Source organism: Lingula anatina, chromosome 3 (assembly GCF_051362555.1).
Source record: "Lingula anatina isolate TDL-2025a chromosome 3, LinAna3.0, whole genome shotgun sequence".
Classification (NCBI taxonomy): domain Eukaryota; kingdom Metazoa; phylum Brachiopoda; class Lingulata; order Lingulida; family Lingulidae; genus Lingula; species Lingula anatina.
Genome location: NC_141769.1, coordinates 8,750,472 through 8,872,896, shown reverse-complemented (window position 1 = coordinate 8,872,896; position 122,425 = coordinate 8,750,472). Strand labels below are relative to the sequence as shown.

At 36.2% G+C, this 122,425-nt stretch overlaps 10 protein-coding genes and 2 long non-coding RNA genes across 18 annotated transcripts; 7 read left to right on the top strand and 5 right to left on the bottom strand.

The window, feature by feature from the left end:
• The first annotated feature begins 10,022 nt into the window (after nt 1-10,022).
• On the top strand, nt 10,023-21,170 carry LOC106155735 (uncharacterized). The gene is made up of 7 exons (XM_087007477.1): nt 10,023-10,389; nt 10,707-10,811; nt 11,131-11,204; nt 11,704-11,793; nt 17,319-17,441; nt 18,418-18,543; nt 20,031-21,170. Exons 1-7 carry the CDS (start codon nt 10,295-10,297, stop codon nt 20,294-20,296), a joined length of 879 nt encoding a protein of 292 aa, XP_086863603.1. The 5' UTR covers nt 10,023-10,294; the 3' UTR covers nt 20,297-21,170.
• A 4,121-nt stretch (nt 21,171-25,291) lies between these two features.
• On the bottom strand, nt 25,292-53,984 carry LOC106155736 (uncharacterized). 6 transcript variants are annotated; one of them, XM_013530707.2, is made up of 11 exons: nt 53,856-53,984; nt 47,796-47,929; nt 46,944-47,098; nt 46,559-46,642; nt 34,394-35,376; nt 33,903-34,006; nt 32,977-33,168; nt 32,330-32,390; nt 31,737-32,023; nt 31,295-31,405; nt 25,292-30,802 (listed from the first exon to the last, which is right to left on the bottom strand). In XM_013530707.2, the coding sequence occupies exons 5-11, from the start codon at nt 34,773-34,775 to the stop codon at nt 27,554-27,556; spliced, it is 4,386 nt and encodes a 1,461-aa protein (XP_013386161.2). In that variant the 5' UTR covers nt 34,776-35,376; nt 46,559-46,642; nt 46,944-47,098; nt 47,796-47,929; nt 53,856-53,984; the 3' UTR covers nt 25,292-27,553. The 6 variants fall into 6 exon arrangements, with proteins under 6 accessions (XP_013386161.2, XP_086863883.1, XP_013386160.2 ...); XM_087007757.1 differs by lacking the exon at nt 46,559-46,642 and adding an exon at nt 52,379-52,471 and having other exon boundaries at nt 53,856-53,936; XM_013530706.2 differs by lacking the exon at nt 46,559-46,642.
• A 152-nt stretch (nt 53,985-54,136) lies between these two features.
• Nucleotides 54,137-60,923, top strand: LOC106155733 (lipoyl synthase, mitochondrial). Its single transcript, XM_013530704.3, has 11 exons — nt 54,137-54,268; nt 55,216-55,376; nt 55,688-55,781; nt 56,488-56,568; nt 57,366-57,522; nt 57,864-57,921; nt 58,222-58,350; nt 58,591-58,736; nt 59,255-59,325; nt 59,784-59,895; nt 60,376-60,923. The coding sequence occupies exons 1-11, from the start codon at nt 54,203-54,205 to the stop codon at nt 60,435-60,437; spliced, it is 1,137 nt and encodes a 378-aa protein (XP_013386158.2). The 5' UTR covers nt 54,137-54,202; the 3' UTR covers nt 60,438-60,923.
• Nucleotides 56,763-58,325, bottom strand: LOC147762871 (uncharacterized). The gene is made up of 2 exons (XR_015333345.1): nt 58,200-58,325; nt 56,763-57,557 (listed from the first exon to the last, which is right to left on the bottom strand). It is a non-coding gene; the product is annotated as an uncharacterized LOC147762871 (long non-coding RNA).
• Nucleotides 60,596-65,972, bottom strand: LOC106155738 (uncharacterized). Its single transcript, XM_013530712.3, has 4 exons — nt 65,456-65,972; nt 64,116-64,210; nt 63,558-63,792; nt 60,596-63,137 (listed from the first exon to the last, which is right to left on the bottom strand). Exons 1-4 carry the CDS (start codon nt 65,609-65,611, stop codon nt 62,559-62,561), a joined length of 1,065 nt encoding a protein of 354 aa, XP_013386166.2. The 5' UTR covers nt 65,612-65,972; the 3' UTR covers nt 60,596-62,558.
• Nucleotides 65,973-72,815: 6,843 nt separating this feature from the next.
• On the bottom strand, nt 72,816-76,800 carry LOC106177622 (nucleoside diphosphate kinase B-like). The gene is made up of 4 exons (XM_013560462.3): nt 76,587-76,800; nt 75,748-75,849; nt 74,360-74,472; nt 72,816-73,407 (listed from the first exon to the last, which is right to left on the bottom strand). The coding sequence occupies exons 1-4, from the start codon at nt 76,761-76,763 to the stop codon at nt 73,290-73,292; spliced, it is 510 nt and encodes a 169-aa protein (XP_013415916.2). The 5' UTR covers nt 76,764-76,800; the 3' UTR covers nt 72,816-73,289.
• A 7,572-nt stretch (nt 76,801-84,372) lies between these two features.
• On the top strand, nt 84,373-85,615 carry LOC106177567 (adrenocorticotropic hormone receptor). The gene has a single exon (XM_087008497.1). The coding sequence runs from the start codon at nt 84,373-84,375 to the stop codon at nt 85,525-85,527; it is 1,155 nt and encodes a 384-aa protein (XP_086864623.1). The 3' UTR covers nt 85,528-85,615.
• Nucleotides 85,616-88,606: 2,991 nt separating this feature from the next.
• Nucleotides 88,607-92,907, top strand: LOC106177613 (uncharacterized). The gene is made up of 4 exons (XM_013560452.2): nt 88,607-88,785; nt 90,788-91,053; nt 91,448-91,618; nt 92,049-92,907. Exons 1-4 carry the CDS (start codon nt 88,743-88,745, stop codon nt 92,388-92,390), a joined length of 822 nt encoding a protein of 273 aa, XP_013415906.2. The 5' UTR covers nt 88,607-88,742; the 3' UTR covers nt 92,391-92,907.
• Nucleotides 92,908-95,590: 2,683 nt separating this feature from the next.
• On the bottom strand, nt 95,591-98,808 carry LOC106177645 (uncharacterized). The gene is made up of 4 exons (XM_013560484.2): nt 98,412-98,808; nt 97,665-97,930; nt 97,217-97,381; nt 95,591-97,004 (listed from the first exon to the last, which is right to left on the bottom strand). Exons 1-4 carry the CDS (start codon nt 98,422-98,424, stop codon nt 96,639-96,641), a joined length of 810 nt encoding a protein of 269 aa, XP_013415938.2. The 5' UTR covers nt 98,425-98,808; the 3' UTR covers nt 95,591-96,638.
• Nucleotides 98,809-103,697: 4,889 nt separating this feature from the next.
• Nucleotides 103,698-111,899, top strand: LOC106177633 (transforming growth factor-beta-induced protein ig-h3). The gene is made up of 14 exons (XM_013560473.2): nt 103,698-104,112; nt 104,622-104,836; nt 105,059-105,248; nt 105,588-105,800; nt 106,178-106,462; nt 106,885-107,102; nt 107,274-107,463; nt 107,895-108,110; nt 108,410-108,556; nt 108,874-108,999; nt 109,393-109,601; nt 110,036-110,225; nt 110,691-110,903; nt 111,210-111,899. The coding sequence occupies exons 1-14, from the start codon at nt 103,881-103,883 to the stop codon at nt 111,374-111,376; spliced, it is 2,811 nt and encodes a 936-aa protein (XP_013415927.2). The 5' UTR covers nt 103,698-103,880; the 3' UTR covers nt 111,377-111,899.
• Nucleotides 111,900-113,588: 1,689 nt separating this feature from the next.
• LOC147762869 (uncharacterized) lies at nt 113,589-122,127 on the top strand. Of its 2 annotated transcripts, XR_015333506.1 has the most exons (5): nt 113,589-113,677; nt 113,916-114,133; nt 120,869-121,070; nt 121,232-121,337; nt 121,539-122,127. It is a non-coding gene; the product is annotated as an uncharacterized LOC147762869 (long non-coding RNA). The 2 variants fall into 2 exon arrangements; XR_015333505.1 differs by lacking the exon at nt 113,589-113,677 and having other exon boundaries at nt 113,727-114,133.
• Nucleotides 115,397-120,706, top strand: LOC147762870 (uncharacterized). Its single transcript, XM_087007604.1, has 2 exons — nt 115,397-115,415; nt 117,684-120,706. The coding sequence occupies exons 1-2, from the start codon at nt 115,397-115,399 to the stop codon at nt 120,698-120,700; spliced, it is 3,036 nt and encodes a 1,011-aa protein (XP_086863730.1). The 3' UTR covers nt 120,701-120,706.
• Nucleotides 122,128-122,425: the final 298 nt, after the last annotated feature.

Here is a 122,425-nt window from a genome sequence, read left to right as displayed (position 1 = left end):
CTCAAAACAAAGACATAGTAAAAAAAAAAAAGGGAATCTATCTCGGAACGCTCCATGTCGGCTTCTCAACCAAGGTCTCGTGTACATCATCTTCTTCAACGTCCAATGATAATCCGATGTTCGGGGAAAGGCGTTGTGCGGGATGAAATTCATTTTTTACGGTTCAAGGGCTATCGATTGTAATTTCGGACATTTGTATGTGCATCCAAACTGGCCCTCTTCATGACAAGGCAGAAAGTTTGCATTTGATTTGGTACATTCCTAAGAAGCTGCCGCGGTTCCGTGGTAACTTCGCTGACTAGGACGCAGCTATTACGGCACCTTCACGGGTTCGAATTCTACAACGTCCAGCACAACTCTTTGTTGCTGGTAATCATTTCTAAAAATTTTCTTTGGTTACTTTAAGAGGAAACTCGTATCCACGGAGGGTGGGCGGGTCACCCACGGCGCAATCGGTAGCGTGCAAGGCTGTTAAAAAAATACAAACCAATCATCCACCATGGTAACGAGTCACGAGTAGTCACGAGTTCGAATCCCGGATGAGGCATGTCACCTTCCCCTCGGATACGAGCTGGTCACGTGATCGGGAAGGCGCGAATACGAATGCAGGCACTCGTCGGTCCCGGCAAATTACCTTTTGCATAAAAATCCGGCATAGTTTCGCATAAGTGATCGATTTGGCAACAACTTTTGCTGGTCGTTATCATAATGTCTGCCTCGTCTATAACACTTCCTTACTCTTCATTTAAAGGTTCTTAAAATGATGCTTAGGCGGGGGATGGTCATTGATCTCTATCCTTTACCAGCTACGCAAAAGATCAAACTTGAATTGAGTCAGTATAGTTAACCCGCCATGGTGCCATGCACGTCGTACTGCCCTTTCATCTCAGAGTGCTGCATTCTCGGTGGGATTATCAGCAAAATAATTTATTTCTTTTATTTAATTTTTTTTTTCAAAAATCACGTCACCGCTATTGCTTTACCCAATGTTACATTTTGTTGTGGTTTTAAATGTCATCCCCTCCTCTAGGGCCTTGCTTCTCAAGACTGTTCATATTGTCTTACAGTACCAGGGGCAACTCCACAATGGCCATTAGGAATGGCAAAGACTACTCAAATCCAAAACTGCCAAACTGTGAACCGCTTTAGCTCTCGTCGTGCTCGATAACTTCACAGGTGAAGTCAGACGTAATCTCACTGTAAACCAAAATGAAAATAAAACCATCAAAAATCATCTGGCTAGTTACGTTCCGAGCAGTCTTATCAATCAAAGCGACCAAACTTGATATTGTTTCGGTAGCTTTCCCGCTTTGGCACCACGTCATACCGCCTGTAAACCGCGTTCAGCAGAAAAAGAAAGTATCCTCTCGGCGGAATTGTCGCCAAATATGTTGTCTTTGTCAAAATTCACATGGTTGCAATTGCTTGAAAGAAAACGCACCAGCTTTAATACATTTGAACGTTTTTTTAATGATTCCCTCTTTTCAGGGGCTTGCTAAAACTAAAATCGCCCCCTGTGCTTTTTAACGTCATAGGTGATACCAAACTAAATCTCAGCTCAAAACAAAGACATAGTAAAAAAAAAAGGGAATCTATCTCGGAACGCTCCATGTCGGCTTCTCAACCAAGGTCTCGTGTACATCATCTTCTTCAACGTCCAATGATAATCCGATGTTCGGGGAAAGGCGTTGTGCGGGATGAAATTCATTTTTTACGGTTCAGGGGCTATCGATTGTAATTTCGGACATTTGCATGTGCATCCCAACTGGCCCTCTTCATGACAAGGCAGAAAGTTTGCATTTGATTTGGTACATTCCTAAGAAGCTGCCGCGGTTCCGTGGTAACTTCGCTGACTGGGACGCAGCTATTACGGCACTTTCACGGGTTCGAATTCTTCAACGTCCAGCACAACTTTTTGTTCCTGGAAATCATTTCTAAAAATTTTCTTTGGTTACTTTAAGAGGAAACTCGTATCCAGGGAGGGTGGGCGGGTCACCCACGGCGCAATCGGTAGCGTGCAAGGCTGTTAAAAAAATACAAACCAATCATCCACCATGGTAACGAGTCACGAGTAGTCACGAGTTCGAATCCCGGATGAGGCATGTCACCTTCCCCTCGGATACGAGCTGGTCACGTGATCGGGAAGGCGCGAATACGAATGCAGGCACTCGTCGGTCCCGGCAAATTACCTTTTGCATAAAAATCCGGCATAGTTTCGCATAAGTGATCGATTTGGCAACAACTTTTGCTGGTCGTTATCATAATGTCTGCCTCGTCTATAACACTTCCTTACTCTTCATTTAAAGGTTCTTAAAATGATGCTTAGGCGGGGGATGGTCATTGATCTCTATCCTTTACCAGCTACGCAAAAGATCAAACTTGAATTGAGTCAGTATAGTTAACCCGCCATGGTGCCATGCACGTCGTACTGCCCTTTCATCTCAGAGTGCTGCATTCTCGGTGGGATTATCAGCAAAATAATTTATTTCATTTATTTAATTTTTTTTTCAAAAATCACGTCACCGCTATTGCTTTACCCAATGTTACATTTTGTTGTGGTTTTAAATGACATCCCCTCCTCTAGGGCCTTGCTTCTCAAGACTGTTCATATTGTCTTACAGTACCAGGGGCAACTCCACAATGGCCATTAGGAATGGCAAAGACTACTCAAATCCAAAACTGCCAAACTGTGAACCGCTTTAGCTCTCGTCGTGCTCGATAACTTCACAGGTGAAGTCAGACGTAATCTCACTGTAAACCAAAATGAAAATAAAACCATCAAAAATCATCTGGCTAGTTACGTTCCGAGCAGTCTTATCAATCAAAGCGACCAAACTTGATATTGTTTCGGTAGCTTTCCCGCTTTGGCACCACGTCATACCGCCTGTAAACCGCGTTCAGCAGAAAAAGAAAGTATCCTCTCGGCGGAATTGTCGCCAAATATGTTGTCTTTGTCAAAATTCACATGGTTGCAATTGCTTGAAAGAAAACGCACCAGCTTTGATACATTTGAACGTTTTTTTAATGATTCCCTCTTTTCAGGGGCTTGCTAAAACTAAAATCGCCCCCTGTGCTTTTTAACGTCATAGGTGATACCAAACTAAATCTCAGCTCAAAACAAAGACATAGTAAAAAAAAAAGGGAATCTATCTCGGAACGCTCCATGTCGGCTTCTCAACCAAGGTCTCGTGTACATCATCTTCTTCAACGTCCAATGATAATCCGATGTTCGGGGAAAGGTGTTGTGCGGGATGAAATTCATTTTTTACGGTTCAGGGGCTATCGATTGTATTTTCGGACATTTACATGTGCATCCAAACTGGCCCTCTTTATGACAAGGCAGAAAGTTTGTATTTGATCTAGAGCTTTCTAGCAAAGCTGCCGGGGTTCCGTGATAACTTCGCTGCCTGGGACGCAGCTGGAGACACCTTCGCGGCCTTGCATTGTAGAACGTTCAGCACGATTTTTTGTTGCTGGAAATCATTTCTAAAAGTTTTCTTTGGTTACTATAAGAGGAAACAAAGTCATAGCAAAAAAGGAGCATTTTTTCCATTTCTGTTATGTGAGAAAGTAAATCAAATTTCTTCACGTTTACACTATATTTTGAAAAAGTCGCCAATATCAAATGCCACGGAGAAGTTGTTTTGAAAATTTCTTTGGATTCACACCTCTTGAAATGTTAATGATTTTTTCAGTGAGGGAAAATAAGTTTCTACCTTTAGTCATTTTCTATTCGTGTACTTTTGGTCGGTAGAACCTTCATGTCACTATCAATTACATGTTCACTGTAGTTAGAAGTTTTATCTTTTTAACAAAATAGCTAATAAAGCTCTGTTGAGAAACGTATTTAAGTGTGCATCCAATGCTTCGGAGGCCATTTTGAGCATATTTTTTAAAGAAAACATAACTTTTACGCAAAGCTGCAGCACTTGAGACGTCACACAGCACGAGTCATGACGTCACGACTGCAGTCCTTCCACATACCTACCTTGGCATTGATGCCCGTTGACCAGTGTGTATCCACTTCTACAACTACAGTAATACGAGCCATGAGTATTGTGGCATGTTTGGTCACATCCGCCATTGTTACTGTTACATTCGTTGTTGTCTGCAAGGATAAACATGCAGCGTCTTAAGACTTCCATTTACCGATGATATCCTATTATGATTTGAATTTTCAAACACATCCTGTATTTCGATAGTTGTCTTTTGACGTAAGCAAAAATACATGAATCACTTTTCGGTGCCTTATTTTTCAGGTATTCACAATAAAGTGTGAATGAATGATATATGAAAATATAAAAATATGATTAAATTATATTCGCATTAACTGAGAAATGTACATGTTTTGTGTAAGTGATGTTATTACAACAATTATTGACGATTGTAGTATCACCAATGCCTTAAACACTCAAGGCCTACGCAAAAATTCTTCTTGGATTATGACTAAAAATTCTACCTTGGCCAAAAATTCACAAAATCTGACATAGGATTTATCAAATATAAATGTAGTATAAAGGTACTAAATATGGCAAAACTCTGTATGGCTACAATGACATACATGTATATTCATTTTCACACTTGAATGCTTATACATTCTGTTGTTTATCACTTCTAATGAATTTTTACCATCATAAATGTAAATATCTTCGTTAGATGAAAAAATTGTGATATATTAATAATAATAAAAGTTTGACCGTACATCTCGATGAAAACTGGTGAAATCTTCTATAATGCTGTGTACTTACCATCGCAGTTTGGCGAAACGTATCCAGTGACGCATGAACAATAATTTGGTTGTATACACGTCCCTCCATTAGGACAACTGGAGCAAATAGCTAAAATAAGGAAAATACGTGTCAAATATTTATATTCCACATTTAAATGTAATTTCTAGCTGTCTTTCTATCTTTTTCTCTTTACACACACTTCGTACATTCTTCCCATGCCAGACTCACGTGAGTAACAATTAAGTCCAGTCCACCCCGGGGCGCATCTGAGACAGGAGTGGTAGCAAACGTGTGATATATGTCTGGAAATAACAATACCAAGGTTTTAAAAGTGAAGAAGCAATATTTTAGTTCTTTGTCAATAATAGCATCTGGAAATTACTGGAATGGACAATCAGACGTTTGCAGAATGCACGAAAATGCATAAGCAGCCAATTTTTGGAGAGATCAAGTAATATTACGTATGGCTCATTGGAAGATTTCACCGCAAAATAATGTTTAGTTCTCGTTGTCCTCTATATAGTTTGGAATGCGATGTTGCTACAGGAGTGCGGTGAAGGCGAATATGTTAAATGGTCCCTAGTTTATGTCAAGGCACACACTGAGCTATTGGCATTAAAGCTGCAGTTCAGCAAAGGGTTCACAGTGTGCGTCCAGAATTAACAATAAAAAAGAGATTAAAGCTCACTACATTAGAAACAGAACCACTCATTTTTCTTAGAGTGATATGAAGTATTTTTTCTTTTCTGGGCAATTTCAAAGTGCTTTTTCGATCCGTAACTATTTGTATAGCTTTGTCAGATAGGTGTTTTTTTTTTTAAATTCTCTTACCTATATGCTGCACATCTGCTCCAACCAAAAAACCCACAACCTATAGTGTAATGCTGTTGGCTATAACAGGTCTGTGAACACTGATAGGACTCTGTCAAACCGGAGCTTAAATGAACATAAATACACGTGACCAAAACACTATTCAATATTTGTCTGCTACCGGTAAAAACTTCAAACGGTTTACTAACACATCTTTAGGAGTATAAGATCATATCTATGTCAACGGTTTACTAACACATCTCTAGGAGTATAAGATCATATCTATGTCAACGGTTTACTAACACATCTCTAGGAGTGTAAGATCATATCTATGTCAACGGTTTACTAACACATCTCTAGGAGTATAAGATCATATCTATGTCAACGGTTTACTAACACATCTTTAGGAGTATAAGATCATATCTATGTCAACGGTTTACTAACACATCTCTAGGAGTGTAAGATCATATCTATGTCAACGGTTTACTAACACATCTCTAGGAGTATAAGATCATATCTATGTCAACGGTTTACTAACACATCTTTAGGAGTACAAGATTATATCTTATTATAGCATATGTCGATTCAAGGACCAATTTTTTTTTTATTGTATATTACACTGAGTTAAAAAATACAATTTATCCCGTTTAATACTGTTCTATAATATTAAATGTAAAAAGCAATAAAGTAACACTATCTAACACTCACCTTATATCTGTGAGAGCATATAAAAGCAAAATTACTTGTAGTCCATATTTCTTGAGCATTCTCAAGTTCTTTTGACTACACGTTTCACCTTAAATACAAATAAGAAATGTCAGCCCAAATGCCAATGTGAGATCCTGTTCTCCTAACTGACGAGTAAACTAAAAAATTGTCAGCATAACCCAAACAGTTATAAATTAATCAACGCCGTTAGCTATATCGATTACAACTAGGGTTTCCGCTCACAGACAAACCTCGCCGGTAACAGCCATTGTCAAAAAGTTTGTTTAAAAAGTGAACTTACCTGGTACTTGTATATCCTGTGCTCTGTTTGTTTCCAGCTGTCGTTGAATTTGACGTAAATCTTGCTGCAACACGACAATCCAGAAAAATGTGTTTGGATTGGCATTGATGGGCCATTTGCTTTTGAGATTCATTGTAATGAGCGAAACGAGATAAAACCAATTCTTGTGCGCCCTGCATTCATCAAAGCCTTGCATATATGCCAGTGTTTAATCGTATAGTGCGATTTGGCATGGTCTTGTTTTGTTCCGAGCCTTCATGTTAATCCTGCGAAATGTATTGACTGAATTACCACATACTAGAAAGCTGATCTTATTAGGGTTGACCATGAAAAGTTTTTCGAGTTTTAAAGTTCTAAAATATATTTTAATGTTATGAATGTATTCAGCAGTCTTAATTTCTGTCATGAGGGGAGATTGTAATGTAATTGTAAGGGGTCCTATAGGTAATAAAATCTTTTGTTTTTGATTACTTTTTTGACAGGATATAAGAATACTTGGGGTGTGGCCAGCTCATTCCAGTGTCTTTTTGTAATTATTTTTTGTTAGAATTTGACGTGTAACTTACTTTTCATATGTGGTATACAAGTATTTCCTAAATTTTAGTTACAAATACATCAATACCATCAGTACCATGGTACCATACCATAGTACCAGTACCATCAGTATTATCAGTAAAATCAATCTACAACTGGTTAAACTGGCAAAGAAATGTGTGCCTTATCGTTTGCACCATTGGTGGACTTTATATCACGTTTAAATCTGTTGTTTAACACATCACTATACATTTATTTTGACATGTTTATTACTAATGTCCAGCATCCCGCCATATTTCGAGGGTATGGTTTCATTTTTAGATTTTTGTTCTCCAGTGCAATTGTTACTTTCTGTTGCATGTCATTTCAAACCACAATTGATTTATCCTACTTTTGCTAACATGGATATGTAACGGTGGGAGGAAACATCCTGCGCATTCCCATTTAACAGTTTGTTTAGACTTGTACTTGATATCAAATGATCAATCATGAGAAGATTTTTTGTCTTCATCCCAGACCTCAACCCAGGCCAGCACACGTGCACACCATTGAAAAACGAAAGAGACGAATCAACGGTTACGGCATCAGTTCAAACCAAGCACACGTCTGCTCGGATTGTGTCACCGCGTTTATACGAGAATCCTGCTGTCCTTTCATGTGGATGCTCCACGAGGACAGTCCAAGGGATACCACTGTGAACGAAATACTCCTCTTTCTGATGGCAATGAATTAAAAAACGGGAATTTTTTTTTTTTTTTTTTTTTTTTTTTTTTAATTCACGAAGGGTCATGATTATACCATAGCATACATGTACATGTATACGTGTATTACACAAACGGTTGCACAGACATCTTCTATTAGATGACGAAAAGGCACCACCTTACATTTAATAGACACTGGCAAAGTAAAATACAATAATCCCTCTAGTGAAGAAAACTTCTAGTATTAATTCGTAGTTTTTTATTATATTGTTACTCTTATCGGATAAAGAGGCGATCAAAAGCACGATACATTTTGACTTTAACGCACAGCTTGAGAATAGTTATTATGAACTTGTGTAATCACGAAGAGCAAAGTTAGTATCCATATTTTATGCAAATATTATAGTTCCAAATTATAGTGTTTCTACAAGACATGAAATAGTAACCTTTATATGAGTAACAATGCATGTTTTAGTTATAATTGTGCTAGTTGTGACACTCACATTCTTCACAACTGTAGGCGTAAAGATCCGTTTCACACGCTTTCACATGGCTGTTGAATAAATAGAGTAATGTATTACTTCCAATGCAGCCAATAAAGCAATTTTAATGAGTGGGTTCGAGATGGCATATATATATATATATATATATATATATATATATATATATATATATATATATATATATATATATCCCTCCCCAGTAAATATGTAATTTGTTCAGTGTCCGTGCACTGCTGTTATGAATCAGCTAATATTAATTGCCAAACGAACTGCGCCAATGCTGTGTGTTACATGTGCAGTACTTCACCAGCTAATACAAATAAAAATGTATTACTAATAAACTAACTGGACCTTTTTTAAATTTATGTACCTTGTAAACCAAAATCAGGCTTAACGCCCTTATATATAATCAATTTCTATAATATAATGTTATAATATAATGTTTGTGGACACTTTTCGTCTCCAGGTATGATCATTTTTGTGATAAGTCATATAAGAAGTTTGGGGTGAAAATGGATTTCCAGATGTTTTCTCATACTTGGGTTCGTATCAGAATTTTTATACGTCAACTTTAAAATGGACATTTGTAAGCAAGACCGCTTTACATCAGTTAAACAGATGTTATCAAAAATCTATGACACAGGATCGTTAATATTTTTGTCGATTTTTAGTTATTTTATTTGCTGCGGTGTAGGCGTAATCCCCCTAACCGATAATAACAAACAAATAGGATCATACGCTTCGGGGTACTTCAATGGATAAGAATGACACCTGAAAACAATTTCAGCCCTACCTGTTACCGATGATTTGATCAGCATAGTCAATTTTTCTATGCCAGAAATAAGTAACCTAATAGCATCGCCTAAAGAGAAAGGTAATATTTTGTGTAGCAAACTACCCTATATTTCGGGCCTATATAACCTTAGAGCGCCTTCGTCTTGTCCATGAAGAAGAAAATAAAAATCCTAAGCCTCTGAGTATAATAAATGCGACAATAACCGTTACCTGTAAAATTTTATTTCAAATTCATTTCTAAAATGTTCGTAATTACAGCACGCCAGGCGCAATCTGAAAGATGATATTACACGTTGAATAGGATAATCACTCTAACGATAAACAAATACTTCACAGTCAATAATGTTGCCTTACCTTGCAGGTCCAGGGGTTGCACTGTATGTGAGCGAAATTGATATTTACTCCGGTGTCCAAAGCGCTCTTTTTACAACTGCTAATATTGCCGTTGTTAGTGCTGCAATTGCCGATGCTAACACTGCAATGACTGCTGCTACTGGTGGCACTGCTGTTGTTGTACTGAACACGTGTAATTGTTCTCTTTCGCGAAACGTAGATGTCGGTAACAGTGATACGACTTTTATATCTTAACAGAATTTTTTCATTATTAACAGTCGATTAATTTGGTTTTAAGTGTTACTATTGTAAATGATAACATATTAACTAATGACTTTACACATTTTGAGTGCTTTGTCCTGCACCCTCCCCATCCGCCCCCCATCCCTCAAAAAAAAATTAATAAAATTATGAGACATTCTGGTGGCCAAATTATCATTTGGAGACAAGGGGTACGGAGGATGTATAAATGTGCCCCAACCCTTCCAGTCCACCAGTCAACGCACTAACTCATTGTCAAGACTTCAGGTTGCACAACTCCAGAACCCCCCCCCCCCCCCCCCCCACCCACCCACCGCCCCATCCTTATCAAAGGGCAAGGTGTACACTTCAGGAAAACACGGGTGATTTTATCGATGGGTGTCCTCTCAGCGAGTACAGCATAGTATAGACTAGCCTTCATCAGGTGTCAAAAGGGGTGGTGACAGAGAGGTTATCTGAGCCCTGATCAATACACGTCACTTGAGACTTCACAGACCCAACGGGATAAAAGTCCAATCGCAGTCAATCAGCGGGGGCTTGCTGCAGTGAGGCTAGTGCGGTGAACAGTGATCCGGTGAACAGTGTTTCGTAATTTTGGTCAGACGCAAAGCAGAGCTCATGATTTCAAAAGAGAAAATGGTCGCAGTCGTTAACATGATTAAGCGATATTGTCATGTCGTCTTTTTTATTATGGCCCTTTTTACAGATACAAGGTGAGTGCAAAGCGTTTTACGGAGAAAACAATTAACAAATGTTTTTTTTTTTAATTTACTATTCTCCTTTAACTCCTCACGAATGCTTATAAAAAGTCGATTTTCGATGTATTTGTTTTTAATTAAATATTTAGCTGTTTCCTTTAAAATTGAGCTGTACATCGGCAAAGGTAGATCAAGATTTTATATGCACGGTAAACGAAAAAATATTTTTTTCAAAATGTGTAGTCTTGCTGCCACATTTTAAGTCTCAATTTCAAGCTGTAGTACCACTTCTTATGTTGTAAAAAATTCGGGATAATGTCTGGATCTTTCAGCTTTGGTTTGACAGAGTCCTATCAGTGTTCACAGACCTGTTATAGCCAACAGCGCTACACTGAAGCATGTGGATTCCTTAATATGGCCAGATGTACAAGATATAGGTAAAGTACAATTTCACAAAATTATAAGCCACTTGACTAATATGTTGTATATGGAGGGGGGTTCTCATTTTTAAACGAAGGACGCTAATTACCAATGATTATAAGAATTTTCAGGCGTAAAATGTGCGCCTAAAATATTTTGTTTTAATTTTTATCTGAATATTTGTATAAAGGTGGAAACGCCAACAACCTGTGAATTTATCACTGTCAATAAAGCTGTTTTCTTATCACAAACAATGTACCTATAAGCCTAATGGGTACTGCCATGTTTGGCTATTATAAACTTCTTATAAAAAATATCACTCCATGTTATCTCCAGGCAAGTTTCTCAAGCTTGCTATCACAGCTGCTACAGGTGCGTAACGGGATGGACTGGAAGCGGCTGTAATACGCGTAAGTCTGGAATGACGTGTTAAATTGATGAGTAAAAAAAAAACAAACTGGAATTGATTAGAATTTATTTCCAAGTTTGCAAGAAATGTGTGGAACCAACCGCGAAAGGTGAGGCTGGCATGTCAGAGTGTATGGAATGACTGTAAATGACTGTACACACACTGAACAATAGAAGTGTCACCCCTAATGAACCAGTACTTTGGGGGAGATACATGACTTGGGAATGAGATGCTCCTGGTATCATTTTATTAACATCAAATTCCACAAAACAGCGGTTTTATACTCATTAGTCACATTATAAGTAGACCAGGCTTTATAACTTTGATTACTCTGATTCAGGGGGTGACACTTCTATTGTCCAGTGTGTGCATGTATGTGAGATGTGGGGACAGAGACAAATTGTTGGAGCACAATGTTGATGAAGATTAAGAAAGGGAGGTGGCCTTGAACACTATTGCAGTTAAACACAATTCAATTTTGTTTGTTTGTTTTTTTTTAGCTATTTGCTCCAGTTGTCCTAACGGCGGGACTTGTACACAACCAGACTATTGTTCGTGCCCCTCTGGATACGCGTCACCTAACTGCGCTGGTGAGTTACAGAACGAGAAAGCATGAAACAGATTTTTCCATGCTTATGGTTGGATGGTTGCTTTTATATATATATATATATATATATATATATATATATAGAGAGAGAGAGAGAGAGAGAGAGAGAGAGAGAGAGAGAAAAGTAAATTGAATTTATTAACTACATTTAACTTCTTCCAGACGTTAACGAATGTAACAGTAACAATGGCGGTTGTGACCAAACATGCCACAATACTCATGGTTCGTACTACTGCAGCTGTAGCAGTGGATACACACTGGTCAACGGGCATCAGTGCCAATGTATGGTGAAATGCGAAGTGTCATTATTTCAGTAACAAAAGAGCTCGGTCAATTGAGAACATTTTCGTGTAAAAAGAACTTATGATTCCATATGATTTTTGACCTCGCTTTTGGTAGCAAGAGATATTTGGTTAGATTTTATAAATTTTATAGTTTAACATTTCCTCATGACATTTGTAGTAGTGAAAATTAATATGCCTCTCTTTTGAAAGGTAATGTGCCGACGTTTAGTTTACCGTCAGAGTTATGTCAGCTTTTTTGTAAAAAAAAAAAAAAAAAAGACAAAATGAAAGGTGCCTGTTTGTCCTACTATTGACTACAATTCACATTAAATTGTTATAGGCATGGGGGATTCTGCAGAGAAAAAAATTACTGTTGCACTGCGTAAATGGAAAATGACTATTCCTATAGTAATAAACACCATAACTCATTTAAGTCACAAAAGTATAAGACATCACTAAAATTAGGGAAACGTTTCGAAATCAGATACATCGTTTGTCGTTCCACTGGTTTTGCTTATATACACGTATATGTAGCTTAATGCACCAAAATGCACACTCTAAATCTCGAGCCTCATATTTAAACTTTTGTGATGGTTGAATTAAAAGAATCAAGTGTCCTGTGAGCAAGATACAAACCACATCGGAAAAAGGTGTTATTTTCTTTGGTCCCTTACGCAATCCTAGTCGTCCTTAGGCATATGTCTATCCACCACTAAAATTGAGAATATCACTGTCTGAAGAGACAGTTCACCTGTACCTGTAACTGTAGGGATTTAGACATGTATCGGGTTTATTTATTTATTTAGTTTATTTAATTGTGTATAAATGCTTCGCATATTTGAGCTTTCAGAATACCGTACATGCGATTTATATATAGTCTTTTTAAAAGTAATTACCTTATTCTCATAGGTAATTTTTTTTAATCGACCCTCAGAGACAGGACCTGTTGGAAACATTTTTTTCATTTGATATTAAGAGTCTAAGACATCTTTAACACAGAGTACTATATAAGGAACTACCATTGGCATATTGGATCTAAAAGTACCTTAATTTTCACTTTGTGTGGCATTTTTGGCTTATTGTCTATTTATTTTCCGTTGAATTGTTTTCTGACGGTACCATTTTTAAAACTCCACATTGGGTCATTGTTATTCAAGATATCGATTTCATTTTTCTATTTGCGACTCTGAGTATTATCTTTTCAAGCAGACAAGTATGATGTTTTCTCGGAAGCAGAAGCACCCGTATCTGAGGTCAATGAATGCTTTTGTGTTGAAAATAACACATAACGCCGATACGCACTCGTAACTAAATCAAACAGTATTCATGTAACTCCTTTCCGACAGATACCTTTTTTTACGGGTAATTGTTAAGATATTACCAAAATTCACTGCACATCCGCGTTGTTGCTTGAACTGCTTAAGGCTGGCAGTTAAATTGATATTTTCCGTGGTCAAAAACATTTGCGTAATTGTAGTAACTAGACAAAAAATTGCGGCTAATGTAGCAGTAAGTGCATTTTATAAAAAGTGAACAAATGCCGTGGTCTAACAGGTCAGGAAAGTATCACATTCATGGTTTGATATTTAAAAACCTGTCCAGCTGATTAAAAAACTCTGCAAATTAAAGTGTTTATTTATTTATTTATTTATTTATTTATTTATTGGTAATATATTATGCAAGTATTAGATTTTGTGGACTATAACTGGATTCCAGAAGACAAAATTTTTGATGATTTTCTATCAACAGTACTAGTTCGTGTTAAGTCACTCTCATAACGGAGATGAAGGCTTGTGAGTTTTGTTCATAACGGTGAAACTTGGAATTTAGAATTCGAAAACGGTTTTATACAGGTTTATTGGAATTTTTTCTAAACGGTTTTGGATATGATATAGCTTGGCTGGCAATGAAGGGGCAAATATAAGGATTTCCAGAAAAAAATGTTATATAAAGCCTAAACGCTCATTGTATGCCCTTGTGGTTGAAAAGACACCTTTTTTCGCAGTCAGTAACAAAACGACCCAGTTCATTTGATGACAATATCAGAACCTTAACTGGTGGGCAGTACCTTTGTCAAAGTTGAATCTGTACATATATGTATGATTATAAAGTTTACGTTGAGGTTTCAACATGAAGGAGCAACACATAGTGACATATATTTGACAAAACTATTTCACATGCCATAAGCGTTTTCAAAGAAATAACAATTGTGCTTCAAGCAATTGGCCGTTCAAAAAACTCGCTTCTCATTGATTTCCCGTAAAGGCGTCATATGACAGAACTAATACACGAACTAAAATTAATATTGTAAAGTGTCACAGAGGTTTTATCCTATTTAATCTAGAAAGTTTGACGTATACATAATTCAAATGTGGAGGGCCTCATTGTTTCTTAACTAATCAATTTACGTCTGGACATCCTTAATCAACAGTTTAACGAGGAGACATCCAATATCTCCATCAGACTGGGGCTTGGTTACGACAGCGTGAACTCCAGCGTTCGGTGAGAGGTCTTCCAATCAATAATTCCCAGAAATGCAGCTTTCTTCTTTTTGTATAGCCACCAATGCAATGTGTTTTCTTTCGTCGTTTTGAAATATTGAACTACAGTTGCCATAGTGTACGTCTATCAGAGAGTGCATGTCCCTTTCAATTATCATGTTGATATCGCAATTTGACAACCCTTCAAAACGAAAGGTTCTGGTATAAGTCTGGTATGAATTGTCGTTGACCTTCACGGATTTAAAGCCCTCCCCAAAACATTTGCTATTGTGAAAAACGACGATAATAGGACTGGATGGTTGGCAATCCATTTTCCCTTGACTACCCAAAGATTACACGGTTATTTTCTTTTCAACGACCCTCTCAGGTGTTAAACATTAGCACATCATATTTCAAGCTCTCTCTTTTCTGCTTTATTGTTCTCTTCGCAATATAGTGTTACACAGTCCTGACGTACAGTGTTTCTCCCTATGATGTAGCAATTTTTATATTTAATGTCCTCTATTGTCAACATATTTGTCGATCCATTACTTCAGGCATCGTACGTGTTACAGAAAAACAGCGTGATTTACTGTAAAATTGCCTCTCAGAAAATGTCTTGGACATCAGTACCAAATAATCTTGGCACGCTGCACCTTGCTCTCTTCTGCAGGATTGGCATAAGTACGACCCCAAAATACAAGTAATTATGTTCCAATCACATTGTGAAAAGGCCCTCTGAATAAAAAAAATTGATAGCTATGTGGATGATGCTACCTAATTAAATGTTAAATTAATTTTTAAAAAACTGTTATTACGTGTATAATTATCCTAGTGTTATGTCACAAATCAATGTATAGGTGTCATATGAGTAGCTGAAACAATAAGCCATTAAAATATGGTATTATCTTCTTTATTATAAAAAGTAATGGTTGTTTTGTAAGTCAACACTCTGGTTGGCCAGATTGAAGAGTAGGTATATAATGATGGTGCTGGCTTACTTAACAATTAGGAAATAACGGACGGCAATATGGCATTGCGAATAGTAATACAAGCCCGGTGATAATGATATCTGAGTTGCTGCCAATTAATCGGTGATTTGGATTTAACAATAGCATTTTATGGACGGAAGTATCTGTTTATTGATCCAGGTACAGATGTCTGGACAAGTAAGAAGTGATTGATATTGCTGGTCGTTCACGGACAGCAAAATAATCTGTATATTGAACTATGTGGAATGTTGGAAAATGCGACATGTTTTCTCTTCAATTCTATCAATTGCGGTATTTTTTTTGTTCGACTTCGAAATGTTTTCTCTATCAACTTAAAGCAAAAAATTAATTTTTAACGTGAAATTATCACTGTCTTTTCAAGTGAAACAAAATGCAGCTGACCGTTTTATGTGTAGACGCAACTGTCACCTAGTAAATTGTTGACACTACAAATAGTATTGACTGGAAAGTTATGTTTGTTAATTAACTGTTTAACACGTGCAAAATCATGCTTTAGCATGCTTTAGGCGAACTTGGCAAATCAAAGAAGCTACATGTATATCGTTTCCGCGTCATACGGTGCCTTAAAAGGGACCTAAAAATTATTTGATATAGGTTTATTGCCTATAAATTAATGGAAGAATACAATTCACATTCAGTGGTTGTATTGGTCTGCTTCTAATACCACCATTTCATCCATATATTACAGGCTGCTGAAGGTTTATTTATCGTGATAAACGCAATCATATTTGCGTTTCGCACTCTTACATCTAGTGCAGCTGACCTACTAGTAGTGTATGGGACCATTCCCACAGATATTTGGATCGATCTATCTCCCTGGGGAGTCTCACTAAATTGCGATTTACTCAACCGGCTTAAATGTCTGTCACGCCTAGTAAAGCTGTAATTATTGGGTAATTATCTTTACACCCTAGCTGATTCAGTAGGCGTGACAGACATTTAAGCCGGCAAGTTAATAGCAATTTTGCGAGACTCCCCAGGGAGTTAGACAGACCCAGATCTAGGCATGGGAACGGTTTCTTCTCACCGTTCGTAGTAACATTGCACACAGGTCAATATAGGTCATTTTATTGTCCGTGCACGTCCGGAAATGTCAATGACTTCTTACTTGTTCGGCCACCCATACTACCACCTATTATATGCTTTTGTTCGATGTACGTCACCGATAATTAGCCGTATCTCAGGTATCAATATTACTAGACTTGTCTAAGTAAACTAATACTTCGGACAGCAACATTATTACATACCTCGGCTCTTCTCCGGTCAACCAGTGTGTTTACAAATCAATAACAGTCATTGTATATAATGTCGATCGAAATGAATATTCTTTCGCCTACATATGAGACGGACGTGCATTAAATTGTGATATTATATTCGAACAATTATAGATTGTTTTAATTTCTGTTAAATCATCCGCAGTTCCTCATAATTCTTTTCATAAATATGTAATGTTATGAAGGGTTTTATTTTTTCCGTTGTATAATAATTGTTTTATGTCACGTAATGTTACAAGGATAAAAGAACATATCAAAGGGCATGACGTCCCCCACCCCCATTTTTATTTATTTTTTTTTTTTTTTCGAAGTCGGGCGTGTTTTTCTCACTACTCCCTTTTGTTTAGTGCACGCACAAATGTCGTTGTGTTCGATCAAGGTGTTTGAAAGATCTGTTCTATTGGGGATCATTTAATCTGAACTTATTTATGAGCTAAGATTATTTTTTCTGTTGAAGATATTGACGAGTGCAGCACATCGAATGGCGGTTGTGAATATCTTTGTCAAAACACCAATGGCGGGTACACTTGCAGCTGCCAAACAGGATACGAAGTCAGTGGAGACGGACATACCTGTATAGGTAAATAAACAATATTCAATTCAAATGCCGTGTTTGGAACGACCTTTACTTAAACCCAAAGCCCAAATGATGTCATCTGACAGTTGTTTCATTTTGGACCCAGGAATGATGTTAATCATGACGCAATCTAGTCACTCGGTGGCTTCATTTGGACTATTTCCGGTTTGTGTTATTCTGGTTCGATCCGAACGCGGGCTAAGAACTCCCGTGTACCGGAAAAATGTTGTGTAATAACAGTGTGATAGACTTATCATGTCTGGATGTGATGGAGACAGTTTTTTATACGTTTGACTTTGGTCTCTTGTTAATGAAACATTAAATTATGTAATTACTGTTTTACAAGTGCATTCGATAAAATCTTGCTTTATGATGATGTGACAACTTTTGTCGTCCTTCAAAGTCAATTTTATAACTTTAATACTAAATGGTTGTTTAGATAGTTGCATATCTGCATGTGTTTAGTAAGCTTCCATAAATGTTGTAAAAAAGCAAATCCTTTTATTAAGAGAAAAAACACTTGGTTGTTCCACCTTGGATTTATGTAAATACACCTTAAATGTAGCTCCCGTGCTTATGCGTTGAAAGGATAGAAGATTTCTTTCGCATTGATTCTCATATTTGTTTATCGTTTTCTGTCCAGCAGCCTGGTCATTATTTTTTAAACTAAAGTTCAGTGTCTTTTTGTTATCCATATAATAACGAGCAGTTGCCTCAAACCCAATCTCTCTCTCTCTCTCTCTCTCTCTGACACACACACACACACACGCGCGCGCGTACACACTGACTGGAAAAGGTTAAATAATGGTTTTGTATCTATGATAAAATATAAAGTCGTTACTGTTTTTGTAGGGCGTTTGCCATTTTCATGTAACATTTTGTATCCTTGAAGTAAACTCGTTGTTTTGCAAAAATTATTTCTTTTTTATAATAATAATTTCCGATTGGCTAATTATGTTTTGTAATTTATTCTTTGTAGATACTGATGAATGCAATGTAAACAACGGTGGCTGTGAACAAACCTGCGTGAATGTGATAGCATCTTATCACTGCACATGCACGACAAAGGGATACAAACTTGCAGAAAATATGCATGACTGCATAGGTTAGTGGCAATTTATGGAGTCATTATTCAAATCAAATCAGAAAGTAACTATGTCTGTAATTCTTTGAGTCCATCACCCAGAAACATATTCCGGGTACGAGAAAGTTTTCAATATCCGAAACTTTGAAGACGTCATCGTCTTAATGTTTACCAAGATTCCTGATAAAGGTAATTTTGCCGGTGACATCAATATCGACACGTTAGTTTTGGTGTCACAATTGTGTGTTTTTTATGGTGGTTTTATTCAATTTGATACTTCTTTTACATTATTGAAAGGCTACTCTCAGTCCAGTTCATAATGGCTGATTGATTTTATTTTGTATATATCACAATCACTGGCATCCAGTTGGTGATCAATCATGTATAAAATACGCAGCCAGTTCAATACATTTAATTGTCATCTTTCACAGTCTGTCACTGTCAAAGTTAAACTTTTTAATAAGTACAGTTACCGAAAAACACCAGAATTTTTTAAGGGGGTCCGGTTTTTAGGAATTGACAGGCCTCAGATTGCGAGGACGACCATCATCCCTTGGCGTCATGTTCGGGGTACGCTAGAGAGCCCCGAAACATTTTGTGTTTTAGAGGGCAAATGGCGCCATTTAGAACAATGATTCAGCTAGATATTTTTGATGCGATTTTTTATAAAAAATTGAAGGGGGGGGTCTGGACCCCCCTGACCCCCCTAAATCCGCCACTGGGTTTAGATACTTAACTGGCAACTATGCACAGTGAGCTGTACTTAATTGCACGGCAAGTAAATTATTCTTAATTCCATCACTAAAAATGGTATATCCTCCGCACACTGGTAAGGATATCTCTCGGATCTCTTAACGGATAAAAGTCTTAAAGTGCTTCCTGTGACAAGAGTGTTTATGAGTAGGAATTGTTTGTGTATGTACACATCCCAAAAAGGTTACAGAGGTTCGATAGCTGTTCAATGGAGGAAGTTCCGTAGTTCTCAGATAGTTCTGTTGGAGATCGATATTGCATTTTTAACCAGCTGTTATCTCATTAGCTCGAATAAGCAAATCCATCTTGATTTATTTTTAATGTGACAACATAATTTCATTGCATGACAATGTTTGTTTCCGCAATATCTAAGCGGATAAGAAAAGAAAACATTAAGTATCGAACACCCTTAATTGTGTCATTTGTAAAGAAATTCTTTAAGAGACGGAGAAAGGAGGGTGTGACATACGTACGATCGACAAATTGAAGTGACCCATATGAAAATGGAAAAAAGGCAGTTTGTACTTCAACATAACTCGCACGAAAAACATATGTGATTAATTTAGTATCCTTCCGATAGTTCACAAAGACGGTCATTCTGTTATTTACTTACTTTTTTTTATCTATTCATTTATTTTTAGAAGGGTATGGAATTCTACCGAAGTACATGTAGATTGGGCCTTGTTAATAAAAGCAATGCATGAAGTGTATGACAGTATGCATGAACATATGACCGCCTTATCACTCCTTTCCAGACACCAACCCAATCCAGAAAACGTACTTCTTACTGGGAAAAAACAAACGACTCAGCGGCTACAGCATTGCTTCAATGCAAATACGAAGTCGCTTGGAGTGTGCCACCTCGTGTTTACGGGAATCCCGCTGTCGGTCCTTCAACGTGGAAATCCCACAAGGACAGTCAAGTGAGTCAAGTGGATACCGTTGTGAACTGAATACCTATCTGCCTGCGGTCAATGAATTAGACAGCCAGAACTCTCATGAAATATACGTGGTGCCGTGATTATATGTGGAAATTTGCATTGTTGTGCACAATCGGATCGAACGGAGGTCAGGATGTTTAAATGGAAACACGTTCGTAAGTTTTCATGTAAATATCCCTATATATCTTCCCGATCAATTGTGCAGTAGGCCTTCATGAAAACACTTTTCACTTGGTGGACTCAAAATATCTCTTTTCTTTCTATTTATTTATTTATTTATTTAACTTTCTAGAGACCCCCACCCCAAATGAGGCTACATGGAGACAAAGAGATTTGGGCGAAATTGTGTGCACCCCTCGCATCCGCCCCTTTTTATCCAATTGTTGACATTTCAAACTTTGTGATATAATTTATTTCTGTGCAAGTCATGTAATCATTTTTGGTTAACTAAAAAATTAAAATTACACTACAGTTGCGGGAATTTGGAATGTATGGACCTAAAGCAATAGAAACGCGACAAAAATGTGACATTCGACAACCGCGTTATTCTTCTCTAAGACAAAGATCATTGTTCAATTCTACAAGCATGTGTTATGTGCTTTTTTGTAAAGATCGTTGACTAAAATAATAACTGCTTAGAACATTCTTTTCCGACAAATGAGAAAGATGACGATTATTCTCTGCAAGCTGTTTTAGTTTATCGTGCCAACAGTGTGTGCCATTCGTCTCTCGCCTTCATGTAATACAATTGCTTGAATATTATTTTATTTTTAATAGAAATATTTTGCACATTTTGTCTGGTGAATGATAATAGCACATGTTTTTTCTAATAATAAAAAGATCATTATTATCATTATTCTTTGTGCAGTCTGTTTTGCATTAAGTTTTAAGTAAACAAGGCAGCAAAGCTGTCAAATGTATAGACAAAAAAAGAAAATAAAAATGCAAAAAATGTGTCATTTTGTCAATTTTGATGCAATAATAAATAATGCTTATAATAGCACAGTCAATCAACACTGAATTTTAATCGTGCACAACAGGTGAAATGGTCAATAACAGGAGCAGATCCAGAGATATTTTTTGACAGTATTCCAAATTATCTTTGTTGATCCATCCTCCATTTTTGATGGTCTTCCAACAGAAAAAATAGATACCCGTCAATGTAAACTTTAAAATCTGACCATCATCTGGAAGACCCAGAAGACGGTCTCAATCCGCCCCTGCAATAAGATTACAGTTTCAGGACCATGAGAGTTTAAATTCACAAAATGAAAATCCCAATATTTGAAAAAATGATGACAGCGCATAAAATAATATTACATAATGTTTAAAGACATAAAAACCAATGCAACTGCTGTGGAAATACAGAAAATGTGAAGAGCTTCAAGTGGATGGGAGTAAAAAATGCCAGTGTTTGGAAAAAAATTAAAAAGGAAACACAACAAAAATATTCCAATAAAGCTGCTATTCAAACTTTTAATCTTGCTGTATTAACATGATATGAATAACCCCCGTGTGTTCGAGGATAATAGGCACTGTTTTTCATCTATAGCATTAATATTGGCGTGACGCAATTTTTTTCTTTTGTAAACTTATTCGCAATATTAAACAACATTTACCTGCATAATCATTACCGATTCCTAATTATGTGGCACAGTTAAGAGAGCTTAACCTATGGGACTTTGCTGGGAAATTTCAACGTGTGTTTTATGTAATCTCATTTAATGGCCACTTGAAAATTAATTAGGCAAGTGACTTAATAGCTCTGAAATTAGATAGTGATTACCCAAGGGACAATTACATACCGTACTGACCACCATCCATATACAGTAGCCCCATATAGCACTCTATAGAGCTACATTGATTCCAAAATAGAAAACAATCACACCGATTTCCCAACACAAGCTGCACAGTCCTATGAAACTTTCAATAAGTTTGAGTATCATAAGTAACATGGTTTTCCCTTAATGCTCATCCTGGCAGTGATGTCCAAAATAGGGGTTTCTTCAACTTTTATGCAATATGACCATCAATTTTTAATAATAATGTAAAAGTATCATGGATCTTAAGAAAATGTGACTAGCAAAGGTCTTCAAGCCAATGGAAGTTCAGACTAAGTCACACCTTGAAAATGTCGATATGTGAAAATTTTAATTCTAACAAAAAAACTATATAATTTCTAGGAAAGTTAACCGATAAAACAGGTTTTCCAACTGAAGCTATATTTTAGTCCTATGCTACATTTCTGTAAGTTTGAGAAGAGTAAGTGACTTGGTTTTCCTTCAATGGCCAATGTGGAGGCAGTGCCTTAAATAGGGTTGTCTTCAATTTTGATGCAATATTACATAATGCTCAACAGCATAATGACCACCAACTTTTAATAATAAAATAAAAGTATCATGGATATTCAGAAAATGTGACATGGAAAGGTCTTCAAGGCCATGGAAGTTCAGAGTCACAACTTCAAAATGCCAAAATGTAAACAAGTGAAAACTGTACTGAAATGATTTTCTTTCCACTTTCAACATTTTTTTTTTTTTTTTGCATAAAACAAAATAATCAATTTACTGTCATTTTTAAAAATGATCAACTAAGAAATAAAAATTGTTGACATAGGAAAAATATCAATAGAACAATTTAAAAAGTCCAATTTGCTCCATTCTGAGATACTGATGATTGAATCTGACAAACTGTAAAGATATGAGTTTATTTCCATTTTTGACACTTTATTACACAATACACAATAACAGGCTTACCATCATTTTTATATAATCAACTAACAATACTGTTCAGATGCAGAAAATGTCAAAAGAACACCTTTGCATATCTAATAAGTTCACAGATGAGTTTATTAACATGCCTAAGAATAAAATCTGAGGAAAAAATATTTATATACAAAAAAAGGCATAACTTCACCAAAAGTGAACCGATCAAGCTTATTCTTTAACTTAATCTGTATTTCAATATGACTGATCAACCATGTGAATTTCAAGACAATTGGCCAATTGATTTTCCTTGAAATGTGTTATTGGTATTGCATATACGCTCAAAAAAGTGAAAAAACAGCATAACTTCCATAAAAATGGTCTGCTCACGCTGATTTTCAAACTTGACCTGCGTATTATGAATATTCATCAGTTTTGTAAGTTTTAAGGGATCTTGGATATTAACGAAAAAGTCCAAAACTAATGCAGCTAATGAAATTTCCTATTAACTTAAAGAAAAGGTCTAGCAAGCCAAACAATTTTTCAAAGTTTGTAGTCACAGTGTAACACGAGTGACGTAATATCAGCGTTTTGAGGCTAAAATTGTCTTTTTTTTAATCAAGAATTTCTCTTAAACAAAAAGCCCTATTAATACGATTGAAATAGCTATCTAAAGGTTAGCACAAACTCCATTAAACTCTGTCAGGATTTTCTCTTTTTATTTTTACTTTTGATTTTATTTTGATAAAACGTGAATTTTACGAAATATTTATGGACCTTCCAATTTCAGTATTAATAACTTCAAAAATAAAAGGTCAATCCAAAAACCAAGACTCAGACGACTAGATATTATACTGAAACAGAGACACATCAAATTTCATGTCAATCTGACAGTTACAGAATGAGATATGGGGATTGAAGTTTAGACTATGTTATCAATCTTCAAAGCTGAGAAATCGCTCCTAAACCATTTTGCTCAGGTAATTGGGCTATTTAAGCAAAATAATTGCACCTCCACCTTACCTGTTATCATCTTGTTGATCGGGAAGGTCTATGCACAATTACGTGTTAAAATTGGGTTGTTTGTTTCTATCTAGATGCCAGAAAATCTTACTTTTGTACGCAAACTTATTCGTACCACGAAAGTCGCTCTTCCCTGGGAAATGATTGACAGCTGAGTAGGTCTACCTACTCTCGTTTCACTGACGTAATTAATCATAATTGTGCCTGACGCAGTTGGAGTCTGTGCACTGTCTAGGAAGTGTCTAAGGAAGCGATTACAAACAAAAAGAGGATTACATGGTGTGCCAGCAGAGGACAATGCCACCCGTCGTGCGTGGACGCCGCTCTACACACCAAGACGCGAAAACTGAGAAAGTAAAGCAAGATTTACTCCGAGAAATGGCCGAATGTGGGTTCGTATATGCCATGATGCCACAGAGTGCCAAGACCGTAATATGCGAATTTGAAAATGTTTTGGGTGGCAATATTACTTTAAAACTTGCTTGCTATTACAATCTTTATTGTGCATAAAATGATTGCCTAACGATTTTTTTCTGACAACCCCAGACGTTGTACGAATACTCAGCAGTTCAAGTGTGATCTCGAGTCTTTACCGCGGGGTTTCTCCATCCACCAGAAGCACTCTCTTTCAAAATTCTCTTGCTTTCCTCGCTCATCCGTTTTCTCACGACTTTCTTTCTTCCCATGACTGTGTATATAAATGTGTTCTGCTTAGCTGACGTAAGACTTATGAGCTGCCAGGGCACGCGTAACAGCTTAAGAAGTTAGACAACCATTCTTGCCCCGCCCCCCATAGTAACGGTGCTTGACAACGGAGGCGGAGCCTAAAGCCTGCCACCCGTACCAGTCAGGACAGGTAGAAAAACTCGTCCAAATGTATATTTTTAGTCCGTGTTTCACAAATATAACTTAATTGAGTATTAGATACAAAATTGATTATTTCTAACGTATAAAAAACTAAAAATCGAGTTTTAGACGTATTTTTAATATCCTAGACCCCTTAAGCCAAAAGGTAAAACGGTTTTTCACTTATCGTGTTAGCAGTGTTGCATAAATGCTGAAAAAAGTGAAAAAAAATAGCATTACTTCCATAAAAATGGCCTGATCACACTGATTTTTGATCTTGACCTGCGTATTATGAATACTCATCAGTTCTGTAAGTTTCATGCCAAAAGGTAAAATGACTTTTCACTTCTCATGTTATCAGTGAAAGTGCACAGCGACGATGACAACGACGGCAACAACAGATGCTGGTGACAGCCATATGTACAGACACATCGGTGTCTGTACATAAAAATAATAAAGCAATATCACTGTCTTAAATGAACTCTTTAATGACATCAAAGCTCAGAGGTGCAATCAGTTTATTTGTGCAAATGCTCAGCTGTTATATATCTACAAACTCACATACTACACACTTGGCCTTAATGTTATGCCAATTATGAAATACAAAATAAACTGAAAGAATGGCCTATCAGTCAAAAAACCATGTAAGTGGAACCTGCAGTTTACATCTGATTGCACTTATCATAAATGCTATTAGAAAATACATTTTAAATAATAATCAAAATTGATATATATAGAAGTTCCTTGTCTTCATAATAGATACTTCAGTTTAAAAGCATGCAACCCCACTTCTGATAATAAAAAAAAAACAATGAAGCATACATTTCAAAAATCATATTCTAAACCGAATAATACCACAATCCTACAAAGTTTTCCAATTTGAATTAACTTTGGTCAGTCTTAAATTTCAATATGCCCTTTTAAAAGCCAATGTATTGGCCAATAATTCAGTAGGGTTTATCCCATAAGCACATATGGTAGAATGCTCTCCACACACTAACATTCCAACATATCATATCAATAGAGCTTTGTTTGAAGAACAGCTACAGTATAGCCATTAAGGATCACTTTGTCTATAAGTCATATATAAATCCAAAACAATTAAACTAAAAAAAAGTTAACAACTGTCTTTCTGCTTTAAAACTGCTCTTTAAAACACATAGCATCACATTTCATGTGACACAAATTAGTAAATTTATTTCTAAATACCTTTGGAAAAATTAGCAGTGAGATTCAATGGAATTGAGATTCTGAGATTCTATATAATAATATTAATACTAGATCTATCCATCATATTATACATGTCTATGAAAGATGGACTTCATAAACAGCATGGGCTACCCATGAAGTTCATTGGGTACATATTGCACAGTGACATAAACTAACACTATCACAAATACTTCTTTAAATTGTTCAATTTCTTATTTCCTACAAGAAACTCACAATTCACAGCTTTAGACAGAGTTTCAAATCTTTTCATAGCTGACAACAGGACTTTGTTCTGCTTCAGCTGATAAAATAAAATAATGTTAAATAAAAATAATGCAGATGGAATAAGAGAAGAATACTGGTCATCATCTGGAATGCACCATATCTGTAATAAAATATTGAGTGTGTGTAAGTAATATCTTGAGGAGCAAACCTCTGCTGCCTCCAATCTCTATTTTAGCTTTGTCCACATATAAGACATAAGACATTACACTTTTGAATGCTCAGCCCTTGCACCATTAATGTACATAAAGTGAAAGTTTTAATAAAAATAAAAAGATTGCACTGATTGTGTTATGGCTAACAAGTTACTTGGTAACTGGGAAGGGACTTCATGCTTTTGTGCCCTCATCACTTATGCTATAGTAATTATACCTTAAATTTGATAGCTGCTGCTTAAAAATGCTAATGATAGAACTATTGCACTGTATGCTGCTATTTTAAATAATTTTAAAAATTATTTGTACTAAATAACTTAAAATAACTTTGTGGCCTGTATTCCTAATATTTGCACAAAAATCCCCCAAAAATATAAATGACTATATAGACAAGACATTTAACTCAGCGTGTGCATCTGATTAAAAAGCAACTTAAGAGTGGACATAGTTGACTAGACAATCATTATACATTTTGCTTTAAAATCTTGGGGGTGTCAATTTTAATAGGATACAATATGCAAGTCAAGTGCTGACATCTGGTGCTCAGATGTAAAACTAATAGTGCTGTTGAAATGGGCTACCTAAGGCATTCTATACCTAGAGTTTAAAGTAACACTTGACACACATGAAAAGGAGAGATAAAAATAAATGAATTCAATAAGCACAGCAAAGCTTAATATCATAATTGCCAAATCCAATAGCACACTTAGCTACAAATCACAAGTTTGATACTGCACCCACTGTGCAGTATGATAACACAGTGCTGAACTATGACCTAGAAAATATCCAAGTAAAAAGTCACTGGATAGTTTTACAGTCCTGTTCTAACTTTACTTAAACTGAAATGCCTTTGAGGTTTATATGTCAAAATGTGTGACTTAGCATGCTGAAAACAGCAAGTGTGTTGGGCTTAATGTTTATAATGCTAATGTATACTCTTTAGTTTAAAAACAATAATTCTCAAAAGTTTCAACAAATAAAAATTAAATTAACTGTCAGTAGTAGTTTCTTTGCTGTATGTGTAACATTTGCTCAATTATTGTGTTCAAAGTTGTGTGACACATATTTGAGGTGACAATACTTCTACACTTTGTTAATTACGGGCGTCGTCATTTTCTCATAAAGTCCACACCTGTACTTTCTCTGCAATAACACACCAGTTTGCATGGTCATAATAGGAGCTTATGATATGAAGACTATCTACATGTTCTTCTATCAGTTCAATGAGCTCCCTCTCTCTGAATACATGATAATACCTCTGGTACGTAGGCTCAGCCTTGGCGCCCTCTACACTACTGTTAGTGCTACTGCTTGCCCCAACGGAATCTGTCGATCCTGCGGCTTGCTGGCGTGTCTGATGAAAACTACGCCTGCGCAATGCAATTCTATTTAAAGCCGAGGTCCTTCCAGAACTGCTGCTACTGTTACTGCTGCTGGTGATGCTGCCATTGCTGCTGCTGACACTGCTACGGTTACTGCTACTGCTACTACTATCACTGCTACTCCCAGCGAGATTTCGTTGTTTATCAAACACAACACGTTTGAGGAGTTCAGTTGTTGGGTTATGTACATTGTGACTTTGAGTAGGTTCGTCTGTTGGCAGGTCTTCAAAGACATCATCACTTGTGGAATATTGCAGAACTAGAGGGCTCTTGAGTGTTGGAGAATCAACTTTTGTATCCTGGTGGAGATTCTGAGATTCATCTGAAGGTTTTGATTCTGATGTTGATTGCACAAGCCCGACTGACACAGTTGGCACCTCTTGTGATTTGGTATTATCACTCTGCACCGTTTCATGCTTATTCATACTTTCCTTCTGTACATCTGACTGTCCTTTTTGTATACAAGGTGTACTTGTTTTCTGATAACTTGTATTAGATGCATCAGATTCTGTAGTTGAATGTTCCTGTTGGTTGGTTGTACTGGTGTCCTCACCTGCACCAGTTTTTACTGCTTTTGCGTGCTCTTCTGCAACAACTGCACATTCTCTATATTCAGCTTCAGGCGCTGCTCCATCTTTCACTTTGAGATCATTTGTTTTATCATCATCATATTGCACATTTGAAGAAGTTTCATCACATATTTCATGGGAGCTTTTCAAAGTTTTCTCAGTAGTGCTCTCCCCAGGCTGAGCTGGCTCCGAAACAACAGTGAATGCTCTGGGCAAACTGGATACTGAGTCACTCTCTTGAATAGCACTCTGAAAGTCTGGTTCTGTAACAGGCTTCGTATCAACAGAAGAGGAGTATTGAATACCTTCACCTATGACTTTCACCGTGTCTGTGTCTTGAGTCTGTACACTTGCCTCTAATTTTTCTTCCTCTTCAGCATTCTCTCTTTCAAGCTCTGTAATGCTGGACTGCAACTCTAAGAAGGAACTAAACATGTCTTTATAGTCGGCACTGTGAGCCCTTGATCGAGGGAGTGATCCATCCTCGTCTGGTGTCACAGTGCTCGAAGTGTGGGTCATAGTCCTGCTTGAGCTGCCATTAGAGTCATCTGAATCCTGGGATGTCCCACTTCCACCATTACGCGATAAGCAATCCAGGCGATCAACTGTAGATTTGCAAATAACAGTCTGAGTTGAGCTAGGCTCAGAGTCTAAGTCCGAGTCTTGAGAATATGATGAGTGAGACCCATTAGAGCCATTGCTGCTGCTATTATTACGATCAGAGAGAGTAATACTAGGGGCTTTCCCTGACCTGGTTGGGTCAACACTGAGATCTTTTTCTGAAACCGAGTCTGTGATTGTGACATCGCTTTCCTGTGACACACCCATGAACAGTGGACTGCTCCCTGATGCGTCACTGGGTTTAGACAGTGTTAGCAAAGGGAGGCCACTTGAATTTGGTGGAAGTTGCCAAAATAAATTCTCCCCTTTCTTTTGAGATGCATCAAAGAGTCTGGACTCTGAAAACACTTCGTCAAGGGCACTGGCACTCTCTTCCTCCTTTGTTGATGACGATGGAGGAGGCTGACCTGTAAAACGCCACTGCAAATCTTTCCACTGCTGCATCTTTTCATAGCTATCCATATCTTTTTGTAAACTCACCACAAAACCACTGACATTAAGCTCAATTTCAAAATCGTCTTTCTCACTGAAATCATCTGAAGAGTCTGAGTTTATCCTATTGCCTCTGCTGCGTCCAGCTCCAGGTTTGTTCCACAGTGTTTCTGCATAATACTTGTAAGTCTCCATAAAAGCTGACTCTTCTTCACTGCTGTCCTTGCGAGCAATTTCAGGAGTAGTAACCGTAAGACTAGCATTCTGCTGCTGAGCTGTGGGATCCAGCCCCGTTTTCTCCAACGAGCTAGTGGAATCTTCAGTGTTGGGAGATCCAACTGATGGACGGTCTAAGGACAGTGCTGAGTCATGGGATGACGTACTTGCTTCTGAGTTTTCTTCTTCCATCATCCGAGCCTCCTTTGTCATATGTTTCCCTGTTGCACCAGGCCCCAAGTTGTTGCTGTTTTTAGCCATGTTTTGTTCATAGCCAGTGTCTAGTGAGTAAGCCTTCTGAGGAGCTTGTCTTGTACTACTTAAAGGGAACTCTCTAACACAGAAGGCTGGAATGTCTTCCTCAGGCAGTGACACTGAATGCTCTAAAATAGGCCTGTTCCAGTCTTTCATAATTCTCCTCAGCAATTCACTGTATTTTGCATCTCTGTGATGTTCTTTACCGTCTCTTATTTTCTCTGCAGCGATAGGCAAACTAGTAGTGCTCCCAAGTACATCTCTAGTGCTACCAGATATTGTCGGTGTACTGCCTTGTATTCCAGAACTATTGCCTGAATCTATTGAGCGCAAAGTAGCAGTAGTCATATCTTTACTCATGCAACTCTGGATACCAGAGTCAACGGACTGAGAGAGCAGACTGATTGTCTCCTTGTTATCAGCATTTATCACATCTATTTCGGCTTTATCAACAGGTGGCACCACATGTAGTTCCTCTTCGCTGACATTCTCAGGTTGGTACCAGAAACTGAACCAAGAAGAGGAGGTGGGTGCCGGCTTCATACGGTGCCCCATCAGTGTCTCCTCATCCACGGACTGAGATCTAAAATTGAGAATGCTTTTCAGTTTTGTCTTTATGAGATCAGAGAAGCGTATCTTACACTGCTGGTCCTCGGGAGAGGAGGCCGTTTCACTGTCAGTGCTCCCATAGTCTTTAAGTAACAGCGTATGAGCAAGTTTGGGGTGCCGTTTCTTCTTTCTCTGAGGAGACGAGGTCCTCGATGATTGTTTGCTTGTTTCTGCTGGTGCTATTGCGCCATAGTTGATTTGGCGTTTGATACTCTCCAGCATGCTGTCCAGTGGATTGGTGAAGCTGGTTTCATCTTCCTGGTCAGCAGTGAATGCTTTGGCCTGAAAATGAATAGTGACTCTCATGAGAAATACTAAGTACAAATGCTAGCAAATGCTCCTGTTTATGTGTAGGAATATCTGTTCTGCCGTTAATTTTAAACATCATTAAAAACAGAGCACTCTATCACATTTTTTTCTTACTGTTCATTTAAATACTAGTATGCACTGCATAATCCATCAGCAAGAAAGGCCCAAAGATTGTATCAAAGTTCATTTTATATCACCTGCATGTTTGAAATACTAACATAGCATTTTCATAAACTAAACTGAACCAGGGAATATAATCTATTAAATTTCTGCTAGCGCAAAAAAAGTTAAACAACAGTTAACTTTGGTAATCATCTGTCTGAAAACAGTAAAAGATTGCACATTTCCTGATTAGTCTGATAAGAATTATATATGACATTTTGCAAAAATTAACTGATACCCAAGATTAAACTCAATATCTATTGCCCTCCCCCCCCCCCCCCCTTGTCCTCTCCCAACCCTAACCTGGAACTGTTTCCGTGGATGCACTCTGTCCTTTTTCCATGCATGCTTGAGACAGTTAAAACTAGGCTCTTCCTCTCCTTCAAAACTACTGCTGTCTTGGTATTTTAACACCTGGGAAAGATGGAACAAAATATAAGTTTTTTCTTTGTATAACTTTGTCACAAAATGTCCAGTTCTGAGAAGACATAAGACTGTCAAAATTAATATCAGCTATTAAAACTGCTGCCAACTGTCTTTGATTCATCAAATTTAATTAAACAAATTTAGAATAAACACATTTTTCGCTTGGATGGGACTGACTATACTGGTAAAATGATATTTTGTGCATTACTTGTTTTATTCATCAGTAAGAAGTATGTAATCTTTTCAACTTTCCTTCACTATAACATATGAGAGTGTGAGAGAGAGAGAGAGAGCAAAACAATACAACACAATATCACACCTGAATTCTGGTGACCTCGCCATTATCTTGCATAGATGCATGCTCTGGCGTGCTGTCGCTCAGGGAACCGCGCTTCTTCTTACACCACTCCTGGATCTGGCGACAGCTACTGCGGAGCATATTGTCATGTTGTGAACTGCTGCTACCATTGGTATCATTATCGTTGTCAACAATGTCAGACTCCGAGGTGATTGTCATAGCAACAGGGTCACCTTGAGTCTCATCTTCACTGATTGAGCTGGAGCTTGGGAGATCATTTTCTATGGAGGAGTTTTTCTTCTTTTTCTCTGGAAAATGATTATTTAATATTGTAGGTGAAACTATCAACAATTGCTTTAATAATCATTTACCATTGGTTTAATGCAACGAAGCAATTTACAAGGATAAACTTTCAACTTTCACATTACAGGATTAATTAACAACTTTATTCTATAGATATTATATAACATGTAAATTTTACACAACTACAAAAAAGTTATAACTGATTATGACCCAAGAGTATTATTTATGTGAAGGAGAACTGTTTCTTGCCCATTTTTTCAGCATAAACTTTGTGAACAGGTGAGTTACCTCCTGAGAACATGCACTTTTACCTTTTTTATGTTTATATTTAGGATGCAGGTGCCATGGAACCAGGACATCCTGGGACTCAAACTGAAATCAAAGAAATTTTAATGTATAATTTTCAGCACCTTACTTACGTAACAGATTGCAGTACATTTCATTTGATCGGATGTTATTCATTCATTTTAGTTCATGCAAAATACAACAATTTTTAGTTATGGGGTATAGCAGGCAAAAAAATTTTTGCACATAACTCTACATAACTGAACCATTTTGGGTTAATATGAACAACAACAACGAACAATAACAACAACAGTTTCTGGCACTGAAATCAATGCAATGTGTTAGGTGTGCTAGTCAGTTACCAAGCATTTCTAACTGTGACAGATGTGATTACTTGATTGTGATATTGAAATTCTTCTGTCATATTAGTTCCTGACTTGGATGCAGTGTTTCCATGTGTGCATATGCAATCATTCTGATAAATCTTTGGTCTTTTGCTATTTTATTATAATTATAAATTTGCATAAAAATCTAATAAAATGTAATGTAAAATTTTTAAAAACCTCTACCAAAGAGGTTAGTTTTCACCTCTGTCTGTTTTTCCTTTCTAGTTGAAATTTAAGAATAAATTATTTCAAAAATAATAATACTTATTATTAAAGAGTGCAAATACCTTTCTCTTAGTTTGCTCCATAGCCCACACATAGATCATAACTTTTCCTCCAATTTGGCAGATCCGGGCCAATTCGCGTATGGCCTGAATACGACGCTCAATAGTAGAAAAATGGTGAATCACAGCAATAGAAATAACAGCATCAAACACATTGTCTCTGTAGGGCAGGAGAAGGCTGTCAGAAACCATGGTCTAGAAAAGGAAATCATAATATTTAATAATAATGTTCCATGAAATACCTTTATATAAATATGAATAAAACTTTAGGTATATACTTCAACTGAAGGAATGCAACAGGTCATCTTGTTGAACAGCATACCTAGCCTAGGATTTTAAAAAAAAATCAAAGTAATTATGATTGTTTTGAATTTAACATTTCTATCGTGTAGATTCAATTTATCACATTAATTGAAAAATGCTGAAAAAAAAACAGTGTAACCAAGCTTGTAAAAATTGTCTGCTATTGAGAACAAGGCCACCAGTGTTTAAACTCTGTGCAACAATCAATAATGTTCTTTAAGGACTTCACGCTGCTGGTTTTTATATTCTATAAGAGAAATATCATAGTTAACATGGCCACATGAATTAAAATGTGCTTTTTAGATCATTAAGATTAGGCCTACTACTTTTAACAGTTCAGGTCCACATTTATCATTCTAAAGCCCTTAAAGTCTACCTTAGACTAAAATTGGGACTGGTTTGTTTTACTACCAGACTCAGTTATACTAGATTTAATGTATAATATATGATCAAGAAATAAGACATGTCTCCATTTACAAACAACTTCTCATTAAAGGATTCTTCAGCTTAATTTCCTGTTTTCATACACAAGTATTAGAACTTTGTAATGGCACATTAAACGCAAGTACAATGATGGCTTTGTGTAAAAATTATCCTTATAACATTTAAAAATTTAAACATCATACCTGATGTCCATGTTCAGCTGCTATCTCTACCAGACGAGCACATCTATCAGTGCCCAGTTTATATACACTGGAGTTAATACCTAGGTACTTGCCATTACCACAACCTGCAATATACACAATATGTGATACATAATACATGTAATATATCATATTATACAATACACATAATATATTTTATACTATATTCATATATCTATTAGTGAGCAAGTTTTACATACTGGAGTTGATATCAAACTAACTGCAATATGCACACATTCTAAAAGATTTAACTAATCTGAATTATTCAACACACTCATTATATGTTACAGCATATATATTATAATATTTCAAATACTTTACATACACAGTATATAATAATCTAAAGCTAAACCATATGTTGTTCAGACTTCTATGATTTCATTATATAACCACCATTTTTTTTTTGCAATTAACCTCTAAAACAACCACTGAGTAGCATTATTCTAAACACTGATAAATGAAAAATTATATACCTATATCAGCCACCAGTGCTCCTGGCTCCAGGTCCTCAATAAACTGCTTCACTTTTGGCCATGCCTTGTACCGAGCATCACTGAAGTGCGGGGCAATCTTCTCATACACATCATGGACGTACTCCTTCTCCAGAGCCTCTGACTTGGCAGCACGGTCGACTGCTCTGTCTACTGGGTGCTTTTCAACAGGATGGTCATCTCCTTGTTCTTCTTTTTCTTCCTTGACCACTTCATTGTCCACTGTGTTGTCCACTTTGACACCACCAGCATCTGTCTTGTCCTCCTCTTCCCTGTCCAGTACAGTGTTATTCAATGTATTATCAAAATCACTGTTTGTATGGCTTGGCAGGGCTTTTCCTTCTGTTATTTCCTGCTCCTCCATAATAGCTACTGAAAGTCACTAGAGTCCATATTTCTTTAGATATTGATCCCAATGCCTTTATGCTGCTTTCAAGATGACAGAGTTTTTAAATGGTATCACAGACAGTGACACTATTTACACTGACTGAAGCTGGACATAGATAAGTGACCATATAGACAGGTTTTCTACTACGTCTCTCTCACCTGGACATAGGTAACTGAACATAACATATGTCCAACAGGGGTCTCTACTTCACAATTACGACAGGGTCCCCCCAAGACTCCAAAGAGACAACTATTCAACAGTCTTATATACATCAATTCAGGATTCTCCACAATGAGTGCTTATGGTCAGGCTGTTGTCCAGTCCCAATCAATGACCAATACTGGCCATTTTTAAGTAGATCTTCCGTTTGAGAATTTAGTCCCAACACTGATTTCATTTTCTCACAGCAGGCTGGTAACTGAGGATCCAGTGAAGCCGTCTCACTTCTAGCAGTGAGCAGATGACACGTAAAATCCTTTGGCTTCCATATTTGTTTTAGTGGTCATTATCACGATCTGTTTGGTACCTGATGTCGACATGGCTTCTGACTTCCTCCTGCAGACTGTAACAAATATACCTAAAAATCATAAAAATCTGTCAATAATAAATAAATCTGCTTCATATGGTAAAATGAAAGACATTATTACAGTAAGAGAGAACTAAACAAATTAAAAACTGCCACAAATATTCTAAGCTCACTTCAGCAGAATATCATATCATACAGCGAAATGCTAAAGAAATCAGATACAGATATTTTACCGTTTTCCATCACAATTATCACTGATGGAGTTTAAAATTTTTAGCCTGGCTGAAATCATCCAGCTATTTGCCTAAAAGAATGCCTAATATCCTGTAGTGGGCCCAGCCACTAAATACCATCATCCCTCCCACTCAGATCATGGAGAAGAGAAACAGGAATCAATCCCTGCCATACGATCTCTACTGCAGAGACATGGCCATTAACACAACATACAATAGGTGTAATTGAGTTAAGCAGACAATTCACCCACCCACTACTGTCTAAATATACAGAAATATATCACGACTACTTGGGTGTATAGGTACTTTCAAGCAGGCAACATCTCCTCGTGTTTCAGTTTGCTGGCGTATATGAATGACACACATGCAGACGCACGCAACTTACTCAGGCTGACACAATGTATTGATATGAGATATACCATGATGGTGGTAGTTCAGGATAAAAAGAGATGGTTGGGAGTTTTGCAGTAAGATTATTAGTCTCGTTCACTGGTGGATCCAGAGGTGGAGGAGGAGGGAGGGGGGGGGGACATCCGATTAACCCCTCTCTCCCCCTTAACTAAAAATAACAAATTATTTGACAGAAAATTAATTTTCCATATCCGTGCCACACTTATCAAAGTAGAATTGCCCTCATCTACTGTTTTATCTGCAAGGCAAAAAATAAATTATCCTTGAGACCCCCCCCCCCACCCCTCCCTTAAATCCTATCCTGTATCTGCCTGTGATATTAAATCTAACCATCTTGAAATAATGTATCAGTCAACTTAAAAAACAAAAGAAAAGCATCACATCCTTTCTGTCTGGCCATTATCAATTTCTTTTACCAAAAAAGTTCAATCTATTATTATTATTCTCTACTGCCTACTATCCAGGGAAATTTTGTGATTGAAAACCTCCTTGTAAATGTTCTTTGAACACTTGTGAAACACTATCTGAGTAATTCCAACAATTACTGGTGCCAATTATGTTCTTATCATCTGTCAACTTTTTTCTTTAGTAAAACTAATTTGGTGATAAGAACAGAAAAGGTTTTTGAATGACTCAACCATTACCCCTCCCACTATGGCATTCATTTTACATAAAATCCATCATCATTTCTATTTTTTCTTTTTCCAAAAAATAATCTCTAAGAGGAGCAGTATGCCAATCCTCATACATACTTTAGATATTTCTTTGGGGAGATTATCATATCCATAAAGTTTTATCTCTCAAGTATGGATATAACTGACAAGCAGTCTTTATCCCATTATTTTTTCCTCTACAAAACTTAATATGGTTAGGTCTGTATGGATAGGCCTCTAAAGAAGACTATGATTCATATATCTATATTCATATCAGCTTTCATAGTTACCTTGATATTACTTTAATTTCTTATTCACATAGCAAAACCACTGTGCAGATACAGGAAACTAGTATTTCAAGTCTTTCTAGAATCAAGCATGCAGGAAAGGCAACGACATAAAACCCACTGTGTCTCTTGAGGCCTCATGTGGGAAGACAGACTCATTCACTGAGGTTATATAAGTGTAAAAAATGCCAACTTCATGAAGCACAGACAATTGCAGCAGACAAATCCCTCATGTTAGCTACCTACATCAATGGGACTGCAATAAAGTATGTCTTTTAATGTTATCGACATTCTGGCTCCCTTTTATTCAGTGCAATTATTTGTGCTGTGACTAAAGCTCAACAGCCAGAGCTAAATTTGTATATGCCTTGAAAGTGTCAGTGAAGCTATAACTAAATTAAATGAAGAGCGAGAGAGAGAGAGAGAGAGATCACGAGAGAGAGAGAGAGAGAGAGAGAGAGAGAGAGAGAGAGAAAGAGAGAGAGAGGGGGATTGGGGGAGAGGTGAAGAAAAGGGTGAAGGGAAGAGAAATAGAGAGAAAGTAACATGCATAAAACTCAGCCACCTCTACTAATCAATAAACAACAAAATCTTAGGGATTTCAAACATATTCTCTGGTGTTGAGCCACCTGGGTCTGTTAGTCTATCTGGTCCACATGTTGTGTGATAGCATCCAAAATAGTGCCTATCAATATCCTACAGCATGTCTTGACCATTGAACCATTCTTTACAATACACGGATGACGAGAATCTAATTATTACCACAGAGAAAATCAATTAGAACAACAGCTATTGGGCAAACACATTGTCCCTTATGAATGGGCTGCTGACGTCACATAACACAAGTAAATCACTCATACACATTCCTGTGCATGTCTAAGATGTATACAGTGATAGAGCCCTTTTTTTTCTAAATGTTTTTTTTTTTTTTTAGAAAAAAAATTCAATCTGAGTTTGTTCACCTTATTATTTCTTATTATGTACCCAGGTCTTTGTGTGCACATGACGATGCATACTTGCTGATATATCTTATACTAGTAACAATATGAAATTTATAAGCATGAAATTCTGACCATGAAGAATTTTTGTTTCTACCTTTTTTTCTAATATCAAAAACAATTGTTCTGATACAAAAATTTAATTTACCTGCCATAAGCTCACTATTATGCCGAAACATAACTCACAAGAGAAAACCCAAGGAGAACCATGGACCACAAAATGACTAAAACTGAAAATCAGCTTTTAGCTGACTAAAAGTTTTAAGAATCCAAAAAGGCTACTTTTCTATCTTTTAAAATATTTAAAAAGCTCATAGAGCAAACTGTGATTACCTTCACGTTGACTTTCGCTTGGTGATATATTAAAATGTCATTTAGTCAACTAAGTTTACTTTGGCTAATCATCCATAACAACAATATAAACATTATAATAGCAAATTCAAATTAATGCTTTTGACTATCTGAATTTGGCAGTCTGAAGACTGAGCATTTTTAAAATAAGTCTCTAGTTTATCCAACATGGCATGTTTTAGGCTTCATTCCTTTGGAACATAATCTTAATCTGAACAATCAAAAGAAAAAGGGGGAAGAAAATCAGATAGCAAATAATAAAAAAATGGTTGTAAAAAATACTTGTTAATTTTTTAAGGTACAGGGGGCCATGTTCATGTATTCAAGAAATCACCTTCAACTCCAATAATCATGCACATTTCCAATCAAGTTTTGAATTTATGAAAGAAACTAATCGTTGACCTCAAATGAATGCTATTGATCTCACACGTTTTCATTTAGGTCTGCATAAAAAAGTCTACCATTTGACATGAACTGCAATAATGCTGTGCTAAATATATAGTCAAGCTTATTGAGTTTAACACATAAAAAACAGGAAGCTTAGTTCAGTGGTTAGATTATTGAACCGCTGTAAAAGTGAGGTACTAAAAATAAAGCATTTGATACTGAAGCATAAATAAGAAACTGGTCTGAGGCCAGTGCATAACAAGCAATGTAAATCTTACACAATTGTTGTACATGTCACATGTTACCTTATACAATTGTTGTATATTATGTCGCATGCTATCTGATACAATTGTTGTGCACATCACATGTTATGTACTAATGTTATTGTTGCTTATAACAAACATTAATGACTTGAAAATTTTGTCACTTAAAAATTTATTAATATTTTAAAATGCATCAATCCGACATGACACTATTAGGTGACAAACTTTTCAAAATTATCAAGAAGCCCATATTTAAAGTGAAAAAAAATCATGTAGGCAGAGAAACGTCTTCCACAAAATTTTCTTCAAGTTTTTACCATATGTAGTATTAACCAAGAAAACAACATTACATTATCAGGAAAGCCATTATAAAAGAGATACCAACAAATGCCTCAACAGGTGGTTCGTATAACACATAACACCATCATGACTGAAATGATATGGCAACACCAAATCAAACTAAAATGATTTCTTTTACACCATCCTTTAACACACCTATTCAAGGTTTGTGTTTACTCACAATTACATCATACACTTCAGAGACATAAACCATGACGGTCTTTTATAAAACAAAATCGTAACAAACTACAACTCATAACCACATTCTTTCCTCTCGTGGAGCAGCACTAACACACTAACACTTATCCATGCACAAAATGGATTCTTATGTCAAAGCCTCTTAGAAATTGAATACATGTTTCTAAGAGAAGACTGCTGTTTCTCACTCCTGCAGTAACAATATCAATAGTTGGGACATCAGCCAGGAATAATCAATAGAAAGGCATGCCTGGCCCAGTCATATCGATGGTACCCTGTGGATCAGACTGCAGCTGCTGATTCACTGGTAAATATTACCAGTCCTCAATTATTAGCCTGTGAACCAAATTCATGGCACATAAAGTGTCAAACTAATAATTCATTAAATGTCAAATGACAGATGGTGGCTCGCTGATTTGTCAAATGAAGTGTCAAAGGGCAGCAGTAACTCTGGTCTTTGTGACACAAAAACGGTATCACATTGATATCACTTTAAAGGCATCACATTAATTTTAATGGTACCTCTAGTATCACATTTATTTTAAAGGTATCCCTAGTATCAAATTAATGGTACCTCTATTGTCACAATTTTAATGGTACTCCTAGTATCAATTAATGGTACCTCTCTTGTCACATTTTTTAATGGTACCTCTAGTATCACATTAAGGCTACCTGTGGTATCTTATCTCTTTTATTTTAATGGTGGCCCTAGTATAACATTAATGGTACCACTAGTGTTACATTTATTTTAAATAATAAGTTAAACATAATATTAGTGTCACTTTAATTTAATGGTAACTCTAGTATCACATGAATGGTACCTTTAGTTTCAAATTTAATGTTACCCCAAATAACACATTATTGATGCCTTAATTATCAAAAGAATGTAAGGGACTCATCTTTGTGTTAAATCAAGTGTCAAACGATAGGAGTTTTTATTTCCGATGTCACATAATTGGTATCACAATACTGCATTATTGATATCATTACATTGTCAGCATGTGTTACGTAACTGGCTGTGATTGATTTTCTGCTAAAACAGAGTACAGAAAATACCTCAATATAAATCCAGAGGAATATAGTAAGACATGACATGGGTGTCAACTGCACTGAACTATTTTGTCAGATTCTGAATGATAAACTTCATGTATAATGCACATGAGAGAGAGAGAGAGAGAGAGAGAGAGAATGTGAGAAAAAGAGAGATGTCTCCACCCTTTTCCCTATCATACATTCATTCCATAAAATAGTATGGTGTTCAGCAAAGCTTGCCTATGATTGTCTCAGAATATGAGCTGCAATGTTAGCATGTGCCCAACAACATCACTCTGGTAGCACCCAACAGTACCAATGACAACAAGTGTGCTGAGAAGATACTCCCATACATGATATACAGGGTACAGGACTGTTCAATAACGAAAGACATTAATTCAGGTATATACACATGAGAACCCCTAAGCTTTCCCCCAGATGTTTCATTTTCTAAGTGAAATCAAATTGATGAACTGTGTCCAAAAATACCCATTAACTAGCCTAGCAGTCCTTTAGGGCAAATCAAGATTGTCCACTCTACAAGTAAAAAACAACTAATGACCAGCCCCAAAATATGAATAAGCAAAATGGTGTAGTAACACTGGGTCAGTCTAAGTCTCTCAAGCTTTCTTGAATAAAATCTAATTGATAAATGATGTTCTTGAATAGCCTTCTGCATGCAATATTAATCCCAATTCCAGGACACATCACAATCTATCCCTTTGGTTGCTGGGCCATTTGTAGTGGTTTATAGTGCTCTTCAAGTGATTGAACAATAGATGGATTGGCTTTCTGTATGAATGAATGAATTGGCCAATAAATTATAGTCTACACTTAAAGTACAACTTGGAACCATGCCAACATTCTCTTACAGTTGAAGTTTTCAGTACTGAAGTGTCCAGTACAAATTATACTCTTTAAATGTTAGTACAGTATCAATTAGATAAAAGCTTTTTAACCCCAAAAAGCTGTAGAACACAGGAAGAAATTTGTTTGAAAGACACAATGCTTATGGACCTAAATACAAAAGCACAGACAATCTGTGCTGTTATAAGAACCTGTATCTGTTTGAAAGACAAAATGCTCATGGACGTAAATATAAAAGAAGCACTAACAATTCTTTCTGTTATACAAGAGGCACTTTCACATACTGTTCAAAGGACTCTACCAATATAGAGAGCAGAAACTTAAATGTGTGCTCCACTCAATAAAGTATTCTACTCCTCAATGTAAAAAAAAAAACAAGAAAAGGAGACAATAAAACACCCCACTTTTCAACCTAATGTATCAAGACTCCATTTTTCCAAAGACCCCCTAAAGAAAGTGAAAAAATAAAAGATTTGGTAAACAAATCAAAATTTTCAAACTAACAGAATGTACTTTAAAAACCGCGGTGACACCTTATCATTAACACTGGCTTGAACCAGTTAAAACAGCATGAAACTCTTTCTAGCCTGATGATGTCTTAGAGGAGTCAGCAATGTATACAACAGAGGCCTTTAACTAAGAATGCTCACAGTTCCGTGACCAAGTCTATAAACTAGAAGGTAAATTTGCCAATAAAGATATTGATAAATGAATTCAAAAATGGAAAAACAGGACTTGCAATTTAGCAAAAAAATTCTGACTGCATGATACCATGAAAAGTTCAAGTATCGATGTTTTCATACATCTGAATGCAGTTGAGGGCAATAGCATCCCTTTTCCTGGCCAAGCTAAACTAGATGTTCATTGGAGACCTTCATACCATATCAATACAAATCCTAGTGATACAATCCTGTCTTATGGCCGCTGCGAAATACTTAAGGGCCAAGTTGGACTGAATCCAAAGTATACAGCATATACATATTCCATGGTACTGGGGTTTGCTTCTGGGTTTTGTCAGATGGATGGGATGGCGATAACCACATTCTGTATGTGTTTCTGGCCCCTATTGAGATACTGTTAGGCCATCAGGCTACATATTTGTATGAGATGAACTGGGCCATACATTATACATGCACCACTTGCGTGGGTAGATACTGGTGTGTCTCAGATGCAAGATCAATCAAATTTGTGGCAAAATGAAAACCTGCTTCTCAGAGGATTGATCTTTTTCCTTTTCTTTTAAATTACATAATGTTGCACGTATTAAGGCCAATGCCAGAATCGATAGCTGTCCATATCTGAGTCAGAGACATTTTGCTTACAGTATGGCTTACAGTATGGCTACATAAAAGAGAAAATTCAGTTAATTGCCACATGCTGGCAGTTAGTATGCAACTTGAAATGTCTTACCAGAGTTTACAGAGAAGTCCAAGTCAAAAGAAACCCAGACCTAGAACTGGCTTTAGATTGTCTTTAGTACAAAAAAGCCATAACAAAAATCAAGTCTGTTTTGCAGATAATGGTGACATTAATGACGACTATGCCAATAGACTGTCACAACACTTTCTTTTCTTTTTAACATATCTAATCACTATGATCATTATGGTCAAAATATGCACAGGTCTAACAGAAACATGGGTTTGTCAACAAGCTTAATATCTGGACCTAGCTAATACAGGTCTCATAAACCATAATTGGTGTTTGTGTCTTTGAGCCACCCAAGAATTGCCTTCATTACTGCATTTCCCCTAAAAATCTCATACTGTGTAAAATAAGGAAATAAGATAAGTTCATTGAACACTAAATATATATATTTTTTACTACAGTTTCTCTTTTTCAGTAAAAAAAGTCCCTCTTGGAAATACTGCTGGCTTTCTGGTCCCAAGTTGGTTATAATGAAGATTGTCCCCTACAGAAAATAAACTGTGCAAAAGATTAGGACAGACAAAGTTTGGTTCATTCTGATGGAATAAAAAAGGCAAAAAAATTAAAAATATGATTATGAATCTACAAAAATTCTTCAAGTTGATGGATTATTAACCCTTGTCCATATTCAAGCATTCCTCTGCAGTTGGTTTGTTATGCTGGTCTTAAATAATCCATTTTCCTCTTATACACCTACACACATTACTACTTACCACAATTTCATATATAAGCATGTGTTTACAGACACACAGACAGTGTCAGGAAAATGAACAGGATGCAACAAAGACAGATTTAAAAAATTAAAGGCATAAAGACAGTGAAACAGACAGTTTGATTGCAATGCACAGACGTAAGGAGACTTGGAGACACATGCGATGTATGCCAGAATACCTCAAGCATCTTCAGCAGGTATTCAAGGCATATATTGCATTAATGTATTATCTGACATACATTATGAGAAAAAGTGCTTTCATTTCACTGAAAAACACCCCTAAAACCAATTAAAGCACATATCGCCAAGGTGACACTACATCTCTAGGAATGTATTAAGACAGATGGAGGGATGCATCAACAAACAAACAGAGGGACAGACAGAGAGGCAAGCTGAACTGAAAATAAAACCTTTTTACTTGAGGTCATATACACTCTTTCACCTTCATTAAAACAAAATCAACAAACCTAAACTGTCTTGAAAACCTGCCATTCAATCCTCTTCTTAACATCTCAACTTCTGTCATCACAATCTGTTAACCTATAGTGTGACTGGTGCTTGATGTTTCTTTAATACCGCTGACCTTTTCTTTGAAGCACAATCGCTGTCTGTAATTTATTGATTAATTTCCTTTCCAGAGCATTGCTTAATCTGAAGGTAATATTACCAGGCTGAAGATATGACCACAACATACAGAGAGCAACAGCAACTCATCATAGGTGCTATATCATGTAGAGTAATATGTGTGTGTGTGTGTGGGAGAAAAAGGGATTGAGATGTGAGAGAAGGTTTGTCAACTATCATTAGAACCAGGCAGGTGACATTTCCTGCTCAGATGCTCAGAAAGCAATGCCATAGCAGATCTTATAACAGGTGCTATAAAGATTTTATGTGGACAAAAGCAATGAAGATTTTCCTCTGCTTTCACAAGGTATAATATTCCCCACCTCATGGTACTGCTGCTTTACTATTAAGCATAACCAGTACATCACAGATCAGGTCGTATATATGGAAAACTCAGTCATATACAGCTGATCTGATAGCTGTTTTTCTGGGTAATTTGACAAAGTGTTGTATTCTCAACCAAAAATACTGTTTAAATCTTTGGTTTAAATCTTTTTGTCTACTTTAAAAAACATAGCCAAAATTAATACAAAATATAGGCATTCATCTCACTGTCACATCTGCTATATAATATAATAAAACTGTATCAGATCACTTAGAAGTATTACTGACTACATCAAGTGTATAAACATCACAAGAAAATCATCATACAAAAACCATTTTAATTCATAGAAGCATACTAGTAGGTGATTACTAGACAAAAAAAAATTGAGAAACCTTTCTAGCTTTCTAATAAAATGTCAACTGTAAGACCATAGCACAATATCTCGCTGTTACCTATGCAAACAGGTGTCACATTATATCAGAAATACAAGTTCTGTCACACTACCATTAAAGTCTCTTGGGAATTGTATGGAATAAAAGTACCTGCAGAATATTGTATTCGCAGCAAGCCAACTAATGGCAGCTATCTCATGTTAGGTGTAGCAGATAATTGAATTACTGTGCACTTAAGCAAGCTTGCTATCACTCTCTCAGTCTACATAATTGTGCTAGTAACAGTTCAGTTAGGAGCAGTCAGTTCATTCACAGTTCAACAATTATTCTGTTATGATAAAAAAATGACATGTATTATGATGACAATGCTGTGGACCAATATATACCTACCTGCTCCCACATTTAAACAATCTGTGTTTACGCCCGTGACAGTGCAGTCAAAATCTGTGCAGTAAGCTCACTGAAAGACTAGAGCCATCTGATTTTTTATTCTGTCGAGATGAGGTAGAATGAATGAAAATTTTCATGGAGTTCATGGTTAATAGAATATTACTTAATATTAATTAATTTTAATGGAAAAAAGAATGAAGTATCCTAGTCTGTGATGTGTGCTCTAAGGGTAGTAGCTGGAATATATTATAACTGCTACAGTGGTAAAAGCAGAGCATTTATACCACTAAGCCCATTCAACATCAAATTGCCTGGCTTGCCTCTTAAGATATGTTCATCAATATATGTTAAGGCTAATAAAAGGGAGAGACAAACAAGAAGACAAGAAGACTATATCATATTGATGCCATGAAGACTACAACCTAGCAATGGCTTATTAAACAGGGTTGCACAACATGATTAATATTATCTTAAAAGATTCAGAACTCCAGCACTCCAAATAAACTATACAGCAGGCATGAATAACTTGAGTCTTTTAGTTACAAGCTGATGAGTGGATGTGCAGTTTAAATTACCTGTTGGTTTGCAAAAAAAAATTCTAAATTTAAATGACAGTTGTTTTATCTGATTTGTAAAAATTCTGAATTTTGCCTTAATGCTGAATTATCATCTATGTTTTTGTTAAGGTTTTGCCATGTTTGTCCACAGTGAGGAAAAGTTGACTGCATTACTGCCAGCATGAAGTAAGTCCTGGTGCTAGGACATGAAATTCAACCAACTGATGGTAAGTACATGCCAGATTCAGGTGTTGTGTGGTATATCTGACAAGCAGAATGTTTTAAACAATGTATCTTCAAAGGAGCTTACAGGGTTTCCTCATAAATTTCAAGCACTTTTTGATGAATTATCATTCTCAATCACTAAATAAAAAGGACAAAGCAATTTTTTTAGGTATTAGTAACTGGGAAATATTAATCATCAATTTTGTCCATACCTGATGAGTAAGTGTCATAATCTAATCCAATCCAAACCACTCTTGGGAAAACTTGGAGACAAAAAAACTGTACCAATGTTTTCAGACCACTATATATACTGTATTATACACTACATGTAGCACAGTAGTACAACTGCCATATAATACTAAGTATGAATATCAATTATTCCACATAATGTGATTTATAATTAATCACAGTCAGCTGTGAAATCTCTCTATCCTTAACGAAAACTCAGTTACATGCCACATAACAGTGTTAGTTTCACACAAGAAGTGAGTGGATTCTTACATTTGAGGTGACAAACAGTGTTATTTTATCTGGGTTGTATTAATGCAGCAAGTACATATATACCTTCTCAGGCTTTCAGGATAATGGAAAATACAGCCAGCTGAACATCTAATAGCCTCCTTAGGTCATAGTTGGAATGAGAGGTTACTATAGGCAGAAAAAGAGACAGTGACTGCATTGCTGGATGTTTGTCGCATCATATTTCTTTCAGATTTACCTCAAGCTTTTCTCCTTGTCACATTAAACACTTATTCATCACATCATTTTATGTAAGATACAGTACCCATGCACATTGCTACCTTTCGAGATCTGACTTATCTAAATGTGGTTCTTCTCTTGGCAACTTTAATTTATCTCACCTTTAATATGTCACCAACTTAATGACTTTCATTAGTTTTTAAGATGTGATTTTGCCAAATGCATTTCTATTTATCAGCTGCACACTCACCTTGCGAAGGTTGGGCATAGGCTCGGCATGTAAAACCATCAGTGCTCCAGACTCTATTGGTTCACATTGAATGACAAGGACTTTCTAATTTGAAACTCATGACGCACGCATTATTGACCCGGCAAAACCAATCAATAAATTCCTCCTGTCGGCTTCTAAGGAGAAGGAGAAAATCGCATTGAGAAAAATCCATGGTTAAGAATAACATAATCAATTCTGGGTGCCCCTTACAATGGATATCAAAACTGATAAAAAAATCATAATCTTCATACAGACTGTTTATCTATTTCTTAGTGATACATACAAGTAGGTTGAAGAAAATAGAAATTGAAATAAAACAGCATGATGCTAAAATGCTTATTACTTAATACCAAATTATGGTTGCAAGTGAAAACAAAATCTATACAAAAAATTTAAAACTTACATCAGATCTGCATCTTACTTCTTTGTTAATTTAGTTCAAATAATCCAAGTGTGAAATCCCTATTTTAATTGTACACTTTGTCTTGAAGAATCAATTCCAGAACAAAACATGGCCTATTGCATGCTTAATTTTTTATCTTTACTCAGGGCAGAGATGACCATTTTTTTCATCCACTTATTATCAAGTTACAGTATTTCCAGTAGAATATGAGAAAAAATATGAACAGTAAAAGAAAAATAACAAAATATAAAAAAAAACATATAAACTTAAAGTGAATTCCACATCTGGCTCCATCCAGCATGTAGTACCACAATAAGACAAAAAATATATCAAAGCTAACTTAACATCAAAGAGTATTTCTGTATATAGATTTTTTTGTTCTATTTAGGTGATGCAAATCCCAAAGTCTGTTGGTCCCATGTTTATACCTGAACAGGTAAGTAATATTATTCTGTAGCTACTTCTGTTTGGCAACTTCTCTCATGCCATTTTCAAACACGTCCATCTACATGCAGCTGCAGTGTGAGAAGCCATAGACTCAAGAGGGCAATGGGGAAGTCTTCTGAAAAAAAAACAACATAACACATCTTAAGAAAAAGCTTCAGTACTAGTAACTTGGTTTTAAGATGATATTAACAGTATGTTTAATTTCAGTAAATATAGATAATGGTTATAAATGAAGCTGACTTCTTGATTGTTCTAACCTAGGACCCATGAAACGTGCATGCTGGGTTCTAGAGCTACTCACTCTCTAACACAATACAGCTACTGCATTCTGTTCAGAGAAGTGGGAGCACCGCTGTGCTGAGGACTTCCTATAGCTCTAGATCTGACACGGTGACCTGTCAACACTCCTGATTTTGGGACACATCTCCCCGTCTCCCAATTCAGATTAATAATCTCCCCATCTATCAGACTTCCCTCTCTTTCACTTTCAAATTGTTAGAAGGTGTGGTGGCTTCGTTCACAAAAATGTGCCATCATGTAATTGCTTTCTTATAATTAGTTTCATTGATGGAGGTTAGTGATTGCAGTAAACAACAAGAAGAAAATGCAAAAGACAAAACCACATTGGGTCTATGTGTGATTAATATCCTAAACACTATGTATGATAATGTTGTCATAGGACGAAGCTTGTTCCCAAATACCGATCATTTAAACCATAAGAATTGTTTGTAATAATTGCTTTTACAAGTATACTTCCTCAGTTAATGTTGAAATCAGCACCACCTTATTCAGCTGAGAAAGTGGACCTTCTTCCAATCCAATCCATAAAACTTTTTTATTTTTTTTATTTATTTATTATTATTATTTTGTTTTATTCATTTATTTATTATTATTATTATTATTATTATTATTATTATATATATATATATATATATATATATATATATATATATATATATATATATATATATATATATATATATATATATATATATATATATATATTTTTTTTTTTTTTTTTTGTCTTTTGCCAAGTTTTGGTAGCTGCATGAACATCAATAGATTCCCAATGCACTGTGGGTTCTTAACTCTTAATGCTTTATACAGCAGGGAGCCCCCGATTTCTAAAACGTTGAATGGTAAAATATAGTGTATTTGCAAGTTTCAAAGAAGAGTTTTAAGTGCAGCTTGAGCACTAGGCCTATAGTTGGTTTTTATAAGAATGGCTAGTTTGTAAGGTGTAGGTAGTATCATCGCTTGTGGAGAAAAGGGTTACATTACAAAAAATGCAGCTCTGGAAAATCAACAGGCAAAGCATCAAGGCTATGAAAAGAACTCAAATTATAATTGGTTACTAAAAGAGCATAAAGTGCCAACAGAATTTACGTGGATTCAAAGTTTGCTTTTTTTGATCTACACAATGTGTATGGGAAGAATTTTCATGTCAGTACAATTGTCAACTTGCACAAAATATTGCACTCCTATTATACCTTTTTGTTTACTCACTAGGGCCTATTTCTACAACCACCTATGTATAGTGCTAAGGAATGAGATTCCATGCTAATTGGCTACCTGTCCCCATAGTGAATGGATTAAAAAAGAGTTGCTCAGATTTGCTCAGATTACGGTTCAAAGGACAGAACAATGATTTTTTTTAAATTCAAGAAAAAATGAATATTTATGAAGTGAAACAACTGAGACTTTACAAAGAAGTAATTCAACAAGTTGAATAAGTTTAATCTTATCAGTAACTTGACATGCCATAATCACATAGTATTTTAGTCGATGACTTTAAACGGTCTTATTTGATTTCTTTTTTCACAAAGAACAATAATTGCACCAGCTTCACATGTAGACTGAGATCATTAATCTTTCGACTTCTACTGCAAAATACTTATTTTGATGAATGCAGAAATAATCAATTGACCTAAATATTACTAGAAATAGTCACTCTGTCTTTTTTTTTAACTTAAAAGTTTAACAAAATACAGAATATCATTTTACACATTAGTCCATTAAAATGAAAACTTACTAGATAGCATGAGCACAGCTTTATTTGAAATAAATCAGTTGGAATTTCATATTATTAAAATGTTGAATGCAATATCAATCTTTTACTATTACTGTTATGACTTTAATAATATCTGGCAAAAAATTAGTTAAATAAGGACATTATTCAATGTAAATATAACAGTACCAGTTTAAATATATAATAAAAGTTAACTGTAGAATCAAAATGTAATATTCTATTCATCAGTTTGGTTAATCCAGTCGAAGATGGCGTATCCCAAATGCTTGAGATGGTTCAATTTAGTGTGTGTGTGTGTGTGTGTGTGCGTGCGTGCATGCGTGCGTGCGTGCGTGCGTGTGTGTGTGTGTTCAAGTAAACCATTTCATATATTTGAAATACTGACATTTGATCCTTTTTTCATTAATATGCATTAGTTTCATACAAAAATATGTCTGACTTTGATTAAAAATGTGCTCAAAGGCCATGTGCTTTTCACATCACTTGTAGTGTGCATAAATAAAATCAATCTTTCTCTTATTAAAGAGTTAGATTCATTTGCCAATTCTTGCACATGCAGAAAAAGCAAGATGTGCTGCAGCAGCTCCCACAGATGTTTAAGTCGTGGACTGAAAATGAGATTGCAATTATTGATTTTATGCCCCTTGCTATACATACTAGGCAATCCAACCTTGGATTAATTTGTGGGAATACTGGCAGAGATAGGGATGCTTAAAGGCAGTCTATGTATATGATAGACACTTACAGAGACAAACAAGATTAACTTTACCGGAAATTTCAGCGACTTACACATCAAGGTATACAGTTAAGAAAATTATGCATATCATTCCTTTTTATGTAGATGTTGTTGTTTACGGGGCATTATTTGGTTGGCCATAGGGATGATATTTCAAAAATACTCCACAATGATTATGTTACTTTGTTCATGTTTGGCCCAATTCAGTCATTACTAGCCCAAATAAACCATGATTTGTGCATGTCATTTAAAAGAAACAAAAAAGAAAATTAAGTATGTCAAGAAATTAATTCTCATCAAAGACACATTTCAATGCACCAGCAAGAAATTACAGCTAAATCAGTCCCAGTCCAGGTACATGGGTAGCAATATCCTTCCAATTTGAGCAACTGAATTGAAATTTTTTTCATTTTTATCAACAGAAGTGACACCAGTCTATATCCATTATAAACTTAAAAATTAGAAACTAAGTGTTTAACTCAAAGATGAGGTCATGGATCATAAATCTGAAAACAGATTTGCATTAGGATTAACTAAGCTAGTGATTAAGGAAATATACTGTTGAAACTTCCAGGAAAATTCAATTTTCACTTTACATTTATATAAAGGTCTGGCACTAATTTAGTGCCTTTACATTAAACCATCACAAATCAGGAGAGTTAATGTTTTATATAAACGTAATGTAAGCAAAGGTCTATATGGTTAATAATTATGGCACATGGTACAATATGTTAAGGTTTTAACTTGTATTGCAGAATTGAGAGTGAGTCAAAAGTAAAACGTTAATTTGTAGATTTCAGCAAGACTGGCAATAATGCAGGATAATGCAGTCTTAATCTCAATAAAGACGGCACTGCCAAATAAATTCAGTTCCCCTTTATGGTCCCCACAGGTAAATAATGCACAGGTAACACATAAACTTGGTAGTGTTTACTGAATAATTCAGCATTCAGTGTACATGTATGTTGATATGAAAACAGATCTTTAATGTCACTGTGCCAATATTGATTGCCTTCCTTAGTTAACAACATCTGTGTCAGACAACCAGATGCACTTGTTATATTATAATTGTGCTCCATGCCACTGCTTTACATGACATGAGCAATAGAAAGAAAAACAGCTTTAATTCATATGTAGTCACAATATGTAGTTCACGGCTGCATTTCAAGGTACAAGTTACAAAAATCTTGACGTAGTAAAGTAGACACTTCAAAGAGAATTGCCAGAGAAAGCTCAAAGATTTGTCTCTTACTAGTTGCATAACATTAAGCAAAATTTTGCAGGTTAAGTGACCATAGTCAGACTAGTGACTGCAGTATGACAGTTACTGAAACCGACCGAATTTATCCATGGACCTATTTTGCAAGTTGTTGTATCTCAAGTTCTGTTGATTTACAGTCTTTTGTATATCAGCAAGGATTCAAACGTTGCGCATCAGTCTTGTACTGTTTATTAAGATATCATTCCCTGCACATTACTCCCAAAAAGATAACCCCACCTCTTCCTGCTTCTTGTACACTTTCTGATCTCTTATAGCACCGCACAGTGTTGACAACCTAGTTTTAGGCCATCTTGGACAATAAATAAGTACTGCAACTGAATGTCTGAAGATATCTTGTAAGCCTTACTTACCCTTTACATTTTGCACCAACTCACTGCAATGCCTCCTCATGATGTTATATAATACTAGAAAAGCCATGTGAGGCCCACAAGGAATGTTGTCTTAAATAGCAAAACTTAACAACAACAAAAAAAAAATATTCCGAAATAAATTCCGTCAGTTTTATTCATAATCATACTTGCTTTTCTGCCATCTTTTCTGAGCCCCTCTCCTTGAAATCCTACAAAATCCCACTTGATTTTGCACTAATTGATGGCCTTCTTTACCAATTCTAAAGAGTTCATTAGTAATGCTTTGTTATGTTATGAATCAGAAATGGTGAAAATGAAAATTAAGTTGTTCTGAAGGTTTGGAGGACCTGCACTACAAGAAATATGCAAGTGACTGGTCCTCCCAATTCTGTGCTGGCTCAACCAAAGTATTTTATTTTAGTAAATTCATGTTAACAGGTAATTATCATTATAATGCACCTTATTTTCATTTACACCTTTCAGTAAAGAGGACATACAATATGAAAAACTTTGCAGGTCCTCTGGTATTTCAAGTGGTCATGACATGATGAACAGGCAGTTTTCCCATGTCTGTATGAAGCTCAAAGGAAATCTACCCGTCAACCTACCTCTTAAGTCACCGCTGTGACATTCAATAAAGGTCAAAATGCACCATGCAAAAATTCATCCATGACTCCTGGTGAGAACTTACCCTCTACCTTTTCTATTTGCTTTTTCACCAGATATTCACAGTATATATCTCTGGCTAATTCTAAATACTTTTTTTATACCAGCAAGAAATTATGTATGGAATTGTCATCACTATGTTGGTAAAATATGGAGTGGAGAGAACTAAATGTTTTAGTCCTACCCACTCAATAACAGATCAAGGGGGGGGGGGATTAGAGAAAGAGAGAGGGGGGGGGGAGCACAGAAGATGTGAACCTCCCTTGACTTCTAAAGCACCCCCTTCACATTCCCAGAAAAAAGTATCACGAATAATGCTGGACAAAACCACAAAATTTTTCATCCCGGCATCTTACATATTTATAAGTAAACATGCCCTACTTCATATTTTCTCATTTGAAAACTAAAACATGTATATATGTGTGTATGATATGTTTTTCATAACCTAGCTCCTGGATTCATCAGTGCCACCTCAAACTTTACGGTTTAGAATGTGAATATGTATTTGATTCTCGATTTTGGACTTTTTAAAAAATTATGCAATCATTTTACTATATGCATTTCAATTATCTAAATTTATTGGCACTTTTGCCTCCGCCCCCCGCCCCCAATTTACAACTGTTTCAAATTCTTTTTACAACTGTGCGGCGACTTACTAATAAATTAATTTGGCAATTCAATTTACCAATTTAACGACCATCGAAGGAAAACTGAAAATATGGCTATTTCAGTATAACAACATTTTATAGGTCATGTTTCTGAAAACACAGGCCATGACTTGGGAATACAGTAGAGTCAGTCTACTGTCTTCCTTAGTGACAACGACATTTCGTAATTATGCGACCTTTGACGTTACTTAAAATTTTTACTAGATAAACAAGGAACATTTTTTCTATCTACATGTTGCATTTGAAATGTCAAAATCCATATTCAGAAAAAGGTACACATAACCAAAATTTAAGTGTATAATTAATATACCTTAAAACGGTGAAGACACTGCAAACAACTTCGCCGTAAACTTCACGGCAAAATCAGCCGGTCGATCGTCTTCACCGGAAATGACCGAACAACTACGCAAAATAGTTTACTGTCGACTACACAAAATAGAACGCACTTAACAAAATATCTTTTAACAAACTACACAACGGAAACATTGGATGCATTTTTAAAGTTAGGTTCATTTTAAACTATAAATTAATGATGGCACATGTTAGAATTCAATTCCGTTTGGCCATTTTATCAAAGACAAATTTAGAAATAGTTCGGAGCAAGAATATCTTGAAAATGAGGTCAAACTAAATAGGTTAAACTCAGGTCAAGGTGAAATGGCGAGTGTCACAAAAATTGTCAGCTGCTTTGCTAAGTCTCGTATTCAAAAATCGTATCCTACGGTAAGTTTTTCGTCAACTCTATATTTTTATAGCGCACATTCAGCCTGAAGTGAGAATGTATTGAAATTAAAATGTCAACGAGAAATGACGTAATGGTTAGTGCATTCCTGTGAAACTTCTGTTACTCAACCGCAGTCAACCAAAGCGTGTTCATTACTGTACATATAGTGTCTTGCAGTACAACTACATGTACTAGGCATCCGCCTGTAGTACATAGTTTGCTGTTTATATATGTTGTACTTTAAGTCTCAAATAATTGTACCTTCAGTTTAAAGGTTGGGTCAATAAACATTCATAATATTTACTCATACTGTCATACACTCGCTAAGGTTTCACACATTTTCTCAATTATTTGTACAATGTACCAGTGCAGTAGTCTCTAATTATTTAAAACATAGATAACTGCGTAAAAAGGCTGAGTAAGATGTTATGGTTTTTAGCTTTCACATTTAAAGATAAACGGACACTTGTGTTTTATGTGCACTGTTTTTCATTGTTTCCATTTTTTAAGACGTCTTTCTCAAAAATGAATCGAAGGTTGCCCAACTTAATTTTAACCTCTTAATATTGTCACATAAGAATTCTAGGAACTGAACATAGACACAGAGTTTAAAATTTGGTACTGGGATGGTCTGAAGCATAGTTACATGCATGTGAAATTGGCAAAGTGAAGAAAATTTGGTCAGCAAATGCCGGCATTATGAGAAAATATAATTTGACACAATGTTTTGTCTTAAGCCCAATCATACAGCAGTGCCAGTAATCTTTACATCCTAAAATATTAGTCTTAATTAAACAAAACTTGGGGGGTCATCTTTAACAAATATAGATACAGATTTGGAATGGAATGTTGAAAAATCCCTTTGCTTGGTATCAGGCATTCCACAAAGAAAACAAACAAGTACAAAAAAGTGACTGATTAATTAGCTGTTGTTTTCATGTTTTAGGCTTGTATGGTATGCCAATGTAAGACATATTCAAATCTTACAAAGCACCAGAAGGAGAGAATAGCCAGTGGACCAGGGTTGGAAGACTTCATACAGGAAAATACACCAGAGACAGAATCTTGGTCATATCCTTTAAAATTACAAGGGAAAAGAAAAGAAAGGTTTGGTGAATTATCTAAATATTAGTAATTGTTCATCAACTGTGTGTTTTTATGAGGTATTTGTCGTTGGAGAAACATGAACAAAAAAAAATGTTTGAACCAAAAGATTCACAGACTGTTCAAAAGTTTAGAGGCAAATAATATGCACATGACCTTGACCAATGGTTATCTCTTTATGTACATTTCCTCTTTCACTGTCTTTAGTTTATTAAATGTTTCTTTGTGTTTACACTGTTTGTTTGATGTAAATTATTTGTAGTCAATATAACTTTTCTATTTGTTCTACTAATATTTGTTTCTCAAATAAACAGATTGCGTCTGCCACCATGGTTGAGAACTGACATTCCAATTGGACAGAACTACACCAAGCTCAGAAAGGACCTCAGAGATCTTAAACTCCACACTGTAAGTTTGCAAACAGCTGATGAAATGGTTTGACTGATAGTGTAAAAAAAATTACAGGGTACTTGATGTATCTAAGTTATGTCATTGCTGGTATGAAAGAGAAAAAACAACACCCAGTATTGCTTGATGCTGTTTCCTTTATTATGTTATGTTGCATGTTTGGAATGTTTTAAATGCCACAGAAAGAGGTCTTTTGTTACATACAAATGTATATCAAGCCAAATGTAAGTTTTAAATTGGATAATAATAATAAGAAGAAATTAATATCTCTTGATACAATTATTTATTTGTTTATTAAAGGGATAATAACTCTTTGTTTCGGCCAAATAATGAATTTTCCTGGAGTAAATAGCAATTTTCCCATACTTACCAATGGTTAATGAATCCATTTTTACATTCAAAGTTAGTCCCTGTTTTTTTTCTAAAAAGTTTGGTTTTTTGGTAAAATCTCTTAAGAGATTTTAACAGAGTATAGCCATCAATGGAGGACACGTGGTCTAAAGACAAGCTCAGATATCAGAAAAAATAGCTATAACTGCCGTTTTTGTGGTAAAACAGAATATATTATATTTCTGTGAGTTATTCACAATGTTTTTATTGTGAAATACAGGTTTCATACGAAGAGTTATTACCCCTTTAATTTATTAAGTTAGTTAGTTAGACCTGAGAACCTTGATATTCTACATTTCAACTATTCTGTTTTCAGGTGTGTGAAGAAGCCAGATGTCCTAATATAGGAGAATGTTGGGGAGGAGGAGAACACAGCACAGCAACAGCTACCATTATGGTAAACCTTCACATGACCTTTATTTTATCTCATGAATAGGAATTTTTGTACACAATTTAAATGAATGCCACTTGTGAATAATATTAATTATATTATTAAGGTATGAATTGTAGAATAAAAGGAGGGTTGTTGAAACAAAAGAGCAGGAATTCATATTAAATTGAAAATACATTTCTGTAGATGTAGCAGTCACTTATTTTATTTATTGATGACACACTTAAATATGTTTTTCTTAAAAAATAAGACAACATATGGGAGATTCAGATAGTAGTCCTTCTTATTACAGAGCTGGAAGTAGGTGGAAGTCAATGAAAAATATAAATGTAGTTCTGCTTTTCTTAAGAAAAGTGCTTGATTGTACTATATGCCAATGTTCTTTGTCTGTTGGGGGAAGCGTAGTGATACTCGTGAAAAAATATTGCAACATGAACTTCAGTGCGAGATGCCCAAGCAATAGCGCTAGTTTCCCCAAAAAATTATAACTGAAAGTTGGAATTAATTCAGGAATAGAAACTTCAGGAACAGTGGTCTATTTCAGTTGAGGATGAATTTGTAGTAGTATACTGACATTAAGTATAAACTTTGGTCCAGAGCATTATGGCCATGTCTCTTTATAAAGCAGGTGCAGTATTCACATTCATGTGGGCCACATGATAGATCCTGGGTAAAACCACACAAACAATTTTGATCTTTTAGTGAAGAGCTGAGTTCAATCTTGAGCTCTTCTATGAAATAGGCCCCTGTGAATAAAATACAATATATGCAACATATAATACAATATATACAACATATTTCAGGTTCTTGGAGACACATGTACCAGAGGCTGTATGTTTTGTTCAGTGAAGACCTCCCGTGCCCCGCCCCCGCCAGACCCCCAGGAGCCAGTGAATACTGCCAAAGCCATCACAGAGTGGGGGCTGGACTATGTGGTGCTGACTTCTGTGGACAGGGATGGTAAGACACACCCATGCTGAGGCCTGCTGGCTTCTCTGAAAACCATGAGTTCTTGAGTTAAACTTAGATTAATGAGATTATGCATACAAAAATATGAAAGAAGTAGTTTCCGTAAACATGCTACTAGCGCATGTAATGCATCTACTTTTGAAATTGTCATATTTGTGTGATGTGAAAACGAAATTGATTATCTGGCATCTGCATCTGTCTAGACTGCTAGATATTAAACAATTTTTTATGCATTGCCATTTCATGAAATACATATAATTTTTTTTTATTACTGATTAAGTCCATGTATTCTGATGCGTGTTAAGGTATTGAATTTATTTTTCATTCATAAGATCTGTCAGATGGTGGATCTAGTCATTTTGCTCAGACTGTCATAGAGATCAAAAAAAGGTAAGACTGAAAGTGTTTGTGTGGTCATGTGCTAAAGCAGTTCTAAAAGCTTGACTTCAAGATGAATGATTTTATGTAAGGTATCTCCGTAGCAAAATCACAGAAAGCAGAGAAAATGCTACCTTCAGCACGTACATGGCATGTCATCTAGAGAAATATTCTTACCCTTTTTATGCCAGTGAGTGATATTGGCACTTCTTACACTATTTTAATCAAAGAGAATCTTGTGATACATGTATCATTAAGTAAAAGAATAAAGAAAGAAACTAATATCTTACTTTGGTTTTAATTTTTCTGCAGCAACCCTTCTATGATGGTGGAATGTTTGACCCCAGACTTCCGCGGGGACCTGAGGGCAGTAGAAACAGTGGTAGACTCGGGATTAGACGTCTACGCACACAATGTAGAGACCGTCAGGGATCTTCAGTGGTAAGGAAGTAAACAGTCAATTTAAATAAGGAATCTGTTTAATCGTTTTTAATTGAATGATTTTTAATTAAATGCCCAAATCAAGGCTTGGTTGAAATCTTCAATAATAATAAAAAAAAAAAAAACGGGCATGTTGGGAAATTTGAAAGTGACGAAGCTGGTGTGCATTGGATCTGAAACTGTGATTGATGTACTGAACATGTACCAGTATGTGTGAGTATGTTTGTTTTGCCTTCCCAGGTGTGTCAGAGATCCAAGAGCCAACTATGAGCAGTCTTTGCAGGTGCTGTCCCATGCCAAAAAATATAACCCATCCCTGATTACCAAGACCTCCATAATGCTGGGACTGGGGGAGACTGATGACCAGGTCATGGAGACACTTGAAGGTAAATTAAGTCTGAAGTTTTGGTTCTAAGGTTAGACTTATAAAGTTGAGTAGCCTTCTATACTTTTTCAGAAACATGGCAATCCAAGATTTATATTTCAATTCTGATGGCGTCCCAGACCCATGGCTGATAAAGTGTTCTGTCCCACAATGAATGTTCAGAGATTTTTTTCTTTCTTTATTGCTTTAAGTGTATAGGTGTCATGATTAGGGTTCTTGTGATATCTCAGGTTAGATTAAGATGTAAATGTCTCACACTGTGTTTTTGTTTTTAAGGTTAATTTTAAGGCTAATAAAATGAGACCAGTGGCAATGTAGATTTTTAGTTGAATTTTACCTAATAGACATAGATAGCCGTACTGAGCCTCTTGAATTCCCAATTAGAGAATCTTTGGTTTTAGTTTTGTAAAAGTAGTATATCTTAAAAAAATTATTATAGAGAGAGGTAAAAAATGCTTTTAATGTCCAGCACAACACGACCTGTCAGTTATTTTATCTAATGATGTATTCAACTTGCAGATCTGAGGCAGATAGATGTCGACTGTGTGACACTGGGGCAGTATATGCAGCCAACTAAGAGGCATTTAAAAGTATGTGTTTAGTTTTTTTTTTTCAATGATTTTTAAGTCATAACTTTCATACCATACAATACTGCATTGTAGATAACTTGTAGCAACCAAATTAATGACATTTCTAGTTGAGGTTATTATGTTTTGTTGTGGCAATTTTTTCAGGATGCTACAATCTAGGCAGCTTAGTACATGTAAATTATAGAGTAACATGCCTATAGCCAGCAATTTCTAAGGGGGTGGCTTTTTTTCTGAAAAAAAAAGTCTTTGGCCATATTAGAATAGAACTTAGATTAAATTTTGATGGATAGCAGACCTTTTCTCAGACAGATTTTTTCCCTGCCTAAGGTCCTAAATGACCTCACTTCTTTTCATTCTTTCATTTTACCTTTTTAAGAATTATTGTACTGTAGATGGCATTGATCCAGGCAGTGGATTTGACTTTCAGAAAAAAAAATCATGTTCACTTTTAATTTCAGGTGAAGGAATATGTAACACCAGAGAAGTTTGCTCACTGGGAAGAGGTGGGCAATAAGCTGGGGTTCCTGTATACCGCCAGTGGTCCTCTGGTCAGGTCGTCATATAAAGCAGGTGGGTGAAAATTTAAGGAGTAAAGGCTGGATGTGTGAGGCCTGGTTTTTTTAGGTGTGTTCAGGACAGGGCAGGTTTAAACTAGAAATTGCCTAACTGGCATTACTAAAGTAGTGGACATAGAGACCAAAATTGTTAATAAAAATCTTATGATATATAATATGTATATATACTGTATGTATTGAGCAGTTGATAATTGTTCATTTTGTTGAATCATTGCGAAATGCATATTTAATATGTGTTATGTGAACAATTTAAAATGATAAGGAGAAGATTTTTTCAAGGAAGTCAGTCTGGTAAGTGGGTATAAAATGACACAAGTGGTATGTGGGGGGGGGGGGGGGGCACTTTTAAAATGTTCATACTTAATGGCAATGCCTGGATAATGTTAGAAAAATAATTGCATACTTCAATTGAAATAATAATAATACCTTCACTTTATTAATCAATATTTATTTATTATTATAATTATTATTTTAGGGGAATTTTTCATACAGAACATTTTACAGAAGAGGAAAGAACAGGCAAGGAAGGACCCTTGACTGGATATTTATTTACAGATGATGTTTGATGATAGAGAGGACTTTTGGTTTGAGTACTTGTCTTTTGTAGACAAATATAAATATCAAATATTGCAAACAGGAATACTAATTTTTAAAAACAGCCCTTAATCCCTTTAAAAGCACAACAACACATCAAGTGTGAATTAAAAACCTCTTTACCGTTATTCAAAATATCAAATGTTAATACAATGAGCAATTCTACAAACAGACAGCTTTTTTAAGTAGCAATTTAAGCACTTGCATCAAAAACCTTATGTATCTCCACTGCTCCACCTCCACTTGTTTTTTTCTTCTCACATTAGTTGTCTGGACAACATGTTATTTTAAATAGTTTATTTGAAATAAATATATGTTATTAAGATTATCAAACTTGTGTTTCACTTTTGATATGAGCAAAGCAATTTTCTGTGAAAAATATTAAACATTTAACAAGGACTTAAAATGATGACAAATTCCAGTGAAACATAATAAAAAATGAACAATTCTCTACAGTCATTTTTGTTCTTCCTCAAGACTCTAATTCCACTTGATCGAAATTAAGACGAAAAGGCTACAGTGAATCCATCACAAATCATGGCTTATAAATCAAGTTTCAACTTGAACTTATTGTATACAGAGGGCTCATTCCTATTGAAACTATCACTCTAAGACTGGGTTCCCATGCTTTGATCGATCCATCTGGATCGATCTAACTCCCTGGGGAGTCTCACTAAATTGCTGCCTACCGAATCAGCTAGGGGGAAAGAGTAATTACCCCCTAACAGCTTTGCCAGGCATGACAGACATTTAAGCAAGTTTACATCAATTTAGTGAGACTCCCCAGGGAGATAGATCGATCTAAATATCTGTGGAAATGGTCCCTATGTAGATCCATCCAACTGCGGGACTCCCTGAATGCAACCAGATAAACAGATTTACATGCTGCCTTATGGTATATAGTAGAATACAGAAAAGCTGTTGATTATGCAAAAATGTTGGAAACGAGAGGTTAAAATTTGTTAAACTGATTGCATTCAGCGAGAGTCCCTGTGGAGTTGAATCAATTTACATTGACCAATAGTTTCAATGGAAATGAGCCCTAAGTATTTTTATCATATACTCATGGAGTATTTTCATTATATACATGTCAAATAAATAAACGTATTACGTGTCAAACAAAAACGTGTCAAATAAAATCCTACCAGTGTGTTGTCAGTGTATGATGATACAAAATATGGAAAGTGTAATACAAAATGGGTATCAAGCTTGTTCAAAGGTGAGATGGAATGAAAATGAGTATAATAAGAAGAGCATTACAACCAGGCCCATAGGCAAGAGTGTTCAAAAGAACCGCCCTTTTTGCCAGAAAAGGTCCACTCTGAATCAAATTTTATTCTGGTTCTATTCAATTTCTCTAGTGTGGTTAAGGACCCCCCCCCCCCCCCCCCCCCCTTTTAAAATCCCTGGCTACAGGCCTGATTATGTACATTTTCTTTAAAGAAAATATTTGCATGTGTCTGTCAATATCCATTAGAGATTATGTAGAAAAAAATTGCAGTATAAAGTTTGATATTTAAATTAATATACTTCTTTTACCCTATATTAACAGCACGGCTATATACATGCAACTACAACATAGATCTAATATCTATTTATATTACAAGAAAATAAAGATTTTGAAGTGCTGTGTGCTTGGTTTACTCTTAAATCTGCTAAGTTAGGTCGACTATGTTCACTGTAAATGGTCTTTTGCATTGCATCTACTGAGCACCACAAGGTTTTTGCTCTGTACTGTGAAACCCTAGTACAGTGGCAACAAGAAAAACCCATTTCTTTTTTTTCTTTCTTTTTGAAAAGTATATGTACTTACAAATCAATTTTTTTTAGAAAATGCCATTGAAGCTACTTTACAAAGCACAAATGGCTGCTTCTAGTACAAAAGGAATTCATTCAGTATACCAACATAAAAAAGATATGTGATATCTTCAACTCTTACCATTGCTTATTAAGTCAAGCATTGACAGTTCAGTGTTTGACGGGGTTGAATTTCTGTGTCCCGCCGATGTGATCAATGAACAGAGGCCAGCCATCCGTCCACCCTCGGACACACGTATAACTATACTACACATCTGCAGGAGGCGGCAGAAGTGTCTGGGCCAATTGCTTTGGGCGGCAATAGCGCTGCTGGCAGACGTAGCCTGTTACTAAGGCGGCGGTGAATGGGACCACCACGTTCAAGGCGAGGAATACTGCATTGGCAACACCCAAGGATGTATCGAAGGCAATTGTTGATCCTGCCACATGTAACTGAATGAAAAACATCAGCAGGTTCAGAAAAACACTGTTATAGAACATCACAGCCAGTACGTGTCGATCCTGCAATGCCTTGTCAATCTGAGAAGTTTCTTTGCTGTCCTTTGTCACATTTTCATCGAATGTGAAAAAAGGATAAAACGCCAATGGGTTGGAACCGACTACCACGAACACAGTGCCGATCACAAGTAGGGGCTGAATCCTCTCGTTTTCTGCCACGTCGAACGCATTGAGGAGGAGACAGAACAGCTCGCCCAATACCATTTCCGAGCACAGGACTGTGACGACGAAGTGTGGCAGAAACGGCCTCTGTTTGATTCTTGAAACGACGTGGATGACCAGTGGAATGAAGAGGAATACGGCTCCGTAGATGTACTTCTCTTCTTTCTGGAAAGGTAAAATGATAAATGAATTAAGATATAAACGACTAAAAACGGTCACTTTAATATTTATTTTCAGTGTTATTTTGAGTATCATATTGAGTCTTGTTGATACTTTAGCCGTGCAGTTTTGCAGTCTCTTTTGCCGCCTGCTCGTTTCCTACAGCAGTTTTTTTTTCTTCTAGAAAATGACACTCATTTTCACAGTTAGTTGAGAGCTAGTAATGTATGCAATGTGCTCTTACGTGAATTAGAATCAGAATAAGAATACCAACGATTTTTGAACTGTCAGTGTCAAAACTGCCATTTTTATATAAGATTTCAATGCTGTCCGGCTATATATACCCAGCCGTAGGCTATAGGACATCCATATCTACCAATATCAAAGCTAAACTGTTACCACATCTTAGCAGACCAGACCACTTACCAAGAATGCTACTGCAAGGGCGTGGTCTGTCATTTGACGGACAGGTTGAATTTTTTCCAGAAGCCAAGCGTGCGTAAACTCTGTCTTCTTTAAACAATTTGCAAATGTCTCAGTTTCGTTGCCCAAATTCTGAACACAAGAGGAGAGCGATAGATCTCCTCGTAGTGTAAAAAACAACATGCCCAGTGTGAGGGCGGCGAAGCTCCATACGGGATCCATTAAAGCGCAGAAAACTCTGAAAAAAAATTATGCAATAAAGAAAAAGAGGGGAAACGTCGAAATCGACAAAATACATATCATCAAGTGAATGTCCTCCGCGAAATTAAGAGTTTGTTTATTATTGTTATTATTAAAATTATTATTATTATCATTTTTATTCAACGGACCCCACACACAAACACAGCATGCACACACACTGATGCATTTATGGAAGCATTGCCTATTATCTGAAAACAATCCCTTTTACGTTGTGAGATTGCGCGTAAAACAATGACAAAATCGTCCACATGTACAATGACCATACTATTAAGAGAATCTTATATGTACGCTATCTCTTACCTGAGTCTTCCGGGGATGGCAATGCCTTTTAGCCACAGTAAAATAACAAGACACACCGCCAGGGTTGTCTGGCCAATGATGAAACTATCATAAACCTACACGAAAAGGGAACATATGTAATTCTGCAGATGTTTGCATAAAAAAATCAAGCATCTCACATGCGAGAAAGATATCATAATCTAGGTTTTTATGCTTACGACCCACTGACACCGCGACCCATCTGATCTCTCACCTTACATGTTTACACAGTATACTCCCCGATAAGATTAACTTAAGCATGCTTATTGGACTTTTACCTGAAACCGAAAGTAAAGCTGGCCCTGCAAATGGGAATGCTGTTGCTCACATTTCTTTCATGGATCGAAATTTATGTTTGTAGTTTTGCTGTACAACAATGTTTATCTTTCATGCACGTTTGATTTGTTGCCAGACGACGTGAAGCAAAAGTGAATAAAATTACGGTCACATACGGGAATATAAATTACGTTTTGAATGCCATTTTATTTTGGTACTCCCCTCAAATCGCAAGCCACGATTAAGGGGATCTAAACTTATGAAAAACAATGAGCCAAGCATAATTGATTTAACGAATCGTGAGGTTTTTTATCGATCATCCCTACCCAACAGATATTCTATTGACTGATTATTTTCCTGGACCTGTTTGATATTGATCAAATGTATAATCAGCTGAGCGTTTCTCCTTAAATAGATGTCTCTTATTCTTCACAGACTACCATACCCCGGTAGGTTTAACCTCCTAGATTCAATCTGGACTTTTTAAGCCATTTTCTCTACCCAAAATTCATTGCGCTTCTGTCTGCAGTGAATGCTGGGTAGACAAATTGTTTTTTTTTAACCTGGCAAGTCTTTAAGGTTAATTTAAAATTTCATCAACACTAGAGTGAGGTTGAGAAAATTACATTTAAATCCATATCAATTTGCAAACTTACTTAATTTATCTTAACTGCCTTATAGGAAACCATATGACAACAAAGAGCTAGCATGTTATATAATAGTTTCTGAGCATCTAAAAGTGCGCATTTCGTGGCCATCAATGTTACACACATATATGCGGAAGTGATACTGCCCCGGAATGAAGCTATATCGACAGCCGTGATAATAAGAATACACTAACAACGCCATTTTTGATTTCCTAATTCTTTATACATTGTTTTTTTATAATTCAATTCAATAATTCATAATTTGTTTGATCAACGGCAATAGAGAAAGCGACTTTGCGTGTTAACGAGCAGGTAAACATATGACAAAAGAGACAGCTTGCAAGAAAAGGGAGAGCACATGAAATCGTACTGGAAGCAAATTAACCATGACAAACTCACAAGTCGCCCTTGCTCGGGTATCATGTTGAAAACCCCGATCCCCATTGCCAATTGCACCAGCAACACCGGTATTACGTGCTCCAGGACGCCAACCCAATCAGTGCGCCCCGTCAGTTTCTCTTTCACTGGATGTACCAGGGAATGCACTTTCTCCATTTTTTCCCGTGTCCTCTTGGCTGTATGACTGTATTCTTGTCAGGTCTCCCAGCCTCGTTTGTGATACAAAGTAGGGTCGGTTTTCCTGGGAATGCACAAAGCAGTGACAAATGTATGCACACCGACTGTTGATCTGCCTTACTTCAATGCCACTAGGTTATCAAGTCCAAGTTCAAGTTTGCTTCTAGATCGTGGGTGCTAACTGACTTGCGTGGAGGTAAATAATGCTTAGTTTGTGGTTGGCTTGCTGCTTTTATATGCAGCAGTGAGATGCTCTCACAATGATCTCAATCCACTGCTGAAAGCTAATCATGAAACTGGGAAATTCTGCTGGCAAAGAGTCTGATGATGATCAGTTTTCCATTCATAATCTTGGCCCAGGGCCAATCGGTTCATACCTGTATCTGGAAAACCCACCGTAGATGGAGCACCTTAATAGTTATTGGCATTTTCACAATTTACGTGTTCATTCATTTTAGAACGAGGTCGCTTCTGATTTTCTGGAAAACGCTTATATACATGTATATATTCGCTGACATGTTTCGCCATGGGCTTTTTGTTTAATGTCTTCCTTTTGCAATTTTTTGTGTTCCCATTTATATCTGCGACTTTAGCAACACGATGGCACTGAGTGTTGACACGGCGTCTCAAAACAAAGGCGTCCTGAGAAAAAGTTCGTGACAATAATGTGTAGACCCAATCAACGTGCAAAATTAAAAGGCTTATATAATCTGAAAGAAAAAAAGCGGCAGACAATAAATTTGATAATGTCAAAAGGCTTGAGTATCCTTTTTCACGAGACAAAAATAAACAACGCTTTCAGAGGGGATTTCCCGTCTTTATTTATGGAACAATTTAACAATAAACGGTATATGATAACACCTGCACAAAGAGCGTGTTTCGTTTCGCAGATCTCTGCGTTTGTTGATTGCCTAAAGGCGACCCACTTTTCATGGTTTTGTTGCCTTTTTATAACTGCCCAGACAACGCGGGGATTTTATTGCATCGTCCTTTTCTGCAAGAACAAAGAGAGTATACAAAGGAAAACACGAGTTAAAGTTGTTGCTTACGAATATAGTATTTTGTGGTTTTTTCTTCGACAGAAAGTTTTGCATGACTAATACGTTATTTTGATGTACAAACATTTCCCAAGTTTCAGATTCATATGTCGAAGATCTTCCTTTTTTTTTTTTTTTTTTTTTTTTTTTGAGTCACAATTATTTACAAAATGTCATCAATCTGTCGAGCTCCAAAATATATTAAGGTCTCCAGTTGCTAAATTGCTTATGCATTAAAATGCCAGAATCTGAACTGAACAAAGTTCCTTCTTCCAAATTTAAATCGTTTTTAGATGTTCGTTTCTATGAAGAAATCGGTCTATGGAAAATGTGCATAATATTTTTAATCGACCTGTCAAGCGCTACACTGTGGTGGGGTGATTTCAGAAACTGGTTTAATGCATAGCACACTGCAAGGAGAAGGGTCAGACTTTGCCATCAAAATTATAGAACGTCTCTTTCTGGGGTTTAAAATGACTTAAAAGGCATTTTCCAGGCATTTGCAGTAATTTTTCTGCGCATTTTGATCACTTTAGGGTAAAATATATCACTGGTGTTTAGCACGCTCTTCTGCAATACGAATTACAACATTACTTAAAACTAGACTCAATATGGATATTGAGTCCTAGCTTTAAAAATCAGAGGTAACTGCAGGTTTGGCAATGGTTTTCTTTCTCGAGCACAACAATTAGAACAAAGCTGTCAAATGTACAGACAAAAAGCAAAAAAAAAAGAAAAATAATAATGCACAAAATAAGCTACTGTCAATTCTGCAGCAAATATACATTATGCTTAACTGCAAAGTCAACATCAAATTTTAATTAAGCACATCTGGTAATTTAGCGATGTAAGTAAAATGTGTAACAAGCATAAGGCTTCAGGCCCATGAGAATTCAAGTTCACACTTTGAAAATGCCAGAATGAGAAAATTTCACAAAAAAATGCATAAATGCAACAGAGGTGGTTTTCTAATTTGAGCTGTATGTCAATCCTTAAAACATTCTTGTAAGTTGATAAAATAATAAGTAACACAGCTTTCCTTTTTATAAAGTTTGTGGTGGCGGTGCACACAGTAGGTTTTTTTTTTTTTTTTTTTTTTTTTTGTCAGTTTTGATGGGATATTACACAATGATTAACGGCATAATTACCTCCATCTTTTAATTATTTTTATTATTATAAATAAAATGACATTTAGACAATTTGATTACCATTCGGCTTCGTGGGAGTTCTAAGTGTCATATTGAAAATACCAATATGTGAAAAATAAAAATTTCACAAAAATGTTTGATTCCAGAAAAAGATTGCTTTTCCAAATCAGTCTGCATTTTAATCCTATGTTACTTTTTTTGTAAGTTTGAGAATCATAAGTAACAAGATTTTCCCTTAATGGTCATCATGACGGCAGTTTCCAAAATAGGGTTCTCTTCAATTTTGATGCCATAAAGGTATCATAATATACTGGTAATGTTAAACAGCATAATGACCATCAATTTTTAACAAAAGAATATAAGTATCATGGATATTCATAAAATGTGACTAGCAAAGGTCTTCAAACCCATGGAGGTTCAAAGTCACACCTTGAAAATGCCAAAATGTAACCTAGAGATAACTGTACTGAAGTGAGTTTATTTTCATTTTCAACACTTTATTTACATAAAACAAAATAATTAATTTACCGTCACTTTTATATGATCAACTAAGAAAATTGTTGAGAAGGGGAAAATATCAATAGAACAATTTTAAATGTCCAATTTGCTCTATTCTGACATTCTGAACATAGTGAATGATTGATTCTGACAAACTGCAATGATATGAGTTTATTTCCGTTTTTGACACTTTATTACACAATACACGATAACATGTTTACCATTATTTTTATATATGCAACTAACAATAATGTTAAGATGCAGAAAATGTTAAAAGAACACTTTTACGTATCTAATCAGTTCAATAATGAGACTGTTAACATGCCTAAGAATTGAATCTGAGAAAAACCACTTGCATACAAAACGTCATAACTTCAAAACTGCGTTTCAAATACCTCTCACGACTGCCTGAGTAAAAGGAGAAAAAACTACCTTTTTTTTTTGTTGTTGTTATGAAACTGCAGGGGGAGATATTGCTATCAATAATTTTCCAATATCATGGGTTCTTCTGCATCATCTCCCTTTTTCTGCAATAACAAAAGAGAGTGCATAAAGAACCAGACTAGTCATTCTTGTTGCTTACGAATATATTGTGTTGTTTTTTGCTTGACAGAAAAAGTTTTGTATGACGAATAAGTTCTTAAAATACACGAAAATTTCCATTCATGTCATAAAGTGGATAAATTCAATATTTCATCACAGTATCACATCGAACGCTTTGACATTCAGTCACAATTATTTACATGATGTTATGTCACCAGACGGCAAAGCTCAGAAATATTTTATCATCTCCAGTTTCAAAATCAATTAAAAATTTTAATTTATTATATTTTATTATAAAAATATCAGAATATTTCAAAGGATCTGAACAACGATCCTTATTCCACATCATTGCTACTTTGATATAGTATTATGCAGAATCGGTCCAGTTAGAAATATGGATAGGAGAGATCTTCCCGTCAACTTGTACTTGTGGCAGCAGGTGTGGACAGAGACTGGTTTGCTTGTAAAGCACATAGCATATAAAAACATGTTATGTGATAGATGACCAATACAGGACTCAAATGAGCTATATTGAATACAATAAAACCATCGTTTTTATATATTCAACTAACAATAATGTTAAGATGCAGAAAATGTTAAAAGAACACTTTCACATATCTAATTAGTTCAATAATGAGACTGTTAACATGCCTAAGAATTGAATCTGAGGAAAAACCACTTGCATACAAAGAGTCATAACTTCAAAACTGCACCGATCAAGCTTATTTTCGAACTTGATCTGTGTATCACACCTAATGAGTCAGTCCTACAAGTTTTAAAGCAAAACATGACACGGTTTTCATGTTATCTGTATAATGGTGGATAAAATATGCCGAAAAAAAAGCTGAAAAAGTCCGATCAAGCTGATTTTCGAACTTTACGAAAAATTGATCCCTTCTGTGAGTTCCAAGACATAAGCCCAATCGGTTTTCCTTGAAATGTGTTATCAATGTTGCATATATGCTGAAAAAAAGCGAAAAAACAGCATAATTTTTAAAAATTATTGCCCGATCATGCTGATTTTCGGACTCGACCTGTATTTTCTGAATATTTATCAGTTCCGTTAGTTGAAGACAAAAAGTAAAACGGCTTTCCACTAATCGTGTTATCACTGAAAGTGAACGGCAACGACAGACGCAGGTGACGGCTACATGTACAGACACGTCTATGTCTGTACATAAAAATGATCTGCATATAACACTCTAAAATATTGTCGATGTTAATTGTTACGATATTAAACCCCTTTAGCTTAATGTTTGATTTTCAATTGTTTATTTGCCCCCTTTGCATTCCATGCATATGGACCTTGTCCAGTCTGGAAATGTCCCAAAGGCGGATCCAGGGGGCACAGTGGACACGTGTTCCTCACTTTGATTCTTAGGTAACCCCTCCCCTCATCCCCCGCCACGCACACAAACACGCACACACAGAGAGAGAGAGAGAGAGAGAGAGAGAGAGAGAGAGAGAGAGGAGAAGAGAGGGGGAGCATAAAGCATAAATTTTGTAAAAAGTTTGTCCTCGTATACAGTTTTATTGATTACCGAGAGAAGCGATGCAGAATTATTTTATTCTTTTCCTCATCTCTAGGGAAAATCGTAGATCTGACAATTAATCGGGAATGACCACACCTCCAGCCAGTCCGGTGTAAACTAGTTTTCACTGTTGGCCAGGTGCAACAGGAATGGAAGTCCGCTAGGAACCTTAGTTCGCTTCCCATTATTTCATACAGGTGACATTCGTCCCATGTGGGCCCTTCTAACCCTAATACTCCGACTAACCCTAACCTGTACACTAATCATACGGGAGCCCAGACTTACACCCCAAGAGGTTCCATTCCTGTTACACGAAAACCGGAGTTGTAGGGCAGAGGAATATTGAGAAAACGAAAAGGTGTGTTATGACTCGAGCAACATTCCACCTGGTTTACGTTGTTGTTGCTTTTAGATAAAGCGTTAAAGGTTCAGGGTGGATTTTCCTGTGTATTTATGGAACAATATGTTGCTCTGAACGGCATATCATATCACACGAGAACAATGCACAAATACCTCTCACGGCTGCGTGAGTTAAAGGAGAAAAACGATCTTTTTGTTGTTGTTATGAAACTGTAGGGGATATTTTGCTATCATAAATTTTCCAATATCATGGGTTCGTCTGCATCATCTCCCTTTTTCTGCAATAACAAAAGAGAGTGCATAAAGGACCAGACAAGTTAATTTTGTTGCTTACGAATATATTGTGTTGTTTTTTGCTTTGACAGAAAAAGTTTTGTATGACGAATAATTCTTAAAATACACAAAAAATTACATTCATGTCATAAATTGGCAATATTCAGTATTGTATCAAAGTACCACATCGAACGCTTTCACATTCAGTCACAATTATTTACATGATGTCATGTCACCATCTAGCCAAACTCAAAAACATTTTATAATCTCCAGTTCCAAAATCAATTAAAATTTTGATTTTATTATACTTAATTATAAAAATATCAGAATATTTCAAAGGATCTGAACAACGATCCTTATTTCACATCATTGCTACTTTGATATAGTATTATGCAGAATCGGTCCAGTTAGAAATATGGAGAGGCAGTTCTGTGATAGATTACCAATACAGGACTCAAATGTGCCATATTGAAGACAAATAATAAATTTCCAGAACCGAGATCACGGACGGGGTGCGATATGGTAATGAATTTCTGTTGCGACCACAATAGTGAGAAAATCATCTGCACAACACTTATGGAAGCGATGCTATGCAATCCAGAAAAATAGGCGGAGCTGGCACTGCTTGAGGAGAAAGCATTAAACAACGCTAGAAAATCTGTGTCAACAATTCGCATCTTACATATTGCATTTATACGCCTTTAATCGGATAAATACATAACTACAATACGTGCATCATATTTTCACCATCTTCAATCATTTACAGTTATTGATGATCTCAATATCAATCTTTATTTTCCGACCTTTATTTGAAATAACCTTATGAATAGTTAACGCATGAGTCACATATAGGTTTGCAGCGCAGTGAGGGCATCTCATCAGGTTCGCGTGTTGGTATCGTGTATGATTCAATGACTATTGTTATATTTATATATCACAATTTTTTTTTTTTACTGTTTAAGGGATTTTTACTTGTCACTCTTGTTTACTTTCCAATAAAATTTCCTGATAAAAATAACTGGATTCCGTCACCAGGAAGATATGGAGACTAATAATACTCGACTTTGATAGCTTTCGGTATTTTTCCATTCACAACAATAACAATTTTAATTTAAAAATATAAACAAACAAATGAATAAAACGTTTTCTCGATCAACGCCCCATTTATGTTTTTGTTTACTTTTACTGGTCAATATGAGCGTTATTAATTTATTTTTCTACCTATCCTCTTCTTAGACTATCAAAGCAAGTTTAAGTTATGAAAAACACCGATCAAAACACTTACAGTTAATGACCAATTCATTCCCAATGGAATACAAGTTGGTCATTACTAAAAGTTCTACATTTTGAACCAAAAAATGTTGCCAATGGTCTGAAATGAAACCTATTATAAGTTATTTTCAAGGTAGACTTGGCTACCGAGTTGGTTGTCACACTTGTCCAGTCTAGAATTGTCCTCGGCCCAATGGCGAATCTGGGGAAACGGGTGCGAGCCTCCCACCGCCCCCCACCCTTTTTCTCAATATGTGTGGTAAATCCGGACCGTTTTCTATAGTATTTAGTAAAATTGGCCTAATCTTTCGTCTCATATTTGAACTCTTCTTCCCCCACCCCCAGAAAAATCCTGGACCCGGCATGACAGGAATGGAATTCGGGGTCCCACACGATTTGTAAAGGTTAAGTTTAGGTCCTGGTAGTACTGGGTTAGTTGACTACAACTTACCACTCCTGTCACGCTGGCAGTACTCGAAATAAACCACAACTTGTGTGGACCAGTAACAACATCTATGCATTCTCAGATGTGATTATTCTATTTTATTCACGTTCCAGCTGACATTGAAAAGTGAACCAGTGATTTTGGACCATTAGTGATTATCTTGTGTTCCTTTTTAACAAGGGTTTAAAATGCGTTTATATTTACAGAAGGGCGAATGACTAGCATTCAATTCGATGCATCCCGTATATTTGTGTATATTGAAACGCAGTATTATAACCCTGTTGTCAAAAGATGAAAAATGAAAAAGTTTGAGATTTTTATGACACCACATCGAAAATATAAATAGACAATGGCGTTTTATGCCTTCAAAAGTTAAGAAAAGATGGCCGACACATGATAATGACACACGTGCACTGCACAGTCCATCACCCACCGCCATCAATTCATCATTTCCAGTCTATTTGCACTTGTTTAAGTCTTGTGGCCCAGAGCGTTCCTTTTCCACCAAACATCCTGACACTGGAGAGATAGGCTAAAGTCTGGTCGAGTTCACTCTTGTATCCAGTCCTTGATACAGGGGTCCCAGGCGATTATCTCTTCCGGCTTGAACCAAAGATTGATCTCGCGGTTAGCGCTCTCAACAGAGTCACTGCCGTGGCAGATGTTTCTGAAACACCAGGAAAATCGAATACTTGAAATACTTTTTTTTAAAAATTGAAAAAGGAAACAATTAAGAAAGGTCTAAATTCACACTGGCAGTTAAATGAAATGAGACTGAAGCTACTAACTGTTACCCCTGAGGTTAGTTCACATGCACAATCCGACTGAAATTGATAAAAATCAAACTTTTACATGTTAAACTCAAACCACTAAAAATGTACTGCAAGAATTCCTCAAACTTTTGCAACCATTTTTATGTGGCTTCTTTCTCTTTGGATTTTAATCATTCATCAAAATTACATATTTGATGGCTTTCTGAAGATAGGGACACATTTAAGTAAGGTGATAGATAAAATACTTTTTTATTACTATGATTAATTCACTCTTTCATCTTAAAATAATGTCTGAATTATAACTTTCTAAGACCAGTAAAAGAACAAAAATATAATCTAATATATCAAGTAGATGCCAAATACTCATCACTTTATTACTCAAATTATCACAAATCTCAAAGAAGTATGGAAGACAGATACATCTATGGCATTAGTTTAAATATGAATATTGCCTAAATCAAAACTTCACATATCATAAAATTTTCTTGTTAGGAAATCAACTGCATGCAGTTTTTAATTATTTTCCTGACATTTCCCTTTTTAGAATTTAAAAATTCTGGGATCACAGTTTTGAGCCATTTCTTGTTTTAAATATCCTTGTTAAACAGCTACTGCAGGCCATAAGACATAAATGATCATGGTTTGGTATTAACATCATGGTCTGGTATAGACAATCCCATTAAGTCTGACCAAACAAAATTACTGATTTTCCCCAGATTTGAGGAGCTTTTTACAGATTTCATTTCCCTGACTTTTCACAGACGGGAAAAGAGAAAGTAAATATCCCAAGTGTCCTCCAAATTTAAGGCAATCTGGGAACCCTGTATAAATATATATTTTCCATACCTTCCCACTTCAATGCAGAAATCTCCTCTGATGGTCCCTGGTGCCGATGCTAAGGGGTTGGTCTCACCTAGCATCTTACGCCCAGTCTTAACCGCATCCTTGCCTTCCCACACCTGAAATAAATAGACAAGGCAGTCCACATCACATCAACTAATACTGTGCACAGTCAAAACTGACAGTTAAATCCAATGACAACATCACAATAAAAGGCCACATATCACACTTTGGCAAGACTACAATTACATGGTCTGCTAAGAAAGTGCATATGTAGTTTAACTGTCCCAGCTTCATGAATGGGAATGAACCTTAAAACCAGAAGAGTGTTGAGTAGGTAAGTGATTGCCGCATCCGTCTCCTGTAAGCATAGTACATTTAAATTAATGTGAACAAAGTAACTACATTTTTTTTCTTTCTTTGGCACAAATGTGACCATACAATATAGCCACGGTGCTGAGCTATCCTCCTATTTAATTGTGCAGCAAGTGGACCTTCCGGTGCTCACTGAAACCAGGACAGTCAGTAGGTCAACACTTGGGCCATGTTTTATGAACTCATTTGGGACCAAGAAAGGCAGCATGATTAGGAAGTTTCTCCATGCCTATGCCATTTTGGATGTATTTCTAGTCTATATGTAACAAAAATTGTCAAACTTCCAGTTTGGGAGTTCACCCCACTTGTGCACTGGTTACTGGTGTATGTGGACAGCAGATGTGGTGCCTGTACCAGGTATGTACCACCACAGCTGTAGACAGTAGCACATGGGGAGGTCAGGCAATAGGGCAGGATGTCTGGCATAGGATACAATTATGAGTAATCAAGGAGCCAAATATAGTCACTGCCACTTCATGTGAAGTCTAGCCTAGTACAGTCTTGACAAAAGAACAGATGGGCTCCAGTTCAAAGGTGGTCAGGCATGAGCCCAAGTTTTAAAGTTATAAAAAAAAACTTTTAGTGTGCTATCAAACTCTTCATCAGCTTGAGTCAAGGGTCTACTTCTGATTCCATCCGCATTGAATTAAAAATATCAGAATTGCATGATTTTGAAGAATTAGTTCCACGCCCTATTGCTTACATGATTATCTGGTTTATACTGTCAAAGATAACTATTTTCTTTGCAGTCATTCTTTGGCATGGCACAAATATTATTAGCACTGATGGCATGTTCAGCAACAGGTGTTCTAATGGTAAAATCATGTAAAATTATTTATCTGATTTCAATTATCAATCTTCCACAGGGAAGATAACCGTAAGAAATGGAAGAAAAATATTCTCCTTTGGCATCACAGGGTTGCAATAAACTTTCAGAAGATTTACTATATTAAACCAACTTTTTAAAGTATATTTTTGTTTTTATTACCTAATTAATTATAGAAGAATTCTTTACTCACCATAGCGACCACTGGCCCGGAATTCATGTAAGCAACCAAGTCCTTGAAGAACCCCTTTGAGCTAAGATCTTTGTAATGTTCCTCAAGATGAGGCTTGGAGGCCTAAAATGATTGTGAAAACATAGCATGCAGTACCTTGTATAACAATCCATCATGCCATAGGAGAGTTACATTGTAGGCTGTTAACTAAAAAAAATGTAACAAAGATCTCCTGTGACCTTGGAGGTAAAAATGTTAAGCCAAGACTTACAAAAATATTTTCCTTATAATGAGTATCATAATCTATGATAAACTGAAAATCTTCAATTTTGCAATTAATACTGATCTCCCACTTTTTCCACATCTACGACTTGGTACAACAGATTTGGTTCCAGCTACCTTTCAGAAAAGATTTAACACAAGTTGAAGGAGTCGGATGACCTTGAAAGGTACACAGGACAAACGCAAAGCTTTTTGCAAATTTATATATTTTCTCTCATATTGAATATATGCTAAAAGCACAATAAGATATGGTAGGCCCAAAAGACCTAATTTACTAATCGTTTTGTTGATTAGCATCTCACCTAACGCACTGTGACGAAGTTCAGGACACGTGTTGAGCGTGTCTTGTCGTCTGAAAAATTATAGCTTATCTACAAAACTGCTTAGAGGTATACACCAGCCACCAATTATTAATGAAATATATAGACAAGCAAAAAGAGAAATTATACCGTCGACACGCAAGTGCCTTTATTTCGACTCATGACATAAAGACTAAAACCAAATTGACCTTGAGAAAGTGCTTCGGCCGGCAACCGGTCGATAGCAACTCGCTTCCTCACTGGGCTGACAATACGTACGTGCATCATTTTCATGGCCCTTAGCGTGTAACCTCTCTGCTCGAACCTTTTGACGATTTCCCCGACCAGCCCACGCTGGACGCCGTCTGGCTTAACCATGATAAAACTACGTTCGGGTGTCTTTCCAGCCATGGCTTTGTACAATGCAGATAGTAAAGTAAGCAAGGTCGCGAACATGTGGGACCAAATATGGCGAGAGACAGGTCTCTGTAGATTAATAGATATTTACAATTCTGTTATACTATTACAATAAGTATGTCGCATATATCGCATTTACGCAGTAATTGCATTTATAAAAAAAATTAAAATAATATTTGTACAAAAGTAATTTATAATTTGTTCCTAAAGAACTTAAATTGATTTATACTCATCTTATATTAGTCTATAAAGACTTGTTTTTAATGGCTTCAAAGTCTCGCGAGATCAACATAGGGTCGATCAATGATTCAATCTGTTGCACTGGCCGCCTTCAACTCGTTGTAAAGTCCTTAAATATACATACATTAAACCTTACAATTTATGTGGGGAATTTCACAGAAAAAAACACTACTGTTAATCTAACTTAGATATCGTTTTATATTTCATTTTCGTATTCATTTTCATATTTATTTATTTATTTATTACCAGCTATGGGCGAGACGCTCATCATTAGTTCTGTGGTCTTATTTCAGTTATTTAAGTGTAGATGTGGGATGCAATAATAAATACAGCTGTGCTTCCATGAATTAATTTTAGTCATATTTGCACTCACATATAAATATAAAGTCTAACGTCACTGTAGGCCTATTATAAACGTAAGATTTTGCTCCGAGACAGGTAGCTACCTGTCAGCGTAGTTAATTAGCCAGATCTGACTGAATCTGGTTGGACCTGTGGATAACATGCATGCAGCAAATTGAATCAAGATTGCTGAATTAGATCCCATTCCCATACCTAGATCGATCTAACAGGATCGACCCATCTCCGAGGGCCGGGTTTCTCGCTAAATTGCTTTTAGCTTCAGCGGCTTACATGTCTGTCACGCCTACTGAATCTACTGAACGATAGTGAATTACCCCCTTGCAGCTTCAGCAGATGTGCCAGCACCAGAGCCGCTTAAGCGCGATGATGAACTGATCAAGGGGCAAGGGGACACACCTTACCCCACACCATGCATGAAGTCACTCGCTACCCCCTTCTCCCTAAACACAGGGTCCGCTAGTAGTCTGTTACAAAATTATTGTTTCCTTTCATTTTGAAATCTATTTAGATATCAGAGGGTATGGACATAAAAATGGAAAAAAAATGGCACCCACTCCCTTAGAGATATCCTAAGCCCGCCGCTGACTAAGACTATAGCCTATATGTTGCTATCAAATGATTTGGAATTAATAGCCGTGTCCATGCAAATAGCACGTGCTGTGCATGACAGAGACAACTGAAAATTAATTCGAACTGTCTCTGCGCTCACGTAGCTAATCATAAAAAAACACTCATTAGTGTAAACATATTAACTAAGGGTAGACCTAAATTCGCAATTTGCCCAGCGAGATAATACGAACGTATTGACTTTTTCGAAATGAAATAACCGTCAATGATATAATATGGAATTTAATAAGATGATGAAAGGCGAAATGATTGGAAAACAAATGATGTTGTTCTGCCACCACGACTACCCTCAGCTGGTCGTAAATTCTCTTGATCTTTGAGAAGATGAAAGGTGCGCAACGAGCGTTCGACCTTCATAGAGTAAAATGCAATTTGCCTAGATATTCAACATTTTCTCTTAAGCACCAAGGTAAATCATATCCATATTTTTCTTCAAATAATGTTAAAGATATAAGAAATTTGGGTAGGTTTCTGATACAAGCCTGTCATAGACGCCGAGCACTATTCTACTGGTACGGCGTTTGTCTTTGATAAAACTATTCTTACACAATTCTTATCGTGTCAGTCCTCCAAAAGTTTGTACATGTTCTTGCAAAATTAATGCCAAGCTGACACGATTATAAATCAAATCATATTGCATTAAAAAAAGCTTACAGAATTACCATTTTGAGTGTTAAGTTTCTAAATTTCGAGTCTCTAGTATAATGAAAATAGTCTGGCGAATTTCACTCGTGGAAGCAAAAACGAAGAAACTAAAATTCGAAAAGGGGTATATTATTCTGCACGTCTCGGCAAGTCCACCCAAGTTACTGATTTCCTCCTCTCTGAGGCTTGTCTATACCAAACTATTTCAGCAAAGGTTAAAACACTTTCAATAATGCAGTTATAAAAATTAGATAAAATCAATTGGTTTCCTGTGAGTTTTCTTCAAAAGTAAGTCCGTTGTTCTCGCTTTCTTCACCTGTTTGTGCGTATGGGTATGCCAATCCAAACAGTGTAAAATCACCCACTTGTTTAACTACAGTGTTATCAATGTAAACAGCTTTTTATCTGTCTTTTTTTCTAAAATCAACTACCATTTCATTCGTTTTCCCAACAATCCTCAACGGTTAAGGACAGTGTATACCTCGTTGCTTTGATAAATTGATGAAATTTCCAGGAAATTAATTTCTTGCTATATGAGACGCTAACGCGCATCATATTCCTAAGCAGAGTCCTAAATAAGACATACTATGTCAAGTACATTAAGTACTGGTTCAGATTTCTGTGTATAAACAGCGACAGGCTGCCCAAATTTTGCTATATTTTTTTAGTTGGAAGGGAGTGGGAGAAATACATGGGCGAGTGACATAAAGCATCTTTTATATTCATATGGATTTGGAGTAGTATGGGAAAACCAAGGCTGTGGAACTTTCATAGAACTGTTTACAGAGCGATTAACGGACATAAGCAAGCATAACTGGTGTTCGTCAATACGCGAATCAGACAAGCTAAGGACTTACAGCTCTTTTGAATTAGATTTAGTACTTGAGAAATATTTATATTGTTTTTTTTTTTTTTTTTTTTTTTTTTGTGTCCATAGCAAGACACAGAAAGAGGAGCATATGTTAATGTCGTGTTGTTTTTATGAAGAACTGAGGTGACGCTATATTTCCCCGAGATTTGTACAATGTCACTGACTGCTCTGTCATCACATAATGTTGATTTATAAAAAGACTGGCGACCTACTTATATCACGCTAACAAGTTAAGAGAGGGATTTTTACATGGGAGAATTTATTGAAGTCTGTATTATAATGTTGCTGCCGTGCGAGCCAGCTCATTATTACTAATATTATTGTAATATATGCACTTATGCCCTTTAGTATTGATAAGGTATAACTGACTTTACAGGCTCCAACCAGTTGTCCATCGTGCACTTTCAGTTGATTTCACCTGTCCAGTAGTTATAGTGATGGTAATCGTCGCGTGACGGATTAGATTTAACATTGGTCAGTCACCAGTACAGACTCATATAAAGTCCCCAAAAGACAGTTATGTTGTTCTTGAGAGTCCGCCTTGATGCCAGTCATTATGATAGTATTTACAACGAGAGTGACCTGATGCGAAACACTTACACCTACTTCTTCTTTTTGATAAATATAGGAATTCGATTTCGTTTTTTATGCTTCAAATTTTGATACGGGCTATATGGGAAACAGGTAAGGATAGTCTTTCTTTAACTATTGTTGTTTTCGTTAACCGACTCGTACATGTTGTTTATTTACGTCTTAACCGCTGATCCAAATATTGTTTTTCTAACCACCACACTCGTGTTTCATTACTTTTGTGTCTCCTGTCGCTGCAAAATCATGAAAACTGTTCGACTAAATCAAGAAGCTACTAGAGATTTACTAATCTTTATGAAATCAAATGTTTTTTCACCCAACAAATAAGCGCCGTCCAGAAGTCTGTGCAAGGTGTAAACTGTCGTGAGAAACGGTTTAGGGGCGACCGTACATGCACTACAAGACGTTTTTACATTTCCGTATTCAATATGAGCCTGTCAGTTGTAAATCTAGACTGTTGGAGGAGATTTTTGCATCTTGGTGTTTTACACTAATTTACGATCTACTTCAACTCAGGTTGAACTTGGACATAATCACGTAATTTTGTCCATGGGCTGAACAGGGACTTTGGTTTGAAAGGTTGAATAATTCAACGACAGAAAACCTTTCGTAAATGTTGATAAAATCTGTTAATGATGGATGACTGAAATTCTCCGTGGACCACTCACGCTGTAATTCTAGTAAGGCAGAACGTGATTGAATGAAGTATTTTTAGTTATTAAGGGTCTGGTCAATTCGCGAAAATAATTTAAAAAGTTAAGATTTTTTCTTTTTTATTCAATTTCAATTTCTGATTTTTCCTGACCAGTCTCATAAGAGCCTGCAATCTGTAGATTTCACTTTCTCAATTATTGATTTAAAAGTCCGACACACTTTGTCCTCCGGTTGGTAACCGAATCGTAACGATTCTTTAATTTGATTAGTACGACCATTCAGAAGCTGAGGAGTGCAGGCACTCATAGGACGTTAACTTTGGTATTAGATATCTGCACGGCGGAGTTTAGGTTCGTGATAATGATGTAATCGCTGATAATAATGATGTCATCGATTCGGAGTAGATGGTCCACATTTACACAGTACGTTATTCCGAGCACCAAGTGCACCCAGAGAGCTTCATCTCATCTAGTGTTTGGTCTCACCGATGAATATTTTATACTGCTCTAGAATTCGAAAGGGCCCCTGGATATAAATGACTTAATTCCCAGAATGCAGACAGCTCAAGGAATGAAGGACTGACTGATACTTCATAGGAGGCCTTGTGATCACTGTGTTTTTTATAACCTTTGGTTATAACCTTTGGTTCAAAACGTCTTTGATCATAACGTAAGGAGAAAATACGTAGTAGTCTCGTTAACGCATCGACTGCAAGCTCAAGAGGGCAGGAGTACCCGAAAGACAAAAACGGTGAGGAATTGTGCTTAGCTTGGGTGAATTCGAATGAAATTTTTGATTGTCTGATAACAAGATATTGTATTTATGAAGCACACGTTGAGTCGCAAATGTCTCTCTTTCCTCGTTAAGTAGTTATAAAAATCAACTGGAAAATTGAAATACTCAATGCATATCAGCACAACTAGTCCAAGGATAATGATCTCGACAAAGAGGAAGAAATGGTTAATCGCTTTTATCAAAATATTTTTCACGCGTTTTATTAAATGTACTTCTAAAATTAAATGAACGGATTCTGTTCATACATTTTGTATTGCACAATACAGATTTAATATTGACAAAAAGCAGCGTTGCTGTTTTTGAGCATCTATTGCAGAAATAATGGCGCCGTAAAAAACGGTACGCATGCACCTATGTTATATAAACTGTTCCAAATGAATGAATGTTATAAGTATTCAGTAGAATAAGAATGAGAAATATGATGTTGACACCGCAGTGTCGGTAATAGTTCCTAAATATAAGTCCCAGTATCAGAGTTATACATATTCCTCATAAACTGTTACACTTTTACAATAAAATAAGAGACGAAAGGGGTACATATTAGATAATTATTTCGAATTCTACATTTTATTTTCAAAATCTTACATGTACGCCTATGATGTAACTTTTTAGGGTCTATCTTAATTAAAACATACTAATTACTGCTCCAAATCCGCACGTAGCAATAAAAATAGTTCATATTTGCAGCTGTATGTCATCAATCGTCGGAGAGCAATCTTGATTAAAATGTAAGATATTTGCGCCGTTGGATGAAAGTTAGAGTCAGTTTAGTGCAGCGGCGTTCATGCGTAGTAATTCTATCAGACTTATTTTGTTAACTTAATCAATAAAGATTCCCCCCAGGAAATTAGCAGCTAACTTTCACGAATAGGTCAATCATTTACATTTCGGTGTTGCCATTATACAGTATACAACGTAGATGCAATTAGTTATCTGTGAGATTCAAAAGCAGATTATTCTGTGTTAAGGTTCACTCAACCCGTGATTTAGACCGCTTCTGGTCTCCATTACGATCGAGTTCACTACATTCATGATTAAATTGGTCCTGCATGTATACTCTTCTAGGACTGGGTGTCCATTTGCCATAATTTCAACTGAATTTTCGAAACTGTTTTTTGCCCAGATTCGCAAAAGTTATAATTTTGATCGATTCTGGGATGTTCTAGGGTTCGCCGTGGTCATGATTGAGATGATTTAGACCAGTTCTGGGGAGAGCGGAGCACATTAATGCTAATTAAGATTGGTTAAGGGGGTTATGATAGCAGGTCCACAGTGACACGATCATAAATTGTTCCAAAGAGTTTTAATCAACTTCAGGAAATAAGGAAGTGAATTACAAGAATGGCCTCTCGGTCAATTATTGTCATAGTACAATATAAGCCTAATTCAATTATCCACGTTGATATCTATCTGTAGGGTTCTGAGCAGGGTTCACATTCCCCTTAATTTAGAACTAGGCTGATTATCAGGTAAGTCGCATAAAGACGGCATTTGTATGATACAATACCGTAGCCATGGGGGGTTCGGGGGGTTCGAAAGAACCGCCCCTTTTGTCAGGAAAAGGTCCATTTTGGGTAAAATTTTATCTAGGTACACATAGGTTTCATTGTTAAAGGTCCACTTTTTCAGAAAAAGAACCCCCCGTTTGAATTTGCTGGCTACAGGCCTGTTGTCTTATATGCACTGGAAACCTTCAGCAGGGCGCTCCCCGCACGCCAATATTGCGCCTTTACCATGTGGTCGTATAAACTACTCATAACCTCTTAACTCTGACGAACGTGAACGAAGCATAATAATTGTATGTCGATGTCAATGCCAGTGATGAGACGGCCGTTCCGCTAATGCACCGAAGGTTAATTGAAATAAATTCGTTAAATTGCCATTCTCTTAAAGGTGTCTGCTGCAACTTTTACATATGCTCAATATGTGGAAGAGATGCACATGCTAACATATGCTAACATTACTATCCCAAACGAGACGCACATGGTGACGTATACTAGTATGTAAATTCCTTGGATATAATTATCATCTCCTTCGACAGCATCGATTTCATTACAAAAGATAATTTGCTTCAGACAAAAGATTTGGAGTTAATTGATTTTGACATTTTTTGTCTGAAATTATTACTAATGGATGCAACTTGATTTCTTTTGTTCAGAACAACAGGAATAAGACTTACCTGTACACGTGCTTTGTGAATCGCAGGATACACATCAGATATACTGGTATGTTACTCATGGTCACCGTCAACTCTTTCATGTTCGCAGTAAGTAAAGTGGTATACACGTAGGTACAGTATGTACTATTTTGGTCCTTAAAGCAATGCAACAAATATGTCAGATAGTGGTACATGCCTGCAAGGTGATAAAACCGTTCCAACATTGGCTCATGTCCGAGTCTGAAGACTTGAAAGCATAGCAAATTGAAATTCAGTTTCGCAGGCGCTCAGGGTTGTTGTTTTCATTAAACTGTTGCCATATTTGCGTAATCATCATCACTGAAATATTTAGTAAAACTGGCTGCTCTTTCATAGAATTTTTGTTGGAATCAATCTCGATATTTTCTCTCTGGATACAATGTAGCTTGAATATATATATATATTTCAAAGGCATTTAGAACTATTTTATGTATTGAAACTAATATATTATTATTTGTATAAATTTCACCCGAAATACATAAAGCCCCCAAAATATTACAAAAAATGGAAGATGTTTACATTGAAAAATTGCGGTCTGTAGTTTAATATATATATCACTCCTTTCCCACACTGAAAGCATTTGAGAAATTGTTTTTCTTTTCAATTTTAGGTGCTAATGAGCATATAAGGCACGGAATATAGGCAACATACGCACCAGTATCTAAATGATCCTGTCTTTGTCTCAAGCCAAAATCTGTTGCGCAGCTACGAACAGTATGATGTGCGAACTCAATGGTACTCACGTTTCCCATTCGATGGAGTCACCCGCCATTTGTGGCAACGTGGACGTTCGTGAGCTCATCAACATAGATAATGTGATCTTCCAAAGTCACTTGAGAGTAATGTTTCCTATAGAACTTACCATGGCAATTATCGGCTTCATAGAAAATGTCATCTCCCTGGCTGCTCTCCTTTGTATTCAACGCCCATGGAAACCATTTCATTATATTCTTATTAACATAGCATTGGCCGATTTGATATACATGGGGTTAACTATAGCTAATTGTGTACTCATAGTGCGCATGCAGGTGTATGAAAAACCCATCAAACAAATAGGAAACTTCGACTGCAGTGATGACATACTAGAAGATATGTGTCGCCACTTTACATTGGTACCGTTGTACTGCACCACGGGGGCGGTGATAAGCCTGTACCTGGCTGTCACACAGCCACTGAAGTACAGGTCCCTGCTGACCAAACATCGCATCACCATAGTGATGTCTCTGTGTTACGCTGCGACTATTGGGGTTTATATCAGCCTGCACGCGCGGTACACGCAGTTCAAGGTTTACTGGTACATACACGACTGCTGGACTTACCTGTACGATCACTACCTTCAGGCTTCCAGTCTGTACCTCGGTGTGTCGTGCTTGGTTTTGTTCGCGGCAAACATCTTACTATGGTGCCTTATAGTTAGAAAAGCTCGCTCCCCTGAGGCGACACACTCATCTGGAAGAATACAGACAGGTAACGGCCAAAGGAAAAAGAAATTATTTGCAACTGTTTCCGTGCTACTTGCCACAAATGTGATTTTCTGGACGCCCGCGGTGTGCACTTTCTTTTTCATATATTACATGGCTTTGGAAAGGAACGACCCAGTGAGCGTGGACATCGTCATAGCGCAGTCCGTGACCAGTTTCGTTTCCGAATGTAACAGCCTAGTGAATCCGATAATCTACGGAATCCGGTTACCGGATGTGCGGCTTGGGTATCGCAGACTTGCTCTGAAACTTTTGGGCGATGAGCAAGCCCTGAAGAGACTCGATGAGGTGTCCCACGTTACTAATCGGGGCTTACCTCTGAATAACTTACAGACATAAAAATGGCTGCAATGGATTACTGGCTATGAAAATTTGCTTCTACAAGAACCTAAATTCATATAATAATCAAATATGAGACTTACTCTTGAGATCAATAGCCCTTTTGTCGATCACAAACGAAGTAATAACTTTTCACTCACGTGAGAAGTTTGACGTGCCATCATCCATCTTCATCAGTCTCGGAGTGACACAGTACTCCACGCCCCCTGCCCCACCCACCCCCTTAGTGCCGCGGCTGTAGTGCTAAGAAGTCATCGTACAGGCGTGGGAGAGAGTACAGTGTATCTACCTTCGTCTCACTAATATTTTTAAAGATCTAAGACTTGCTCTCTAGAAGGGTCGGTGTGGCGTTACCTTACTGGAGTCACGTTCAAGTTTCCTGCACACTCTGTCACTTGATTATCACATGCCTAAAAAAACTAGTTTATTACAACATGATACCGGTACCGCCAGAGGGGGTAGATTAGCCTGATGGTTGTACATGTCCGCCTACTTTCCGAATCAGTATTCTACGGGTGCCTTACTTTTTTTTATTGCTGTCCCCACTTTTTCAGATGTCATTGCAATTTTGAAACCACAATGAATAATTTGTTTATTCATTTTGATAATTTCATGCAGCTATATCTGGATGTCTTCTGCTCACTATTTGAACTTCTGAATGTGATACACAGTGATGGATTAAATATCCTCTGAGCCAACTAAATGCAGTCAAAATTGAACTAATGACAACCTACGTGTACAATGAGGCTTAAGCCAAGGATTTGCACTAAAGGAGAAATTATAACAGTTCTATTTTGTTCTTGGACATTATAACGTTATTTTGTCCATGTTTTCTTAAATGGTTATTTTGTAAGAAACTGAAGCCAAAAAGTTTCGTCTTGTCGTAGTAAAAGTAAGCACCCTCTCCCAATCACTTATTTTAATGAAACATTTTTATTTCATTATTTTATTTCATTATTTATTTATTAATTAATTTTTATTTATTTTATTATTTAATTTTTATTTAATTTTTATTTTATTTATTAATTTTTTTTTTAATTAATTGCCCTCATTTCACTGTCACTTATAATGTGGAATTAAGAAGCTTTATTACTTCTAGTGTGGCCGGTGTGTATATTTTTGAAAGGAAAGGAAAGAAAACTAGAGGCAGGCTGGTGATTACAGTATTCATTATTAAATAGCTAAATAAAATGTTTTTATAAAGATATGTGTATTTTGCAACACTAATAACACCAGTAAGTAAATAAAGAGAAATTACAAAGACGTAGAATTTGGATAAGTGAAGTAAAAAGTATAAGAATAGCACACATTGAACTTTTGAGAAATAAGTCGGTGCACGTAACAGTGTACAAAAGTGCGTGTAGATAAGGCCTTGACGGTAAACACCCCACAATGAAAACAAAATAATTTTATTAAACACACAAGGCAGATACTAATGATAATTGTGAGTTAGGGAGCGAGGTTTATTTTTTGGGTGTGACGTCGACTTTTAGGTTTTTCAGCCTCAGAGAGGGTTGAATGTTTTCAATTTCGACAAGGATGTTGTCCAGAAAAGAAGGTTATCGAAAAAAATGTGTTCCTGACAAATAAAATATCAGTCATAACGTGATTGGTGTAACCTGACCGCGCGTGGTGGGATGGTAGCTTTGAATACACCCGTCTCTTAAATAATCACTCATATGTTTATTATGGCGATGTTTTGGTTTGCTCTCTTTTGTCAGTGAAATTGCCCGTGTCAACGACAAATCCTCTTTCATAGCTGTTACGTTTTCCCTGGCTTGTCCAGAATGCCAAAAGGGAAGGCAACCAATTTATTTATTTATTTATTTATTTATTTAAAATTATTATTTAATTTTCGGTCAAATGTCGGTGTCCGACTGGTCAGCTTTGATTTAGTAAACTAAAAGAAGCCGTACAATTGGTCTAATTCACCACGGAATTTGTACCCGGAATTTGAAGTAGGGTATGGAACATCCTGGATATTAATGATCTAATAAATCATTTTCCTGACATACCTGTATGTCGTTTTTGGAGTACGTGTCACTGTTTCCTCGTAAATTTATCGTTGAGGAGCATTGCTTTTAAAATTACTTCCTGAATATCAAACAACATTTTAGATAGAGCAAGTGATTCATTGCGGGGTCGCCAATGCAAACTACTGATACAGCAAGGGAAAAATTTGATAGAAAACGACATTTTTCTTCAGGAGGTCTGAGCGCCTGGAGAGTGAGAATACTCAACGCAGATTCACGCACTGTTTTCCAAGACCATAGGGGGCACTTTGTTCTTCTTAGATTCCAAATTGTTAATTTTATCAAATACAAAAAAATTCTCCGAGACCTGAAATTATTTACACCAGAAGTCGATTTTTAGTGGAGGGCGTACAAATGTACACATGGCATATTGTGGCAATAAAATACAAATGATCATGATTAATTATATTTTCTATAACGCAGTGAGTGTGATTTCTCCCTCTCGCAGAAATAAGACAATGCTGACCTGAGCTCATTCATTTTAGGGAAGGAAGTGAGTTTCAGTTTTTCACATTTTCTGAAAACGGCTGGAAGAGTGAATTCATCCTTCTGCAAACATCTGTAAACATTTGCCAATGTATATTAAAATACACGATTGAGGATATTTAGAAACTATTTTACTAAAGAGGGTGGAGGTAGAGAGAAGTTGGCTTTTTTTTTCAAAAATGGCTCATGGTCTCGTTGGGATGCCATTGTGCAAATAAATTAGGCACCCTGTCATCGCTCACCACACCGAGACCCACCAGTTGTTAAAGGGGAACAAAAAATGGTGGAGTTAGGACGGCGGTCATATCCACAACTCTGTTTCCATTACCTAGTTGCATGTACCACAATAATTTTTTTTAAATCCCACATCCGCCTGCGCCCAAATTGCCTAAGCGGTTTATTACTGTCCACAATTGCATAAATTTTAAAATGTATTTTAATACAAAAATATTAAAATACTTATACAAGAAACAAGATACAAGGGACTTCTTTCCGTATGAATTTATGTTTACTTTCATGACATATTGATAAATTGGATTATTAATGAGGGTACTGTCGACGGAATTTCCCGAATTTACAAAAAGTGACACACACCAAACAGGACAAGGGAAGGGTATAAAAGAGACTTACTTACAAGACCACTGAATATTCAGTGAACAATAACCTTAAAGCTGTCCGCATCAAAGGAGAGAAAACATGAAGATGAAAGGATCGTTATTCAATATTTTCCACTTAAAAGGTATTTATTTATTTATTTATTTATTTATTTATTTATTTATTTATTTATTTCATCTATCCATTTGTTTGGTTGTAGGAGCTACTGACACTGGCCTTAGCAAAGGAGTAAGGTTATTATTACAAAATCTGGATTTCTGGAAAAAGGACCGATATTACCTTGGCTGATTGTCACATTTAATAATCCTTAAAGGATTGTTAAGAAATTTTTTAAAATTAAAGACATGATCAAAATATGAATTCAACTGTGCACCTAAGATATTAGAACACCTGCACCGGTCAAGTGAAGACACATTTTATTCCTTCATCAGCGTCCTATGATTTGTGCTCTGTCGAACGTGTGCTTTACATGTGCGCGATTGAAAACGTACCATAGTCATATCGTTATGGCTAAATGTCATGCAAAGCTACTGATCTCTCCTAAAAGATAAAAGCCCTCAAATGAAAATACCTGACTATTCGACCCTCCACTTTGAAATGCCAGGAAGACTACATGTATGAACTAAGCTGATCAAGTAGAATTGGTACCAACATCAAATCCGAGTAAAGGGACGGTCGAGCAAAGATTTGCGAGAAGGAGTGCATTGTTTTTGTTTTTTTTTCTTCAATAAAATAACAATTTGTGCGAAAATCCCGTTTGTGATAATTTCAAGTTTTAGGCATTTTTTCTCCTACGGTCGGTGTACGTGTCAACATTGGCCACTCAAACCTTGAAACGTGATCATAGTGACACTGCCCTAAACACTCCCAAATTTTTTATTACCTTTAAGGCCGTTAACCTCTTTCGGGGCTGTGGGGTGTTATTCTTCAACTTCAAACGTGTGGCAAACGTCCAAATTAATGAGTGTTTAGTGTAAACCGTATTGACCCAAGACGGTTTCGTTTGTCAAATCCCATCCATAAATAGTTGACTACACCTTTGTCACTGATGGATCTAGAGTATTGTTAAGACCGGCACAATGAAGTTAAATGAATAGTTTTAAAAAACCGAAGAAGAGGGGAATTTTACTACAATATATAAAGCAGAGAGTTGGAACATTCTCTTGCTTTTTTTTTTCGCACGTTTTATGTTTTTTCGAGAAAGCCACCCTCCGAGTTCGTACATTGTGTAGCTTTGCGCCCCCTCCACCCCCCCCCCCCACCACCCCCAATGAATCCAAAGTTGCTGATCAACCCACCTTGAGTTATAACAATGATCAGTATTGCGACATATCCGCCTTCTTTCAGCGACAGTTATACATGCCAGTAAAACGAAGACTTTAGGCAGTCAAGTGCAAAAGGCAAACACGCTTACAAAATACAAGCACTGACATTAACACAAGCTTCAAATGAACGCCTGATGTTGTTCTAAGGCAAGATCACCTTATACATTGGCCCTCAGTTTTTCTTGAAGCACATGCGTAATATCTGTTTTTTACTAGTCAAGTGTCATAGCATTTTTTCAACAACAGCTGAAACATGTTGACCCGATTTCCAAACTGTACTCTCAAAATGTCAAGGTCAAGTGAAATATAGTAAAATAAAAGGCTTGACACTGAATAACCATTTGACATACAGGAAAAAAAGATATTATTAAAAGAATAGAATACTGAAAGAGAAAGAACCTACTACAGGCCCCTACGTATTTCTGGATGACTTACTTTTCAACATGGTCGCCATATTTGTTTTGTAACAAAATCCTACGGTCTCATAAGTGTCTTAAAACAGTGTCCTAAACTTCAGGTCCGATGATTTAAACAGCATGTGAAAATAACATTCAGTTTTAATAAACCTTAAGTTTTTACTCAAAAAGTTCAAAACAGGTTTATTCGTTAACAAATGAGAAGTTTGCCTCTAGAAAATATATACAGACAACAAAATATGAAACCCCATCCAATTTAACTTAGTTTTGTTTACTTTTGATGGGATTCGATTCAGTTCCGCACACTGTATTTTATGTTTTACTTAAATTCGGTACATATGAACTCCACATTTCATTACTTCGTTGTATCACATTTTGATTTTAGACATTATTTTCGCCCTGACCGCCTCGACCCTGCACTTACTTCTCCTCAGTAGCCAGGTGTCACCCTTGTCGACCGGCCCGGAACCGTGCCCTCAAGACAAGCTGGTCCCAAATCTGTGGTGGTACCGTCCTTGCCACGGCTCACGGCCAGCTTATCTATATCCATGTGTACCAAAGGAATACATGGATTTGAATACTGTCAGGTGGCTGCTCTCCGAGCACCTGGTTCTCCTGAGAGAGGAAATTGCCGCACTACAGGATGCCATGGTACGTTTGTATGAATACCCGGTATATAAATTCTTAAAATGCACATGCTTTCTAACATGTTTCCATTGTCAGTGTGATATCGCCAACAGCAAGGTCTCAGAGAACAAAGAGCTCTTTATTTATTTATTTATTTTTTTATTTTACTCATCAAATATGTAAATGCGTGAGTTATAATGTTCGTTTCTGTCCGGTGAAGATTTCAATGTTAAGTTCGAGAATCTTGCGTTCGTTTTCATATCCATTGTAGTTATTTAGAAATCGGGTCTCAGGTTTTCATACACACAGCATAAATAAATTCATGTTTTATTTGGCTTGAACAAGGGAATAATTTATAGATGAAAACTTAATACAAAATGTAGGTAATAAAATCAAAAGTTTTTCCTATTTACTCAAGAAAAGAGAGCGGTTTCAAGGCTATGGCAATGAATTACACCGAATCGTGGAGTCAAGCCACCATGTCCCCGAAAATTTAAGACAATGCGATGACCTGTCTGCCTCACAAACTTCAAGAAGTCTCCGGAGAAGACCCGAGACTGACATTGAGGAGTATGATGAACATACAGAGGTAAGAGAGGCATTTCAACATGAAGTCCTATGAAATAACAAAACTAAAATCTATACATGTATTTCATACAGCAATCACTTTCACCTTCTCAACCTATGATATGTGACAGAAAAAGAAAAGAAATTAGGAAAAAACATCCACATTGGAGTTACTTAGCTTACTGTTTTATATGCATCTGAAATTTATTGAACCCATAAATGGCCCGATAAATATCATGTTCTAATTTCAAGTCTAAATCTAAAATCTTAATACATATCGCGAACAACCAAATCCGACTTTTTCAGAAACTACCTTTTCACACACACAAACACACGCACACACGCACACACACACACATTAGTGCATTGTTTTGTAAAGAATTTAGAAGTTTATTTCATTCGAAAAAAATTATTAATAAAAGGGTCTGTAAACAACTTTTTAATTATTTCAGCTTACCGATCTTCGCAAGACCTATGATTGTCTCGTGAGGTTTTCCGTTTACGTACACAACTTCAAGAGACCTGTGACAAGGCCACAAATGCGTTACATATCAACTAAAGTGAAGGCAGTCAAAAAACGTCTCCACCGCATTCTGTGCTACATGGCGGAAGTTGTATTCGAAAGCGTGCCATCGGGGAATTTCCATTGGATACTTCTGACATACCCGCCAGGAGAGGTCAAAAGGTCAACATTCGCTCATTTCCCACGTGGCGAGCCGACAATGGTCAGATACTATAGAGAATGGAACGTGGTGCGTTTGCTGGGCGTCTATGTAGGCGGTTTGATTTCATAAAGGTCGGGTTCAGTTTTACGATTATAATATTTCAGAGTTTGAAATATTCAAATATTTATCTTAACCCTCTCCTAACATTATAACTCATATGTTCCCATCCATATTCGGTGTTACTATTCTTCCTTTTACCCGTTTCCATTCTTTTCATATGACATCAATTTGTTATTCTACATGTTGTTTATATGAGTTTTTTTTCTTAATTTTGCATATTTTAATTTACCATGTGTTTTTTTTTCTTACTTTACACTTTTTGCTTTCTTCTTATTGATCTGTTATTTTATTCAGTGTTTGGTGCTGTTTTACAGATGATAATGTCCATTTTTACATGTACGTTTTTACAACGTTGGCGCTATTCGTCGATGATGCTCATAGGAATTGATATTATTATCTTAATATCTCAGTCGTCCAATTTATACATATGTTATGTTAATTACTTTTACTTCAACTTATATACAGTTTACATTTATTTTGTATGTATTTTTACTTACATACATTTATTCGAAAATAAAATTAAAGGAACTAATGATTGGAATGTCTTTTCGTTTGCAAACCCCTGTGACTCAAAATGCTTGGTGTCTAATTTAGTGAGTAGAGGCAACAGTACTAATAATATGTGGAGCTCATAGCCACAACAGGATGGGTATATTGTTCTCGACCCTACAAAAGAGACGATAATTTTGAATGCTCACACATTTATGTGTTGAAAATATAAATATTGGTTTGATGCGCTTGACCATTTAGCTGTGGCAATAGAAAAGACAATTATTTTCGTAGTCCCATTGTGCCGCCTCTGCCCATCCGTCTCATTGTGGAAATCAGATAAAAAATCCCGGGGTTTTCCCAATTCACTGACGCAGTGGCGGATTTAGGGGGTGCCAGGGGTCTTGATCCCCCCTTCGATTTCTGAAAAAAAACACCAATGTTCCCCTCTTGAAAGTGCAATTTCGACTAGCTAAATCATAGTTCTATACAGTACTGTCCCAAATGAAACACCCTCTAAAGCACCCTCTAAAACACCAAAGTTTTTTTGAGCCCCAAACCCTACGTCAAGAGGGGGGGGAGGGTCGGCTTCGCATCCACGCCCCCCCCCCCCCCCCCCCCCTTCAAATAATCCTGGATCCGCCCCTGCTGGCTTACTCCAAGCAGAGAGAAAGAGAGAGAGAGATCAGGTGGTTTAGAAAAAAGAAATATAGCAAGGGGCCTAGAAACAAAGAGAGAAGGGGGAGGGAGGAGACTGGAGACTTGACCAATAGAATGGTTTCCCTGAATAAACCGTAAAATAGAATCTCTGTGTTACTTTTACCACAAACCTCTCTTTTGTACAGAAACAGTTGAAAGAGAACAAACATCCGTGTTGAGGAATGTCTTTCAGGGTCGCGTGTCATTTATTGTGGTATTCAATGGTGTTTTGAAAATGTAATATGCTACGTGTGCATAAACATGAGTCTCCCCCATCTCAAAGGGTGTATCAAAATACATGTATGTGGTCTTCAAGTTTCTTCTTTTTCTATTATGATGAGCCGTACATTGTACTTATATCCCAAAGTTTTGGAAATTGGTTTTTAACGTACTGTCATTTATACCCGTGTGTGCATTCGGCATTAATTTCAAAATATAAAATACTGAATTGTCCGATGCCGCTAGACGACAATTTTAAAAGCAAACAGTGTGGTAAACAAGTATGGATACACAGGGTAAAAGGGTTTGACTGTTCAACTGGTAGGAAAAGTTACTTAAGATATAAAAATATCAATTTTTAATGTTAAAAATCCACCCATCTAGATTCATTCGATATCTTAAAATCAAATTTCAATTATAATACTTGAGTTATAGCCTACATTTCATTATTTAAGCAAAAATAGCCAAACAAAAAACCTGTCGGTACCCTTTCATATTTTTCACAATATTTATTATTTTTATCAGCATGTTACATTAATCTTCTCTTGACAACAAATGTAATCTTTTACTTCAAACAGTTCTAAAGATGCTTTCATAATGAACCATTTTTCCTAAATGTCTTTATAACAGTTGAATAACAGAATGGAAAAAACGTAAAATGAAGAAAAATAATTCGTTTCTAGCGAGAGTCAACGTGTTTTTAGACATCTACCTATGAGGCAGGAGATCTAGGCCCTTTTAAAGGATAATATCAGAGAGTGTTGACTACACACCCTACAAGCAAGTCAGTTAGCCCCGGAAGTTACTTTTTGTACCTCCTTTCCACAAGAGATAAGAAAAGATCTATTTCATCATACGAAGTGCTGTTTATACATTGGGCGGTAACTGACCAATACAACTTGACCTTGTCATTTATGATTGGGGAAAATTTTCAGACACTATGGTGTTGTATACTCAAAAATCACAAAGGGTTGTTACTCGGCAATTGCTCTGAAATGGAGGATAAAATTACCTATGGAATGTGAAATGCATTTCTGTAGAGTGACTTAAGGAAACAATATCGTAAATTTGACAATAAATTGGGATTTGGGTATTGAAATTTCAAGTAGGCGGATAAATGTGTTTTGGCATAACGGAAGTATCGTATTTCTTCTTACCTTAACTAATCTACTTGAATGTTTCAAGTATCATTATCGATTTATGTTACCACTATGTCCAGATCATTGTTTTATGCATATTGGGGGAAAATGTAAATTAACGGGGTTTTAACAAGTGCAAGAGACGGACGGTTTAAAATGGAAATTCTTTTGGGCATACAATACGATGGTGGAGGGTAGAGTCGCGGCACTCCCTGGGGAAAATTAATATAAGTAAATAGAATGTGTGCATGATCTGGAAAGAACAAGCATGCATGGTGTGTAAGGCATGGAGCACGAGGAAAGTCAGACACAGATTTATTTCATTCATAATGGTAGAAGTGGGAGTGGGCGGATACACTGGATTATGTTTGTGCAATGAGGATACCTTGATCAATGAACGATAGTTCCATAGGGGATTAACCTGTCATTTCAAAAATTACATATCCTGCTGTGTAAGCACTGTCCTATGCGTCAGCTTACGGTGCAGGTCAGTTTTATATATCAAGTTTACAGTTAGTAAATTTAATATGCTCAGCTGGACACCATCTAGTGCATTTGACCTAGTGTGTCCAGATAGAGCCATAGCCATATTTGAAAGCTTTTCATGTTATTTTACAGTTGCAGTTGCCTTTAACAGAAAAGAAGACCCTTGACACCAGAAAATATTTTTAAAGATTGAAGGGAGAGATTTTTCCCCCAACAAATTTATTTTTTTCGAAACATAAACATGTACCAATATACAACATCATTGACAACAGTGTGCAGTTTTTAATAAAAAAAATATTTGTCATTGTAATGTATACTTAGATTAACAAAGATAAAATACGTTTAAAATGTTTCTGCAATTTTGAATGTATTTGTAATACATCTCTTTTGAAAATATATCTCTCAACAATGTCGTTAATAACTTTGAAACTACACTGAACTGAAACCAGTGATTTAAATAAAAAATTCAATTAGAAATCTTGCGGCCCAGAGTCATACAACACTAATTCGCCTTTGAAGATGCTTATACTTTTTACTTTGAAATCGTATCTTTTTTTCTTTTTTTTTTATATCAAAAACTTTTTTGTTGGACATCGGTTAATATTTGACTTGATATGTGTGAATTTTTTAGTTCTGTATTTCACAGACTTTTACCCACAGGAAAATTATAAAAGAAAAAGTACATTAAAACAATACGTAAGGTTAATACCCGCTTTTAAATGATTGCAACAAAATGACAATAATCTCACAATGATAAAAAACAGAAATAATACAAATAAAAAATAATAGAAATAAAATTAATACTGAAAAAGTATTCAGTAGGTCTGCAACCTACTTCCATGACACAAGTCTCGCAAACACAACAATGGATAAATATCTTGATATTCAAGTACACAGTTGACTAGAGTATTGTGAAACAAAATTTGTTAAAAATTTGTCTAGAATTTCATCACCAGAACAGGGTCTAATGTTTCATCACCAACCATTTACAATAAAAAGAGACCCGGAAGAGCCACGGGAAAATCCTCTTTCTTTTTTCGTTGCCCCTCCCCCTCTCCCTTTTTCCTCACTTAACTGCAGATCCTCCACAGCACAAGAGTTTAGTGACTTAATTACCATAACACCAATTTGACTAAAAAATTGATGTCGCCTTGTAGAAGCATGACATTAATTAGGATCCGCCTCAGTCCCCACCTTAAAGTGCTCTAAATTTGTTGTTTGAAACCTAAACACCCCCCTTACTTAGCCCCAACATGTACTTTTCAAGCAAACTTATCACTTTCCATTCCATCAGATATCTCTCTGTCTTTCCTTCAGGTATTGAAATATCTGCCTGTCCTTTGAAATCACCCCGGGGGAAAGTGAGCAGTTCCCAGCGAAGCTGTCTCTCGGCACTGGTACCATAGATGAACTCTTTTAGACTGCACAGGATCTCGAGTGTTTGTTTCAAAATGTGCTTGGATGTCACCGATTTCTCTTTCAATTTTTCGCTGAGGGGCATTAATGGATCTGCTGAAAACGTCTTATCCATGTGATGGACGTGAATGGCATAACTGCTGAGGCAATCGTACGCTTCGCTCAACAAGGGAAGCTTGAAATGAAAAAAAAAATATATATATATATATATATATTGATATAGAAACAGAATTCTGTTCATTCGTGCATCAGATGGATTTTGCATCTGCTAAGGCGATATGAGAAACATAAGAACACGACACGTTCCAGCCAGAAATGTTCTAAGCAACGTGTGCACGTGGTAAGTAAAAAAATTCCATCAAACAGATATTTTATATAAAATCCTACCTGATATGTTTTGTATGCATCGAGGCTGGTCTCTCCCCACTTTTGGAGACTCGTATACACGTCCATTGCGGCTAGGTGGTTACACTTCATAAGACTTTCGGGAACAGCATTTTGAGCAAAATAGCTGATTGTTTCGTTCGAATACCAAGAGAAATGCTCGGATTTCTGAATAGTGAAACAAAATGCATTATGTTTACAAAATGTTGAAGAGTCTCAGATTTCGACAGTATTTGAATTATAGAGTAGTATATAATGAATGCTTCAAAATTTGTAAGTGTTTGATCTTTTTCCTTTACTATTTAGTTTATCATTGTATAACTTTGAATTATCAGTACTTGACTATTTAACTAAAATCAATATTTCAGCCTACAAATGTAAAAAAAAACAGTTCGCTGTAAAATATCAATAGTCCAATCAGTTAAGAAACAAAACAGCAAAACCAACTTACAATCATTTTCTGCAGTTCAAGAGCGTGTGCCCGCGTCTGCTTGGAATGTTCGATTACTTCATCTCGAAGAAGGTGCAACTCTCGGTGGACCTTCGGAAGTTCCGGGCCTCCGGCTACAGGCGCTGTTCCGTGGCAGGGCCAGTACCACCAAAGGGACTTGTCTGGCTCGTGAGCACGTCGCCGACGCAGGGACCTCGCGTCAACGGAGTTACTATCGCCAAGTATGAGGACAGCAACAATGAGGATGTTAAATCGGAGGAGTACACCTATTACAGTAATAGACGTGAATTAACACGGGGCGATATTAATCTGTGTCACCGGATATTTCTATGAAAACTGTCGAATGAATTATTTAAAAGGCAGAAATACAGACATCAGAACACGCCACGAATTTTTGTTGACTTATATTCAGAATTAATCTTAATCTTAACTACGAGAGTGTATGCTACGAAGATATGATCGCAAAAAAAAAAAAAAAAAAAAAAATGAAAACATGACGATTGCATGTTACTAAAGATGTCCATTTTCTTTTGAGGAATTATCTATACCAAATGTGGAACGTTTTTACTTTCAAAATAGCGAAAGCTAATATTTAGAATCACATTTGGATATTAAACATGCTGAGAGTGTTTTAATGCACTAATGCACTATTAGAACACCTCACAACAGACATCTGTCACGAATGACAAAAAAAGAAAAAATATGAATAGATGAGATAAAATAGCTTTTAAAATTTTGTATACTTACCAGAAAGTTCCATCGGCAGAAATATCGCTTCTTTAGGATTTAAAACAGATTCTTCAGGCACTTTGTCGATTTTAATTTTTAATAACTAGCTCTTCGAACTTTGCGTCAGTGTTTTCTGCGTCCAAAACTATATTCAGCTTCACTCTAGCTGGTCAAAAAGATATTCCTCCAATGGTTGATAAGAGAAAAAAGTTAAGCCTGGTTTAAACTTGTCGTTGATTTTCAGTCATGTGGATGGACAAATGAACAGCAATATTTATATGTTGTCTGGATGCAAATGTGAGTATATAATTTATTTATAGCTCACCATCGAATTTGGTGCATCAGGAAGGAATTAAGCAATACTTCACATGCATACGTCTGTGTACATAAATACGGTAAGGTGAGAGGTCATATTTTTTTTCTACATTTATTTAGTTTTCAATTTGTTCCGGCAATCTTGTCGTCCGGTCACGGTTGGCGACGATTTTAGCGATTCACGTGTCTAGCAAGTAGGAAATCCTAACCTGCGGGGAACTCAGAAAAGCAGAGGCATGAATGAACATGAAAGAAGAACATTCCACTTTCAAGGAAGAAAAATGCTAGGTGCTAGAGCGCGTGACAGGAACCATAAGCAATTGTTAAAAAAAAGAACAGTCTGAACGCAGTTTTTTTTACGTGCTCTGCACTCCTTCACTGCCCATAAATGGTTGTTTTATTCTTCCATGAAGAACCAGAGACTGCCGAGTAAACTTTCCAAAACATTTCATCAGGATCGCGATCAATAAAGGCGGATATCCCGGCGGGCGCGGTCGCTTCCCCTCTATCCCTTAAACCGTGTAATTGCCCCTCTCCCTCCCTCCCTCCCTCCTTCCCTCCCTCTCTCAACAGTAAGCATTAGCATTCACACGTGCACGTGGTCGTGTCTGAGTGGGCGCTTGGGTGGATGCAAAATGCGTATTTGAAGAAGCGTGCCGTAAAATGAATCGGAATGGGACAAATTGGCACAAAAGACAGTCGAAATAAACGTTTAAATTTTGAATAAATGATTCATTCGCTTTCACGTGAGGTTCACGATAATATTCATATGACGCAAATTTCAACCTGGTATAACGTGCATGTTTCTTTTGTACACATAAGGATGTGGTGTTTTGAGAAAAGATGCATATAAAAAACGTCCACAGATGTCTGTTTGTAGCTGCCAGCATAAATTGCAGGTTTGATATTCATGAATTTCCGTTCAAAAATTAATTGTTCTCGTTATTTTTCGCTTAGAGTACTGAAATAGAAGTCATTGTGAAATAAAGGAATTAAGTCATTGTTTGGGGGGGGGGGGGGGGGGGGGGCAGTAAGTCCTTCCTTCTGTCTTCCGGCTCATTTTATTATAATGTATTAATATGTAATTAAAATACGCAAAAAAAATTTCACTTTGAAAATATAATTATAGAATAGCCGATTTGATGTTAAATGGGAATTTGTGTATTTATATTAGAGAAATATGGATAACTACTCTTAACTTTTTAGACCCAGACCTTTATTTCTACTGAAGACCCAATAGAAAAACTGTAATTTAATGGATTTATTTTACTCATTGGCAATATAGGCCTGCAGGGACGACGCGTCTTCTCTCCATCTTTCAATCCATTGCGGGATTAAGTGGTCTTGCTTTCACCGAGGATCATCTATTCGCAATTACACCTGTAAAAGTACAATTAATAAAAGTTCATAAAAGTGGATTACTGATCATTTAAACATATGAATTTTTTTTTTTTTTTTTTTTTTTTTTTTTTTTTTGTAAAATATTTTCAATCCCTATACGTACAGTATTGCACATGTATACTAAGAATCCGACGTAGTCTTCGTTTCGGTAATGCCATTTTAAGTTCAGCTTGACACAGTTCTGGCAATTATTCATTTCCATCATGTTGTCCTAAAGAATTGATACATTTTTATTTGTTTACCTTCTGAATAAAATCTCTCTCTCTCTCTCTCTCTCTCTCTCTCTCTCTCTCTCTCTCTTTTACGGATGTTGTCAACTTTTAGGGTCACAAGCCAGACTTTTGCGGTTGTCTAAGTCCGCCTTCTCTGATAAAAAAAGAGCTATTAAAAAACCTATCCTTTAAGGGTTTCAGTGGTAACAATAATCATTTTTTCTGTAAGGTCTTTAAGGACACATCATATTATAAACAGCAGCCAGAAACTCATGTTTTCCTTTACTCCCTTAAAGATGAGATAACGTTACTTAAACTATAAAAAACAAGCAAACACTGCAGTCAGACTATTAATATCTTCTAAATAGCTTACCCATAAAAACTCTCTTAAAGATGACGATATACTTGTATTGTCATTAAATCTGACTCAACCAAAGTTGGAGATAACATCAAAGATAATCACCAGATGCGTGGTGGCAGGCTTCCACTTTTTACGGTAGTTTTAAACATTTTTTAAATTTTGCACCTATGAAAATGCTAGACTGTATTTCGACAAGCTACTTGGGGTGTTCGACAAAATGGAAATTCAACCTGGTGTATAACATGCGTCTTTAAGAAATCGTTTGTGAAGAATGTATTCGACATAAATCAAGTTTCTTTTTAAAAAAATTGGTTATCTTTAATATTCATGTATCATGCAAAAATTCGTGGATTCTTAGATATCTTATTAAATATCTTAATATTCTCGTGGTAGGCCTACTTAATTTTGCAAAATGCATAAAAAAAGCACAAACAAGTTCAAAATCCAAGATTTTCTCTTTTGCAAAAAAAAAAAAAAAAAAAAAAAAAAGATCAATGGACATAGACTCTTTGTTAAATGATTGTAGGATATTGGATTTCACTTTCAATTTCAAAAAACAACATTTGGATACCTAAATATAAATTACACAACTAGAAAATAACATGAATCTCAATATTTGACTAACTAGATTGCTTCTTAGAATGCAACACGGACTTCCAATAAATGACTATAACATGATTGAAAATCGCATCATTTTGGCAGACGTCATAACATCTTTTCTGCAAACACGAATTCCCATGCCTCATTAATTTCAAACTATAGAAATGGGAAATCATCTGAGGGACGGCATTCAAGATCATAATAATAATAATAATAATAATGACTAAATAAATAAATAAATAAATAAATAAATAAATAAATAAAAAGACAATGGTGCCCCTGAAGCAAATACCAAGCCCACTCCCTTTTCCTCTCTTCCTATGACAACTTTCACTTAGAAGAATGTAGCATGGGGTTCTATCCGTGTATGGGAAAATATAATATCGCAAGTACAGAGAACCAGTGTTCTGAAAAATTAACGGGTGTGCCGCTTCTGATGACAACAAAGACATCAGGTGAGCGGTGCATTCCAAACATACTTCACAACCTAATAGCAAAGTTCCTTAAAACTTTGAGAAATGTCCACGGAAGTTAAACTGTAATAATTTTCAAAGAGAAGCATTTGAAGTTATGTAGACGAATTCAGGCCATCACTATCCCGGTATTAATGGGGCTTAAACTAGTGCAGGTGAACTATGGATCTGACAAAGGAATCCATTTAGGTATCGAAATATTGCTGGGGTTATTCAGCTAGTTTTTGATGTGTATTCAAGTCTGCATATTAGGCCTATCTATTCAGGTAGAAACACATGCAACAGTAGCCTATGTCATTTAAATATAAAGCTCCACGTTCGTGTCAGTAAAAATTATATCATAAAATTGCTAATTCATGGCCGTTACTTATGGTCAAACACTCCTACTACATGTAGTTAACATTATTACAGTATGTCTTTGATATAAAAAAATAAATGACATGATTGTTGGATATGTCCTGTCTCATAATATTACGTAAAAGTGTAGTTATATTACAGGATATTGTACAGATCCCCCAAAAGAAGATGTCAGTTGTTATTTTGATCATAACGATATTTATTAAGCAGAAAAAAAATTGTCCAAAGGAGTCCATTTGAATAAATTAAATATGTATGCGATAAAGAAAGTTGTTGAGCTATTTAAGCAAAGAAATCTCTCCGTTATTAGGGGCACTTGCCGAAGAAGTTGGCGAGGCATCCCTTATATTTTCTCTGCACTTAACTGCGATTTTGTGCTGTCCATTTTTCAAAATTTGAGTGCATTTATAAAAATGAGACTCGCACAGGATTTAGGATTTTTACAGAACATGTTTGTGTTATTATCCTTCTCACTTCCGTCTCTTTTACCTGGTAAAATGACAAAAGCAACTATGGAATCAGGGTTCAAGATTAACAACAGACTGAAATGTGACACGTGGAGTAACACAGAAGCACAAATACGTTTCTATAAGCGTGGAATACATAAACAGCGATCTGCCGAGCACATGTCCCAAGGGCGATATACCAGTACTGTTACTACTGATACTTCCCCCTCCCCTGACTTCAATCGGCAATCGTACAATAACCTGTTTAAACCAATATCGATTTTGAGCCTGAACGATTTTTTTCACTTCCTGGTCGTTCAAGCCTTGCTTTGCCTAAACTGACAAATCCCTCCTTTTGTCTCCCTCCCCCCTCCTAACCACTTGTTATTGTTTCACGTAGTTTTATCATACTAAATGTATGCTCTTTACAATCTTGGATTATCCCAATACGTTATCAATCATTTATCTCGGATGTCCTTGCTCATCTCGAGTGAACTGAGGTAACTGTATCATGGCTTTGATAACTGATACTAGGGTATCTCTTAACAACGTGCAGTGAGCTTGATAAACCACACCACAACCCCCTCCTTACATAAGTCGTGCACTTTCACGTGACTATACTATTGTTAAATCTAGGATCCAAAATAATTATTTTGGATCCTAGGTTAAATGGAACGTTTTTTTTCTATAGAGATGTTCATGAATATTTACAACTGCAAATACTTCCTCCGAGTGATGTTTTCTTAATGAAATGAAAAGGGTTGAGTGGGTGGGGAAAAGAGGGGTGCCTTTGATTAAAGCAACGATGCACACCTTTAAAGAAATTTTCCTTTCTTTTTTTTTAAGCTTTCACCTCATTGTTTTTTTTTCTTTGTTCCACGATATTCATTTTATTCTTTTTTTCTCTTCTCAAATGTTTAGCGCGTCACACACAGTTGTCCTTTTAACCCAAACGCCAAACAATCAAACAAAGCCAGGCAACGGGTACTTAGCCTACAATCTTCTATAGATTTCATATTGATTTTACCTCTGTGCATTATCAAAACTTACGAAACAATCACCAGACACTTATTTGAGCAATGATGGGGCGTATTTGTGATTTTAAAGGGGGTGGGGTGATGTTGCATAAACGAACAGGAGGGGCAGGTGCTGACACGTGCATGTAAAGTGCAAGAGTGCTCTCACGTGTTCATATTTCATATAAAGCAGCTCCACGGGTCTGCTCACATTGCCATAGTTGTCGTACAGGTAACACACATAGGACCTGTTGAGACGTGTCGGGTTACAGGTGCAACCCCAAACGATATATTCTCGTTCACATAATGCAGTTTGTCGCAGTGGTGTTGCTGAGTTTCTGGGCCTGCTGTAGCCACGGTGCCGAGCTGCACAGGCTGCACTGGTCAGAGAACGTCCAGACAAAACTTGACCCCCTGACTTTGAAGCAGCATGCTCCTCCGTCGGGCAACATTGTCCAGTTGGCCGAAAAACTGGGGGCCAAGACACTGGTCAAGCTTGTCAAGGATGCAGGACTTCAAGGTGCACTGTCAGGCAAAGGTAAGGCGACATGGCCGAAACAGGCCGACATGCTTTTGCAGAGGTAGGGCTTGATCTTTAATGAATAGAATTGGGGAGAGCATCTCAGTTGTTTCCTCTGTCTACAGCCAGAATACTCCATTTTGATCCAACAATTGTATTGTAGGGGTTACAGAGCAGGAATGCATTCAGTCATTGTTTATTGTTAGAACATAACATTAGCCGTAATGTCTTTCATGTTTCATATCTATGACAATAGATAAATAGTGTCAACAAAAGCTTGCATAAGCAACATTGTGTTAGGTGCGACTGCTCTGCTGTGACAAACTCCGATTAAGCTAAAAAAAGGAACACTACTCAATCATATCAAGAAAATGAGATAATCATTAAACACAAAAAAAAAAAAAAAAACAATTAAAAACATCAATACAAGCCACATTCAGCTTACAAAACATATTCATATCAACTATCTTTTCTCCGATTCTAATTTCTGTGAAATAAAATGAATTTCAAAATTTGATAATTTCTAGGCCCTTTCACCGTGTTTGGGCCGACTGACAAGGCGTTTAAGGCTCTACCAAAGGCAGTGTTAGATCTGCTGATGGCGAACAAAACGGCGCTGCAGGAAGTCCTGAAATATCACGTTATACTTGGGGACATTTTTTCCAGTCAGCTGAAGAACAACCTGATTGCCAGTTCACTGCAAGGTGCCCCGATCAGGGTGAACATTTACAAAGACGGAAAAGTGCGTGATTTTGTTACTTATTCAGAGATGTTCAGAATTTTGGCTATTAGATTGCAATTTTTAAGTGCTACATTGCAGGCAAAGTTTTTCGTGACACAAAGTTAAAAACCTATATCTTGCACCAACACAAGCATGTGTTAAGAGTTAAAATCTTATTTCTTTATTTACCAACAGTCAGTGTAAATTGTACACTTCCATATTTTCTGTCTGTGTATTAATCAGGTGATCACTGCCTCAGGGTGCGAGGTCATCTTGCCTGACCAGAACGCCACCAACGGGGTTATTCATGTGGTGGACAAGGTCCTGTTCCCAGTCCCAGTGGGTACAATAGTTGGTACGGCAGTGGCGAACCACGACTTCAGGACGCTCGTTTTGGCCGTAACTAAGGCTAGCTTGACCGGTGCATTATCAGGTGAGAGAGAAGTACCTCGGCTAACCGCCGTGCTTTCGTTTTTCTGTTTTCGTATCGAATTTGTCGTGACGTTCTTAAAGTCGTCTCCCATTTATTTTAATAATTTAACATTGGTGTATTTTATTAAGACTTCAGAATAAACTGGAAGGGAGATCCTAATTAAAACTTTTCTTTTGTGAAGATTGGGAATTTCTTTGAAAACGGAAGATAATTATTAGCCGAAACATAGTGCCTTCAGATACATAATTTAACAAAAATTGTTCTAATTTTCCAAAAAAAAAAAAAAAAAAAAAAAAAAAAAATTCATCCAGAAAGATAATTTGTTCCATATCTTTACAGCTAAAGGACCCTTCACCGTATTCGCCCCTACAAACGAAGCATTCAGTAAGTTACCTCCTGGAGCATTTGACCGACTTCTCCACAACGTCACCGAGCTGACTCAGGTCCTCCTATACCACGTTGTCAACGGGTCATTCTACAGTGCAGGCCTGTCCAACGGAGATGTCAAGACGTTGAATGGAAAATCTGTCACTATCAAGCTTAACCACGACGGTGAGAGTTTGGAAACTTATCCGCGTGTTGTTGATCCAAAACATATTCACTACATTAGTCGTAAAAATATATTGAATTTTCCATCACGCCCGTTTTGGATGTAATTATGTGAATTATTCAATTTTAAAACCGAAATTGTGCATTGTCACTACAACCTCTTAAACCTGGCCAAATTCATTGTAAATGCAGTATTCCCTGTCAACATCTCATCAAATAATATTTAGAGTCATCAAAACTAAATAATCGCTGAAATAACGAATATGCTGTAGTGCATAGCATTTCAAAATCCGTTATTTTTTAAAGCAGTTAAGTTGATTTTAAAGTTTCATAAACCATCCAAAATTACCATGAACATTTTATTTTAATCCTGTCTCCAGCTGGTGTATTGGTCAACACCGCCAGAGTCGTAATAGCTGATGTTTCCACCACTAACGGTGTTATCCATGCCATTGACGAGGTTCTCCTTCCTCCCGCGCTTCGGCAAAAAATAATGGAATCACACACCAAGAACCTAGCTGAACCTATTGAGAACCTAGATCAACTAGACGAGCATCGGGCAAATCCGACTGAAAACATTGTTCAGCTGGCTACGAAGTTGGGTGCTACAACGTTGGTCAAATTGCTTCAAGATGCTGGACTCGTAGGAGCATTGGGTGGACCAGGTAGGACCTTGCTTGCCATTCACAACAAACTGGGAGAAATGGCGTCAAATCATGTTTTCTTTTATTCTCGTCACGCACAAAAGGTTCCTTCTTCTTCGACGGAGTAATTTTAAGATAGAGTAATAGACCATTTGAATAAGGGATCACTTTCATATAGTGTTTTGGTCAAGTTAGCGAAATATCCTAAGCATCTGGCGCAAAAGTACAGGCGTGAACTCGCAGACACTGGTTTCTTTTCACCATGCCTCAACTCCTTTCATAGAACATGGTTTCTATGAAGAGACTTAAAACTTTTCAGATATCACTGGTATATGAATCTTCATGTGGGTAGTCATGGTTGTGCATCAAGATAGCATTTATTAAGACGTTAAGAACTATTTATTTACATTGCCTTATTTTTCGTATTTTCCCACAAATTCTAGGGCCGTTTACAGTATTCGGTCCCTCAAACCAGGCATTCAACGCCTTGCCAAACAAAGTCATTGACCAGCTCAAGTCAAATGTCACTGCTCTGCAGGAGGTCCTCAAGTACCACGTGATCAGTGGTGACGTATTCTCCAGCCAGTTGAAGAATGACATGACGGCAAATTCCCTACAGGGTTCTCCCATCAGGATAAATATCTATGGAACCGACACCAAGGTATGCAGTGTGCGAAAGCCGTTTTAACGGAATAAACTTTATAGAATGATGATCGTGTTAGTTTGAAACGCCATTATCATATAAAAACGTCTGGCGTATGAGAATTTTTTAATCTTTCTCCTGAGTTCTTCCTCTTTTTTGAACTACAAGCTAGCTTCGCGTGCGTTTCAGGTTATTACTGCAGATGGCTGCAAGGTTGATCTTGCTGACCAAAATGCCACAAACGGAGTCATCCACGTAGTTGACAAGGTTTTGTATCCTATTCCATCCGGGACAATCGTGGATCTGGCCAAAAGTGACAAACACTTTAGTACCCTGGTATCATTGGTAGTTAAAGCGAATTTGGCTGGGACACTTTCAAGTAAGTTGAACCAATATTGGGTTGATGGAGACATTTGGACACCTTCCCTTAATTTTTTCACAATGTAACGTTTAATTTTCACTTTTATTATTATTATTATCATTACATCCGAAATATATGTTTTTCATATGTGTGATTACCGTTTCAAAGCAGGGACGTGGTCCTTCGATGTTTTAGCTCTCGGTTCTTTAGTTAAACCGCCTTCAGGGTAGTTCTTTTTTATTAGAAATCAGATAACTTGTGTCACCGGGTGTCTAGATGAACCAGCGATCAGAATGTTTAAAGCAAAGTTAGTTACAACTGTTTTATGATCCTCTGTTGATGCGTGTAGACCGATTCCGGTCTCAGATACCCCACGTCTGAACACACCACAACCAGAATCTTTACATCATTTAACCTGTACTTCCCTAAGCGACTTTCTTTTTTTACAGGTGCCGGGCCATTCACAGTTTTTGCCCCCACTAATGAGGCGTTCGAAAAACTACCTGCAGACGTTCTTAACAAGCTCGTGAGTAACGTAACGGCCCTGGGGCTTGTGCTCAGGTACCACGTTGTTCAAGGGACCGTCTACAGCGCCGGCCTCGTTAACGGAGAAATGGTGCCGACGGTTAATGGAGCCAAGCTGACCGTGAACATTAGTTCTTCTGGTGAGTTTCGTGTGTTCTCCCCCCCCCCTCCCCCACCACTTTGCAAATCAGCAAAATTAAAAAAAAGGTGCAATATTACAGGCACGACGAATCGACTTGTTCGATGAGTGCCTATTTCCTTGTGTATGTTCGTTCGTTATAAAAAAGGTGTTGTTTTTTATTTTGGATAATTATAATATTTGGAGTTTTAAAAGGTTTTACAAATGAATCATTTTACATTGGTCAATCGAATCCCAGTAAATAGAGAAAACCCAGTATAACAACACTTGGGGAACTTGATTGATTGTTTTCTTTTACAGCTGGTGTCCTAATAAACAGTGCTCGAGTGGTGATGGCAGATTTATCCACCACCAACGGCGTTGTCCATGTCATAGATTCGGTGCTTATACCCCCAACGATGTGGGAAGACCTCTTGGTGCCAGCAGAATCATCTATTGATGAAATAGGTAGGTTCGGTGAGAGCGGCCCATTTGCATTTTGACTTCACACATACATACATGCACACACACACACACTTATAAATCGCGGACTTCATTTCTACTGCACAGTGCTTTTTTTTAATAATTAGGGAATTCTTATGTATAAGTGATCAACATTACTTTTTATTTAAAATATGTATCGAATCTTTCATAGGCCTATAATTATTAAAAATGAAAACTAAGTAAATGAAGAATTATTCTAAACTGACTTTAAGTTTTATTTTGCTTTTATCGTTAATATTCAATGTCCCCCTCCATTTATTCTTTTTTTTTTTGCTTAATAGAAGAAACGAACACTGCAGAGTCGCCGAGATTCAATATCTTAGACCTGGCAGACAATTTAGGCGCTCACACTTTAGTACAACTAGTTCAGACCGCTGGTCTGGGCTCTGCGTTACGATATGGCAAAGGTAAGTCGATGTCGGACCCAACTTTTACAAAGCAAGTCTTCTGATTTTTTTTCTTGTACCAGTTGAACATGTTTCAACCTTTTCTTTACTTTAGAGATACTCTTTAGTTTTTTTATGAAAAACCTTTATCAAGAGTGGTCTTGGTGGCAATTGTTCCAAGTTTAAGAGCAATATTTAATAAAGCTTTTCTTGTGAAAAGCCGTCACAACTTCGGAATTACTTTCTGACCTCTGGGTCTGGTAGTCTGTTACAGAATTACTTTCATTTTGTAGACCATTTTAGGGGAAGTGGTGTCTATATAGAGGTGAGGTCCCAAACCCAGAATCTCAGGGTGTCTCACAAAAGGACCATACAATATCTCACCCTAATACAACCTTGCCCTTCCTTTTATAGGTCCCTTCACAGTGTTTGGTCCAAGTGACGCAGCTTTTAAAAAACTTAAGCCAGAGATAGTGATGCACTTATTGTCCAATGTGACAGCTCTTAAAGAGGTGCTGGAATACCATGTGATTGCTGAAGACGTGTACTCCAGTCAAGTAAAGAACGATCTGGTTGTCAAGTCAATGCAGGGAGCCGGTGTGAGAGTGAACATATATGGAGAGGTATAGGCCACCCAGTTGATAACCTCCCCCCCCCCCTCTCTCTTTCTAAAGTACCTCTATGGATCAAACCGGATTTCGCACATTTTTATTTTAGGAAGGGGGGGTTACTCATGATTACGTAGGTTTCATGCAGATATGTTCTTCGAAAAAAATTATATATCAGAAATCTCGCATTTAATATTCTTTGACTTTAAAGAAGTTCTACAACGTTACCATTGGTCTCTGCCGGCAGTGAAAACCTCCTGCGGATGACCAATGAATCCAATTTTAATATTTTTCTTTAGAGATTTCATAGTCGACACATAGAAACAGTACACCTTTGTAATCCATCACAGACTTATTTAAATACATTACCTAACTTGCTTTTTGAAAATAAAAATACACTGAATGAATGCCTTTTAGATTTTTAAAAATTTCCCCCTGAACTCCTTCAGAAAATAACCGCCTCTGGCTGCCCAGTATCCAAGGCTGACCAGAACGCCACAAACGGCGTCATTCACGTGCTGGACTGCGTAATGACCTCAATCCCTACGATGAACGCCGCGGAATTGGTGGCTAGTTTTAACAATTTCAAGACTCTGAAACTAGCCTTGCAACAAGCCGGGCTAGTTAATACACTGTCTGGTAAGGCTTCTGTTGAAACGTTTTGATCACTGTAGCAGTAAGTTTTTTTTAAATTTTATTTTCCGATTTCTTCTGTAAATCTTATGGCTGCTTTTAATTTTTTCCGTATAAAAATATGAAAAGTAAACTTAAGAGGAGAGATGCCATGCAAAATGGCTTTCTAACCTCTTCTTGAAGTTGGATAGGCTTTTAGGCGTTATGATTTATTTAACATCTTCATGGTTTTTAAATTCTTGCTAATGAAAGAAGTCCGGATCGTGTGAAGGGGACTTTTTGTTTCTTCAAACTAGTTCAATTTACTTTTCATAAAAAAGTTGAATATTCAGATTATATCATTACCGATTTCTCATCATCTATATGAGCTCTCAGATCATGTTTACAAACACTATTCTTTTCAAATAATACTTCTAAAATGCGTATTTTTATATTGGCTCATTCATATATGTACATTTTTTTTAAATTAAGGTTCCGGGCCTTTCACGATTTTCGCGCCCACAGATGTCGCATTCAACGCACTGCCCCCTGGTATGTTGGATCATCTGCTGCACAACGTCACAGCACTGACGCAGGTTCTGACATACCACGTGGTCAAGGGCACCTTTTACAGCGCAGGGCTGAAGAGTGGTGACGTCAGAACGGTCAACGGGAAATCAGTCAAAGTTGATGTGCAAGCTGATGGTAAATTTCCCCTCTCTCTCTTTCTAGAACTTTGTCAGACCTTTTCTTCGCTGCGACCCAACCTACTTAGACAATGTGGAGCAGGTTAACATGTTTTTCGTTTTGTAGATAGGCCTACTTGCCAGTATTTCGTTTTTTGTCCCTTGAACGTGGTTTAGATCATGGCTCTCGATCTCAGACACACAGGCCTCCTCTTCTCTATTACCATTATTGTGATAAAGATTGACAATTCTGTGATTAAATAATAGAATTACAGTAAGTTGAGATGTGATCAACATCCTACGACATATCTTTTTCTTTTTTCAGGAATGATCAAGTTGAACGGAAACAGCTATGTGGTTTGGCCTGACACGAGTGTCTCAAACGGAGTTATCCATTCCATAAATCAAGTTCTGTTGCCTCCAACGTTTAAAGACATTTCACATCCATCAATGAAGAATTTAATGATGATAAATAAATTTACAAAATTATAGCATATATCATATAAGGACACCTTCCACTGAAGTTAAAATATCAACGCCAAGTCGACGCATATAATATTACTGAGTTAAAGGTTGGACAAATCAAACAATCTGTTGAAGTTTAACAGGGCGGTTGCAGCAGATACTACAGCTTGGCTTGTGAACTAGGCAAGAACACCTAGACTAAGTGACAATCAATGAATAGGCGGTACAATTTAGCACCGAATCTGCCACTTTAGTTTGTATATAGATGTGCATTGTAGAGGACCGACTCGTCGTGTCAACAATGGGTGTAAAAATTGCAGGCGATTTATTTTTAGTGGAAGGGTTGGCAGACCCAAGCCCAGATAACTAATTGCATGATTTTAAGTACATGTCAACTAAATCTTATCTTTCAGGGCACGAAAAAAAAAAAAAAAAAAGATGGAGATCATTAAATAATGTTATGTAACAACAACAGCCTATCAAATATAGAGTACAGAATAAGTACAGCATCTTGAATAAAAATAAGTGTCTTACATACTATTTGAAATTACATTTTATTCTTTTTTTTTCTTTTTCTTAAGTTATCCATTACAGGTTTTCTTGTTCTACTCTCCTGTGTTCTTTTCTTTGTTTTTTCTTCAAAATTAGGATCTAGCAAATTACATTTATCTTGATAACCACCAAATGATAGAAAATAGACCTATTAAGTATTATGATAACCACAAAATATCAGAACTCATGCAGGTTACCCCGTGCCCCTTCTCCCACTCTGCAAGTCAAGTTGAGGCCACTGTTGTTACTGATATCCCCCGGGGACACTGGTCTGAAATATAAGAAAATCAGATTATATTTATATTAGAACTGAACAGTTAGAGCTCTTTTCGGCAACGTTAAAACATGCCTCTTCAAATTTTGTCGTTTTGTTTAGAAATCATATTTCTACAGGTATATATGTACATTTTATTGGAATGCAGATACTGAATAGGCCTATTCCCTGTCATGCTGTTTTAAGAATAGGCCTATAAACTGAATATTAGGCCTATGATTTGGACATTTTGCTCATTAAACGACTCAATAACATGAAGTAGGCCTAGGTCTAAATCTTAATTTGGAATTTAAAATATCACACAAAGTGCAACAAACAGGACAAATATAGGACCATCCTACTGGGAAACATGTAGGGCCTAACAGGAACGCATACGGGGGAGGGGGGGGATGTTTAGGCCTAATGATTTTACAAGGAACCCCTGTTAGGCCTGTAAATTGAAAAAAAAAGTAAAAATACAACGAATATATGAGGCATATAAGCTGCCTACCGTTGTAAAACTGAACAATAACCTGGGTGTGACAAAGAAATCATTTTGTTTAACCCTTTTACATGCATAGGCCTACACATATAGGCCTATAGCCTACATGTATGTAGGCTATGTGGATATTAATTATCTCCTATGGAAATGCCCTACATTTTTGTTTCTATTTTTATAAGTTTCCACTACCTGGGTAGGCCTATCGGTATTTACCATTTAGTCACAAGATGTTGGTCACATAGGCCTATAGGACCATATAGCCTACATATCAGGGGCGGATCCAGGATTATTTGAAGGGGGATCCGCGGATGAGAAGGGTAACAGCATGCCCTGCCAAAATGGGCCCCGCCAAAATGTCAAGGAATGACGAGCCAGGCGTCCTTATTTTTCTGCACCCTGAATCTCATTTAAACTTCATTACTTAGCATGTTTTCATGCCATGGAACTGTCCAACGGCTGGTTAAAAGCACTGCTGATTTCATGCAGACGACATACAGTCTGTCCGGAGATCTGGCATATCAATGCGTAAGCGGTGATTATTACAAAAAATCCTACGCGCTTGCACAAAATAGTCCGCGACGTGTGTTTCGCGCCATATTTTCCAAAATCCGTAGCTGTTATGAAAATCCATGAAACTCTGTAAATAACCCATTATTCTCATTGAAACTTTCAAAGAATAAATTTTAGAACTTGATGTAAACGCACAATGTAAAATGAACATTTCAATTCGGACGAAAATGTTGTATCAGCTGTAAAAAAATAGCACACACGTTTTTCCCAAGCTGACCTTGAAATTTTGTACCCTAAAATGAAATAAATGCAGAAAAAATGGACAAACCTAACTTTTTGACATTTTGATGATTTGTGAAACAACATATGGTCAAATTACGCCATGAAGAATCTTTTTTTTGTGAGACCTTTCATTTTTGTAAAATCTCTATTTTAGTGCGAAGTATGTCGGTCAGTCGAAACTTGGACTGTCACGTTGCACTGAGCAAGTGATTCGAGAGCGTTTTTCTCGGTAAAATTCAAAATTGTTTTAAAAACTATTGATAATGTATAGTAATTATTTAATTTCAAGTTTAGATTTTAAGAAAATGTTATATTTTAGTCTACATTAAAATGAGGTCGATGTATGAATCCCTGTTTTATGTTGATCGTGTTGGGCCTGAGGGAGGAAGGAGCAGGAGCTCTTTCATCGTGCTGGATTGGTTGGTTTACTTTATGGTACTCGTACTTAATTTTATTATAAACACCAGGAACAGACTGCTCTGCATGGAATGACTGAGATTTCAAAAGGTGAAATTAAACCACTCCTGCTAGTTGAGGCATCGCTCTCTCTGGATATGGCACTTACGTGACCGCTCCTATGCCCATGGCGAACAACATTTCCAGTAGACTACGTTTTCATTTCTGCAAAGTGTGGAATTAGATAAAATCTTTGGATGATATATCATGGACTTGTCTTACATTTCAGGTGAGTTCAAATACCACGTCATTGATATAGATATACAAATACATGTTTGGCATAACCAACTACACGGTGCTACACAAGTATAGTTTGGTCGGTTGCAGGTTTTTCAAGTTTGATATAAAGTAGCAATTTTCCTAGCAACAGTTGTTGACACAGATAGGCGCCATGTTTTGTCGGAACTTTTGAGGAGTCAGAATTTTATTTTGAAAATATTGTTGGTGTGAGTACTATCTAGTGCTTTAAAATACACACATTTACTTTCTTTGGGCTTGGTAGTTATTTGCACTGACTTTTGAGTCTTAGTTGAAATAGTATAAATCGTTTTTTTTCCTATTTTAATTTTGCATTTTTGATCTTAACTTTTTTTACTTAAAGACAGCTATTGAATTTAATTATTTTTAACACATCTGGCTAGCCTGTATTTTTTAATTAGTGTTTTATTCATTCCTTCTTCATTGTCAGTAATTTTCAGTCAAGTTTTTTTAGTGTCACTGTCATATCCAACTTACAAAAAATTATTGTTACCATTCGTCCCAAAACCCTTCTCAAATTCCACCCTGCTACACATCTATTTCTCACTTTCACTTTGCCAATTCCTTTTTGTATATTTTTTTTTACTCGCATCTGAGCTAGTTTCATTCATCTTCTTCTCCAGCTTATTTTATTGAAGTAAAGTTGTGATATATCATATAGCAGTAACATTTTCCAAGTACTCAGTATATTTTATCACAGCTTCTAGATCAATCAGTTATTTAACTTCTTTCAGTTCCATTCACTTTTTTTCCGTTATTAGTCATGTCTTCCATCTTTATTTCTGATGGGGATTTCATTTTCATAGATACTGAAGAAGAATGGCCTTCATTGCCAAAATCTTCAGGCACATTGTCATTTTTAAGTTTGCCCATCAGAAAGTCTCGCCCTCGTCACGTGTCATTACCTACTCATAAAAAATGTACAAGCCCACTACCAAAAAAACCAAAAAGAAAATTCACTTCTGCTAAAAAACATGAAACACAGACCTCTCACTCAGGAAAACTTGCCTGTAAAAGATTAAAAACAAAGCCCAAGTCCAGTGGTAAGAAGAAAGCACAGAATGCTAGTTTTCCTCTAATTCAACTACAAAATCGATTTAGTTGTTTGACAGTGGAGGATGGATGGTTGGATGATGGGGAGGATGATTTAAAAAGTTATGAAAGAGAAGAAAAGGTATTGAAGAGGAGAGAGAATGTGAAATATGTGAAGGTTGTAGATGATGTGGATGAAAACATGTTGAATGAATGTGAAGGTGAGAGATTTAAGGGGGAAAATTTTATTAAATTTGATGAAATGCGTGATGCAATTTTGGTGAAACTGAAAGAGAAGAAGAGAGAGAAGAAAAGGAGGAGAACTAAGAAACCAAATACATTTGTTAGAAAGATGTCTGAAAAAACTGATTGCAAAAAAGATAAGGCATACTGTGAGATGGCCATAAACAAAGGAAATAACCCTCCAAAAAGTACACCTACAAATGGAGATAATGATGGAGAACAAACACATAAAGAGATGTTTTATTTAAATGTATTATGTTTTGAAAAAGTTTTTGTACTTTGCTTTAAACATAGAAGGGTTTTGATTTCTGATGTCAAAAAACAACTTCTTTCAGAATTTGGTTTTTTTGGTTTTAAAGATTTTGTTTTTCATGGGAGGGTTTGTAATGATTTTGATGAAATTGATATTGTTGATTTTCCAAACTTAGAATTGCATGGGGGGCTGTTGGGAGGGGGGAGGCCTGAAGATACAGATACAGATCATTTACCTTCTAAAAAGCTAAGGCCATCTTGTTTTGTCAAAAATTTAGGGTTTGATTGTGAAAACTTAGATCTTAGAGCATATCAGCAGGGAAATTGTTCTTTTGATTTTGAGGATGTGCTCCCTTGTTTTGGTATAGCATCTGCAGTTAATCTGCCTGACACAATCTATTTATGTAGAAAACACTTTTTTAATTTGGACAGATTTAAAAAGAAAGTTTGTTTGGTTTGCAATAAAAAGAATAGTAGGATTGAGTATTTTCTTCAACAACAAGATCAGGAGCTAGCCAGTCGTCACCTTAATTGTAATATAAGTGAATCTTCACCATTTTGTTTCACATGTTTTTTTCAAATAAAGAAGAAGATTAGTCCAGATGCTATTAATGAAATTTGTTTTTCCAAAACAATTGACTACCTTGATAACATACTTAAAGAAGGAAACGCAACCACTTTGAAAGAGATTTATAATGCCTATGTCCATTATATTAGGGAATTTGTTGCAGATTATGATGGTTTCTTTAATTCAAAAGATTGGTTAAAAGACATGATTAAAAAACATTATGGGGATAAAATTGTATTGAAAACCTTTAAAGAAAATGCATCTTGGGGGACCTTGATAATGGACGACAACTCTGATCCATATAAAATTATTTTAAAAATGTTGAACACCAAATTAACATATCAAAAGAACACTGAACACTTAAAAAGACAACAAGATATTAGAGAAAAAATACCCAAAAATGAGAAAAAAAATTATACTGGGAGTAATAACAATATTGATTCAAATACTTTAATTTGTGTTTTACATCAAATCCGAACCAAATTATTATCAATGGCCAAAGAAATAGAAAAAAATCAATCTGCTCTCAATATAGCTTCTTTTGATCCTGTCAAATTTAATTTTGAGTTTACTGACCCGTTTGTTTGGAATGTTATAAGTTTTTTATGTGTTACTAATAATGAATTTATTGACCTTAAGAAGGAAATGACACATAACTTTGATTGGTACAAAACTTTTTATGGCAATTTTGATATAAGTAACCAAAAAAACAAAACCCGTTTACTTCAGTGTTCAAATATCATTTCTTCTCTTTTATTTACCTTGTCTGGTGGGAGGTGCTGGCACCCCATTCAATTAATTTGTACCGATTTTGTTGACAAATATTCTCATTCCTCTTCTGATTGCTTTAAGGTGTTAAATTCTTTTGGAAAAATTTTATCTGCAGATTCATTTGATAAATTTCAGAAAATTATTTTAGAAAATGTTTTTATTAGTCCTATTAGTGATTTAAGTTCAAATTCGTTTACAGTTGCTTCAGTTGATAATTTAAATTTCAGAGAGTGTCATGCACAGGTTAGGGTGTCTGATGTAGGGGGAAGGGGTTTAGATGGTACCAGTCTACAAATTGTACAGCCAAAACCAATTTCTTTTAAAAATGAAAGTAACAAACAAATTCCTAAAGAAAAGTTGAATTCTCAGTCATCATCTCACCTGAAAGAAACAAAATTTGTTGACACATCAGCTTTGGAAAATCAAAGTGCTGACCTCTGTTGGAATGATTTATTTCAGCTTGTTTTTAGTAATTATGCCCATTCAGTTAAAAATGCAGATACTCCCCCATTTCCTTTGCGTTGTTATTTTGCAACCAAGTACCCCCAACAGACAGAGGTTTCAAAAATCGTTTATCTTGGGCTGTTAGATGAAAATATAGATAAATTTGAAACTGTCCGTAGTGTTTTAGATCATTTGTATATTTCTTTAAAAGTGGGGAAAGATCTGGACTATCTGGTGGTAGCTGGTGACGGCAAAGTTTATTCGCATCTAATGAAATATGTTCAAGAATCTAAAGGTGAACTTCATTGGCTACTTCCTTATCTTGGAGAATTTCACACACTGAAAAACTATCAACATGTTTTACTTAAAATTTATTATGATGCAGGATTAAAAGAACTCATTAATTTGTTTCATTATGGGGCTACGGGTAAGGCTGTGGCTGAAGCCAAGAATTTTGATAAAACACACATGTTTCTACTTCAAATTTGGGAAGCTTTTTTTAGAATTGAAATTGAATTGTATTTTAAATGGAAGTGTGGAGATGTTGATTGGTCTAATGAAGACATTATTGTGAAACTTGCTGACATGATGGACAAAATTTTGTTAGAAAGAAATGGTGAGATGTATAACTTAAATTGTAATTTTCTTGATGATATTAAGGAAACTCAAAGGGAATTTTCAGAATTTACTAAAGAGTTATCTCAAAAAAATAAAACCTGGTCTTTTTGGTTAAATTTTGTTCATAGAGATTGTTTTTTATACATTGCTTTATATCTTTCTGTAAGAACAGGTGATTGGCATCTTAGGAGTTTTTGTTTGAAAAAAATGTCACCTTTATTTCATGCTTTTGATGCACAAAATTATATGAAGCTAATTCCCCAACATTTGTTTGATTTACATGCTCGCTTCCCGAAATCTGTTGTTTCTAATTTTGCAGAAGGTGGCTTTGTCATTAACTTGTTGGGTCATCCATTCTCATCTCTTGCATTTGATGAAGCCCATGAAATGTGCATCAACCGTGACATGAAAGCTTCATTAAAATCTTTAACCAATTCATCAATTTCTTCATCACTCTCGTATCTCCCTTTTAGATCCCACTGTTTCAACAATATTTTTTCCTTCTTGTACCCTTCTCGTTTAAATCCACCTCATAAAGACCAGTCTTTGGGTCATAGAAGGGCTGTTGAAGACAACATTGTTGCATTCATCAATTTACTGAAAACCTCAAAGTTTTATGTAAATACGGACATCAAAAATCTGTCATTGTGCCATCTTTTTTCGAATGTTATTGCTTCAGACATTCAGTCTGTTGATTTGTTGAATTTCTATGAAAAGGGGGAAAAGTTTCTGGAAGATTTTATACAATGTTTTATCTTAAATACACCTCAAAATGCAAAAATACCATTAAGGAAAAACAAATTGAATACATTTACAGTGAAACCAGCATCTGGGACAGCCAAAAAGAAAGAAGTGAGTGATTTGAAAAGTGTTAATAATTTATTACAGAAACAGATTCAGTTTTATGAAAAATATGGCACATTTCCAGAATCTTTAAGTAAATCTTGTGTTAAAGTACCCCTTGCATTTTGTTCTTATGATGGAACCCCCAATAAGGGTGATAAGTCAAAAGCTTTAGACTTTCTGGAAAAACATTATCCACCCTCTTTCTCAACCAGCAGCCCTGACCAAAAAGAATGCCTCATTTTTGATGCAATGGTTCTCATCAATAAAATAAAGCCAGCACCTCATCATTCCAAATTTTTGCATTATTCAAAGTTTTTGTTTGATCGATATGTCCTTTCTAATTTTCAAAAGCACAGTTACAGGGAAGTTCACATTGTTTTTGATTGTCAAGAAGAAATTTTGAACCCAAAGAGCATTGAAAGACAAAAAAGAGACCATGGTGAAACACTGGGGCCTTTACCTCATGTTGATGACACCACATCTCTGCCCTCAGATTGGCATAAATTTTTACGAAACCGTCACAACAAAAAATTGTTAGTTTCATACTTAAGTGAATGCTTACTGAAATTGGGTCTTTTACATTTATCAGAAAATCATCACTTTACCATATGTGGTTCTTTTCATGACTCTTTGAATTCTAAATCTATTATCAATGGAAAAATATGCTTAAATTTGAACAACAATCATCAAGAGGGGGACACATTAGTTTGGCACCAGGCATTATTAAGTTCCTGCACTCATATTTTGATTTATTCCATTGACACTGATATCCCTTTTATTGGCCTTCCTTTTATTCCTCAATACCCTCATAAAACAGTACATGTTCATATTCATGATAAAATGCATGATCAGTTATTCTTAGATATGTCTTCACTTTATCACAGTCTGACACATGATTTTTCATTGCAGCTTTTCAATGTACATAATATTGGTGTCATCCTTCAGTCACTTTATGTATTGTCTGGATCTGATTTCACTTCTTTTGTGAAAGGGTTTGGGAAAATAAGTTGCTTCAACACTTTTTATAATCATGCGGATTTCATTAAAGCTGATATAGGGAGTGCAGATGATAATGGTTTTCTTTCATTTTGTCGTTTTTTGGGCTGTCTGTATGCCAAAAGTTGTTCTTCCTCATACCCTGAAGGTCCAAAAAATCTATTTACATCCTTGCTTCATGAGCATTCTGACTTAGATAATATTGAAATACACCGCAAGTTCCTCTCTCATATCCGGTCCACTACCTCAAAAAGAATTTCCTCCTTAGATCATCAACTTCCATCTTTTGATTCAATTCATTTCCATTGGCTGCGTTCTTTGTATGTTGTTAAAGTTTGGACACAGGCCAATTCAACCCACATTGAGTATCCATCATTATCAAATTTTGGTTGGACAGTGGGTGAAAGTAGTATCTCACCAATATGGGAATCAGACTACAATTTACACAAGTTTGAAGAAACTTCCCGATTTTTGACTAGTGGCTGCAGTTGCAAAAAATCCAATTGTGTCAAAACTCAGTGCAAGTGCTACCAGAATTCTTTTTTTTGTGGGCCTAGTTGCTTGTGTATAAACTGCAAGAACCCGCACAATGAGTCCATCAAGAAAGGGCTAAAAGAAGAAAGCCTATCTGTTGTCAATCAAGACAGTGAGATTTGTGATAATTATAATGAAAATAATTTAGATATAACTGTTAAAAATGAGTTGAACGTAGATGAAATTGATGGCTTAAGTAGTTTCTGGAGCTTGGAACTTGAACTACTTAATTAGGTAAGAAATGTGTTGATGTAAATATATATTTTAGAAAAACAATTTGTTAAAGTATAATTCCTAACTGTCATTCATAAAACCCTTACACACATGATATTTTTATGAATTAGCTATCTGTTGTGTGGATGTGTGAACAGACATATAAATATACCATATTTTCTCTTTTAGGTGTTTTACCCAACACTAATGAGCTTTGAAGTGGTACTGCTTAGTTCAGCAAATTGGCATCAAAATCATCATCCTCAATTCCTTCCTCAGCTCATGAGACTGGTGACATGTTTAAATATCTTTTTAATGGATGACTTTGAGCACTTCCTTTGATAATACCTGAAGTCTGCTAGACAGAGCCACAGGGGGAGCTCCTTAATGAGTAAGGTTTAAGGCTTTTTAAAATTGTATTTTCAAAAATAGTTTGGATAAATAAGTTACATTCAATTAATAACTCCTCCTTAATTAAACATTTAATGTTTTTAAATATTAAAGCTAGGATGGAAGTTTTGGTGTATAATGTACAATTTTTTTTATTAACAGGTATGTTGGTCACAAGAATGTGAAGTATTAAAAGGACAGCTGCCTCAGTAGTGACACACATTTTAGGTGGATTTGAAAATGGCAAAGTGTCTTTGACCTAGTTCAGGTTTGTTTATATACCATTATTTGAACATATTTTAAACTTAGACATGACTGAGGTAAATTTAGCACAAGCACTAAAATTGACTTGAATTGGCTGAAGTAAATAGTGTTAATTTGATTTGTTTTTGTCAAGTTTAAACCACTTAGTGGGGGAAAAAGTGATGAAAAAGTAGTGATTCTTAAAAATCTGTGTATTATATTGCAGGGCAAGCTGTTAGAACCCCTGGACCACGAAAAGAAAACGGTCCACTCTGTGTCCTATTAGCCATTAGAATCCTGCATGTTGTTAGCAATAAAAGGTGTATGGTTTGGACAGCAAAGTATGGACAAATTATTGACCCAAGAGACCAAGGATGATACTGTTGTTTGGAGCTCAGAATGATATTTTGATGACAATTGGCCAAATATCTTGTGTGCAGTTTTGAAAACTGTCGAAAAGCAGAATCTTTACTGAAAGAATGATATTGATAGAGATAGCAAAATAATGCTACATTTGTGTTCATTTGTGAGAGCTATAAACTTGAGAAGTAAAAGACAAATCATTACTGGTTGTTCAGATTATTCCAAGGACATATATGTATTTTATAAGAGAAAAAAAAACTAATGAAGTCAGAGGAATGAAACTTCTCCTGTAAGGGCAGCTTAATATGTATGTCTGCCTGTCCCACAGATGGACTTGAATATTTTCTAATTTCTTTTCCCTTTTTTTTTTTTTTTTCATCATCTCATTGACATTGACTTCTTTTTGCCTCCTTTCATTTTAATATAACAAATAAAAATGAATTGGACAATTATTTTAAAGTTTAGAAATATAACTGAAAGTAACATGTTCAAGTACCAGTTTTTTAAAATTATTTTCTATCTTGAAGATAATAGTAGAGATTTGATATTTGAAGAATGCAAAATAACTTGGAGGGAAGGATACATTTATGATGTTACATATACCGACTTAATCTATATTTTTAATATTATCACAACCAGGTTGGGCTAACATTAAAAACTTGAAACTATGTACACAAGCCTGTAGAACAGTGGTCACGTGACGCAACGAATTGTGACTTCAATGGGTGCCATTTTTTTTCGTCGTTTGGG

Coding starts and splice junctions, on each gene's coding strand:
- LOC106155736 (XM_013530707.2), bottom strand. CDS start 34,775: ATGGAGGAGCAGGAAATAACAGAAGGAAAAGCCCTGCCAAGCCATACA. Junction 32,391..32,976: donor TGGAGCAAACTAAGAGAAAG/GTATTTGCACTC, acceptor CTTTGATTTCAG/TTTGAGTCCCAGGATGTCCT. Junction 30,803..31,294: donor ATCCACGGAAACAGTTCCAG/GTTAGGGTTGGG, acceptor ATTCATTTTCAG/GCCAAAGCATTCACTGCTGA.
- LOC106177645 (XM_013560484.2), bottom strand. Junction 97,382..97,664: donor TTGAACTGCAGAAAATGATT/GTAAGTTGGTTT, acceptor TTCACTATTCAG/AAATCCGAGCATTTCTCTTG. Junction 97,005..97,216: donor ATGCATACAAAACATATCAG/GTAGGATTTTAT, acceptor TTTCATTTCAAG/CTTCCCTTGTTGAGCGAAGC.
- LOC106177567 (XM_087008497.1), top strand. CDS start 84,373: ATGATCCTGTCTTTGTCTCAAGCCAAAATCTGTTGCGCAGCTACGAAC.
- LOC106177633 (XM_013560473.2), top strand. CDS start 103,881: ATGCAGTTTGTCGCAGTGGTGTTGCTGAGTTTCTGGGCCTGCTGTAGC. Junction 104,837..105,058: donor ACATTTACAAAGACGGAAAA/GTGCGTGATTTT, acceptor TGTATTAATCAG/GTGATCACTGCCTCAGGGTG. Junction 106,463..106,884: donor AGGAGCATTGGGTGGACCAG/GTAGGACCTTGC, acceptor CACAAATTCTAG/GGCCGTTTACAGTATTCGGT.
- LOC106155735 (XM_087007477.1), top strand. CDS start 10,295: ATGATTTCAAAAGAGAAAATGGTCGCAGTCGTTAACATGATTAAGCGA. Junction 11,205..11,703: donor TGGAAGCGGCTGTAATACGC/GTAAGTCTGGAA, acceptor GTTTTTTTTTAG/CTATTTGCTCCAGTTGTCCT. Junction 11,794..17,318: donor CGCGTCACCTAACTGCGCTG/GTGAGTTACAGA, acceptor TTTCTGTTGAAG/ATATTGACGAGTGCAGCACA.
- LOC106177622 (XM_013560462.3), bottom strand. CDS start 76,763: ATGTTCGCGACCTTGCTTACTTTACTATCTGCATTGTACAAAGCCATG. Junction 75,850..76,586: donor GGGCCATGAAAATGATGCAC/GTACGTATTGTC, acceptor CAATCATTTTAG/GCCTCCAAGCCTCATCTTGA. Junction 73,408..74,359: donor TTCTGCATTGAAGTGGGAAG/GTATGGAAAATA, acceptor CTGGTGTTTCAG/AAACATCTGCCACGGCAGTG.
- LOC106177613 (XM_013560452.2), top strand. CDS start 88,743: ATGAAGATGAAAGGATCGTTATTCAATATTTTCCACTTAAAAG. Junction 88,786..90,787: donor CAATATTTTCCACTTAAAAG/GTATTTATTTAT, acceptor TTTTGATTTTAG/ACATTATTTTCGCCCTGACC. Junction 91,054..91,447: donor CCGCACTACAGGATGCCATG/GTACGTTTGTAT, acceptor TATTTACTCAAG/AAAAGAGAGCGGTTTCAAGG.
- LOC106155738 (XM_013530712.3), bottom strand. CDS start 65,611: ATGGAGAAAGTGCATTCCCTGGTACATCCAGTGAAAGAGAAACTGACG. Junction 63,793..64,115: donor GCCATCCCCGGAAGACTCAG/GTAAGAGATAGC, acceptor ATTTTTTTTCAG/AGTTTTCTGCGCTTTAATGG. Junction 63,138..63,557: donor CCCTTGCAGTAGCATTCTTG/GTAAGTGGTCTG, acceptor TTACCTTTCCAG/AAAGAAGAGAAGTACATCTA.
- LOC106155733 (XM_013530704.3), top strand. CDS start 54,203: ATGGCGAGTGTCACAAAAATTGTCAGCTGCTTTGCTAAGTCTCGTATT. Junction 56,569..57,365: donor CAGCAACAGCTACCATTATG/GTAAACCTTCAC, acceptor AACATATTTCAG/GTTCTTGGAGACACATGTAC. Junction 57,922..58,221: donor GTCATAGAGATCAAAAAAAG/GTAAGACTGAAA, acceptor ATTTTTCTGCAG/CAACCCTTCTATGATGGTGG.